Source organism: Sciurus carolinensis, chromosome 18 (assembly GCF_902686445.1).
Source record: "Sciurus carolinensis chromosome 18, mSciCar1.2, whole genome shotgun sequence".
NCBI classification, from domain to species: Eukaryota; Metazoa; Chordata; class Mammalia; order Rodentia; family Sciuridae; genus Sciurus; species Sciurus carolinensis.
Window position 1 is genome coordinate 41017234 of NC_062230.1, and position 121549 is coordinate 41138782.

Consider the following 121549-nt stretch of genomic DNA (forward strand, 5'->3'; position numbering starts at 1 on the left):
GGGTGTTCAAAGCCAGCCTCAGCAATTAGCGAAGCCCTAAGCAATTCAGTGAGACCTTGTCTCTAAATAAAATATTTAAAAAGGACAGGAGATGTGGTTCAGTGATCAAGCACCCCTGGGTTCATTCTGAAGCAAAACAAACAGTGCATGAGTCCACGTGGTAGGATAGGGCATTCCTCGTGAGCACAGCAGTACCAGCGACTGCAGCTCCAGGCTGGGCGTTTTCAGTTTTCGCGCACCCCTGGTTCCATCTGGATCCAAGTGAATGCCCTGGGTGTTGGTCTGCATTTCCCAAAGGAGGAAATGGCCCAGAAAAGAGAGGGCGCCATGTACGATAGGAGCTAGGTTCCCCCAGTCTTCCCAACCGCTGAACTGCCTTGCCCTGTGGGCGTGGCCCTGGCGTCCCCAAGACCAACAGAGACCTTGGTAACGCTGACACTGTGCAGAACAACAGCCACCAGGCAGCCATCCTAGAGCAGACCAGGGGGCCAGGTGCAACAGGCTGGGAATCCTGCTGCCTATGGAGTGGGTGGCGGCCCCAGTGCCCAGGCAAAGAGCCCTTCCTGGAGCCTTGCAGAAAGTAAGTCCTCCCAGGACACGGCTGCTGCCACCATCCCGGCGTCATCAGGTGTCCTTCAGTCCCCTCAAGAGGCCAGGAGGGGTGGGGAACCCTGCACCCAGGGTCTGGTCCTGGCCAGCAGGGTTGGCAAGTCAGATGACCCTATCAGAGCAGGGGCCACAGCCCAGATCTGGGACCCACATGGTTCCTCCCCAGGCTGTGCCAAGAGCAGAGGACTGGCTGCCAGGAGTTCCTGGTGGCACCCCAGCCTGCACCACCAGCCTGGAGACAGAGTTTCCATCAGATCTGGAGCTGAGCGAGGAACAGCGACTACAGGTGCGGATGGGGCCCTAAGGTGCTGGCAGAAGTAGGCATCTTCAGGGTCCCACGGGCAGTAGCTCTTACCCTGGCCAAACACAGATCTCCAAGGAGCTGGTTGACCTTCAGATTGTGACCCATCGCCTACGGGAGCAGCATGAGGCTGAAATCTTCCAGCTGAGGAGAGAGGTGAGCAGCCGTGTGCGCCCAGGTGTGCCAGCTTGAGTACCTGGCGAGGGTCATACCAGGGCAGGTGGTGCGTGGGTGCGTGGGCGTGTACACACATGTGGCAAGTGGTGCGTGGGCGTGTACACACATGTGGCAAGTGGTGCGTGGGCGTGCACACACGTGGCAAGTGGTGCGTGGGCGTGCACACACGTGGCAAGTGGTGCGTGGGCGTGCACACACACGTGGCAAGTGGTGCATGGGCGTGCACACACGTGGCAAGTGGTGCGTGGGCGTGCACACACGTGGCAAGTGGTGCGTGGGCGTGCACACACACGTGGCAAGTGGTGCGTGGGCGTGCACACACACGTGGCAAGTGGTGCGTGGGCGTGTACACACACGTGGCAAGTGGTGCTTGGGAGTGCACACACACGTGGCAAGTGGTGCTTGGGCGTGCACACACACGTGGCAAGTGGTGCGTGGGCGTGCACACACACGTGGCAAGTGGTGCGTGGGCGTGCACACACGTGGCAAGTGGTGCTTGGGAGTGTACACACGTGGCAAGTGGTGCGTGGGCGTGTACACACATGTGGCAAGTGGTGCGTGGGAGTGTACACACGTGGCAAGTGGTGCGTGGGCGTGCACACACGTGGCAAGTGGTGCGTGGGCGTGCACACACATGTGGCAAGTGGTGCGTGGGCGTGCACACACATGTGGCAAGTGGTGCGTGGGCGTGCACACACATGTGGCAAGTGGTGCGTGGGCGTGCACACACATGTGGCAAGTGGTGCGTGGGCGTGCACACACATGTGGCAAGTGGTGCGTGGGCGTGCACACACATGTGGCAAGTGGTGCGTGGGCGTGCACACACATGTGGCAAGTGGTGCGTGGGCGTGCACACACATGTGGCAAGTGGTGCGTGGGCGTGCACACACATGTGGCAAGTGGTGCGTGGGCGTGCACACACATGTGGCAAGTGGTGCGTGGGCGTGTACACACATGTGGCAAGTGGTGCTTGGGAGTGTACACACGTGGCAAGTGGTGCGTGGGCGTGTACACACGTGGCAAGTGGTGCGTGGGCGTGTACACACGTGGCAAGTGGTGCGTGGGCGTGTACACACATGTGGTATCCACCTGTCCCTGCGTACTGTGCTCCTGTGTGTGCCAGGTGAATGCTTACCTGCTCCTGGTGCCCAGGAGGCATCTGCTCACCCTGGTGGCCCACAGGTCCTTCGGCTGGAGAGCAGGGTGCTGGAGCTAGAGGTGCGCGGAGATCATATCAGCCAGGGGCATGTGGACCCAGCAGAGGCCAACCCAGGGCGCTGCCCATTGCCAGCACAAGAGTTCAATGAAGAAGCCCAGGGAACTGGACACTCTGCCCACCACAGCCGCCAGGTCACCCTGAGCACAGGAAGAGCCTGGCTGGGGGGTGCTGGTGGGGACCTCCTTGGGCACAGTGAGATGAGAACTGCTCATCCACTCCTCAGCACCACCTTCTCACCCATGCAGGTGCAGCCCACGGATGTCCTGATCCCTGAGCCACTGAAGCCGAAGAGTAGTGTGAGCACTCAGTTACCTAACCTGGGGATCCTCTGGGGTTCTACCAGCCCAAGAGGGGATGGGACCCAGAGTTTGGGGTCTCATGAAGCCAGATCTTGTGCACCCTACAGCTGCTGGGAACCCAGGAGCTTCAGGGTGACGTGAAGTGGGTGCTGGAGCATCACAGGGCTCAGCAGCAGGCACTGGAGACTCGGGTGTGAGTGGACACCTCTCCTGGGACTGGGAGGACCCATCAGGGCACAGTACTCAGAGCCATTCTCAAGGGACCGAAGAACCCCTCCCCATGGCCTGGCTGAGTCTCACACTGTCAGCAGGGCAGCCCTGGGTCAACAGCTGCAGGGAGCCCGAGAGGAGGCCAGGGCAGCTGGGCAGCGGCTAGCTGCACAAGCAGTGGTGAGCGCCACCCCTGACCCCATGTGTTTGGAATCCAGCAGTAGATGTACAAGTGCAGCAAAGGTCCCTCCCTCACCCCCAGGTGCTGTCCACCTGCCAGGGCCAGCTCCGCCAGGCACAGGCTGAGAATGCCCGGCTGCAGCTGCAGCTGAAGAAGCTGAATGAGGAGTATGCCCTCCGGCTGCAGCACTATGCCCGAGAGGCAGTGGTGAGCACCAGGCCCTGGGCCCTGTGGTGGAGAGGTAGGCCTGTGAGTCCCAGGGAGGCCACATCTGGTCCGGGCTTGTGGGACAGCTTCAGAGAGACCCCAGGGTCGGGACTGGGCCCAACCAGGTCCCACCCCGGCAGCTCCAGCTCAGCCCCAAACCTAGCTCTCCCCAGTGCTGCCCCAGCATCCTTTCACCTCTTCCAGGGATATGCAGATGGTACAAGCCAGGCAGCCCTCCAGACGTTCCTGGAGACCACTCTGCAGGACATCCGAGCAGCACATCACAGTCGTGAGCAACAGCTGGCCCGGGCTGCTAGGGCCTACCGCAAGCACCTGGCAGATCTGAGCCGTAGGCATGACGAGCTGCTGGTCATCCACAGGTGGGGCCCATTGTCCTCTGGGCACCTGGGTAGGATGGCCCTTCATGACCCCGAATATGGCTTAGTGTGCAGCAGGACCAGCCCCAGGCACTGGCGGACCCAGATGGGACAACTAGGACCCTCAAGGCTACCTTTACTACAGCCACTGACCTGAAGCCACTGCCTGTGCCGCTGGCCCCTGAGCTCAGCCACCTGCAGGAGGATGAGGTGAGCTCTTCGCCCTGCTGGCTCACACTGCCTGGGGACACAGAGCTCCAGAATTAACCCAGCCTCATCCCAGGCTCAGCAAATCTCCAGCTCCAGGGCCTGAATAGCCTGCCTCTTTCAGCACCACCAGTTCAGGATGCTGCCCCTGCGCCCACGAAGGGCATCTAGAGAAACCGCCTCCCTGCAGACCTCGGAGCCACAGTGAGTGCCCTCCTGTGGGTGAGTGGGGAGAAGACGGGTGGCAGGACACTGAATCGATGCTTGCTGCCAGTCTACAGAGAACAAAAGGGCAGATATCTGCCCCAGGGCCTTCCGGTTTGTATAGGGGACACTGATGATCACAGAAAAGTGAGGTGGCTGCTGTGCCAAGTGATGATGGGTGAAGAGAGCCCTGCCAGGAGAGGGGCTGACTTTTAAAGGGGAAGATCAGGGAGAGCCCACCTGAGGAAGGACCATTTCAGCTGACACCTGGAGGAGCCAGGATGAAGACAGGCTGGGAGATGGTTGCCTGATGACCTGACCAACCCTTGCCTCTGGGCCTCTACCTCCCCAGCTGTACAGTGGTCAGGGCTCTTCCTAGGGTTTGGGGAACCAAACACCCAGTGGGTTAGCATCGCAGTAGACTGGGGTCACCACCTGAGCTTGCCCATGGCCAAGCTTGCCATGGCTCCCTGAGTGGCCATCGGGCCCCTCATGCACAGAAGCTCCAAGGCCTGGGCAGGGTATGATGTCCCAAATCACTCCAGCAGGTTCCAGGTCAGCCCTCAAGACTGCCCCTTCTCCCCTCTCACAGGAACCTGGATACCACCTCCTGGGCCCAGATCCGCCAGAAGCTCCAGGACTTCTCCCTAGGCACCCAGGTGAGTGGGTAAGGCTGAGCAGGGCTCCTCTTCACACTCTGCCCTGGCTTAAGGCTCATGCTCCTGCCAGGCAGAGCTGGAACACGAGCGAGCACAGCTGCTAGTCCGGGCCACCAAGGCTGAGGAGCAGCTTTCAGAGCTACAGGAGTATGTGGATCAGCACCTGGGCAGGTGAGCTGAATGGGAGACGGCCTCAGTCTGGGTTGTAGGGAAGATAGTTCACAGCCAGGTCGATGATTTCAGCCTGATTCCTCTGAGTAGGTACAAGCAGGAAATCCTGAGGCTGAGAAAGCTGGTGGGCACAGGGGACCCCTGGAAAGTGGGAGCCACACCTCCAGCCAAGCCCTAGCATCCAAGGACCCAGACGGTCTTCTGAGGAGCACAGAGTGGACCCCTTCATAGCCATCATGGAGCCTTCCCCCACCCCACCTCCCTGGGTTACCCCTGCACCCCAAACCCCACCATCCACAAAATAAGCATGGGATCCACGAGTCTTTATTGTGTCCTGTCAGCCAGCCTTAGAACTGGGGATCCTGGGGACCACGGTAGAACCAGGCCCTGGGGTGCCCTTGATGGGCACCTCCCAAGGAGATGCAGCAGCAGGTGGGGCACTGTGGACATTCACGTCGACATCATAGGCCCAGACCCGATCTAGACCCTCACCTACCACAGCCACAGGCTGCCAGGTGGGGAGAGGGAAGCGCCCAGATACCACACGGGCCCCTTCAGGCAGCTCTGCCCGCAGCTTGTCTTCCAGCAAGGGGAGCTGTGGGAGAGAGCTGTGGGGAGGAGGTGGCAGGAGCAGCAGGACCCAACCTGGCCTTACCCAGCACCCATGCCCAGGTCTCAAGGCTGCACACCCAGGGTGTGGCCCCACCTCCCAGTGGGTTGCAGACCCCAGACCTACCACGCTGGGGGCCAGGAACACGGACACGTTGTGGCAGTCCCTCAGGCTCACCTATAGGAAGGAGAATCACCGGCTGGGGGAGGGGGCTGGCGGCCTGGGGTCCCTGCAGTTTGGAGACCTGACCTCCAGCCCATGCAGGAGTCAGAGGAACAAGGGGCTGCCAGAAGTCTGACCAAGGCAGGATCTGAAGCGTGATCAGGTGTAGATCTCAGTGGTCCAGGTCCCCCAGGTTACCTTCCAGAGATCTTCGCGACGGTAGCAGACGCTGCCAGCACAGCCGGCCCTCCAAGCATGCAGCCGCGCAAGCCCCACAAGCCACGGGTTCAGTTCGTAGCCCACAGCCGGGCAAAGACCGCACCTGTGGGCCGCCAACACCTGTATAGGGGACCTGGATGTTGGGGAGGGGAGACCGCCCGGAGGGGGGAAGACACAGGGATACACACACGCGCCTTACGATTCTGCCGTCTCCAGAGCCCAGATCCACCGTTTTTCCTGGGCGACCGCGCAGCAACGACAACACATGCTCAACCTGCCGTGCACTCGCGCCTACGTAGGGTACCTGGGCGAGAAAGTGGGCGGGCTGAGGCCCAGAATCCGTGGGCCACCTCCCCTCGCCCTCTAAATCACCAGGTGGGGGCGGACTGGCCTGGGCAAGAACGGGAAGTTCCTCGGGGACTCTGCGGCCACACCTAGAGCAGGTGCCAAAGCACAGCTCCGCGCAGCGTTCGGCGCCCCGCCCCTCGCCCCGCCCACTCCGCGCCCCCGGCCTCGTCCCCGCCCAGGGTCCCAAGCTTGGGGGTCCCGCCCTTCCACACGCCCACCCCGCACCGCTCGCGGTCCCGCCCAGCCGCGGTTCAGCCGCGCGGCCCGGCTTCGTCCGCACCTGCAGCCGCAGCGGCACTCGGCGGAAGCCTGGCTGCAGCAGCAGCGCCCACACGGCGTAGGCGGCCAGCCCCGAGCCCGCCGCCGCCTGCAGCAGCTCCAGCGCGCCCGGCCGCCGCTCGCGCAGCTCCGTCAGCGCCTCGGCCGGGTCGTCGTGCTCCATGAATGCGGGACACGCGGCTGAGGGACCTCCCGCCCCAGGGCCCCCTCCGGCCGCGCCGTGCCCCGTCGGCTCCCGGTCTCCCCAGGGCCTCTCGGGCGAATGCCGACGGCTGGGCAGAGGCCGGGGCTAGACGCCGGAAGTGCCGCAGGGCCGCTCGCTGGTGCGTCGCGCGTTGGGCTCCGCCGGCCCCAGCCTGGGGCCCGGCCGCGGGTTCCGGGCGGCGGCGCTCTGTGGTCGCGGCGGCTCGGTGGGTCGACCGCGCTCGCGGGGCCGCGCACTGCTCTTAGCCGGCCGCAGTTGCTCGGTTGGTCCCCAATGCGGGCGGCAGTCGGGGCCTGTCCTGGCACGGGGACCGACCTCGGGAGCGTGCACCCCCGCCGGACAGGGGTGCGCTGGTGGAGCGGCGGAGGGGCTTGCTGCGGGCCCTGGGTCGTAGCCAAGTCCCCGTAGGGCTGTCTGGGAGACCGGCGCGGGGCTTCGCTCACCAGGGCACCCTGGACGCCAGCCAAACCCAGAGCCGCCCCGGGAGGACGTCCTGCAGGTTCCCTCCCACGGTCCCTTAGGCGGGAAGGAGGATGCGCTGGAGCCACAGGGCCAGGGAGCAGGGGCTTAACAAGGAAAGACTCGGCGAGGAGACAGATGTTGGCTCTCGGAGTGTGGTGGGAGGGGCGCCGGATGCGAGAGGCTGGGCCTCTGGCAGCTGGCCCACCACTGGGGATGGAAGGCAGCCAGGGAACCCAGGAGATCACCTCCTCCAGAAAGTAAAAAAAAAGATGGAGTGGCTCCTGGTAAAGCCCAAGGGTAGAGGCGGCAAGGGGAGGGACAGAAGCTTGGATCAGGCAGCTGTGCCACCTTGTCACCCCAGATTGAGGCCTAATGTTCTTGAATGTCATTGCCTTGTCTGTGCACACAGCCTGGCGTGGCTGCTTAGCCATTCAGGTTCTGGTCAGGGGACCCAACAAGGATGGAAACTGCTCCCAGAAAAATGAGTGTGCCCAAGACCAACTCTTCGGCCCCCAGTTAGAGTGCCTTACACACCTGCCAGCACGTTGGCCCTAGCCTAACCAGACAGAGTGACAGTTGAGACAGTGGTCCCTGGGCAGCAGCAAAGCCTCTGTGCACTGCACTGGGGAGAAGGCCTGTCTACCAGCTCCTAGTGACCTATCTCCTGGACCCTCCCAGAGAAGGAAGGATGTGCACTGAGCTCCAGGTGCACAGGTGTAGGTATGATGTTCTCGACAGGGCGCCTTGCATTATTTCCAGTGCCTTGAGCCATGTCTGGCTCCTGGAAGGCTCTCCAGAGCTGCACCTGATGACTCACATTCACACCATACTCTGTTCTTCGGCCTTTAGGCACTCAGCAGCCAAGGCCTACCTGTGTGAGTTCTCACTCCTTGAGGTGTCTCTGGCCTGCAAGGAGCCCCCAAGCCAGTTCCTGCAGCTCCAGTCCACTTCTCGCCCACACCATTTCTCTTTTTATCTCCCCTCCCACTTCTTTGGCCTTGGCCAGTTGTCCCCAGGGACTCCTGGAGCACCAGAGTTTCCTGTGCCCTTCTGGCCACAACCCTGTCTGCCTTCTGAGGAGCAGAGTACTGTTGGAAGGGCAATGGTTTCTCTGTGTGGTTGTGTGGGTAGGATGTTCAGGCACCTTCCTGGTTATGTGAGTAGAGGGCCCACCAGTACAGCTGCCCAATGTATTTATGGACTGGTGAACTGGGAGGTGGTCTATAAGCACCAGTGGATGTGGCCCAGAGGGGAGGTGATGGGAACAGGCCTCCCTGCTGGCTGTGGGAAACTGGCCTAGTGGAAGAACCTCCCCAGAATAGGTGAGCAGTGGGAGAGCCCAGGGTTCACTTTTTCTCTACTCCTTCTGAAGATGCTGGGGAATGGGTGTAAGGGTCTGGAATCCAAAGGGTGGTCCATGCTGCAGATGAAAAGAGGAGTGCCAAGCTTGCATGGTGGAGGAGATGAGAAGAAACAGTGGGAGGAGACCCAGTGGCACCTGCATCCATGGGTGCTCTCCCACCCTCCTTCTCAGCCCCAGAGAGCAGGCAGTTGAATGCATGGGCACCTCAAGATAGCCCATCCCCTGGAAGTTCCAGGGCAGCCACTGAACAGTCTGTGTAGCCCATTGTACCTTGGTCAACTCAGTCTGGAGCAAGGGTGTGTGGGCCTTGCTCAGGTGTGTCCCTCTCCTAAACTCAGTTTCTTGCCTGAAAGGTGACAAGGTCATTCAGTCTGAGCAGAGCCTCTGGCCTGCATCCCTGCCCCTTCCGCAGTGAGGACAGATAAGGATGAAGCACTCAGCCCACAGGTCCCCCAGCACTAGAGTTGTGGCTCTTCCCCCAGCTGAGGGTTGAGGGTAAGAAGAATCTCCTCTGCCAGAGCTGGGGAGCCGCAGTGCACACCCCCAGGCAGGGGCTTTCAGCCTCAGGACCCTGAGCTCTGTCCAGAGCCTCACTAGCCCTTATGCAGCTGGGAGGCTGAGGAGGAAGGCAGGGACAGCAACAATGGAGCCAGTGGCGGGAAGCGGTCCTTAGAGACCCTATTGTGCACCCCACTCGCCGGAAACAGACAGGATCCCACAGTGGAGACCCCACACCCTGTGGGCTCCTCTCCATGTCTGGATGCTCAGCACGTCGCAGGGGCCTCTGGACAGAGGGGCCCATTCTTCCCAGAGGGCGGGACTGGGCCAAAGATGACTGGCTCACAACGGCTGCAGAGGGAACTGGCACCCTGCCAGACTGCAACCCCTTTCCTTCACAGGATGGGCTTGGAGCTGGGGACAGTTACCTGCCTGCCCCCACACACCTGAGGGAATCATGGCCCCTTTCCCTCCTGCTCTGAGCCCCAGATGCATCTGGTATTGGAGACAACAGCCAGCCAGTGAGCCAGGCACAGTGGGTAAGGGTCCAGGCTAAGAAGGGGTGGGCAGAGGGAGAATGAAATGAAGTGAGGCAGGGGCAGGCTTGTGCTGGCCAGAGGAGAGCAGGTCTACCACGTGGTCAGTACTCTTACTGGTCATCCCTAACCCTTGGAAGTAGCTGGGGACATGAAGGCATCAAGAAGTCAACCCTCCCCACCACCCTCCCACCACCCTCCCTAGCACCCTGTCCCCAGAAAAAGACGCTCAGTCCAGTGCCACCTCGCAGGGGTGGAGGTGGGCAGCCTGGGCAGACGTGTAGGCACGGGTGAACTCTTGGCTGCGTGGAGCACAGCCCAGCCAGGCCTCACCAAAACGACGCCAGCCCATGAAGAGGAAGGTGCCTGGGCCAGGGCGGACACCACAACGCAGCAGGGTGCGAACGCAGACCTGCCCCTGGGCCACGGACCCCCCCATCCCCAACAGTGGCAGCGTCTGGCGGAGGACACGGGTGGCCACTACAGTGATGACAGACTCCTGCAGCTCCATGTCATGGGTGACCCCGTGAATGGTCCCGTGGATCACTGTGGGGAAACATGTTGGCCAGTGGTGGGCCATCAGGGGAGGGCAGCCCCCAGGATCCCCCACACGCGGACACTCACCAAAGTCACTGGTGCATGCAGCCAGTAGGAGCTCCTCATCACTGCAGGGCCTGCAGGCACCTGCATGCAGGAGGGGTCATGAGCCAGGCCCCATTGTCCAGGCCCCACCCAGACCATGCAGTCACACAGCATGTGTGCAACCTGTGATCAGGAAGTACCCTGGCAGGCCAGAGCCTGTGTGATGCCCACGCACAGGCACAGGCCTGGGGTCTGTGCCACCTGGAGCTCAGTGTCCTGGGCACCTCGTACACTCATCTCATACATCTCCTATATACATACGGGCACTGGGGAATCTTCTGAGACCCAAAGAGCAGCAGCCCTGACAGAGAGCCAGGTGTGCTCTGGCTCTGGGGTCCCTGCCTTTGGGGAGGGAGGTCAAACCGTGAGAGCACCATCTCCTGCAAGGTCAGGCTGTAAGTTCCAGGAGAGCAAAGAGCTGGGCCTGGTGCCCTGCAGAGGCAGAGCTGCGTCTCCATGGTGACTGGGAGGCACACTGGACTTTTGTTGGCTGGACTGGGGGATGGGCATGAGGTCACCGCTAGGCCAGTGAGGACAGCTTTAGCCACAGGCTTTGACTCTGCCCTCCATCCCCTCCCCCCAGCCCTTCAGGGACCCAGGGTTGCTCTTCTTGGCCTCCCCTGAGCATCACTCCCTGCCTGTGCTTTCCTTTAAGAATCCTGAGGAGTAAGGTGGGAAGGAGCCCAGCCAGAATCAATCAGGTGAATGGCTGACAACCGGCTCCACACTGCGGGGGGCTACAAGTCCCATTCCAGCCAGACCCAGGTAAGGCGCCACCTTGTGACTCCGACCTGCTCCCACCCAGTTGGTCACTCACCATCCTCGCCGAGGCCGTTGACCTGCGGAGGCAATTCTGGACGCCTGTCTTCACGCAACTCAAAGCGGAAGGCGGCCACCCGCCGGCTGATATCGCGGTGCGGTGTGGCCTGCAGGAAGAGGGCCCGGCGCTCGCGGGGACCCCAGTGTGCGCAGCGGCCCCTTGCCAGGCCTGGACCCTCGGTCAGCAGCAGCTCCAGCGAGCCGCCCTCCCGTTCAACGAAGACCTGGGCGCCCGCGAAGGGCCGCGCTGGGCGCAGGCAGGCGATGCCGGGTCTCGTGCTGAGGTCAGGGGCCCCCAGCGTCAGGCGAAGTGCCCCGGCCGGGTATAACCACTCGATGGTGCCCTCCGCACAGGCCAAGGCCAGCTGCCCCACGCTGCCGGGCTCCTGGGTCAGGCCGCTGGGGACAGGACAGCAGCGCTGAGGTGGGTTGCTGGTGTCCTCGGCCCCCGCAGCCCGCTTCTCAGTAATCACAGAACACCGGCGTCCACTTTGTGAAGAACACCGAGGTCCAGCATTCCCTGGATTACGGGGGGACACGCACTCCCGTCTCAAGGTGGGAGCGACGCAGTCTCCCAGACCCTCCAAAAGGAAGCATAGCTGGGCTTCCTCGCAGGGCCCTACCTGCCCCTCCAGCTGCAGCGGTCCTCCGAGTAGCCGGCGCGCGCGGACACAGCCAGGAGACTGCAGCAGAGTGCACAGAGCAGCGCCGGGGGAGGCATGGCTCGGGGACGCGCCGGGGCCTCGGGCCTGGGGTCTCAGGCTGCTGCCCCGGGGCGGGGCGGCGGCGGGAGCAGCCCGGACGCCGCCGCCCGGCCCGGCGCTGCGCGTCCAGGCCGCCCGCCGCAGCTCTGCGCTTCCCCCGCCTGCAGACCCGGCGCAGGGGGACGGGGGCGGGACGGCGCGCCGGCCAATCGGGGCCGACTATGGAACTTTCTGCCAATCGTAGAGGCTTCGCGGGGGCGGACCTGGCACTCGGCGGGAGGACAATCCCCGGCGCAGCGTCCACAGGGTCAGGCGGGACCTGGCGCTGCCCCTGCCCTCGCGCTGCGTCGCCCTCGCGGTCCCTCATGCCTACCTCGCGGTTCTGCGCCATCTGTCCTCTGAGCCCTGGAGCCCTGGGTGGAGTAACTGGGGGCTGCTGTCCACCGGAAGAATGAGGGCAGCTCACCCAGGTGTCCCCGCCACGCCCCCTGAGTGGCAGCAGGTCTGGCCCTTTATGAGAGTGGGAGTTGTGCTTCTAGTCCACACTCCGCCCCACCTGCTTCCTCTGCCCGCTCCCCAGAGGCAGCTGGTTCCCAGGGAAGAAGGGTCCGTACAGGGTGGAGGATGCAGGGAGGAGGGCTGCCAACCTGCTGATGCCCTCCAGGAGGGTGCTGGCTAGCCTGGGGCTGGCCTTTCATTTGGGACAGGCCTGGGGTTTGGGGGAGGGGGCCGGCTCTGGACCTAGCAACCTGGGCAAGGTTGGACTTTCTTTCTGTAACATCTTTCTTCAGATATACATGCAACACACCCGGTGTTTGCTGAGTGAATTCTATGGAGGATAGAGTCCTCTGGAGGAGTTAGTATGGGGGAGTCACAGACCCCTGGTAGGCCTGTGGCACTTGTAATTGTCAAGCAAAAGGACATCCCGTGGCACCGAAGTAGACCCTCCCAAGGCCAGCTGCAACAGGTGATTCTCAAAGCATACCTTCGGGTGAAGCAGGGGGTCAGGTGAAGCAGGGAGTGGTGGGCTTCTGAGTAGCAGAGAACTCTGGGTTTGACCTGAGGGGTGTGTTGGGGGAGATTTCAGGCAGTGGGAAGAGCAGACAGTCTTGGCAAGACTCTGAGGAAGACTCTTGACCCACCAGGAAACCCCAAGGTGCCTGCAGGAGCCAGACTAGACTCTTTGAACACTGTGCCCACTACCCCAGCTTCCCCCGTAGCTCTGGGTCTGCAGCTTATGACAGGCAGATGAGGCTGGAGGGAGTGGTTGGAGTCCTCTGTGAGCCCCAGCAGGCTTCATAGTACTGATGCTCCTCCCTGACCCCAGAACCCTCCCAGGCCAAAAAGAGGCCAGGAGTCATGGGACTCAGAACAGGGTATCACAATAGCCAAAAGATGAAAGTAACCGAGTGTCCATGGCAAACTTGTTATATCCACAGTGGATTATTATTTCTAATACCATTGTTATTCAAAACAGAAAAGAAGTTCCACACCTGCTACAATATGGACAAGCCATGGGAACACGCTAAGTGAAATGAGCCAGTCACAAAAAGACAAATACTGTGCCGTTCCACCTACATGAGGTCCCTAGAGTGGTGACATTCAGAGGTGGGGGGCAGTTGGTTTCACAGGCTTGGTTTCAGTTTGAGAAGGTGGAAAGAGCTCTGGAAATTGGCTGCACAATAGTAAGAATGTGCTTAACACGACTGAACTCTGCACCTAAAATGGGTGAAGTGAGCTGGAGGCATGGCTCTGATGCAGCACATGGTTAGTGTGTTCAAGGCCCTGGGTTCAATCCCCATCACATAATAATTTTGAAATTAAAAAGGACTAGCTGGATGCAGTGGCACAAACCTGTAACCCTAGCTACTTGAGAGGCCAAGGCAGGAGGATCTAAACGTTCAAGGCCATCTGGGGCAACTTCATGAGACCCTGTCTCAAAAAAAAAAAAAAAAAAAAAAAAAAAAATAGAACTGGGGATGTAACTCAGTAGTGGACTGTCCCTGGGTTCAGTCCCCAGTACCAAAAATTTAAAAAGGAACAGTCAAGAGAGCCTGGAGAGCCTGGTGTGAACCCAGCAGGTTCACCAGATACCTGAAGAAGGAAGGGGGACCTCGGGTCAGCTGCCGAAGCTGTCCTAGCTGCAAGGCCACTTTGCCATCTAAGCTGCAGCTACCCCAGCCCAGGCCCCCTGGAGCACTCAGTGGGCTCCAGGCGCCCTCTGGAGGCACATGAGGAGTAAGCCTCAGAACCGGGCCTCTAACCCCAGTGTTTACCCAGAGAAGGGGCCAGTGTCCTAAGTGCAAGAGAGGGGTTCCCAGAGGGTGACCTGGCCTAAGCTGCCTCCTCAATACTAGGCTCCTGCTGCCACCTGCACCCTGCCCATCTCTTGGTGGGCCAGCAATGATGCTGTCACCAAGGGAGAAAACCCAGACAGAAACCATTTCTCACAGCTCCTTCCCACCCAAGGAAGCACTGGCTGTCTCTAGCCATTGAGCTCTGCTGCCATGGGCAGGGAGCCCAGAAGGTCATGTGTAGCCTCGGTTGCTATGGGTACAGGATGCAACGCACCTGGGTACCTGTGCTCAGTAGCTACTTGGAGAGCAAACCAGGGACTGAACGGATGAGGTCCTAACCTCAGAGAACTCCCTGACTTCTGTCCGTTGGGGCCCGCTTAAGTGTACCCAGATCAGACCCTGCAAGCTCCCCCTGGAAGAGTGAATGACTCCCCCCCCCCCCCGCAACTTCTGCTCTGCTCGGCTTTGGCCAAGTGGCATGCAGCATCCCAAAGTGACCTGTCCCAAAGAGGCATGGTCAACCTGGGAGCCCATTCAGAGGCCTGGCTTCCCCAGAGGGGCCTTGGAGGAGCAGACTTAGGGGATAGAGGCAGTGGAGGCCTCAGGTATTGCCATAGTGTGTCACCCCTCAGGCTGCCCACCTCTGCTATCGCACAGCCCCCAGGGAACTACCCCCAGAGCAGGCAGAGTTAAGGGGGGCAGGGGGCAATGACCTCAAGACTGATGGAGCTCAGAGCAAACCCAGACCACTTGGAGTGGTTGATGGTGGGGGTGGCAAGGCCAGCCCTGCCAGGTCTACTGGCCAAGGTGGGGTTTGAGCTTGCCTCTAGGTACCAGTGAACAGAATCCTGGAGGAAACAACCAGGAAGCCCAGAGAGAATACTCAGTCTCTGGCTTGTGCAGGATTCCCTGCCTGAGTCTCAAATTTCACTGGCAGTCAGGTGAGGAAGAGATGTGGGTGACCTGAGGCTGACCCTCCCTGAGTCCTCAGATGAGGACTTGGTACTGAGACTCTTACAACCAGGAATGGCCACGTGTGCTGCTCTGGTTGACCCTGGCAGAGTGCTGTACCCCTGGGTGCAGAGAGATAGTTCCCACAACTGAGAGATGGAGGGTAGTAGGGTCACCCAGTAACATGCTCAGTGGTATCCACCATGAGCACTGGCCTGGGTCATCCACCCAGCTTGACCTATGGAAACTCGGGGTGCTCAAGCCACCAGATCCTGGGGCTGGGGTTCCCAGGAACAGTCATAGTTGCCAACTGTCTCAGGGAGTCCGTGCAACCTCTGGCTCCTGCCCACCTTTGGCCCTGCACCTCAGGGTGTGGGAAGCAAAGTTTCTATCTCAGATGTTTTTCTTCCCTTGCTGAGAAGCCCCCCCCCCAAGCACTCCCCCCCTCCCGCATCTCTGGAGCTGAAAATGCAGCTGCTGATTGATTTGCACTTGAGCTAAAAATAGCTGCTGGCTCCAGCCAGGGCCAGGAAAATATCCCATTGCTAGGAGACAACCGTTGCTGGGAGACCGCCATCGCTAGGCGACTCATGTTGCTGCAGTGACAGATGGGCCCTGAGTCATCCTCAGCCGTGACAGGGGGCGGGCCGGGATGGAGAAGGAGCTGAGGGCAGCGGAGCCACACTGCCCTCACCCTTGGCCACCACAGCCACTTCGACCACCATGGCCGTGGAGTTCTCATACCTGTGGACACACTCTTCCACAGCCAGATGCCACACCTGCCTTGGCCTCCAAGCAGGGGCTGGGGAGCAGAAGCAGAGTGCCCCCACCTTCTCTAGAAGGGGCTCTCACCACCAATACTGTGCTGAGGCCTTCCGGGAATCTCCCTGTAGAGTCCAGACTCATTTCCCAGGAAGGGTTCAACAGGAGGGAATACCTAAGCCCACCTGGGGAGGGTGTGGTCTCGGTCTGTGGTTCCAGGACACACATTCCATCCCAGAGCCCTCAAGGACCTCCTGTGAAAAGACTCCAGGAGGCTTCAGAGCCCTCTCTCCACATGGGGTGACCTTTTAGCTCTGATGTCACCATTGTCCCCTCTCACAGCTCTTCAAGGCCTTAGGGCCAAATGTATCAGCAGCCTTTGGTCCTGAACCCTCCCATGACTCCAGAACTGAGGCCCCCAGCAGCCTAGATGTGGGGGACTCCTCTGCTCTCAGGCATCAAGGCAAAAGGTACTGTAGGTGAGGTCCTCTCCAGGTGAGGATACTCCAGGTGAGAGGTGCTTTAGGTGAGGGATTCTCCAGGTGATGGATGCTTCAGATGAGGGGGTCTCCATGTGAGGGGGTACTTACAGTTTAGGGGTCCTTCAGATGGATGCTCCAAATGAGAGGTGCTCTGATTGCCCTCAGGGACCCAGGTCATAGCACTTCACCTATCAGTCCCCAGTACTGATGGAGGAAGTGAGCATCCTCTGTGAGTTGGCACAATCACTACCCCACATTCTTTTTTTTTTTTTTTTTAGTTAGTTGTTAATGGACCTTTATTTCACTTATTTATGTGTGGTGCTGAGAGTCAAACACAGTGCCTCACACATGCTAGGCAAGAGCTCTACCACTGAGCCACCACCCCAGCCCAGTACCCCACATTCTTTAAAGGAGACTAAAGGTCACTGAGCAGTCCAACCTTGTCCAGGTCAATTTTCTCTGGGGGGTGTATGCTGTTCTCCAAAAGCATCTTCCAAAATAGGACCTATCCCCACAGAGTGGCCCCAGGTCCTTGTGCTGGCAAACTTTCATGATGACAGCTGCCTCTTCCTCCTTCCCCACTGTGTGCTGGGCACCTGTGCTGTGTTGGGTGCCCAGGGGCACAGCAGTGGGAAGGAAAACCCCATTCTGGCCCCAGGGGGTGCTGTCAGCCAACAGCCCACTCAAACACACCAACAGACAGCCAGCAGGCAGACCAGGAGGGCATGGGAAGGGAAGTTCTTGGGGAAGAAAATACCTGTCAAGGTCTGAGGGATAAACAGAGCCATTCAGGTGCCCTGGGGTGAGAAGCAGGAGAGAGAAGTGATACAGGTGAGGTTTAGTCCAGGTTAAGGTGTTACAGGCCAGGGACATGGCACCCTCCCGGCCTCAGGGGATGACTGGTGTGGCAGAAACCCAGAGCCAGGTACCAGGTATAGGATGAGGCTGTGGGCCATCAGTGCTGACACTCAGGGCTTTGCAGACTGCTGCAAGGAATGGACAGAGCCCTGGGAAGGACTGGACCATGCCCACAACCTGGGGAGAACATGTAGGGGGAGGTGGATGGAGAGATCAGTGAGGAAGTAGCTGCTGACAGTCATGGAGGAGAGATGAAGGCATCTGACATGGGGAGGGAAGCAGGTTAGGAAGGTCAAGCAGGCCTTCTAAACAGTAGTCTAGGTCCCCGTGAGCAAACGCCATCCTTGCTCAGGTTCTTCACAGGCAGGGAGACCGCCTTTGTTGTGGAGCCAGGGGCCAGATCTGTGCCAGCACAACTCACTAGAGACCCCCCCACAAGTCACCTGCTCAAGCAGTGGCTGAGGCTGCTGCTGGAAGGTGGTGGCACAGTAGGACAGATGCCCTCTTAGCACCAGTGCCTCCTGGGCCTCATTCTGGCTGTCCCGAGCCAAGCTGCCCTCTGTGGTCCACAGTCAGGAAGACCACACAGGTGGACCCAGCACCCTCACAGAACACTCCACCCGACCCCACCAAACCAGCCTGGGTCCAGCCAGCCTGAGGTGCCCCCATTGCCCCCAGGCCTCACACTAGCCCCAACCAGCTGGCTTCATTTCAACTTTTCCCCGATTCCAATACCCTGCCCTGCTCTCCCCACCTGATCCCTCTGCCATCCTGCTCCCCAGGATGGAGGGCCACTGGTCTTTCCTTTAGCCCTGAGCCTGCTGGGAGATCTGGTGTGCCCTGTAGCCCTGACAAGACTCCTCTACAGGAACTCCCATGTCCATCCATGCCCTGGCCTGCAGCAGCTGCCCCTCCTGGCTTCTAGTCCATCCCCGGGGACCTTTGCACAAGCTTCCTGAAGCACTCCTTCCTCTCACGCTTCGGGTCTAGGTTCACAGTGACGTCCTCAGGAACACCACCCTCTTGAGTTCGCCACCATGATACCCTTTCATCGTCACCCTCTGAAGTGATGTTTAGTCACTTGTTTGCATGGTGCTGCAGGTGTGTGCCTGTACCAAGAGGGTTCCTGGGTCTGGCCCGCAGCATCTGTGCAGGGGGTGGGAAGCCAGCAGGCCGGGCCTCCAGCTCCCACCGAGTGTGTCAGACCACCCGGTCTCCTCCGAATCTGGCCTCCCCTTCCTTGGCCCGGTAGGTGGCAACTACAATCCATTGGAAGCCGGGCGGTCCCCAACCCCGAAGGACCGCTGTCCTTGGCCAAGCGCTGGCACCAGGGATCCTGAGTTCTATACGCGCAGGTTGCGGGGTCGCCACAGCTTTGCATCCGCGGGCCGCTGGAGGCTGCTGTCCGCCGCACGCGCTGCACTTCCCTGCCCTCCCCTCCCGTGTCCTCCGGGTCTCACCGCCTGCCTGCGTTTGTTATTGTGCGGGCGCCCGCAGGGAAGGAGGGTGCCAGGGCGCGCGGGGCCTGGCGCGTACCGGTTGACGGCGAGTCGGGAGCGCGCTGAGCGGGGGTGAGGGTGGGGGTGGGGCGGGGCTCGACATCCTAGGCGCCCCCTCCCGGCTCGCGATCCCCGATTGGTTCCGACGCGGGAGCGCGCGAGGGCGCGGCGCTTAGGGCCGGGCTAGGGGCGCGCGCGGCGCCGCCGGCGGCCGAGGAGGAGCGCGGGGAGGAGCGCGGAGGAGGAGCGCGGGGAGGAGGGCGAGGGGAGGGAGGAGGCGCCCGCCCCGCTCCCTGCAAAGCGGCCTTATTTATCTGGGCACAGCCACAGCCTCCCCGGTGGGAGGCTCCGGCGGCCGATCCTCTCCCACCGGGGAGCTCCGCTCCGGGCGCCGCGGAGAGGGCCCGGCGGGGCGCGGGGCGCGACCGGGCTCTGCCCGCCAGTCCAGCATCTCGGCTGCCTCTGAGCTCGCCCGCGCCCATGCTGGGCTCTCCATGACGCGAGGTCGCCGGGCGGACAGCGTGGCATGAGCCAGGAGCCCGGGCCAAGGTAAGGTGTGCGTGCGCGGCCAGGCTGCGAGGCGGGGAGGGGTCCAGGCCTGGCCACAATGAGGAGGGGACAGGATGGGGGCTTGGGACCCCACAGCCGCCGCGGTCGCCAGGAAAAGGCTTACGTAACGGCAGCCCCTTCCCCACTGCACCCCGCAGTCGCCGAGCCTTCAGCCCTACCAGGCCCTCCATAGTACCTCGCCCCAGTGGCTGGCCTGATGGAGGCCCGCTCTCCAATGGCAACGCGGTCAGGGCTGTGGATCAGTGCCACTGGAGCCGCTGAGGAGAAGCTCAGTACCTCGGCCCCAGGACACGAAATTGCAGACCCCCCAGCCCCCATGCTGACTGGCTGGGCTCTGGGTACCCCTGCTCCAGTGCCCTTAGCCCCTGGGTCTAGTGACAGGTGTTAGATGTAATTAAACTCCAGGAGGAGCCATGTGGGTTTGTGGCCTGGGGGCTGGTCCTCCCCTGGATACCTTCCCTGACATGGGCCCGTATAGAGCTGCCACCCACGGTGTGGGTTGCAGGAAGGAGAAGAGGGAGTGGGCTGGCATGTCCCTGCTTTGGGAGGAGGGACTAGGCCTTGGCTAAGCTGGAGGGCCTCAGGTGGGAAAGTGGGCATAGGGATCCCATGCCCTCTTGGGGGTTTGAGTGGGTGGGCAAGGCTTCCCACCATCATTCCAGGAGAAACCTGACTCTCGGACCCTCAGAACCCATGGCCCAGCAGCCACTCCTCTGGCCCCTCCTGGCTCTGAGCAGGCAGATTGACCTCTGCAGGAGAACCAGATGGCAGATACCACTTTACCTGCCTCCCTCCCTCAGGCCCCTTGTCCAAAGCCACATTGTCTCTGACCAGTAGGCAGTTCAAACGTCCATGGTGCCTACTGGACATAGAGCCCTTTCCCAGGCACCCCTTTGATAAAATGCTGGACAGCAGTCTCAGAGCTGAGAGCCTGGGCTGGGCTGGGAGCCCAAGGCTTTGGGGCTGCCCAGGCCGGGGCAGATGCCTGATGGAACCTGGCTGCCCTGCCACAGAACTGGATCAGAAGCCATCAGGAAGGAAGGGAAATTCAAGGCCCAGTTGTAAACGTGGGTGGTGCATGGGGATGCCAGGACTCAACTGACCACGTCCACTACCTGCTTCTCAACCACCACTCCCCTTAGGCCCAGCGCACCACGGGGGATGTTCAGGGAGTAGGCTCACCCCTCCAGTCCATACCCACTTTCAAGACACCTGAATAAGTCCTGTTCCCCACTGATGAGGGAAAACAAGTCCCCTAGAGAGGGACCTAGGCTCAGGAAGCCCTGAGCTGCTGAGAGGCAGGCACACCCCAGGTGGAAGCAGGGCTCTGGCTGGCATGGGCTGACTGCTTGCAGACCCTGTCTCCTCCCTGTGGGAGCTCACTCACTGCTATGCCTTCGAGGCTGGTGCAGGGGGAGGTGGGAAGGCAGCAATGGAAGCTCTGGGGGACTGGGGGGGGGGCCAGTCTTCCCACCAGTGGTCCAGTAGGAACCAGTGGCTGTGCCCACTGCAGAGGGTGCATACAGGCTACATTCCGTCATTTGGTGGGTACCCACAAGAATAGGCACTAAGGGCACCATCCTAAGCCTTGGATGCTCATGTTCTGTAGAGCAGGGGAGCCATCTGAGCCCGAACCCTATGTCCACTCCTCAGCCCTGCATGGCTGAGCTGCCTGGACTTGGTCACAGGGCCTCTGTCTGCTAGAGCATCAACTTGGGTCTGTGCATCCTAGGCCAAAAGTCTTGTGCACCTCAGAAGCATCTCCAGCTGAGGGTGGAAGGTGCTCCCCTCCCACCCTCAACTGGAGACACGTGCAGTGGCAGGGATGTGCCTGAGTCATGGGCTGTCATGGAACGTGTCAGCCTGCACCACGCCCCCAATCCCAGCTTCCATGGTTGTCACCCTGGTGCCTGGGAGCTGCCACTGTAGACTGAGCCTGATCTGAGTTTTCTTGTTACCCATGCCCTGCCCAGCCCAGGGTCCTCAGCAAGCAGAAGGACTGGTCAGTACAAGTTCTTTGGAAGTCAAGCCCCCCAGCATCCAAGACAGGCTACATCCTGATCTGGTGCTCAGAAATGGGGCTGTCAGAGATAGGAGAAGAGTTCCCCAGACTGGGCATGATAAGGGGCAAGGATGTTGGTGGGCATTCAGTTTGCAGCCTCTGGAAAGAGAGCAGGAAAACAGTAGGAATCCTGCTAGGTGAGGCCAGTGCTCAGAGAGACCACTAACCTAAATCTTAGCAGGACACAGGGAACCCCATGAAACAGAAGAGGCCAGAGCAAGGAGACATGAATGCGAATCTATGCAGGGGCACTGGGGAGCAGATAGCCTGGAGGTCTTGGGGTCAATCACGGCTTGCACAACTTCTAGAAAATAACTCTCTGAGCTTCTCCCCCAGCACCCCCCATCAGTTGGTGTGGGAGAGGCCCAGACCAGCAATGGGAGGTCTGATGCTGGAAAGAACTAGGCAGCATCTCCCTTGTCCCTCTCCCCTGGAGTCTCCTGCCCCATTCCCTAGGGTCAGGCCAGATTATGGGGAATGGACAGCCAATGTATTTATCCCTGTAGCTCCAGAAGTTGTCCTCTTTCCCCAGGTTCTGCATATTCCAAGGTCTATCTCAAGTCTCCAGGGTCTTGGGAGTCTTCCCAGTGACCATGGTACCAAGTGAGTCCCAACCCCAGTGACCTCTCTTCCTTATCAACACTGATCACTAGCACAACTGCGATTAAGTTCTTGATATGTCTGCCTCCCCTACCAGCCAGCCTCCTGTTGAAATCTGACCTGTTCTCCTCCCACCTCTTGGGCCTCTGTACAGCCTTGCTGACTGGGCTGTCATTTCTCACTCATGCCTTTATTAGCATGTTCATTCCTTCATCCAGCAACACTCAGAGGCCACAGAGCTGTGATGCTGTCTGTCCTCAAGGAGTCCCCAAGTCAGCAAAGAGGTGACTAGTGATGACAACCCAGTAAGTGGGTGAGACCTTGGAGATGCCCAGTCAGGGAGGCAGGGGTGGGGCTCACAACTGCAAATGGAGTAGAGGACTGGGGTCTGGCTGGGCTAGGGTGTTAAGGCTGGAGGGGAGGCTGGATCTTAGGGCCCAGTGACTTGGCATGCAGAAGAAATAATCCCTGCGGGGCCCCAGCATGGCCATCTGTGGACTGTTAGCCAGAAAACTACCCAGTGCTGGGGTCCTCTTGGGAATCCCCAGTGTCCACCATAGTCTTTGGCTCACTCCCCAGAAGCTCCCTGATCTGACCCTGGCTTGGGCTCACAAGGACAAGAGAGCTGAGGGAGTAGCCACTGTGTCCCCTTTCCCCAGCGTATGCCCAGGAACCTCAAGCCCTCCACAGCCTATCCCAGCTGAGGACCTCCCCAGAGTCCCACTCCTAACTGACCAGGACACACCAGGGCTGAAGCTGTCATGCAAGCTTGGTTGATGTTTTCAAAAGCCTCTCTTCCCAAGATCAGCTCCTAAGGTGCTTGTCCCTAAAGGAAGAGCCATCCCGGAGTGGAGAGCAGTGCCAAGGCAGGAGGGGAGGGTCCATGAACCATGGGAAGCAGGCCCCTGGTCACTTTCCAGCAGAGTGGCAGGGACAGGCAGAGGGCCCCTCAGAACTTCCAGGGACCTCTGGTCTAACTGGCAGGAAGGCCCTGGTCTCCCGCTGTGAGCTCCGCCTTTCCCCAAGCCCTCAGCCCTTGGACCAGGTGTGGTGCTTGCCTTTTTTGAACTTTGGGGGTGGGGGTAGGGCGGAGGCTTCTGGGGCTGGGTTAGTCAGGTCAGGAATGTGAGCAGCTGAAACCCCAGGAAGTGGGCACAAAGTCGGGAAGCATGGGGGCCTCTGTGGTGCAGTTCCAAGCCAGGGCAGAGGGCCTTGGATGAGAGTGGGTTGAGGGCCTGTCAGAAATCGTCTTCAGGCAGGAGGGGAGGGTCCATGAGCCTCCTTCCGAAGACGCTCACGCCGCCTGATTTTCACCAGCTCTACCCTGAGACTTGAAAGTAGGGATGAGACTTGAGCTTCTGCAAATGTGAGCTCCAGTGGGGGCCACAGGGAATTCCACAGATGCGCGGGGCATCCACGTGCATCCCCCAACTTGGGCGCTCCACGTGCACACCCGCGGCGGGAGCATTCTCAGCCTAAATCGGCACAGCTCTTGGATTATTTCTCTCTTGGTGCCGCCTCCGCGCCTCCTCCGGATCCCAGCCGAGCAGGCGGCTTCTCCCCCCGGGTCCCCCCACCGCCGCCTCTGGGAACCCTCCCTGCTGAGCTGGATTTGCCAGGCTTCGGGTTTGCCGGACCCCCGCCCCAACCTTGCCCTCCGCGGTCAGCGGGGCAGTCCGCCCGGGCCTGGTCCGTAAGAGCACGCACGGCCGCTGTCCATGGTGCTACGCGCTGGGAGCCGAAACTGGTCTGCGGGAAGGGGCGGAGTCCGGCTGGGTGGGGCATTCTGGACGTCGAAATCAGGGCTCCCCGGGTCTAGGAAGCAGGGGACCCTGTTCTGGGGACATGGGTGTACACAGCCCAGGGCAACCTCTCCATTCTCTGTACAGCTCCCAGCACGGCCTTGCTGGGGCAGGAATGGAGGCGGTCCTGGACCTTATCCTTTTCCTTCATGGTCCACACCTCCGTGTGCTGACTCTCAGACTGGAGTGACCCTGGTTAGGCCTCCTCCACAGCGACTAAACTGACTCCCCAGCACCTCGGGTTCCTTATCTGAAAACTGGGGTACCGATAATGGCCACCCCCCATGCCCTGAAGCACGTGATCATCCCATCAGCACTTGCCAAGCGTTGCTGTGGATGTTGTACTAGCCAGTGTTTCAGTACCACTTCCTAATCATGAGCACATGCAAAGAGACAGCTAAGGTGTGGGAGCCCCACTGACCAGGCACACAGCATCCAGGTCTGGGGTGCACTGCCGGTGGCAGCGTGACTGGTGGCTGCCAGAGAAGGAAGGCCTTTTGACCCAAATCAGTCATGAGGACCATCTGTTTTGGTGAGACCCAGGTCCCAGCCCGGGTCTGTACCCCCTACCCAGAGGTGGGAAATAGCAAGGACTGTCCTGTCCAGGACTTGGAAGCCAGTGGAGGTACGGCGCTAGAAACAGGAGGTCAAGGCCTCTCTCCCCCTTCCCCCATGGCTCTTGTGCTCTTTCCCTGGGAAACCGGGGGCAGGAGGGGGTGGACAGCCAGCTTCCCCAGCCCTGCAGCTCCAGAAGGGAGACTGCCAAAAGGGAGACAGGAACTGTTCTCATCCTGCATATTCTAACATCCACCCCAAGCCTTGAGAAGCCCTTGGGAGTCTCCTCAGATCCCCCCATGGCGGTTCTGTGACACTTGTGAGTTGATGGCCCATCTTTGTCAGACAGGAGGGGAAGGGGAAGGTGGGAGTGGCTTCCCTTCCACCCCGAGACTGTGGGGCAAGAAGATGGGGACCTGCATATAGGCTCAGCTTAGTCCTGGGGTCACCTACAGACCCAATAAGGCTGATGCTGCATTGCCCTTGGTCCTGCCCTGGAGCTCAGAAGTAAGCTCCATGTCATTGTGAAAGATTTACTGTGCACTATGCAGGTGTCTCCCCAGCCAGGTGTCAAAGTGAGGAAATGGAAGCTCTGAAAAGGGGAGTGACTAGCCGAGACCACATAAAGTGGGCCTGTTTGAGGTCCAGAGTGTGGGACCTCAGGGTGTGTTCCAGTGAGACCCCTGGGTATTCTGCTTTCTCAATGGACACTGGGTGGGGGCGAGCAGGAGTAGATGATGGCCACTGCTTCCCCTCCCCCCATGGCTTTCTGTGCAGTGTCTTTTTTTTTTTTTTTTTTGCGGTGCTGGGGATTGAACCCAGGTCCTTGTGCTTGCAAGGCAGGAACTCTACCAACTGAGCTATATCCCCAGCCCACTGTGCAGTCTTGTGCCGCCCAGTTACAGCCCTCAGGCCCTGTGGAGGGGAGCTGGACTGGGGGTGGCCTAAGTCCCACCCTGTGGGCAATGACCCTGGCCTGAGAGGAGTCTTCCATGGGACTCTTATCAGCCAGCTGTGATCCAAACTTTGACTCTATCACGTAACTGATCAAAACCTTAGACAAGCAACTCACTGACCTTGGCTTCCTGATCTATACAGTGGATACAGTCACCACAGCACTGTCCTCATTTGGGTAGGTGAAGGACTGGAGAAAAAGCATGTGTCCAGATGCCACCATGCTGGGGAAAATGGCTTCCCTCTCTCTCTGGGTAGATCCTGAGTCACAGAACCTCCCACGGCCACTGAGATCCTTGGGAGTAGGGTGAGACTTAGAAGGGCACCAGAACTCCTTCAGAGAGCTATGCTGGCATCCTGTAGTGGGGAGCCAGAGACTGCCCCAACCCTTTCCTCAGTTTCCCAGACCCTGCCCAGTAGAGGCAGGGTCCTGGTGATGGGCACCAGAGGAGCAGAGGTGAAGGGAGTGGTCAGGGACTCCATCTCTGCACCTCCATTGTCTCATGTGTGAAATGGGAATAAGCATCAAAAAGCATCCATAAGCATAGCAGGTTGAGTTAGTGCATGCAGTAGGTACTCAGTGAATGCAGAGGTCATTGCCTCCCTTTGCTGCACCCAACCAGGGAGGAAGAGGCATGCACTTGGATCTTTTCTGTTGGATGGTTCTAGGAGTACCATGGTGGGGCCACCCAGGGATGGGAAGGAGCAGGCTTCCCCAGCCTCCCCAGATACTATCAGACTCACTTGCCCCTCCCGGCCTGTCTGCAGAGCCTTCGAGGAAGATGTCGAGCCCAGGTGTCAACGGCGACCCCAAGCCTCCGTGCTTGCCTCGAAATGGCCTGGTGAAGCTGCCGGGCCAGCCCAACGGCCTGGGTGCAGCCAGCATCACCAAGGGTACTCCTGCTGCCAAGAACCGTCCCTGCCAGCCACCGCCCCCACCCGCCCTTCCACCTCCCAGCCTGGCCTCTCCACTGTCCAGGGGCCCGCTGGCTGGGGGCCCCTGCCCCCTGGCAGGTGGACCAGCCTCAGCCTCGGTGCCTGGACCCCCAGCAGAGCGGCCACCGCTGGCCACAGATGAGAAGGTCCTCAACGGCCTCTTTTGGTACTTCTCAGCATGTGAGAAGTGCGTGCTGGCCCAGGTGTGCAAGGCCTGGCGGCGTGTGCTCTACCAGCCCAAGTTCTGGGCAGGCCTCACGCCTGTGCTGCACGCCAAGGAGCTCTACAACGTGCTGCCTGGTGGCGAGAAGGAGTTCGTGAACCTGCAGGGCTTTGCTGCACGTGGCTTTGAGGGCTTCTGCCTGGTTGGGGTCTCCGACCTGGACATCTGTGAGTTCATCGACAACTATGCGCTCTCCAAGAAGGGGGTCAAGGCCATGAGCCTCAAGCGCTCCACCATCACCGATGCTGGCCTAGAGGTGTGCCCCCAAACTAGTCCTGGTGGCAGGGCAGGCAGCAGAGCTGCATGGGTGTGGAAGGGTAGGGAGCCGCACAGGAAGTGTAGCACACAGAGAACAAAGAAGCATCCTGTTGCCCTAAGGAGGAAGACTGCCAGGGGTGGGGTAGGACTGGGTTCATAGCTTGGGAACCTGATGCAAAGTGAAAATGTGCATTCTTGTTCAGAGATGATTAAGAATTTCAAGAGGAGCTGGGTGTGGTGGCATACACCTGTAATCCCAACTGCTCAGGAGTTTGAGGCAGAAAGATCCCAAGTTCAAAGCCAGCCTCAGCAATTTAGTGAGGCCCTACGCAACTTAGCAAGACCTTGTCTCGAAATTTAAAAAAAGGGGTTGGGGATGTGCTCAGTGGTTGAGTCCCCCTGGGTTCAATCCCTGGTACCAAAAAAAAAAAAAAAAAAAAGGGAATTTCAAGGTGGCAACAGCAGAGCAATTAAGTGTGAGACTGAGAAGGGAAGTTACTTCTCACTGACCTTGGGTTGGGAGGATGCTGGAGGGAGGTGAAGGGTAGTTTAGGAAGGGTCTCCTATTAGCAAAGGTTGGAGGAGCAATGGGCAGCCTCCCCAGTCCCCAAACCAGCTGTTCTGAGCACCTACTCTGGCAAGGCGTTGGCTCACGGGTTCCCTGTGCCATGCCTCTCTTTGGAATGTTGTTGAAGTGTAAAACTATAAGTGCAGTCCTCAGAGTTCAGCATGTTTGCACAAGTCTACACCCAAGAGACAACTGCTTCTTGCTTCCCAGCAGCTTATTCCAACCTATCTCAGGCAATCCTCACCACACCCTGAGGGAGGAGCCTACTGGGGAGGGTTGGGGAGCAGAGCCAGGCGAGGCCCTGACCCGTGCCCGCCCACAGGTGATGCTGGAGCAGATGCAGGGCGTGGTCCGCCTGGAGCTGTCGGGCTGCAACGACTTCACTGAGGCCGGGCTGTGGTCCAGCCTGAGTGCCCGCATCACCTCGCTGAGCGTGAGCGACTGCATCAATGTGGCAGACGATGCCATCGCGGCCATCTCACAGCTGCTGCCCAACCTGGCAGAGTTGAGCCTGCAGGCCTACCATGTGACGGACACGGCACTGGCTTACTTCACAGCGCGGCAGGGCCACAGCACACACACGCTGCGCCTGCTCTCTTGCTGGGAGATCACTAACCATGGAGTGGTCAACGTGGTGCACAGCCTGCCCAACCTCACGGCGTTGAGCCTCTCGGGCTGCTCTAAGGTCACGGATGATGGTGTTGAGCTCGTAGCCGAGAACCTACGCAAGCTGCGCAGCCTCGACCTGTCGTGGTGCCCTCGCATCACAGACATGGCACTAGAATATGTGGCCTGTGATCTGCACCGCCTGGAGGAGCTTGTGCTGGACAGGTGCGCACGACCCTGCACCCTCTGCGGGATCACCATGTACTGGGAGCCTAGAGTGGGTGGGTCTGAATCCGTGGGCTTCTGGTGTGGGCGAGGCCACTGAGGGGGCAGATGGGGGCAGATAGGGGCAGGACTATGGTGTGATGGGCAGCGCCATTGAGAGCAGAGGGCCAGGAGTTGGTGGAACTACAGCAACGGTTGGTTGAACCGGCATCCTTCCTAGAAGCTGGTACTAGGGCGTGACAGCGTGGTGGGGGGAAGCCAGGGCGGGGCTATAGGAAGGGTGGGGCGATAGCGGGTGAGGTAGGGGTTTGCACCAGGGTCATGGGGGTGGGGTACGGAGTTGGGGGGGTGCAGCAGCTTAGGGGGCGGGGCGAAGTGATTTGAAGGTGGGCAGTCCCCCTCTGGTGCAACTGCAGGTGTGTACGCATCACGGACACTGGCCTCAGCTATTTGTCCACCATGTCGTCCCTCCGCAGCCTCTACCTGCGATGGTGCTGCCAGGTACCGGACCTTCACGCCTTCGGCATGGGGGCGGGGGGGATAGGCGGGCGTGGTGGGGGGCGCGGGGAAAGCACCATTCCTGCCTGCTGACCTTTTTTCGGCTCCACTCAGATCCCGCAGGGGTTTGAGATCGCTCTGCACCCAGCAGAGAACCTAGACAGAACTGGCGGGAACCCCAGGGTCCTCATCAGTGCTTCCCAGCCACTTCCTGGCTCTGCGGGGGGCCGAGAAACCTCCATCTTGAACCCCGACTCCTGCCCCTCCTGCGGCTGCAGGTCCAGGGCAAGCGTAAATGGTTAACTCGCCCTCCCCCACTTCCGCCCAGGTGCAGGACTTCGGGCTGAAGCACCTCCTGGCTATGAGGAGCTTGCGTCTCTTGTCTCTGGCAGGTGAGACCCTCCCCTGCATGCCTGCTGGGCAGTGATCACTACACTCACCTAGTCTGACACTCCCAGCGTCGGCTCCCTTGTGCGGATTCACACCTGACGTTGGCTGGCTGAGTCGCAGGTTCAAGTAAAGGAGGAGCAAGCTCTAGTCCAGCTCGGCACCGCTGGGCCCCTCCCAGTGCAGTTCCGCCCCCGGAGGCCCCGCCCACTCAGCGAGCACCTACCCGCCCAGCACAGGCCCCTCCCACTCAGCTCAGGGTCCGCCCACAGGGCGCCGCCCCGCGCCGCCCCAGCTCTCTGACTCCTGGAGCTGAGCCGCACCTTTGTTCCCGCTGGTCTGCCTCAGGCTGCCCACTGCTGACCACCACGGGGCTGTCCGGCTTGGTGCAGCTGCAGGAGCTGGAGGAGCTGGAGCTGACCAACTGCCCCGGAGCCACACCCGAGCTCTTCAAGTACTTCTCGCAGCACCTGCCCCGCTGCCTAGTCATCGAGTAGCGCTGGGCTCCCGCCCTGGCCGCGGGAACCCGCCACGCTCTGGGCGGGGCGAGGGGCTCTTCCCAGCTCCTCCGTCGACCCTGCCAGCAGACGCGCGTACGATCCCGCGCGGGAGGCGGGGCGAGCCGAGGACAGCCCCGCCCCGTGCCGCCCTCGGCCCCTCCGCTTCTCTTCCTGCCCGCCCCGGGCAGGGGACGACGGGGTCAGCCCCACGCACGCACGCACACTCGGGGACTTTGTGCATGCCCCTCGTGCCCGCACTGCACGCCCGCCCTCCACCACGCCACAGCCGCTGCCATCACTCGCCCGCCCCGCTGGGGGGCTCAGTCCCTGGGGGGCACTTTGAGCCCCGCCGCCTTCCCTGCCACACCCCGCTCTCTGCCTCCCCGCTGTACCCCATCCCGGGCAGGGCCCAGAGGATTGGGGGGCAGGGTCCCCCAGGACTCAGGGGCCCGGAAGAGCCTCAAGGACCTCCAGCATCTTCCACTGTACCGCGCCTGGCGCCCTCTCTCCGAGGGGTGCGGAGAGACTCAGGCCACTGCCAAAGCCATGGCCCGCTGAGGAGCCCAGCTCCAAGCCCCTCCCTCCCCGTGCCTGCCTGACACAAAGGGCCTTCCTCCCTTACCGTTAAGTGGGCAGTCCCTGTCCACCGCCGCCCACACTGGATCTTCACAGGTCCTTGGCCCCTGGCCCCTAGGATAGCATCGAGATGACGATGGCCTTGGAGTAACCAACATTAGCTCAGTCGAGCCAACCCACCTCAGCCTAGGAGGATGCAGGCACCTTGAGAGACCCCGAGTTGGAGTCACTCTTAGGGTTGTCAGGCTTGGGAGCTTCTGACCGCCGATCCACACTCCAGCCCTGGGCCAGCGGGACTCAGGCCTCTGAGCACCGCAATTCATCCTGAGCAAGTCTGTGCAGAAGTGGGCCCAGCCAAGGGGTCAGGATCAGTACTGACCAGAGACTGATCTTCCAGTGGCCAGCACATCATCCACACCCCGCGGAGGGAGGGCTCCTTTCTAATCCCACCCCATTCGTCCCTCCCCAGCTTCCCAAACCTCTGCCTGCCCAAATGGGCTCCAGCCGTGTTCTGTCTGATCCCAAGACGTTTGGAAGTTCTGGGGGATGCTGGCACATCTTGGCAATGCTGAGGAGGGGGCTGGGACCCCTTTCCATCCCAACCTTGAGCCCCAGGAGATATAGCATCCACACAATCTTGGGACACCCCTGTCTGGTTGGAAGGGAGAAACCAGAGAGCCAGAGAGTGAAAGAGCGAGAGAAAGAGAGCGAGTGAGTGAGAGAGATGCTGTTGAAGCAGAGAGACGGTTCAACAGCCCAAAGAGTTCCCTGCCCCGGAGTGCCCACGAGGAGGCTCCGTGTGGAAGTGGTAGGAGCCAGTTTCTTCAGGCCCTCCTCCCATAGCCCCCCAGTGGGGAGGGGGCAACTGTCCATTTGCCCAAAGTATTAATGCAACTGAAGCTGTGATATTTCCAACGACTGTAGGAGGGAAATTTAAGGGGAGAGAGGAAAACAAAACCAACCAACCCCTAAAATCATTTTCTTATTGTACATAACGACCTCATTCTCCTGTATATGCGGAAGATATAACCTTATATTTGGTAAGTGTTTCTTGTGCTATTTTATCACGTGACCTGTTTATAAAAATATATATTAAAAAAAGTTGTAAAAACATGAGTCTGGGTTGTTTTTAGGTCACCACGTCATGGTGTAGAAGGTCGTACCTGCTGTGGGTTGCCCTGGTCTCTAGATTCTTAGGCACCTCTCAGTTACCGGATTTCTGTTTTTTCAACAAACATGCAGAGGCTGCCAGAATGGAAACTCAGCGGGATCAACACAGAAGTCCCCGGATCCTCTACCGCAACCAGGTGGGGATGACACTAGAGTCATCACATATTCTACTCCCTCAAACGTATTTAGGAATGTGGGCTGGGGACAGTTGGTAGAGTGCTTGCCTCGCAAGCACAAGGCCCTGGATTCAATTCCCAGCACCGCAAAAAAAAAAAAAAAAAAAGTATTTAGGATTAGCAGGGTGCATGGGCCCATGGCTTCTAACACCAGTGACTCCCAAGAGGCTGAGGCAGGAGCACTGCAAATTGGAGGCCAATCTTGGCAACTTAGTAAGATTCTGTCTCAAAAAACAAACAAACAAAAAACGACTGGGGATATAGCTCAGTGGTTGAGCACCCATGGGTTCAATCATCAATAACACAAAGGGGGGGGGAGGGGAGGAGTATTGGGGCTGGGGTTCTGGCTCAGTGTAGCAAGCTCACCTAGCATGCATGAGGCCCTGGGTTCGATCCTCAGCAGCACATAAAAATAAAGGTGGTGTGTCCACCAACAACTAAAAAAGAAAAACTTAACAAGAAGTATTGGCTAGGCTCAGTGACACATACCTGTAATCCCAGTGGCTCTGAGGACTAAGGCAGGATTGTGAGCTCGAAGCCAGCCTCAACAAAAAGTGAGGTGCTAAGCAACTCAGTGAGACCCTGTGTCTAAATAAAATACAAAATAGGGCTGGGGATATGGCTCAGTGGTCGAATGCCCTGAGTTCAATCCTCAGTACCCTGCCCCCCCCCAAAAAAAGTAAGTGTCTAGGATCTACCCCACCACCTGTCCAGAAAGGCAGAAACGAACCTCGTCCTGTGCACATGACAGCTGTGACTAAGCAAGGGCGAGGATATCCCAAGAGATGGCACCATGAATCGGCGGACTAGGGCTATACTCAGAAGAGTAAGGGAGGCTGCAGGTGAACAGGGCCACAGACTGAACGGGCACTGTCAGGCCCTGGGAGGTGGGATCCCTGGGAGGTGGGATCCCTGTGCTGGTGGCCTTCACACCCCTGTGTGGCAGACAACTGGCAGTGAGCAAAGGAGCAGGCTGTGTCAAGTGCTGTGGAGGCGACTGTGACTGGACAGGCTCCGTCCGATGCGGTGTTAGAGAAGGCAGAAGCCGAGCCCCGCAGGATGAGAAGGGCGGAGAGGGAGAAGGCTGGCGGGCTGCTGGAGCGCTGCCAGCAGGACGCGGGAGCCTGGCAGGGAGCGCGCTGCTGCAGAGTGCGCAGTCCGAGGGTCACCGGCAGTGCGGGGCGAGCTGTGGGAAGCCCCAGAAGAAGAGGACCGGGCTGCCGCGCGGGGTTCGGATAGGGACGGCGGCCTGGACAGGCGGGGCGGAGGGAGGAGGGTGGAGGTGCCCGGGATGAGGACTCCGCGGGAGGACCTGAGCGGAGAACTAAGCACGGGTATGCAGTACTGCGACGAAAATACGAAACGCCTGGGGCCGGGGTCGGGGCTGAGTGTAGGGCGCCTGCCTAGTGAGCCAGGACTGGGTTCGACCCTCGGCACCGCATAAATAAACAAACAAATAAATAAAATAAAGGTTCATTGACAACTAAAAGAATATTGAAAGAAGGAAGGGAACACGCCTGCCGCTCCAGCGACACCGAAGGCTGAGGCAGGAGGGCCGGGTCCGGGCGGTTCCCGGCGCCTCCACCAGCGCTGCGCCCCGATCCGGAACTTTATGGTGTGGCCGAGAGTTCCTGCCCGCTTCCGGCGAGGGGCGAGTAAAAAACGGACCACTTCCGGCGAGGGGCGTGATGGAGAAGGGTGGCTTCCCCCACACCGCGGTGTGCTGCCGGCGCGTGACGAGTGCGACGCAGGAGGCGGCCGCCGACCTCTCAAGCTCCTTAACCGGTTCGGCCCTCCGGGTCCCTTCCGCCCTCTGCCCCTCCCTTGGTTCGCGCCTCCCCGGAGCCCCGCTGCCGCGGAGGCCCCGGGCTGACTGAGGGGACCGCAGGAGCCGCTCCGCTCCCTGCGGAGACTGACTGACCTGCGGTCCTTGGCCCCGGAGCTGCCGACGGAGGGATGCGTGCCTTGGGCCAGGACCAACCGTGTAAGGTCTTCTGGGGAGGCCAGACGTGGGACTGACCAGGCCCAGGGCAGCCACGAAGTCTTCTGGCAGATTCCGGTGAGTCGGAACTCCCCGGTGATGTGACTGGCTGAAGGACTATCCTGGTCTGGTCACCGGGACTGACCAAGCCAGGCCAAAGCAGTTCGGGGGCCCTAACCTGGGCGAAAGGTCTGAACTGACCTGACAAGGCACCAGACTGACTAGACCAGCCTGCTTCACCGATGTCCTGACCCCACCACCAGTGTAGCCATGGAGAAGATGTCCCGTGTGACAACAGCCCTGGGTGGCAGTGCACTGACAGGCCGCACCATGCACTGCCACCTGGATGCACCAGCCAACGCCATCAGTGTGTGCCGTGATGCCGCCCAAGTAGTTGTGGCAGGCCGCAGCATCTTCAAGATCTACGCCATAGAGGAGGAGCAGTTTGTGGAAAAACTGAACCTCCGCGTGGGCCGCAAGCCCTCACTCAACCTGAGCTGTGCTGATGTGGTCTGGCACCAGATGGATGAGAACCTGCTGGCCACAGCAGCCACCAATGGTGTGGTAGTCACATGGAACCTGGGTCGGCCATCCCGCAACAAGCAGGACCAGCTGTTCACAGAACACAAGCGCACAGTGAACAAAGTCTGCTTCCACCCCACCGAAGCCCATGTGCTGCTCAGTGGCTCCCAGGATGGCTTCATGAAGTGCTTTGACCTCCGCAGGAAGGACTCTGTCAGCACCTTCTCGGGTGAGGCCCACAGAGGCAGGTCAGGGCAAGTGTGTGGCTCTGCAGGTACTTGACCTGTCCAGGCAGGCTAAGAAGTGCTGTGTGCATCAGAGGCTCTCAGATGCACTTCCAGAGAAGAGCCAGCCCTAGAAGAGTGGATGGGGGCAGGCCTGGGTGAGGTGAGAGCCAGGGCACCAATCGTGGGGAAGAGGCAAGAGAGAGGACCACCAGGAATTGAGACCGGGTGTGGCATGAGGGAGGGCAGAGCCCCACAGACTCAGCCCAGCTCCAGGCCACCTCATTGCAGGAAGTCTATCAGAACCTCCAAGGTTCCTGGCCCAGGGATGCCAAGGAGGTGAAGTACACTGTCTAGTCCCTGTAAGACCATCCCTGAGCCTGCTCTCTCCTGTTCATCTTGACAAGACCAAGTGAAGCACAAGGCAGAGCCCTGGGGCCTTGGAGAACTGGTAGGCTTCTTAAGATAGATGCTGAGCTGTCAGTGTCAGGAGAAGGCTAAACACTTCCCTCCCAGACTCTTGGTGTGGTGGATCTCTAGGGCAGACATGGTCCCTGTGTCCTCCAGTCCTTCAGGCTGTCCAGGCAGCTCCAGCCCAAGGTAAAAGGGTTGGACACCTTGGGTCTTCCACAGGCCATGGCATCCAGGGGAGCTGGGCAGATGGCCCGGTGGGGTTTCTGTTCTCCAGTATTCCAATACTCCTGAGGTGGGACCACAGCTTTGCCAAAGAACTAAGGCAACATGCAAAATCCAGGGGAAATTGAGGCCTAGGAGTTTGTGCAAAAACTGATCTGTCCTCTCTGACTCAGGCTCCACCCACCCTAGGCAGACCCTGGGGGCTGTCCACTCTGCACTCTGGCAGGTGTGTGACCCTGTCCCACAGCCACTCCAAGGGCTCCCCCAACCACAATGGGCCAGCCCCCTTACCTCTGCCTCCAATGATGCCCTGCCCACAGGCCAGTCTGAGAGTGTACGGGATGTCCAGTTCAGCATCCGGGACTACTTTACCTTTGCCTCCACCTTTGAGAATGGCAATGTGCAGCTTTGGGACATCCGCCGTCCTGATCGATGTGAGAGAATGTTCACAGCTCACAACGGGCCTGTCTTCTGCTGCGACTGGCACCCTGAGGACAGGTGTGGTCTGGGCTGTGGGGACCACAGGGCTGAAGGCCTATGAGAGTGTGGTAGTGGCAGGGCTGGGGGTCCCTTCTCTCCCAGGAGAGGTCACTGAGGGCTTGGGGGCCTTCTTGCAGGGGCTGGCTGGCCACAGGTGGGCGTGACAAGATGGTGAAGGTCTGGGACATGACCACGCCCCGCGCCAAAGAGATGCACTGCGTGCAGACCATTGCCTCTGTGGCGCGTGTCAAGTGGCGACCCGAGTGCCGCCACCACCTGGCCACGTGCTCCATGATGGTAGACCACAACATCTACGTGTGGGATGTGCGCCGGCCCTTTGTGCCTGCTGCCATGTTTGAGGAGCACCGTGATGTCACCACGGGCATTGCCTGGCGCCACCCACACGACCCCTGCTTTCTACTCTCAGGCTCTAAGGACAGCACGCTGTGCCAGCATCTGTTCCGTGATGCCAGCCAGCCCGTGGAGCGCGCCAACCCTGAGGGCTTGTGCTATGGCCTCTTCGGGGATGTGGCCTTTGCAGCCAAGGACAGCTTAGTGGCTGCTGAGTCGGGACGCAAGCCCTATGCTGGCGACCGGCGCCACCCCATCTTCTTCAAGCGCAAGCTGGACCCTGCCGAGCCCTTTTCTGGCCTTGCTTCTAGTGCTCTCAGTGTCTTTGAGACAGAGCCTGGTGGTGGCAGCATGAGTTGGTTTGTGGACACAGCTGAGCGCTATGCTCTGGCCGGCCGGCCATTGGCTGAACTCTGTGACCACAATGCAAAGGTGGCTCGGGAACTAGGCCGTAACCAGGTAGGTGGGGCTGGGCTAGGCTGTGGGGGAGTGGGGGTGCAGGGGCCGTGACCTTGGGGTAGGGACTGGCTGCTCTGCCAGCTGCATCCCCACTCCAAACTCAGCACTAACCCTTGTCCTAGTAACAGGGTATCAAGGTCACATAGGTGGAGTGGACCAGACCCTGGGGCTGCCCAGTGTTGGGTGGAGGTCTTGGGAGCTGTGGTTGATGCTGTCACCACTTGGCCACATGCTCCGCCACATTTCCCTCTTGGTGCAGCACCTCTTAACGGCACCTAGCCATGCTGAGAATAGTGCCTGCTGTGTACCAGTCTCTCCTCACCCTTTGGTCACCTGCTCATCTTTGCACTGGCTGTCTCCTAGTTCTGTTTCTTTTGCTTCCCATGATCTATATTTTCCTCAGTAGGGGTGGGAGAGGATATTGGGATACTAGGTCTCCGGGCAGCTGAATGTTGGTGTGATTTTGTTCAGGCAGGGGGGCATGCCTGGGGTGCTGGGTGCCCAGGACCCCCTGAGTGGCTGGTGCCTGCCTCCAGGTGGCGCAGACATGGACCATGCTGCGGATCATCTACTGCAGCCCTGGTCTGGTATCCTCTGCCAGCCTTAACCACAGTGTGGGTAAAGGCAGCTCCTGTGGCCTGCCACTTATAAACAGGTAGGTGCCTGGGGCCAGCTCTTCCCAAGGGGTGGGCCTGCTGGAGCCCAGCCACCCATGAGCCTTTCCTGTCCCCAGTTTCAACCTGAAGGATATGACCCCAGGGCTAGGCAGTGAGACGCGGCTGGACCGGAGCAAGGGGGACACACGGAGCGACACCGTTCTGCTTGACTCCTCAGCCACACTCATCACCAATGAGGGTAGACTGGAGGGTAGATGGGGATCCTGGCGGGAGTGGAGCTGAGGCACTCCACAGCAAACCACCCCTGAATGCCCTCCCTCCTCATTGGGCAGATAATGAGGAAACCGAAGGCAGCGATGTACCTGCTGACTACCTGCTGGGTGATGTTGAGGGTGAGGAGGATGAGCTGTACCCACTGGACCCAGAACATGTGCATCGTGAGTGGGGACTTCGGTGGGGTGGAGGGAGGTGGGGGTAGGGCAGAAGCTGAGGCCCAGAACATGCCTACTGTGAGTGGGGGCTGGGCAGGCTGAGGGGGTTCGGGGAGTGCTGGGAGGCAGCGGGGTGGCTTAGGCCCACCTTGCCTGGTCCTGCCTCCCAGCCGAGGAGCCCGAGTACGTGCTGCCACAGGAGGCCTTCCCATTGCGCCACGAGATTCTGGACACACCGTCTGGGCCTGAGCACCTGCAGGACAAGGCCGACTCGCCACATGTGAGCGGCAGTGAGGCAGATGCAGCCTCTCTGGCACCTGTGGACTCTTTCTCCCTCCTGTCCATCTCCCATGCGCTCTATGACAGCCGCCTGCCACCGGACTTCTTTAGTGTGCTGGTGTGTGACATGCTGCGCTTCTACGCTGAGCAGGGTGATGTGCAGATGGCTGTGTCTGTGCTCATCGTGCTGGGCGAACGGGTGCGCAAGGACATTGACGAGCAGACCCAGGTGTGTGCCAGGCTGGGGAGGGCCTTCCTGGAACAGCAGCTGTCCCGGGCTGTCTGACCGTCCTGACCTCCTTGGGCCTGCCTTCAGGAGCACTGGTACACATCCTACATCGACCTGCTGCAGCGCTTCTGCCTCTGGAACGTGTCCAACGAGGTGGTCAAGCTAAGCACCAGCCGTGCCGTCAGCTGCCTCAATCAGGCATCCACCACGCTGCATGTCAACTGCAGCCACTGCAAGAGGCCCATGAGCAGCCGCGGCTGGGTCTGCGACAGGTGGGGCAGTGGTGGGTGGGGGGACCCAGGGACACTGGGCAACCCAGGAGCCCCCAGCTGAGGTGTCCCCCCCCCCCCAGGTGCCACCGCTGTGCCAGTATGTGTGCTGTCTGCCACCATGTGGTCAAGGGTCTCTTCGTGTGGTGCCAGGGCTGCAGCCACGGAGGCCACCTGCAGCACATCATGAAGTGGCTGGAGGGGAGCTCTCACTGCCCTGCCGGCTGCGGTCACCTATGCGAGTACTCCTGACCCAGCCCCGGGCCCAGCTCAGGCCCGCAGCTCCGGTGCCGGGGTGGGAGGGGGCCAGAACTTGTGAACGCAATAAAAAAGTGGGAGCTGATGTCGCTTATCCTCGATCGCACCGCGGCGGGCGGACACCGGGTCTCGAGCGAAGCCTCCACACTTCCTTCCGGGGCGGGCTGGGGGAGGGCCTTGCAGGCTTCCGGCGGTTGCCACGACGACGGCTCGGTCGGGCGCGGGCTCCCGGCGTGCTTCGCGGGACTCATGGCGCGGGGTCCGCGGGCGCTCTTGCTCGCGCTCTGGGCACTGGCGGCGCTGGCTCGGCCCAGCTCCGGCTCCGGGGAGGCGGGCGGCGGGGGATGGTGAGTGGCACTGAATGGAGGGCGCGGCGGGCGGCGGGGCACAGGCGGCGCTGACCCGGCTGTGCCCACAGGCTAAGGGGCGGGCCGGCGGCAGCGGCCGTGGCGGAAGAGGAGCGCTGCACCGTGGAGCGGCGGGCGGACCTCACCTACGCAGAATTCGTGCAGCGGTACGTGCGTCCAGAGTCCGGCCATGGCGGGCTCGGCCTGGAGCGCGCGCTGGGGCGGGTACCGGCGTGCGGCCGTGCGGTCGGACCTGAGCGCGGCTCCTTCCGCAGGTACGCCTTTGTCAAGCCGGTCATCCTGCAGGGGCTCACGGACAACTCGGTGAGTGCTCACGCTCACTGCGGGCCGCCGGTTGTACCGGTGCTGCCTCTAAGTCCTCTTCTGGCCCCTGCAGAGGTTCCGGGCCTTGTGTTCCCGAGAAAGACTGCTGACCTCTTTTGGGGACAACATAGTGCGTCTGAGTACTGCCAACACCTACTCCTACCGGAAAGGTGAGCTACCGCGCCCAGTGGGGTGACATGCTTGATCCTGAACGCGGGGCAGCCGGTCCTGACCAGGACCTTTCCCCACAGTGGATCTGCCCTTCCAGGAATACGTGGAGCAGCTGCTGCACCCTCAGGACCCAGCCTCCCTGGGGAACGGTGAGCCAGACCATGACAGCAGAGGGTTGGGACACTTGGGAGTCCCCCGGTGCCATGCCATGTGGCACCAGGGGACTCCTTTCTCTGCTGGCAGACACCTTGTACTTTTTTGGGGACAACAACTTCACTGAGTGGGCATCACTTTTCCGGCACTATTCACCACCCCCCTTCCATCTGCTGGGAACCACTCCTGCTTATAGCTTTGGAATTGCGGGTAGGTGCTCTTTGGGAATGGTGTGTGAGGGTGTGCAGCAGCCAGTGTAGGTTGCTTTAGCCACCAGCTGCTCGCAATGTCTCCACAGGAGCCGGCTCTGGGGTGCCCTTCCACTGGCATGGGCCAGGGTTCTCAGAGGTGATCTACGGCCGCAAGGTCTGTACAGGCTGAGGGCTGAGGCTTGGGGCTTGCTGGCTGCAACACCCAATAGTGACTTCATGCTCCTGCCTGCAGCGCTGGTTCCTCTACCCACCTGAGAAGACACCAGAGTTCCACCCCAACAAAACCACACTGGCCTGGCTGCAGGACACATACCCAGCCTTGGCACCACTGGAGCGGCCCCTGGAATGTACCATCCGGGCTGGTGAGGTCAGTGACTAGCAGGGGGGGGCCAGGCCAGGCCCAAAGGTCCCAATCTTTCTGCTCCACCTCCCCCACCAGGTATCCCATCTAGGCTGGTGAGGTCAGTGCCTGGCAGCAGGGACCAGGCCCAGTGTTCCCTGACTGAACCCCTCTGGCCCAACCCCCAGGTGCTGTACTTCCCTGACCGCTGGTGGCATGCCACTCTCAACCTGGACACCAGTGTCTTCATCTCAACCTTCCTGGGTTAGCCAGAGCAGGCAGCTGGTGAGCCTGTCATACACCAGCACGTTCCCCTGTAGTGCTCACAGATTTTATTACACAGACAGTGGCAGCAGCACGGGCCTCAGCCCAACCCACCTTCACCTGCTTTTCCTGCCCAGAAGGGGGCAGGGGAGGCTCATGGCCCAGCAAGGGCTATGCTGAAAGAGGGAGCAGTCCAGAGCCCACCAGCAGAACTGATGGGGACGGTCCCAGAGACACAAACTATGTACAGATTCTGGGGCTTCTGCCTCAGGACCCTCTGGGTCAGGTCCTCAGTAGTCCTCCACCCAGCCGTTCTCGGAGATGAATGCATCGATGACTTCCTTCATGGCCAGGTTGGGGATGAGCTGTTCCTGGGTCAGGGGGCTCCGGGTCACAGGGTCAAAATGGCCCACACGCTGCAGTTACAACAGGGTCAGGGTGCTCAGTGTGCTGGAGCTGTGCCTCTGGCCCTGTCCCCAGGCCCACGGCCTTACCTGCAGATGCTCTTCAATATCCTTGCGGTCATAAGTGATGCCACTTGGTGTGATGCAGGGCTCCCGCATCAGCTCAAAGCTGATCTTGCCGCACAGGTAGTCGGGGATGTCTCGTTTCTATAACAGGAGAACAGTGTCAAAGCTCAGGAAGGAGCACTGTTCTAGTACCTACAGTTCTCGGGCTTCAAGAAACAGATGCTCACCTTTCTCTTCTCGTCCACCTGAGAGAAGAGCTCATCCATGTCCGCCATGTATTTGTCCTGTGAAGAATGGAGCACTATGTGTGGGCCACATGCAGGCACACAACCCAGTGTCAGTGGGGGTACCCTCTGTCACTCGCCCACACACAGGCCCACACATGGGCAGGGCACCCTCACGTGCTTGGCCTCGATGCAGGCTTGCTGGGCCCGGACATGGCCATCATCCTCATCACCTTCATGGTTCCGCTGACATTCCTCCAGCTCCCTGAGGGTTGACCAGAAGCTGGTCGGAAATGGACCTGGGAAGATGTCAGAGCCCACCCAGCCTTGGGCTCTTCCCCCAAGCTTCCTCTGTACCACCTTAGCCTTCAATAAACACCTGTGCTGGTGACTCAGTTTAACCCGAGAGGGCAGCCTGACAAGGAGCGGGAGGGTCCCACCTCTCGCGCTCTGCAGTGATGAGCCGTGAGAGGTAGGCGTGCAGCTCGCTCTCCTGGTGGATGCGCCGCTCCTCAATACTATTCCAGCGCTTCTTCTTGGCGATGCGCAGAGCACTAGGGATGTCATCCCCAAAGTTGAGCCGCTGCTCCTTGGCCAGGCTGTAAGCTGGGAATGGAGACTTGAGGTCAGTCTGGCCGGCCTATCTCTGGGCCCCAGGTGCTCCAGACGGGGCAAGGTGTTAGCCCACCTCGCTGCAGATTGGCAATGGCCTCGTCGTAGCTCTCCATCTCCAGCTGGCACTGACCCAGGAAGAAGTGTGCCTTCACCGACTGCCCATCCAGCTCCAGGGCTCGCCGACAGTCGGCCAGAGCCTGCTCTGGCTGCTGCATCTTCAGGTAGCACAGGGCCCGGTTGGTGTAGTACACTGCCACCAGGGGGTTCCGAGTCTGGGAACCAAGGCCAGCACGAGAGGGTGTGGGCTCCTTGCCCCTGTCCCAGCAAACTGACAACCCGATGTCCCAGGTCCTGTCCCAGCTTTGGGGCCCATGGCTGGAATCGAGAAACTAAAGGTTTCTCAGTTGTCAGGCCCCTGGGTTCTGGCTGAGCCCACCCGCGTGACTCCATCGGTTTTGTTAAAGTAAGTTTCCCAATCTTGTCGAGGCCCCCACCCAGCCAGCCTCAAGCATCCCACCCGCCAGCTCCGGGCTCCGGTCGCGCCTAGTAGCCTGTGGAATGAGATCGCCACCGTGTCTCCGCAGCCCCAAGCCCCGCGGGGCTGGCGGCGCCCCGGCTAGGGAGGAGCGCCGGGCGCGCCCCCGCCCCGCGCACTCACGATGGCGCGGCCGTAGCAGGCCGCCGCCTCCGGGTACTTGCGGCCCACGAAGAGCCGGTTGCCCTGCTCCTTGAGCTCCTGCGCGCTCGGACTCTTCTCTGGGCTGCCGCCGCCGGCGCCCAGACGCGCGCCACCCTCCTTCTCCTCCTTGCCCTTCATGGCGCCGCGCGGCACGGCCTAGGTTCCGCTCCCGGGCTCCGCGCCCGGCCGCCCCTCACCCGCAGCCCGCGCCGCGATCCGCTCGGCCCGGTCGGGCGATTCGCCACCGGAACTTCCGGCGCGGGGCGGGGCTGCAGGGCGGGAGCGCGCGCGGAGCCGCGCAGCCGACGGCCCGGGGGCGTGGCGCTCCCGGCGGGCCCCGCCTCCGGCCCCGCCCCGCAGCGCGAACATGGCGGCCGCCAGCGAGCTGTGGGGCTGCGAAGGCCCGAAACGCCAGGTCGCCATCTCGGTGCGCCACGGAGAGGTGCTGCGGGAGCGCGCGGGCGCCCGGGGACAGCTGGAGGTGCTGGACCACCGGTAGGGCGGCAGAGGGGAGGGGGCCGGCAGGGAGGGCGTCCCGGACTCCCCTCATCACCCTTCCTCAGGCATTGGGAAGGAGCTGTCCGCGGCCATCGTGGGCCGAGTGGAGGAGCACGGGATACGGGAGGAGCTGCTGGGGATGCTGGCGTGGAAGCCGGCGGCGAGGGGTGGGGCCTTTATGAGCGGGTCCCCTCTGGGGCGGGGCCTCGGTGGGCCGGGCTTCCTCGGGGCGGAGCCTCCCTGGGGTCAGGGCCTCCCTGGGGTCAGGGCCTCCGGGAGCTTGCCTCCCTGGCGAGGTCCAGCGCCTGGGATTCCCTCAATGCAGTCTCTGCCGAGAGGTCGCTTCCGGCCACGTCTGCAGCAGTGGTGGCCACCAACCCCTGGAGCTGGTGGTGCAGCGCTCAGCCGCTGCCTTACGAGCTAGCGCGCCGCAGTCACGAAACTGCGCACCCTCGGTGTTGTGGGCCCCTCCACCGCCTCGGGTAAATCTGGCGCGTCCTGGGCACGTGAGTGCCCTTGCTTGTGGAATGGGTTGATGATGTATGGCATGGTCCTGGGCTTCAGGAAGTTGTCCTGAGAACCGCCCCGCCTCTTGGGGGGCAGCTGGAACCCCCCAGGCGGCCTGCCTGCCTTGCAGTACGCTCTCAAGCACCACCTGCTGTGCCTGAACTGGGTGCAAGAGCATGCTGCAGCCCTGAGCAGAGGTGAGCAAGCCGCGGGTGGGCTCGGCGGATATTCAGGACCTTGTCAGGGAGGGCTGGTCGGGCCCTTGGAGCCCACTCCATGCTTCTCCCCAGCCTGCACCTCAGGGCCCCTCACCTTGTGGAGACAGTACTGTGGACTTGGGCTGTGGGCAGAAGCCGTGCCAGACCTGCTGCCCAATCTCAGTCCCAGATCAGCCACCCACAAGATATTAGCCCAGTCAAGAAGCACAGGGCTCACATCAAGTGATCCTGGCCATGGCCCAGGGCCTGCTCACCGGCTCAGGACACAGGTCTCTCTGGATGGCAGACTGAACAAATGGAGGCTGGGTGCCCCAGGAACTCAATAAACACTTGCTAAACTCCCTTTGAGCAGAAGGCCCACAGTCCCGCCCCAGTGCCTCCAGTTCCTCCATAGCATGGGGTCATTGGGACTCCAACTGCACTCTCATCTAGGTTCAAAGGTACAAGGAAGAAGTAGGTCCAGGTTCTTTTCAGTGTGTGTGTGGGTCTCTATGATCTGCAAAGTAGGGTTAGGGGGCAGAGAAGCCTCCAGAGCCCTGGGACAGGTACCTGGCACTGTGTAAAATATTTATTCATTCTCCCAAAAAGGCTCAGACTGCAAGTCCTGGGGGTGGGGTGGGGTGGGGTGGGTGAGGTGGTGTCTTCTCCAGGGCTGTCTTCAGGGACCTCTCCCCAACTCTGGCCCAGCAGCCTTCTCCCCAAGACTGGGAGGGGCAGCCGGGGCTGGCATTAGGCTTGGCCTCAGCTCAGTGTACTGCAGGGCCCACCTGCCCCACAGGGAGCAGCAGCCTTGAGATGTCTGTTCACCAGGGGCAACATGCACACCTGCCTAATGGTCAGCCCACCGCATGCTGGGCCTAGCCCAAGTAGCCCTGGGAGTGGGTCAGGGCGGTGGGGGGATGTGGGCACCCAGCAGGTCATAGGCAAAGATGTTCCAGAAGATGGCGAAGAGCAGGAAAGTGCCATAGGCGAGCAGGACCACCCACCAGCCGCACTGGTCCTGTAGGCGCTCCTCGTAACTGCGCAGGATGGTGAGGCCCATGCTCACCCCCACCACTGCGCCAGCCAGGTGTGCCATGAAGCTGGGCTGTGGGCCTGAGGAGGGCAGTGGTGGGGAGAAGCGCAGCCACACGGCCCGGCCCACCTCGGAGCTCACTGCAGAGGGAGCAACAGGTGGGAGCTGTCCTGTTTGCAGACTTGGGCCCCCCGTTCCCCCATCCAGCCCCCTACTCACTGCACACCAGGGCCAGCACCATCCTCAGCAGCTTGTAGGGACACCTCATCCCAGCCCAGTTCTGATGGCATGCAGACAGAGAGGCTGTGAGGCAGGCCAGGTGGGCCCCTTCCCACACCCAGCCTCCAGGTGGCCCCGTTACCATGACAACGTTGGCCAGGTGTGCTGAGCACAGGGCATAGACCCCTCCAGAGCCCCCCACCACAGGGGCCCGCATGTCCGTGATGGAGACAGTCAGGGAACCTGCACAAGCAGAAGGAACTGTGAGGATGCAGCCAGCCAGCGTGCTGGGCAGGGGGCCCACGCCTGCCTCACCTGCCAGCACACCCGCCAGGTAGAGCAGGCTGATGCGGAGGAGACCATGCACCATCTCCAGGGGCACTCCGATCATCAGCTGCAGGAGGGCATTGAACCCCAGCTGCTCCAACCTGGACGCAGGAGGGCACATGAGCAGGCCCGGGGTCAGCCGCGCTGTCCGCCGGCCTCCAGGCCCCCCTCAAGACTGCACTGTTTCTGGCTGAGCCGGCCTGACTCAACAGGGTGCTCAGGACCGGCACAGCAGCCCCACTCACCCGACGTGCATGAACATGTAAGTGAGGAAGCGCCAGGCACGAGCACGGTGCCCAGGGTGGTACACCAGGGGGCTCTTCATGTACTCAGGGTGGTAGGTCTGCAGCACCCACTTGTTGAGGCGTGCCCCATAGCACAGGAACACGATGATCTGGGGACAGGAGTGTTAGGGCTGGGCAGGGCAGAGCCATGGGAAGCTCCCAGGGCAGCAGGTGAGCAGGCCCACCTGGGTGAGGGTGACTGAGGCCATAAACACAGGGGGTGGGCAGCTGCGGTGCCGATAGAAATACCAGCGGCGGTCTACTTCACAGGGCAGTATCTCATAGGCTACGTAGCGCACAAACCGCTTGTAGACACCCAGGCCAGGCTCATCCAGCAGCCCTTCCCGGGGCAGCGACCGCTGTCCATTAGCAATGGCCCGCTTGAAGCTGCTGGAGCGCTTGCTGCTGATCTAGGGGACAGGGGCATCAGCATGGGCTCTAGTGTCACCCCCACAGCACCCTGCCCCTTGTGGTTGCCCACAGGGTCTAAGGCCCTGCACTACCCCAATCCATGAGCCTTCCCCAGGAAGAAGCCACCTGCCTACCCTGCTCTGGCCAGGGCACTGTGCCTGTCCAGGTCTGGGCCACCCCCCTTCTGTCCACCCACCGTGGCACTGACCAGGTCCACCAGCTCCTGGTAGCAGACCTGACCCCGCTCGTTGCTCTGGGCCAGGGCCACCAGCATGTCCAACTTGGCCGGGTCCAGGGGCAGCTCATGGCTGTGCACCAGCCCAGCGAAGGTGTCCGCACCGATGAAGCCTGTGTTCTCAGGGTCCAGCTGCTGGGGTGGGGGAGCCGCCGGCCGAGGCCTGAGGGTGCGCCCACCCGGACCATGGGGCTGAGCCGGGCTGACTAGGAGCAGCAAGCTGGTTCCTGGGACCTGGCTAGTTCCCAGGTCCTGCCAGGGCACGGTGCCCGGGCCCCCAGGGCTCCCCCCACCTTGTTTCCACCCTCCCCGTGCTGGGAGGAGAGCGCTGGGTCAGAGGATGAGACCACCCTCACCGCTCTGCTTTCCTCTGAAGCTCAGGTATAGGGCCCAGGGCACGCGGAGAGGAGGCTTGGGCGGCGGGTGTCCGGCGGGGCTGTCTGGGAGCCCGGTCCCTCCCCCAGCCCGGCGCCGCAGTGGGAGGACCGCCGGGGGGCGGTGACGGCCCCCACCCCCACGCACCTGCTCCTGGATGAGCTGCAGCAGCGAGCTCCTGTCCATAGAGCCGGGCCGGGCAGCGGGCCGGGGTCGGCCGAGGCCGGGAGGGGCTGCTCTGCGAACGGCTCCGCTCCGCCCCTGCCGGCCCGCTCCTCCTGCTCTGCTCTGCGCGCGCCGCGCTCAAGTCGCGTCATGGAACCGCCCGCCCCGCGCACACGCCGCCCCGAAACGCGCGCACCTCGCACACGGACGCGCCGCCCCAGACGCAGGCCCTGGGTGGGAACCGGCTCCGGGGAGCGTCTGGTTTCTATGCGGGCACTGTGCGCGCGCTCCGGGCAGCACAAGCTCCTTCCGCCAGGTTTGGTGAGCGATTGAGTCGAGGTGCAGCTTCTAAAACTCCGCCCAATCAGGACCCTTAGGGTTCCCTACCAGCCTTCTGGGGCTCAAACTTCAGCATGGGTGCTCCCTTTTCCAGGAAGTCTCTCCTGACCATCAGGCTCTCCAAATCCCCCAGCTGTAACCCTGCGCTCCCGACAGTGGGCTGGAAGTTCCTTAAGTGCACCTGTCCAGCAGCAGGTGACCCCTGTTTCTCTCCCCAGTGTCGCAGCAAAGAGGCCTCATGGCCTCAGGTGGCTAGCAGAAGTGAAGGTCCTGCTGTAGCTGCTCCTGCCCAGGCGACCAAAACCAATCATTTGCATCCCCTCCACCCCACCTGGGCCTGAAGGAGTGTGGGGGAAGCAGGGCCTCCGGGCCTTCCTCTCAGGAAGCACCAGACCAGGCACAAGGGGCATCCACATAGATAGACAGCAGTTTTCAAAGGCAGGGCTGCAGCTGGGAGAAGAGCTCATGGGGAGAGCAGCTTAGCCCTTCTAATGATGGTGGTGATAGGCAAAGAGGACACGTAGTCATGGCAACCCCTCCAAGAGCCAGAGCTGCCCACTGCTGTAGATACAATGGAGCTGTTACTTCAGGCCACTGGGCCTCAGGGGATGTAATGAGCTAGAAATAGCATCCTGTCCAGCCTCAAAACTAGCGGAGCTAAGCACACTCTGGGCAGCAGAAGCTCCTTCCGCCAGGTTTGGTGAGCGACTGAGTCAAGCTCCTAAAGCTCTGCCCAATCAGGACCCTTAGGGTTCCCTCCCAGCCTTCTGGGAGGCGTCAGACATTCCTGTGGGGCAGGCACACACCAAGTTCAGAGGGACACCCATCTGCTACTCCTCAGATGCAGGTATGAGGGCCCAGGTGGGGAGGTCATGCTGTGGCTGAAGACCCTACTCAGCGCAGGCCAGGGTTCTCTGCTGCCCATTTATGGTGGGTCGCTAATAGCAGCTGGGTCACAAGATCACAAGAAGCCCAGGTTCTCAGCACAGTTCAGTCAGGCTGACTGGGAAGAGGTTTGGGAGGCAGTGCTGGGGGTACACCCAGCCCTGGAGAGGAGCCCAAGGAAAGGATGGACAGTCACCAAGGCTCCTGGACCATAGCTACCCAGAACTGGACCTTCCCGAGGCCACTCCACACACTGGCCTGAGGTCAAAGGATGGGGGCTGAGGAATGGAGGTGAGGGAGTCAGGTAACACTTCCATTGCCACCAAAACAAAGCATACTTCAGGCTGACTCAAGAAAAGCAGTCTCCAGAGGCTGAGATCCCAAGAGGAAAACAGTGAGGTTTAATTAGGAAGCCCAATCTCGTGTCTTCTGCCATGGACAAAGCCTCACACTGGACAGGAAGATGGGTGTGCACAATAGCCTAACCACTTCCTGGACCCTGCATACCCACTGACCGCCAGAAGCAAGAAGGGAGAGCCCTGAGAATTCTGAGTCTAGGGTCAATGGCTTCCTCACCCAATACCACAAAGATGAGGCAAGGGCCTCCCACCAGGCACACCTGCCACCAAGCCCCTCAGGCCAGGCAGTGGAGCTTCTGGGTTGTGAGCCCAAGTTCTCAGCACAGCTCAGCCAGAGGTTTGGGGTAGAGGTTTGGGGAGGCAGTGCTGGGGGTACACCCAGCTCCAGAGAGGGGTCCGAGGAAAGGGCTGGGATGATCTCCCAAAGCAGAAGCTTAGACAGAAAGGTGCTCTCCTGAGCAGGGGCACCACCTCAGTGCCCTGGGGACCTGCAGTCACGCTGGGAGGCTGAAAGCCCTGCAGGGCCCCCTGCTGGCCACGCCTGGCTCAGGAGACGGGCCGAGGCATCACTGGCTCTTCACCAGGACTCTGTAGAGTGCGAAGCTGAGGACTGCAGCCACAGCAGCCCCAACAGTCAGCAGCACCCCCCGGAGCCAGGAGGAGGTGGGGCGCAGCTCTGAGTGCACCAGGTGTCTGTGGGGGAAGAGGGGTGCTTAGGGTGCACAGCCCCCCACGTGTCCCAGGCCGCTGGCTGAGGCCAGGCCTGCAGGACTGCACCCCGAGCCCCACCCCACAGCCCTGACCCAGCATGGCCTGGTGATCGACACCCTGCCCCCAGGGCCTTGGTGCAGGCACCCACGGAAAGGCAGCCATGGTGGCCAGGCAAGTGAAGACATCAGTGCTGGGCTGGGCCGGGCCGGCGCAGGAGAACGGGGTGGGGGCAGGCAGCCGGTGCCTGCGGCAGAAGTCCACAGGTGAGAGGCCTGGTGGGGTGGCACCCGCGGGCAGGTCAGCCTTGGAGGACACAAAGAGGCAAGGGGTCTGGCCATCCATGTAATGGTGCTGTGGGAGAAGGGGCTATGTGAGGCAGGGCCCACCGGCCACCTGCCCCAGAGCTGTGCTCCACCTGCAGGCCTCGCAGCATCACCCTTGCCTTGTAGATGGTGGCACAGAATGCAAAGGACGCGGGGTCACTGCCATCGAACATCAGGCAGGCAACGTCACAGGCCATGTCCAGGGAGCTGGCCAGCATGCTGTCCACGCTCACTTCACAGAGCTGGAATAGATGGGGCTCAGGGGTGTTCCCAGGAGTTGGGCCTCCCAAAGACCACCCTGTGACGGATCTACCGGGTGGCGTGGGCAGATGGGTGTCTGGGCCCGACACTCACAATCAGGTACTTCTCCTGCCCGCTGACCTGCACTGTGTCGATGGTGTGGATGGGAGGCTCCCCAGGGGATGCCCTGGTGTCCTGGTGCCACAGGGACAGGAAGGAGAGCCTGAGGCTTCCTGGCCCCACACTCCCCACAGTACCTTCTCCTGTCCCTGGGTCCCCAGGCGGGGACTGGGTTCTCTGCAGATGCTCACCTCCAGGCTGTGGCCGAGGAAGGCCTGCAAGAAGGCAGACTTGCCCACTCCTCGGGCCCCTATCACCTTGCACAGGAGGACATTCCGCTGGGTCTGCCCCTTCTCCTGGTCCATCCTCTTCTCACGGGTGACTGAGAACAGGCTCAGGTGAAGGGTAATGCTGGGGAGAGGGTGGACCCAGGGCCTGGTGAGGGTGGGTACCCACCTGTGATGGCCTGTGCCTGGGAGTCCTGCTCACAGAGGGTGGGATAGCCTAGGTAGCCAAGGTGCTGGAGGCAGCGCTGGACATCCAGGTAGGTCACTAGGCTGGAGGCACGAGGCACAGCGTCAGTAAGGAAGGCAGCAGGGGGTGGGGGCAGGGGTGGGAGGGCTGTGCTCACGTCCACTGGCAGAGGAAACCATGCAGGGACAGCCGGCTGGTGTCAGTGCGGACAGTGCGTGGGAGCTCAGGGCCCCAGGGGGCCACTGGGAACACACTGAAGAGGTTCTGCAGCTCCAAGGACGAGAGGGCGCCATCATGGTCCTGTGGGCAGAAGGGCCACAGTCACAGTGCTGGGGACTGGCAGGGCTGGCCGGGGTGGTGGCGCTCACCTGGTCATGCTTCTCAAACACCTGCTGCACAAACTGGTAGCCACGGTGGTTAAGCTCGGTGCTGCAGCCAGGGGGCACGTGGAGCCTGCAGGGATGCAGGGGACATCTGGCTCCCAGGGGACCCTGTGCTCCATGCTGGCTGCACTCCCGCCTCAGCCTGCCAGTCCCGTCCACATGACCAAGCCCTCTCTGAGGCTCCTGTGGCCCCTCCCACCCCACAGCTGGGGCCAGGTAAGAAGAACGGCATGGCCTCTGGTACACGACGGCCGAATGCAGGGGCCCCTATCCAACCCAGTGCTCAGTGTGCGCGTGCGCGCACACACACACACAGAGCTGGCAAGCCAGGGTGGGAGGGCCACCCTGCAGGGCCGTCTCAGCTGTCCTCTGAACAGGACCTCACCCACAGGAGGTGGGTCACAGGCCCCGCCCACCGCTCACTTTGGGCAGAGGTAGTCTGCTGTCAGCTCGAGCGAGTCACTGTAGCCAAAGCGCCGCAGAATTGTCCAAGTAGTCTCGTGCCGTCCACGCTGGATGAAAAGCGTGTTCAGGAAGAGGAAGCCTGTGCAGGGCAGAGGAGGGCAGCACTTGGCACAAGCTGGTCCTCTCCCCACATACTCAGGCATAGTGGGGCATCTGGCCTCACCATCCAGGGTCAGCCTGTCGTCCCGCACGCCGCCCACCACGTTCTTGCACACCACCCTCTTCACATCTTCCAGGGCCTGTGGGGCCAGTGGGTGGCCAAAGCAGGACTTCTGTCTCCAAAAGGAAGTGGTTTCAGATCAGCCAGCTGCCTGAAGACAGCAGGGCTGGGATGGGCACCGGGGTTGGGGCACACCTGGAAGGCATTAAGCTCCTCATCGCTCAATGTGTGGTCCAGGTTCTGATCCGAGAGCCTGAAGACTCGAGTGAGGGCCTGGGCGCACGCAGGCCTCAGCTACAGGAACAGCTACTCAGCACCCTAGTGGCCTGTGGGAGGTCCACCCTGCCACTCCCCTCTGCTCGCTCTCCCTACCCAGAGAAGCCACGGCCCACCTGCTTGGTCTCAGGGTCGTAGAGGGGGGCCGTGGGGTGCAGAACGGCCTTCTGGGCATAGTAGAACAGCTCCGAGATGTTCTTCAGGTGCTTGGCAGAACACTGGAAGACCACAGCGGAAGCTCAGGAGGCATCCAAGGAGAACAGAGGTGAGAGGCCAGGCCAGTGCCCATGGGCACCCATGGCAGCACCAGAGCCCTCCTCTTTTCGGCCTTCTCCCTGCTTACCTCCACACAGGTCTCTATCTCAGGGAACTGACTCATGATGGGCAGCACAGCTTCCATGGTGCTCCCTGATCGCAGGTCTGCCTTGTTGCCCACCAAGATGATGGGCAGCCTGGGGAGAAGTCCATGGTTACCAGAGACAGGGAGCCACTGGAGCTCAGTCCCACTCCTCCTCCCCACCAAGGTCCTGCTCATTACCTGGGCCCCCTCTCAGTTTTCCCATTCACCAGTGGAATCCACTTGGTTCGAATCTGAAAGGCAAAAGGCAAAACCCTGGCCATAAAGGGAGGCTTCCCACCCAGCCTGACGCCCACTAGAGCTTGCACCAGGCTCAAGGAGAGGAGGGGAGCTCAAGGCTAGCTGAGGCTGGTGAGAGAAGGCACACGGCAAGCAGGGCTTGTCCAATTTGAGCAGCTGCAAACCACCCCCGACAAGCACACTGGGGTCCCAGTCCCTCAGGCAGGCCCCTGGCCACTTTTCCTGAGGTTGTGTGATAAAAAGGGAAAGAAAATGTTGGCCTAAATAGTTCAGACTGATCAAGCGCTCTGTGGGGAAATGCAGTCTCAGAAAACAGACCCCAACACAGAGAGATGGGATTTCCTGAAATGCTTAATAGAAATGGGACTGGCCACAGGGGTGGACAAAGATTCACCCCAGGTCACTGACTGCTATCTGGTCTGCACTGAGGACTGAGGACTGCTGACTGAGCCAGAGCCAGAGCCAGAGCCAGTGGCAGGGACCTGAGATGCATGGGCAGCTCCCTCCTGCTCACCTTTTCAATAGTAGTCTCCTTAGACACGTCGTACACCACACACACCACATTTGCCTGTGAGGACAGCAGCAAGGCACAGGTGACCAGAAGCTGCCCGCTCACTGTGCACAGCCCACACCATTCCACACCACCCCAAGGCTCCAGCATGTCTCAGGTGCTTACGCTGGACTGTGCAGCTCCAAGGCCTGGCAGGTCCACCCTGCCCTGGAACCTAGCCAGTCCCACCAGCAACTCACAGGGCAGGGGCTCCCTGGCTGGGTCGCACGGGCTTGGCAGTTTCAGACAAGTCCCTCCCCAAGAGGGAGACACCAGGTCCCAGCACCACAGCTCTAGTGGTGCAGGCCCAAGTGTTCAGGACAGACCCAGCCCGCAGAGAGCAAGCTACTTGTAAGATGAGACTCCTGACTCCACCTCCCATTTCCATGCCACAAGCAGCCAGTCCAGAGGATGGTTAGCAACCCCTAAACCTGTAGGGGTTAGGGGGCTGCCCTTGGGTTGCTTTGGCCTGCACACAATTAGTGGTGGATACGTCCAGGGCACAACAGAGACTACAAGCGCTAGATCCAGGGACTCTGATAACCAATGAGCTGGAGGACCGTGCAGTGGACTAGAGTACAGACCCCAGGGAGGAGCAAGAGGGAGGGCCCTTCTGCCTCTGGGCAGCGCTGCAGGCACTGGACGGGCCTGTCTCCCCGAAAGGAGTGTTGTGGGAGTCCCACTGTGGATGCTGCTCCCGCACCTTACGGATCTCGTCCCAGAGCTCCTCATCCGTCTGCTCGGCCTCTGCAGAGAGAGAGAACCCGCTGCGGGCGAGCGCGGACGGCTGGGGCCGGGCGCCGCGCGGGGCCTACCTGAGTAGTCCACGATGTGGGTGGGCACGCGCTCCGGCGTGACGGCGGCGGGGATGGTGATCTCCTCTGCGCGCGCGGGGACCTGCAACAGGCGGCTCAGCCGGCGCCCAGCCCGCGCCCTCCGCGCCCGCCCGCCGCGCCCGCCGCCCGCGCGCACCTCCTCGGGGAACTCCTCGCCCACCAGCGACAGGATCAGCGACGTCTTCCCGACCTGGGCTGCGCGGGCGGACGGCCGGGCGGTCACGCGGGCGGTCAGGCCCCCGCGCCCCGGCGCCCCCGGCCCGGCCCCCGGCCCGGTGCCTACCTTCGCCCAGCAACAGGATGCGCACGTCCCGCCTCATGGCTGCGCCAGCCCCCAGGCCCGGCCCCCGCCCCCGGCTCCCAACCCGGCCGCTGCCCGGACCCGCCCCAGCCTTAGGCCTGGCGCCCCGCGAGCGCCCGCACTTCCGGCTCCCATCACTGCACTTCCGGGCCCGACGGCTCAGCCGCACCAGCGAGCCCTGCTGGGCGGAGGGGTCGAGCTTGCGCCTGCGCCACCAAGCGGGCGACGCGGGCGCGGGGAGCTGACTTCAGGGCTGGAGTGACCAGCCGAGGTGAAAGACGGGGCAATAACGAAACAAGGTAGCAACAATGTAAGAAACGAGCAGGTTTATTTAAACCGTGAAAGATCGGGACACCAACGACGCCGCAGGGCAAAAGGCAACAGTCTGTTCAGAGCTGGGGACGAACCCGGGGCCTCACGCGTGCTACTCAAGTCTCTGCCCCTGGCCACGTCCCAGCCTTCTGGTCACTCGGATTCAAAGGAGCGTGGTCCTGATGACTTAGTCCCGGCCTGTCCAGGCAACTGGCCCTGCCTGCCACAGTCCGCAACCCGGCTTTTCTAACGGCCATCAGGGACCTAAGGCCGCGGCCACTCTGCGCCCATGGTCCACCACCTCCCACACCAGGATCTCATTGTGGGCAGCTGTAAAGAGCAGCCTGGCAGAGGGGGTGAACCTGCACAGGTGCACAGAGCCATCATGGCCGGTGAAGTCCTGGGCTGCCCCTGACTCGCAGTCCACAAGCCTCAGCGTGCACTCTGTGGGCGGACAGCACAGCTGAGGGCCAGGGAGTGCCCAGGGACCCCCAGCCCTCCCGGCCCTGTCCCTGGACGGGCATGGTGTTGGCATCAGGGAACCTGTGCCCAGAGGGGTCAGGGCTGTAATCTGCACGTCCTGGGGCCCACTGCAGATGGCCTCTGAACCGGGTGTCCTGCTACTCTGGCCCCTCGCCGCAGACCCAGTGCCTCCCGCCCTGTCTTCTGGGCATGACACTCTGGGGCAAGTGCCCTCACACCACCCCAGGAGTGGGCAGCCCGAGGCGCAGGTGAGCCTGCCTGGCCTCACCCGTCACACTCACCAGCAAAGCCAATGGCCATGAAGCGTGCCGCTGGGGACAGGCTCAGGGACATGGCGAAGAAGGGCAGTGACATCTTCTCCACCACCTGTGGGCAGCCGGTGTGAGGCTCGGTTCGTCCTAGGCAGAGGGAGGGCTCCCGAGACCCCACGCCCTCGGGCGGGGCAGCGGGTACACACCTGCTTCTGGCGGAGGCTGTAGAAGACCACCTCTTCCCGCGCGCCGAGGCCCACGCAGGCCAGCAGAGCCCCATCCCAAGGGCAGAAGGCAGCCAGGGAGGGCGGAGGCAGGCCCGTTGCCTGGAGAGGCGCATGCTGAGTGCCGGGCCGTGCCACGCCCCGCGCACCGCGACCTTTAAAGTCTGTTTCCTTATTCCTCACACGCGCCAGGCAGGCCCTCCACCACTGAGGCTCTTACCGCCAAGCTGGCAGGTGCCGGGAAGCTCAACCAGTCCAGGAGTTCGCAGCGATCCCGCAGCCAGTCAGAGGCCCAGACGCTGATCCTCTGGTCCCCGCTGGCCGCCAGCCACAGATCTGTGCCCTCCACCCCCAGATCTCCATACTGCGAGAGTGAGGGCTGTGGGCACCTCCTGGCCCACGCACCACCCTCCCACCCTGCCACAGCCCAGGCCCCTCCTGCTGGCTCTCCAGCCTGCTCAACCTTTTTACTTGTGCTCTGGATGGCCGAGATGGGGGCACCCCGGTGGTCACTCAACACACGGAAAGTCATCCCTGTGCGGAGGCGGCTCACAGCCACAACCCCATCCTTATCTCCAGAGAGGATGGTCTGACCTGGGCCAAGTGAGGACATCATACCGTGGGTCAGCCCCAACCTGGAGACCTGCTCTGGGCCTGGCTGGGGAAGCACTGCTACCCGGTGCAGCCCGGCTCCTCACCATCAGTGGAGAAGGCCAAGGCCGCCAGGGCAGCGCGGTGGGGGTGCATCTTGAGCTCCATCGAGGTGCGGGCGATGCTGAATACGCGCAGCGTGCCATCACTGTAGCCCGCCACCACCTGCTGCTGCTCAGGGTGCCCACAGGATGGGGGGCTCCATGCAAGGCAGAGGCAGCTCTGGACATGCAGAGGGGGAGGTCAGCACTCCCCCAGGGAGAAGGCCGAGGCCAGATGGAGGGCTCTGCAGGCAGGACGCAGGGTGGCCTGGGCCCTGTGCCTGCACGTGCACCCCATGTACCTGGTTCAGCACCTGGAACTGAATCACCAGCTCCATGCTGGCCAAGGACCACACCCGCACGCTGCCGTCCTCATCCCCCGTGGCACAGTGAGACTCGCCTGGGCTGAAGACCACCTCGCTGACCTGTGGAACCCAGGTAGCCGGGGTCTGAGCCTTTCTTTTCCTTTTTTTTTCGGTACTGGGGATTAAACCCAGGGGCACTTAACCATTGAGCCACACCTCCAGCCCTTTTTATTTTTCATTTTAGTGACTGTATCTCACTAAGTTGCTCAGGGCCTTGCTGAGTTGCTGAGGTTGATCCTTCTGCTCAGTCTCCCGGGTGGCTGGGATTACAGGCCTGGCGACTGTGCTCGGCTGGGGCTGGCCTTTCTGACCCCAGCCTCTAGGGCCGGGCCGTCCAGACAAGAGTACCTGTCCGCTGCCCAAGCCTGCCTGGCCCACCACACCCACATGGGTGGAACCCAGCTGCCACTGGGACTTGGGATTGCACAGCAAACACTGGCAACATCTAAGACAGTGTCATGAGACTTGTCTCCAGAGGGTTGCAGGCTGCAGGCAAGAGATACCCCTGCTGTTCACAGTGGTCCTGACAGTGTGGCCTGAGGTCACTCAGCACGCATCAAGGCAGACAGCAGATGTGTCATCGGGCCACTCCCACTCGCAACCAGGATCTTGGAGGAAGGCAGCACAGATGCCGCACTCAACGTGGCACAACCCAACAGCCGAACCCGTTTCCAGTGCCCGGGTGAATTCTCCAGGCGTCAAGACGACGCAGGGTGCGAGCAGCTCAGAGGCCGGGGCTGGCCTGGCACGCGCTCAACCCCAGCTCAGTTCAGACGTGCCCAGGGGGCCCAGAATGGCCACTGGGCCCTGTCGCCCCACCCCACCTGGGCACCACCCGCGATGCCCGCCTGGGTCAAGGACTCAGGACACATGTGGTCTGCCACAGAAAGGGAGCACTGACAACTGGCACAGCTGGGATGCACTGGGCCAGGTGCTCGGGGAGGGCGGTGGACAAGCCTCCCACAGGAACTGTTCAGGAAGAGCATGTCACAGGATAGAAAGCCGACTCGTGGCTGCCGGGCTGAGAGGGGGACATGGGGACACTGACAGGGACAGGTTTCCTGCTGGGGTGAAGAGGGTGCTCTGAAATCGAGTGTGTACTGACTGCATGGCTCGGTGGAATACCCTAAAACCACTGACTTTAAAGGGATGATGACCTGTCCTCCCAGCCACCTGGGAGGCTGAGGCAGGAGGATCCCAAGGTCAAGGGCAGCCTCAGCAGCTTAGCAAGACCCTGTCTCAAAAAATAAAAAAAAAAGGCCAGGGGTGTGGCCCAGTGGTTAAACAAACCTGGGTTCCATCCCTGGTACAAAAAAATAAAAAAATTCAACTCAACCTCACCTCAGACTGGCTGGAAACAGTGGCACATGCCTCTAACAACCAGACCCAACCAGACCCGCCTGGCCTCCCACCCTGAGACCCCAGGCTTGGCTGCACTGGGCTGGGTCTGCACAGCCAGCGTGGGAGGGGCTGGGCAGACGTCACAGGCCTTCAACAAGCGAATTCAAGAAGCCAGAGAGGAAGGAAAGGCCTAGAAGGCTGCAGAGCCCTCGGGCCCCTGCCTCACATGGGCACCACAGACCCCGGCCATCCTGGGGCTCCCTCTTGGTCACTGGTGAGCTGTGAAACCTCGGGGAGGGGGGCCAGACAGGCTTGCTGCCCTGCACAACCTGCCCCACCTGGGGCGGAGACCGCTGGACCTCTCGAGCCCGTCAGGCGCACCTTGCTCCTGTGGCCACTGACGAGGCGGATGCTGCTTCCCTCGGCCCAGCTGATGTACCACAGAGTGCCCGACGTGGTGCCCACGATACCCATGTCCACGCTGCTGTCAAAGCTGGCACTCACCACGGCCCCATCCAGGGTCAGCTCGCGTTCCATGAACACAGAGCTGGACCTAAGAGCGTAGGGAGAAGGGGCAGCAGGTCTCAAGGCAGGAGATGGGAGTCGGCTCAGCTTGCCAGGTGAGAGCCAGCAGCCATCTCGTCTCAGGCCCAGCTGTGCTTACGGGTGGGAGCAGCAGCGAGGGCCCATGGAGCCCAAAGAGGTCCTCGGGTGGCAGATCTGCAGGGCAGCCTGGCCCGGGAAGCAATGTGTGCAGGAGTGCTGACCTGCGGGCACCGGGACCCCAGGGCCCACGGGGACCGGGCAGCACAGGCCCCTGCTCACCTGGCACTTGTGCCCTTGCGCCTCAGCTCTGGCACGGCTCCCACGGCCCACAGACGTAGCCGCCTTGTGCTGCTGCCACTGACCAGCCTGGAGCCCGCGCACAGCAGCACCCCTGAGAGGCAGTGTGGTCGCAAGCTGCCTTCCCCAGGCCCAGGACCGAGCCCAGGTCCCACTGTCCTGGCACTGGGGCTCCCAGGGGTCCTACTGTTGGGCACCTACCGATCTCGCCATCGTCCGCCTCCCAGGCCAGGAAGCAGCGGCCAGCACCCGTGTCCCAGACACAGACCTGGCCGGAGCTGGAGCCACAGTAGAGCAGGGGAGCAGCCCCGTAGCACAGCGAGGTCAGCTCCGCGGCCCCCACGTCCTCCGGGATTGGCGCTCTGTGCATCTGGCAGAGCACACGGTGGCTGTGAATTAGGGTGTCCAGGGACCCCACCACGCTCCCTGAACGGCTCTTGGGACCCGAGCAGGGCCTGGCACCTGGACGTCCACGTCCTTTCCACGCTGCTGCAGGAACCCGAAGGCAACAGCACCTGCGCCCACACAGGCGAGCTCACTGGCGCCCCAGGGGCTGAAGGCCACGCCGTGCACGCGCTCCAGGAGGCGGGTGGAGGACACGAGCTCGTAGGTGGCCGTGCTCCACAGGGCCAGTGTGCAGTCACCACAGCCCCCTGGGGATGTGTGGGCACCCATGTTATGAGCTGGGCCAGCTGCCCCGGCGTCCCAGGAAGCTCTGCCTCTGCCTGCCCTGCACACTGACCCAGTGACACAAGAAGCCGGTCATCTGGTGAGAAGGCCAGTGCCTGCACAGCAGAGCTGTGGTGAGAAATGAGCTGCTGGCAGAGGCCCCCAGGCACGTCCCAGACGCGGATCTGGCAGTGGGCAGCGGAGCTGCCGTGGCGAGACGCAGAAGCTAGGACCTGGTAGGCAGAGGCGGGGGTCAGTGGAGAGCGTGCGGCAGCTGGCCTGCCTGGCTCGGCAGAGGGGAGGCTGGGTCAGGGTCCTTCCCATGGCCTGGGCAAAGCAGCTCTACTGAGCCCCGTGGCCCTGGGCAGGCACCTGGGCATTGTGGCTGAGGGCCAGGGTGGAGATCTCCTCAGGGTGGCCAAGCCAGTGCTGCTGGGCGCCAGAGTGCAGGTCCTCCACCACCACCAGGCGGCCACATGTATAGGCAAAGAATCCTGCAGCAGGGAGAGTGCCACCAGGGGCCTGGGTGCCCGTCCCTGTCAGTGCCGGCAGCTGCGCAGGCGGGGCCCACCGGGCTGCAGCACCAGAGCCCTCCCGCAGAGGGGCCTGGCTGGGGCAGAGTCGGGGCCTACCTGTGTCCGGCTCCCAGACCACGCTGGCCCGCCCGTTCCCATTGTAGCCAACCACGGTTCTCAGGTGCAGCAGCTCAGTGCCCTCGGGAGGGAGGGAGACGCTCTGAGGGGAAGCAGACCCCAGATGCTGGTGCCCAGCCCTGAACACGGGAGCTGCTCTGGGGCACACCCGGGCCAGCTGAGGTCGGGAGTGGAAGCCCTCCGAGCTCAGGGCGCCTGGAGCCGGGGTGGGGGGCAGGGGCAGTGGCGCGTAGGCAGGCCGCCACCAGGTCCAGCCTGGTGCTGAGGGAAGGAAAGAGTGTGGGCAGGAAGGACGAGAGCCCTCCGGGAACAGGCCCCGGAAGTCCTGGGGAGCCCGAGAGTGCCGGTGTGGGCGGGGCAAGAGGGCTCCCAGAAAGCGCCCGCCTGCGGACGGGGCCAACCAACCTCCGTCCCTGTGGAGGCCTTGCAGCGGGCGGCGAGATGCTTGTAGGAATCCGGGCGGGCTGGGGGCTGGGTCCTTGCTTCCTGGACACTCTGGGTACCTGGTGGGGAGAAGAAAGAGACCACAGGACCTTATGCTTCCTGAAACCCTTCAGAGACTCCTCCCCACATACAAAGTCCCCGTACCCTGCTGGCCAGTGAGAGCTGTGTCCCACCCAGCTCCATGGACATCCCAGGCTGGCCCTGGCTCTGCAGGTGACCTTGCCTCATCTTTCAGGGGAAATACCCCAAAGGGTAGGGCAATCAGAGCCCCCTAGACACCTGCCCTGGGACTGGTGCCCAGTCCCCCGACTGCTCTGCACTGCTTACTGGGCCAGCGGTGGCAAAGGGGGGGTACACGGAGTCCTTGGGATCTTCTCGCAGACCCCCAGGCCACATCGCCAGCTCCACCAGCCCCGCTCACTGGTGGGCCAGGGCTCTCCTTGCAGGACCACTCCTCACCCAACATGCAGCAGGCACCTGGGGGCGGCAAGGAGAGGAGGAGCCCATGCCACCTGCCTACCCGCACCCTCGCCCCAAGGAGCTAATACACTTGGGCACATAGGCCATGCCCACCAGGACCCTCCTGGGACCCCAGAGCCCCTGCCTCTCACCATCATTGCCCTCGGGGGGCATGGCATACACGTCCAGCGGCAGCGGGGGTCCCTGAGATGGCACGGGCACCTGCTGCCGGGGGAGCCCGTCGGCCCCACAAGCTGCACCCTCCAGCTGCCCTGTGCCCGGGCCTGGGGATGGAAGGAGCATGTGGTGCTCAGAGCTGGGCACAGCAGGGTCTGCCAGGGGAGGCCAGATTCTGGTGGTGAGGGGCACAGGGGTGTGGGAGAGGAACAGGCGCCATGCTGCCAGCCTGGCGGAAGGCCGCGTGCGGGCAACACCGCGGTGCACAGGCATCCCCACGCCGCCCTCCTGCTGAGCCAGAGCACTCACCGACCTCGTGGGCCAGCGGCACTCCGGGCATGCTTCGGCCACTGGAGGCAATGAGAGAGGGTGTCAGGGGCCAGCAGGAGGCCCAGGTGGACTGGCCAAGGGCAGACACTTGCCTGTCAGGGGTGGCCAGGACATCCCAGAGAAAGATGGCATCCCCCACGCTGAGGACGCGCTGCTGGTCTGGGGTGAAGGCCACGGCCTGCACCGGCTCTGAGTGGCCCACGTACACCTGGGGGCGGTGGGCGTCACGCGGGGACCCTGACGGGCCTGGGAAGGCCGGGCTCCCAGTGTCTGTCTGGCAGTGAGCCCCGGGCCTGCTGGCCAGAGGCTGGGAGGCCTCACGTGACGCCAGGCCCGGCAGGCGAAGCGAGGCTCACCTGCCCTCCCACTCCCCTGCCCACCCTGTCCCTAGAGCAGCCCTGCGCCACCCCTCCAGGGCCTGCAGGGGTCTCCACAGCAAGGGCCTCCTCCTGCCCACAGTGCCCACCTGGCAGCTGGGGTCAGTCTGAGTCCAGTAATTCCACACCTTGATGGTCCTGCTGGTGGCTGTCAGCAGGAAGTGGGCATCCTCACTGAGGGCCAGGGAGGAGCAGGCCATGGGACGGACACTGGGCAGCTGCAGTAGAGAACACTTGGAAATACCCACGTGTGGTGGGCTGCCGGCAGCCGGGGGGCCCCTCTCAGGTGCAGCACGGCCCCCACCTGGCTATCGGGGACGGTCCCAGGGCTCACCTCCCGGACAACGCGACCCGACGAGGCATCAAGCACCACGACCTTATCGGATGAGACGGACACCAGGAGGTGGCCCAGAGCTGCAGGTCCAAAGCAGACAGCCACAGCCCAGTCCAGGCGGCCACCAGCCAGGTCCAGGGTGCTGACGTCCACCCGCAGCAGCTGAGGGTGAGAGTGGCTGCTGGTCTCGGACTCGGCAGACAGGCGCCGCTCGGAGCCAGGGATGGAGGAGCTTGAGGCCCTGAGCTGGGCGCCCAGCACCCCAGATAGGCGCTCCCCCACCAGGCCTGAGCTGGGCGCCCAGCACCCCAGATAGGCGCTCCCCCACCAGGACACAGGGCTGCGTAGTAGTCCACTTGGCTCAGAAGTCACCTCTGCCCACAAGCGAGTGTGAGGAAACCTGGGGCCTGCGCGTGATGACCTTGGCCTCCTGCCTCCCCCATGAAGCCCGGTGCACCCCACTCCCAGCCAGGGAGAGCCCCTGGGCTCGCAATGTCCCACAGACTCACCTCGTTCAGGGAGGCTGAGTCCATGACTGTCACAGTGTACTTAGAGGGGCCCACGAAGGCCAGCAGGCGGCTGTCCCCACTGGTTGCTAGGGTGCTGGGTCCTGGGGGCACATCCTGGCACACCACTTTCACTGTGGTGGCACAGGGCAGTGGGCAGGGAAGCACCCATGCACATGGGCCTGAGGAGGTCCACCCAATCCTGCCCCCGCCCGTGGGGCACCAGCTGGGGACGGCAGCTTGCTCCACAGAGGCTCTGGCCTCAGGCAGAAGAGCACCCAGAGGCCATCACGTGCCAGGAGTGACCAAGCGAGAGCTCTGAAGGCCAGAGTTCCAGGGCATGGGGAGGCAGGGCCTTCAGCTGTGCTGGACTCCACCCGCAGCCCCTCCTGGGGCAGGACAGACGCAGACCCTTGCTGAGTCTGAACCCAGCCCTCCCCAGGGGCCCAGAGGAAATGCTCTGGGAGGCAGCCATGCTGTGGGCCCTGAGGGTCTGGTGCTGGCCTCCTAGGTAGGACCAGCCCACGTGGCTCGAGGAGCCTCACCTGCCACACGGAGGACGTGACACTGGGAGACAGCACAGTTGTACTGGGCCAGGGAGCCCCGAGAACAGGTGCTGAACAGGAAGTTGCCATCAGGGGTGGCGGCCAGGCCGGTGATGGCTCCTTGGTGACACCTGCACCGCACGTGGGAATGACCACTGACCTCAGCCCTGGGAACCCAGCTGGGACGCAGGAGCCCCAGGAGCCACAGAGGGCAGGGCTCTGGGCTGCACTGGCCTTCCTGCAGAAGGCCCTCCTCACTGGTCAGCCCCACCGCGGTCCCTGTGGGTCCAAGCCGCCCAGGGGCCGGCACTCGCCAGGCACGCACGTGTGTTCTGCCAGGAGCCCAGCCTTCTCGAGGCTGAAGGAGCGCACAGCCCCGCTGCTGAAGCCACAGAAGATGGCCGGGCTCGTCGGGTGGAAGGCCACTGCCCCGGGGGCCTCATCCGAGGACGTGAAGTCATACAGCTGGAGGGTGGAGGCCACTGTGAGGGCCCCTGATGCTGCCGGAGGACGGAGGGCTGTGGGTGCCCGCCCCCTCTCTGCCCAGCCTCCCTCAGCTGTTCCCCACCTGCCGCAGGGTGGCCAGGTCCCAGATGCGGACAGTACGGTCCAAGGACACAGTAGCCAGCTGTCCACGGCTCCGCTCTGTGGAGAGTGCCAGCACGGGGGCCGTGTGGGAGCGTGTTAGCACCGTGTACTCCCGGGAGGGGATGTCCAGGAAGCCCAGGTGGCCCGAGGAGGTAGTGGACAGCACACGCAGGCCATCGGGGCTGATGCAGACTGAGCTGACAGGGCCTTCCTGCTCTGTGGGAAAGGCATGGTCAGCAGCCTCCAGGGCTCGATGGGACTGGGGCTGGCCCCGAGGAGCCCGAGACGGGCCATCTGCTCCCTGCAGGCTGGGAGCAGCGGCCCTGAGACCACCACCAGGGGGCGCCTGGGCTTTGAGGGTGCCCTCCCCTCACCCCAGCGCTGGCCCTTCTGCAGAGGGCTCAAGACACAGCCGCCTTAGCGCCCTGTCCCGTCCCGAGGTAGCACTGCAGAATGAGAGCCAGAGGACCTGCAGCCTACCTGCCTCCAGGAGCAGGGAAGAGAAGTCCAGCGGCCAGAGTCGCAGGCGGCCATCCTCAGAGCCCACAGCACAGGTGTCTGGGGAGACGCTGAGGCAGCTGATGGCAATGCCCAGGCCTGTGAAGTGCAGGCATCAGCACCTCTGTGGCTGAGGTCACTTCCGCCAGAGTGTCGTCCACCTACCTGAGCTCAAAGCTGGCTTCTCGGGGAGGGGGCTGCCAGGGCTCGGTGCCGGCAGCAGGTGGTGAACACACCTCACGGCCAGGCGCTGGTGGTCAACCTCCAAGATGTGGCCGCTACGGCTGCACACATAGCTGCCCCAGGAAGTAACAGGTGAGGGAGGTCTGCGGGCAGGGGGTGGGCTGGGCTGTGGGTGGTCAGGAAGGGCGGGGCTCACAGTGTGTGGTCCCAAGGTGCTCGGTGGCCATCCTGGACCTGCACAAAGGCAAGGTCAGTGAGCTCCAGTGCACAGTGCTCCCCCAGGTCCACAGAGCAGGAGCGCAGCGTCCCACCACGCAGCCGCCACAACCGGAGGCTGCCTCGCCCGCAGGAGGCCATCCTGCAAGGGGGAGCAGTGAGCACCACCCAGGTGCAGAGGGGCTGAGGCCAGAACCCTGCTCCAGTGCCATGGACTGGCCATCACCTGGTTCCGTCAGAGAAGGCAACCCGGAAGGCCTGGATGTCAAGGTCTGTGTGCACCTTGGCGAGAACCACCACCTGGCCACCACGACCCACCTGGTCGGTGCCCCACGCCACCACCACCTGCAACAGACCCATGCTGAGCCCTGGGCAGCCCCAAGGGCCCTCCTCCCAAACCTTCCTCTACTCCCTGAGGCCCAGCTGAGTCCCACCAAGCAGTGTCTTTCTGTGCACTTGGGTGGGGGATCAGGCCCCTACACGGCTGTGCCCCAGGATGTGGCCAACTTTGGGGCTTCTACACAGCAAGCCTGGCCTGGTATCACAACCACGTCTAAAGAGAGTAGAACGTGATCCAGAGTTGAGTAAATGAAAAGCAAGAGGCAGCGGGGTTCAGTGGCCACTCCTTTACCCAGGGACTCACGAGGGAGGCTGAGGCAGAAGGATGGTAAGTTTGAGGCCAGCCTCAGCAACTTGGCAAGACCCTGCCTCAAAATAAAAATAAAAAGGACTGGGGTATGGTTCAGTGGTAGAGCACCCCTGGTTCAATACCTGGTACCAAAACCAGAAAATCAAAACAAAAGGAAAAAAAGAAAAGACAAAGTAAAGGAAGGGGCATCCCTGCGTGAGGAGCTGGGTCACGCCTGCCCAAAGCCACCACTCTCGTTCTTCAGAGGTGCTTGTGTGTGGAAATTCCCTTCTCACAACTGGGGGTGCAGGTGAGTTGCTTCAATGCCAACGGGGTGCCCTCTGCACCGAGGGTGAGGAGCCGGAGCCCGGAATGTGACACGCTGGGGTTCCTCCTGATGGAGGTGCAGGTGCCCAGGTGGCTGCAGGGCCAGAGGAGCATGGTTTCCTGGCTTGCTTGGCTTTTTTTTTAAATTTTGGTCCTTTACTTTTTTTTAATTGTTTTTAGTTGTCAATGGATTTATCTTGTTCACTTACTTACACGAGGGGCTGAGGCTGACCCAGTGCTCACACGTGCTAGGCAGGCTCCACCACCGAGCCGCCGCCAGCCCTGCAGCTTGGCTTTTTTTTTTTATACAGGGTCTCACTATGTTGCCCGGACTGGCCTCAAGCAATCCTCATGCCCCCCAAGTACCTGGAACTAGAGGTGCCACTGCATCTGACTTGACATTTTTTAAAACAACGAATGCTATTTTGGTAAGTGGACGTAGTGGAGAGGGTTTTAGGAAGCAGACTGGCCACAGCTCCTGTGTGCTTTGACAGGGCTGCCCCATCACCCTGTGCCAGGCTCAGTACCGTCCTGCCGTGGCCGTCCTTGCCAACACCGTAGAGAAGCGCTCCGCTGCCCGAAAAGCTGTGGATGTGGACCGGGGGTCAGCAGCGCCTGGGCAACCCCACGCCCCAGCCCCACTGTGGAAGCCTGGTGCCCACCTGAGAGAGCAGATGGTGTATATTGGGCTCTGGAACAGGGACAGGCACGTGCCATTCTGGAAGTCCCAGAGCCGCACCACGCTGGGGGACGGGGCCTGGGCTGAGGCCAGCAGTACGCTGCTCCTGTCCAGTGCCAGGGCGGAGACCTGGGGAGGCACAGGGTGGAAGGAGGGCGCGTGGCTGCGGGACAGGCCCCAGGCCCGGGGCACCCACCTTGTCCGTGTGGCCCAGGAAGAAGCGCTGCTCCTCAGTGTCCACACGCAGGACCACGACCACGGCGTGGCAGGGGTAAACGACAGACGTCCCATCCGTGGTCCACAGGGCCTAGCACACGAGGCCAAGGACCACGTCACCAGCAGTCCCCCGGGCCCTCCCCACTGCCTGGAGACCTGCTGCATCTCCCACCCAGGTCTGGGGAGGGTGGAAGTCCTGGCACACAGGTGTCACATCCCAGGCACTGCACAGGGCACACCTTCCCCATGTCACAGCACAGGTCTGGATGCACAGAAGGGGGGCTAAAGCACACACCAGCCTCTAGTACCTTTCTGCAATGCAGGACCTGCGTCCAGGGGGACCCAAAGAGGGCCCAGGGCTGCTGCGGGCAGATGGAAAACACTGCCTCCCCAGACCAGGGCTCTTCCCTGCAGGCCCACCTCACCTGTCAGGGCTTCGCACGGCTGATCTAGACCAGGGGGCCACCCTCATGGAGGACTAAAGGTGCAAACCAGGGCTCCTGATCTTTGGAAGCACTTTAACCCAGCCATGGCCTATCAGGCTTTGCTGAACAAACAGGGAACACTTAAGACCCTGGAAATCCACACGCACCCAGGACGTAATAAGCAGGTTATGAACATGGCAGGAATGGGTGTCTGGGGACTAGAGAGAAGCCCGCAGAGTATGCAGGGGTAAAAGGACCCTGATGCCCAAGAGGGCTGGGAATCAACACTCAGACTGCCCAATGAGAGATTCCCCGGAAGCAGCCCAGGACCCTTACCCATTTGGTGCTGTGGCCCCCAAAGCCAATGACCCCCTTGAGCCTCAGAATTGGGTCTGGGAGGAAATGCTGGAACAGACAAATGTGCAGTGAGATCCCAGGAGGCACAGCCATCCACGGGTACTGTCGCTTGGTAAAAGGTCACCTGAGGCCGGGGTGCAGTTAAGTGACAGGGCACTTGCCTAGCATTCATAAGACCCTGGCACCACAAAAAGAATTAAAAAAGTCACTTGGGTCCATGGTGACTCCTGCTGGTAGCTTCCCTTAGACTGAAAGCCAGGATCCTGGCTGCCATGCCAGAGCCAGGAGCTCCAGGCCCGTTTTCCCAAGACTGCCCAGAACTGGGGTGTGTTCCTTAAGACAAGTCCTCCTTTACTCTCTGTCAAGAGGGATTCGTGCCGAGTTGCCTCCTGCAGCTCTGCGTTCTGCCAGAAGGTTGCATGAGAAGGGACACTGAAGGCAGGTCTGCCCTGAGGTGGCCTTGATGAGCCCAGGTGGGCAGCCCATAACCCACACCTCACCCATACTCTGCCTGCTCTGGGATGGGCACTCACCTGGCAGGAGCCGGCATCAAGGGCCACAGGCACCTCAGTTGACTCGTGGGCAAGCACATGGCCACTGCTGTCCACTCTGTGGATGTCAGCAGCCTCTGCCCAGGCTGAGGGATCCTGGGTACTGGTGTCGGGGCTAGCGACCCTCGGCACCTCTAACTGCTCAAAGGACAAGCTGGTTTCTGGAAGAAGCCTGGGTGCTGAGGGGACCTGGGGAGGCCACGGGGAACCAGAGCCCACCGGCACCCTGGGGCTGCTGTCCCCCAGTCCTCTCCTGGGGGCACTCACGGCTGTGGGGCTGGGCATCTGGACCAGTGGGGACGCGTCCTGCACAGGCTCACCAAAGACCTCAGTGGGAGGAGGACCCTGTGGTGCTGGCCCCAAGAAGACTGCAGCAGAACAAAGAACCCCGTGATTTTGTGAGCAGAGTGGCAGGATGTCTGCTGAGAGGGCCGCCCAGGGCAGGGGTACAGCTGGCCTGCCTGCCCATTCTGAAGCCACCCACAACAGCCGCTTGCCATCCCACCCCAGACCTGGCATCCCCTCTTTCACTGCCAAAGCTTGGGGCTCCCGACCCACCTGCTGCAATAGGGGAATCACTCCTCTGAACCGGCTGGGAAGGCACTTTCGGGTTGTTCCTGGGAAACCTTGGTGGGCAGGTGGAGGATCAGTCCTTCAGGCCAAAGGGCGACCTGCCGCTGCCCGAGGCCCCCTCAGGAGGGCAGACCACTCACCGGACATGCACATAGCGGTCATGCCAGCTCTCCCCCTTCGGCACTGGGAAAGCCATTTCTCGAGGCACAGGGGTGACAGACAGCTTTGCCCGCCGAGCCTCAGCCACGCTGACAGCTGCAAGGAGCAGGGCTGCTGCAGTCAGACAAGCCTGTCCAGCCACCTCTCACAGCCCCAGGTCAGATGCCATGGCAGGCACTCCCCGGGGCTTTGCCTGGCCCCCAGCCAAGTCACTACCTGTACCCCAGGCTGCTTCTAGAAATGCAGGGCGCTGCTTATAGAAATGTGGGGCTCTGCCTCCAGCTGCACCGAGCCAGAACTCAAAGACGGCATGGTACCCTGGTAGAACCTGAGGCTACCAGGGGGGATGGACACACAGAGGGAGAAGAGCCAACACAGACTGGGTGGGATATGAGGCCTAGCTCTCACTGGGGTCGAAGCACAGGTCACTGGTGTAGAGATTCCTGACCAGCAGGTTGGCACACAACCTGACACTCTTGAGGTGGCCATAGCACCGGCTCAGGTAGACCAGCAGGATGTCACACAGGTCGAGCTGCAGGCAGGTCCAGCGGGCACCAAGGGGGGCCACACCTGCTAGATCTGCAGGATATGCATCCAAGGTCAGCGCCCCTCCTGGGGCAGCCCCCACTTCCACAGGGTTGGCCCTGTGCCCACCCCCAGGCCACAGAACAGCCTGACTGGGCCTCCACCACCCAGCTGTGGGCTGTGAGGCTGCCCTTACTAGACCACTTACACTCGGTCTTGGTGTCACCTGTCCTGGATGTCCTAGTCTCAAAGACAAAAGGGAACTGCAGCCAAGTGGCTGAGGACCTGAACTCCTTGAACAGGCTGGAGAATGACACACGGATGACCTGGCCATCCTGCTGGGGCAGAGCAAGGCTGTGAGGAGGGGTTGGCAGGCCACGGTGCCCGCAGGCAGACCCCATCCCAAGCTCCACACCTCGGTGGACAGGTCCAGGTGGATGGCAAAGTGCTTGGTGGGCAGGGGCCGGAAGAGCACATACAGGAATCGCCCCGTCAGCCCGAGGGACTGGGTGCTGGTTTTGGGGAGCTGGATGTAATTGCTGGCAGAGACAGAGCCCCGGATGCGGTACACGGCACTCTTCAGGGCCTTGTCCTGCAGGGAGAAGGGAGCAGCGTCCAAAAGGGGCCCAGGGAGCACCCAGGAGAGGCGTGACTGCGAGTTTCCCAGCAGGAGGAAGGCCCGCAGTACCGTCACCACGGACACATCGCCCTCCTTGCTGGACCGCTTCCACTCGTCCACCCTGAAGTATCTGAAGACGTTGAGGAACGGGTGCTGCCACGCTGGGGAGAGCGCGGCGGCTGAGGCCCCGGCGGCGCAGGGCCGGGGATCCTCCGCCTTCCCCGCGCAACCTCGGCGCGCACGGACGGGCTGCCGCACAGCAAGCCAGCTCCCTCCGACAGGCTCCGAGGGGGGCGCGCGGCCCGCCGGCCCCCGGCCCTCGCCCGCTCCCGCAGCCCGGCACCCCGAGCCCACTGGCCCCGGAGGCCCTGGGGCCCAGGCCCCCAGACCCCGAGCCCGGGTCCCGGAACCCCGGCCCGCCCGTCGCGCGCAGCTACCTCTGGCCATGGCCGAGCGGCGCGCGCTTCCCGCTCCGGCCCGCGCCCGCCCCACGCAGGGCACGCAGCACGGCGCCTAGCAACGGCCGCCTGGTAACGGCGCGTCACTTCCGCCGCCATGGCGGCGCCCAGGGCCCACGTGACCCGGCGCCCGGCGTCGCTCCCTGGGGCAGCCGAGGGCGTCCCGTGTGGTTCTCCTCGGCCGCCACGCCCAGGCCGCTCCTGAGCCCCAGCTGTCGCCGACCCACCTGTGTGGCGGGGCCGAGACGCGCCTCCCTAGGAGTGGGCTGCAGGGCCCCTTCCTCCGCGTAAGCCTGGAGGGGCAGGGAGGCCGAGCCTCACCCAGGGCTTTGTGACCCTCTGGAGGAACCGGGCCAGCAGCCGCGGTACTGTGGGTCTTCTGCCCAGAGGGCAAGGCCGTCCCTGTCCCATCAGTCAGGCAGTGCCAGTGCCCATAGGGGCCCACTGGCTCAGGCTCCTAAACAACCATATTTATCCCCACGGGTTCACCACACACTCCCAGACCTGCAGGACGTCTTTACCCAGTGTCCTTTTAAGCCAGGCCGGTGACCTCAGAGAGCGGGACTTGGCTAGAATCCCATTTCAGGGCCAGTTCTTTGCCCTCTCTAGGCCCTGTTGCTTTGGCAACAGTAAATGCCAACACAAGAGGAAGGGTGAGTGGCAGTAGATGGGGCAGAGCTGGCTCTACAGGCTTGCCAGCAGAAGGAGCTGGCCGAGGCCCCAGCACCCTGGTCAGGAAGAGAGCTGGGTGAGAAGCCAGAGACAGTAGGACAAAGCTGTGTAGCCCCTGCTGACTGAGGAGCACCGAGGAGGTGGCTCAGCTGGCCTGGAGTCCTGGGCTGGGAACTGAAGCGACATGAGGACCCCACACTCCCAAGTCAAGGCCACTTCAAAAGGGCAGTTTCTCAACTTTATTAGCCTGCAGCTCTTCCCTGCCAGCCCCAGGGGCTGGTCCCTGGGCAGTGAGCAGGATTGAGGTCAGACAGGTTCCGCCTCTGGCCCCTGCCAGCTTGGGATAGCTGGACCGAGGAACCACAGGTGCAAAAGTCCAAATGTGGCACTTCAGGTGAGGCCAGCTTCTAGCTGACTGCAAGGTGGAGGGTACCATGGCCTCCTCTGGTCAAGGGTCCACCGCGTCAGTGTTCCTTCTCAGGCAGCCACTACGAACAGCTGGTGATCCTAGCCAGGAACTGCTGGGCCCACCACTCATCCAGATCGATGGGCACGAAGTCTGTGGGCAGAGCAGAAGCTGGACAGTGAAACCACCTTCCAGACCAGTCACTGTCTCTACTCTTAAGCTGACCACAGGTCCCTCACTCAGACTTCAAACAGCAGGCATTGGGAAGAAGGGGTCCGGCTCGGGAGTCCCCTCCCCAAGCCCCTGGGACTGGAACCTGGCAGGGCCCAGGTCAGGGGCAGAGAGGCTAGGGGAGGACAGTGACACAAAGGAGGGCTCCTTGGGGGTACAAGGTCTGGGAGAGTCCCTGGGAGAAGAGGGCTGGGGGCTCACTCTGTAGCCGGGGATCGGGTGTCCTCTCCACGTACTGCACAGGCCTTGGCCCACTCTCACTGGCCTGGCCACCATCCAGCTGTCGCTCCACCTGCTGCCAGGCTATAGGGGATGGGTGGTCAGGCAGAGCCAGACCCCTGGCAGCCCCTCCCTGCCGAGGGCCTAGTGGCCACCCTGGACTCAGGCCAGCACTGGGAGTAGGCAGTCTTCTGGGTGGTCACAGGACAGACTACAGCGAGCCAAGGAAAAGCCCAGCCCCGTCAGGCTGCAGTGGGAGGCAGACCTGGATCCATCCCGTTGACCTCACTGGGACCCGTAGCCCAAGCCAGACCCTCTGGCCCCTCACTACCTTCAGACACAAAGCGGACATTCTCCTCGTGGGCCAGTGTGTAGGTCTCTTGGGTTCCCTCCAGAGATGGGGAGGTGGTGAGGGGCCGCCGGCCATTCACTCGATTGAACACAAGTCTCGGCCCTAGACTGTAGGAGGGAGGAGACAGTGTGGTCAGCACCTATCCAGGCCCAAGGGCCACCTGGCAGAGTTCAAGGGCAGCCTTGGACCATGCCCACTGCCCCAGACCAGGCCCAGCCTGGCCCTTCATCAACCACAGAGCCGTGGCCTGCAGCAGCTGATGCAATAGGCCTCTCCTGCAGGCCCGGAGCCCAGCTCAGCTCACATCTGCAACCCTTGGTCCCAGGGAGGGGCCACCAGCGGTATCCAGCCCTGCAGAAGGACAGCCAGTGTCCCTCTGCACTGCCCTTCACCCCCACCGGCTAGGCCTTGAGCAGCACAGGTTGACCTCAGCCATGACAAGGCCCCTTGCCCAGCTCCACCTGGCAGGGGCACTTCCTGCTCCACATGCTGCTCCGCCTCACTGACACCCAGCGTGGGAGAAAAGACCTCACAGCTGGATGGCTGCCATTCCCTCTCCCTGGCCGCCCCCAGGATGAGCACTGAGAGCCAGGGAGGACCAAGTTGGGAGAGTGTGACCACACCCGGCCCATTCCCCATGAGCCAGAGACAATGGGCAACACAAGTGAGATGGCCCCCACGGTGCTGCACAGGATGTCCAGGGGGCCACTGAGCTGGTCCCAGCCAGACAGGCCCAGGGCAGGGCTCAGCCCTGCACGCATGATGCCAAGCACGAAGCCCAGGGAGGGGCCGTGGAGGGAATGGGGCCGCACCTACAGCAGGAGGTGGGAGCCGGAGTCCTGGACTGCGCCTGCCGCTCCGCCAGGCACTCGCGGTCCCGGGCGGCCTGCTCGCCTTCCTGGGCTCAGGTGCCCCACGCCGCTCTGGGTTCCTCCTCAGGTGAGAGGGGCACTAAAATAAAGAGGAGGGTCTTGAGGGGCGCAGGGTCCTGCCAGCCCCGAGGCCGGCAGGGTCTTGTGGCCACAGAGAACCTTAGATGTGCAGATGGAGACTGGGAAGGGGCAGTGGCTCCTCCCCAACCTCGCAGCTGCCTGAGCTGCTGCACCAGGTCTGTCCTCCCCTTGGCAGCCTCCCCACCCTGAAAGACTTCAGACTCCAAGAATGCCTGTAGACTGGACGTCAAGTTCTAACAAGGAAGAAACGTGGCTGGGCCTGTGGATTACAGGGGATCTGGGTGGTGGTGCCGGGGCTGAGACGGGCCCAGCAAGGCGATCCACTACCCCGCCAGTTACATGAGGCCCAGGCTGCACCTGTGAGGACAGCCATCCTCTATCAGACAAGCTCCAGCCCACAGGCACCCCACAGACTTCCTCTCATTTATCCCCTCCAGCACCTCTGAGGAAGACCAGCAGCCCATTTTTTAGTCCAGGAACCTGGGCTGCAGAAAGAAGTGTCCCACACAGCAAAGGGGACAGCAGCAAGATTTGGCAGTAGTCTGGACCTCAAAGCTCACACCCTTGACCCAGTTCCAGCCCTCAAGCCAGCCTCCTTCACATGTCCCTGCTGGCCACAGGCCCCACCTCCCTAACCCTGGTGGTCCCTGCATGCCCCCTACTACCCCTGGGGACAGGTAATCACACTGCTGCTTTTTTCTCCCTATCTCTCAACAGGACTGTCAAAGGTGCAGATCCAGCTGGCCTGTCCACTTTCAAAGGCAGTGCCCACATCTGTGCCCAGCTTGAACCAGAGCCCATACATTTAGCAGGGCAGGAGCTCTGGGACTGCCGTGTGCCATCAGGACAGGCAGTGGCCACCACAGTCCTTCTCCCACAGTTGGTCAGAGGACCTCTGGGTGGTCCAAGCTGCTTAGAAAGGAAGCTGTGGGATTGTTGGGTGGTGATGTTGGAGGGTGGCCCCTGAGAAGCAGCGGGAGGAGGCGTGGGGCTCCATGTGGAAGCCACACAGCTGCCAGACTCTCCCCGCCCAAGGACTGGGAGGGGTGCAACCCACTGACTTCAGAGGAAGGAGGATAGTGAGCTCTGCCCAGTCCAGCAGAGCTGGAGCCCATCTGGCTCCAGCATGCCTGGCCTGGCTGGCTAATGGAAGACCTCAGGTGTCCACCCCACATCTTGTCTCCTGAGAGCCTAGGCTCTAAAGAGAACAGCCAGTGGCCTGGGAGTGTCCCTTGCAGCCCTCGCCCACTTAGGAATCTGAGCAGCATCATTTCCTTTCCCTCTTCCTTCCTGCCTCCTTGACACTGTCCCCAACTCTGCCAGGGACCCACCTTTGCTGTCCCCAGTAATGGAGCCTTGGAGAGGAAGACGCTTCCCCAGGTAAGAGGTGTGGGGTCCACCAGCCACGCTGGCCTGCACTTCCTGACTGAGTAACCACATGGTGGCTATACACCATGGTGGGTCAGCTTTCTCCACTGAAGTGGAACAGCCAGGACACAGGCTGGTGTCAGCCAAATGTCCCCAAGACCCCATCACCCCCTCCCCAGGGCGCACCTCTGGCCTAGGACAATACCTCCAAAGAGACCCCCAACATGTCAATGTGTCCCTCCAGCAAGAAGCTCCCCACTCCAAAGAGTGAACCAATTGTCCCTACATCCCTCCACCTGTGGATTCTGAGAGGGGCGTGGAAACACGTGCACCTCAGCTGTAGCTGCCCAGCACTTCTGGCCCCTCTGGGGGCCGTCTGTCCTCAGCTGGGAAAGCCCTCTCCTCCTGGGCTGTGCCACACACTGTCTCAGGGAGCCCTGAGCCAATCCTGTGCCCCCCCCCACCTGGGGCCTAGGCCCAGGAGCCTCAGGCCTGTACCGGGTAGGAGCAAAGTCCACAGGCCCCGGAAACAGTAGAGTAAATTAAGCCAAAGAAGTAAAAGGTTCAGTCCCAGAAGGCTAACCTCCAGGTCATAGTCCTTGGAAGCCAAAGAGGCCAGGACTGAGCCTCCTTCGGGGCCCTGGGCAGGCCTCTGGTTAAGAAAGGAAGGAAGCTGCAGGCCCTAACACACGGGGGCATCTGCTGGGAAGGCGGGACTCCAGAGTCCCATGGTGTCTGGGTGAAGGGCAAAGGAGGACAGGGGTCAGGCAGGGCCAGAGGGAAACACGTGCACCTCTCCCACAAGGACACCCAGGAGACCTTGAGGGCCAGCGCTCTGGGCAGCTCTCCCCAGACCTTGACCTCGCTGCCCAAAAGAGGTCCAGTCATACAGCCCAAGGTCGCCCGGCGCGTCTGCCTCCGCCACCCGGAGCCCCCGCGACCCACGAGCGGATCGCAGGCTGGCAGGGCCCACGTGGCCAGGAGGGTTCGCGCAAGCCAGGCCCAGCCAGGTGGGCGGAAGCGCAAGCGAGCTGACCGGCGCGCCCCGCTCCTGCGCGCCGTCGGCCTCCACCGACCTCTCCCCAAGGTCACTCTCCGGGCCGCCGGCGGCCGCGCTCACCTCGACAAGGGCCAGGGTCCGGGCTGCGGCGCCGAGGGCTGCGCTCGCGGGGGTGGCGAGGCCGGCGGCGCGGGCTGCCGGCATTTCAGGAGCTCGCCGAGCCTGCTCTCCACCTGCTGCTGCGTGGGACCTGCGGGCGCGGGGAGGGCGCGTCAGTCGCCGCGGACCCGCAGTGCCTGCGCCCGCCCGCGCCCCTGCCCGCTGGGCGCACCTGTGCGGCGCTGCGCGACCAGCTTGCTGGGCCCCTTGGTGATGGTGTACATGGTGCGCCGGCCCGCGCCCAGGGCCGCTCCGCCCTCGCTCGCCCACGGTCCCCGCCCGCCAGCCCGATGGGCGCCCGCTGACCGCTAGCACTCGGAGACGCGGCGGGAGCGGCCCCTTTAAGTGCGGCGGGTCGGGCAGGGCAGGAAGGCGGGGCGGCTCGCACACGCCCCCTGTCCTTAAAGGGGCCGCGCGCTGGTGCCGGACTGGCCCGCAGCGCAGGCGGCACTCCCAGCTGTAGGGCATGTGACCGCGACGCGGTGCTGCAAGCAGAACAGGACCGGCGGCCCCTCGCGGCCCAGCCAGGGACAAGGCTGCCGGGTGCCTTGGAGGTCTTGGGACAGGGCGCTGGCTCTGCTGCTTGCGGGTCCATGCCAACTCCAGGAGGGGTGGGTCCTCGGTGCGCGGTGCCTTCGCCGGTAACACGCGAGAGGCTGCCCTGCACTGGATGTTAGGGCTCCACCGTGGGTGTTTCCGCATTGAGGGGGAGTCTCAGTTGAGGATATCGGTAGTGAGGGGAGCCTCGGTCGGGGGGAACCTGTGCTGGGGGGTGCTGTGCACACGCCGGAAGCAAGGGAGCTTCTGCTTACATTTGAGGGCCCTCACCCAAGTGCCTGGAGAGGTCTGGGTCGATATTGGGAGTCACTTTCATTCTAGGGGTTCTAAGAAAAAGGGTGAATTTGGCAAGGGACAGGAAGTGGCAGTGCCCCCAGGTGGAGTCAGGAAGCCTGGAGGCCCAATACCAGGTCTAAGCCCAGGAGGTGCTCAGAAACCTGATCCCCTGAGTTCTTGCTGGGCTTCCCCAGGTGGTCTTTGGTGAGAACCAAAGGGTCTCCTGTCACATCCTGGGCAGGAAGGGGACCACAGCACTAGTGGCCTCCTGGATCCTGTGCTAGAGATCCATCCTTAATGCCTCACAAGAAACAGCTGAGCATTGGTGCAGACAGGTCTCAAAACCCACCCTGAAGCTTGCTGCTGCCACTGTGGCTGGCAGGTTCCCTACTCCTCCAGATGTTTGAGAAAGGTCCATCTGTGGGGCACAGAGGGGAGACTGGGGCTGGGCTGGGCTGGGGTGGGCTGGAGCACCTCAGGCAAATCTGTTTCCAAACCAGCAAGATAAATAACGTGGATGAGCTGGGGGTGCCTCCTGGTGGAAGTGGAGCAGGGGACCTGCCCTACCTGCCTGCTCCTCCTCACTCCCAGGCCTACAAAGTGTACTTGTGTGGCTGACTGGGGGACCTCCAGGGTGGCCGATCTGTCCTGCTTCTTGTGGCCCCTGCATGCACAGCAGCAGGGGAAGGGGCTGCCCAGCCTGCAGAAAGCCGATGTTCAGGGAATCCAGGTCCAAGCATGCCCCTTAGGAAGGCCCCTTCTTTGAATGGATGCCCAGTGCCTGTCCCTCCCCCACAAGTACTGGAGCAATGTGTCTTCAAGGCCATGTCCTCCCAAGTAATCTGTGCAGCCTGCTGACTGCCCTGGCCTCTCCTGGTGGCCTTGAGCATGCTGCTCATCACTAACACATGCTGGGGAGCAATGGTGGAAGTGCACCGAAGGGCCTGGGCAAGAAGGACCTGCAGGGTCAGAGCGGGGGCAGCGGGGCACAGAGAGCTGCAAGGCTCCAGTGGGGAGTGCGTATCCCGCACAGACAGGAGCTCTGAGGGCGGGCCTGGCACGAAGGCGTCCCATCACACTGGCTTCCCCCAGACCTGCTGGGAAGACAGGACTTATTCAAGCCCAGCCCCAGCGTGCACAGCCCTGACAGGAAAACAAGCCAGTGTCGTTTTAAACTGTTGGTGGCCAAGCCACAAGGTCCAGGCGTCCAGCCCAACAACAGGCTGCATCGGAGTTCCAAGGTGGGTGTGGAAGCCCTTAAGCCAGGGAGAAGCAGGGGACAACTTGATCTGGGTGGGGTGAGAAAGTCTGGTCCCCAGGACGGCACAACAAGGAGCCAGGAGAGTAGAGAGACTGAAGGACAGGTTGTGAAGGGCAGGCAGCTTAGGCCCTGCGCCTGAAGGGGACTGGTCTCCCCAGAGGGGCTTCTCAACCTCACAGCTCCCGTCTTGTCCCTGGTGGGAGGTTGGAGCCTGGGAATCTCCCATGATGACAGCCCAAGAGACCAGCATCTGGATGGCCTCAGTTCTACTGCAGGGACAGTGGTGCTAGGGCCAGCTCTAGTTGGGCAGGCCATCGGCTCAGCTCTACTGCCGTCCTATCATATGGCCTCCCCAGACCCACACTATCTTCTGGAAAAGCCCCTGCAGAGCCAGCATTTTGCAGCCAGCAGCATTCCCTGTGGTCAGAGAGGTGGGGGCCCATTCTAGAATTAGGCAGCTGGCAGGAGGGGTCCCCCACCATGCAGTGAAGGAAAAGGATCTTCAGAGACCCCAATCATCCTAATTTATACTGGAGATTGAACCCAGGGCCTTGTGCTTGCGAGGCAAGCACTCTACCAACTGAGCTATCTCCCCAGCCCCCCAATCATCCTAATTTAAAAAGTATTTTTCCCTTTTGGAAAAGACTGTAAATATTAACATTTTATGTACAAACTTTCATTCATATTCAATTGATTTTCCAGGTTAGAAGTCACACTCCGACCAACCCTGACTTCAGTATGAGCTTATGCCAGTGAAGAGGTGACCAGCAGCTCTTCCTGGTAAAATCTCTGGCTCCAGCATTCACCACCCAGTTTCCTGGGCAAGGCTGGACCCACTTCCACATCCATCCTTTTGAGGTTGGTGACCCTCAAAAGATGTATCCAGGAAGGCACAGTGTCAATTTCTGGTGACTCAGGAGGCTGAGGCAGGAGGATTGCAAATTTGAGGCCAGTCTGGGCAACTTAGTGAGACCCTGTCTCAAAATAAGAAAGGGCTGGGGATGTAGCAGAGCGTCCCTGAGTTCATTCCCAGTACCATAATCTGTTCGTGTCTCCACCTGGCACTTGGAGAAAGAGTTTATAAATGTAATCAAGGCAAGAAACTTCAATATAAAGCCATCCTGAATTAAGGTGGCCCAAAACTGAGGGCTGGGGCCCTTTTGAGAGGCAGAGAGGTAGGTCTGGACACAGGGGAGGCTGTATGAACACGGGAGTGAGACTGGAGCAGTGTGGCAGCATATGTTTTAAAGTTACCATGTTTGGGGTAATTTCCTACAGCAGCTAAATAACCTGATATACCGAGGAGAGTGGTGGGGGAGGGAAGGGGGAGCACTGCATAGGGCCTGAGAAGGAAAGTGGGATGCTGGACCCCCACTGGACATTGCAAGGCAATGAACAGTGGGCACATGAGCCTGGAGGACCCAGGAAAGAAGCTGGGCCCTGCTGTTGACTCAGGGTGAGGTGGGGCATGGCACAGACTCTTGTGTGGAGGAGGATGGCACAGGATTGACCCTCACTCATCAGGCATGGCCAGACCCCAAGACAGTCACAGGCTGGGAGGGGAAGTGTGTCCAGGCCAGGGCCAGCAGGTGCTGCAGGACCTGGGAATCCCTTGTCCCTTCTACAGCACAGAACCAAGGACCTGTGGGGGCTCTGGGTCCTGGTGGTTTGATCTCAGGTGGAGAGGTGGCCCCTGCCATGGTGCCTCCCACTAGACTCAGCTGAATTCAGCCTCTGGCTCTCGACTCCAACAAGTTCAACCCTGGCTACCCAGGGAGGTGTCATCCCAGGAGCTCCAGACTGCTGCTAGCACCTGGCACTGTGGGGAAATGTGTGCTCCCACACGTGGACTGCAGGAACACCGCTTGGCCGCTTCACTGCTTCTCTGCCAGGCACTGAGCTCAGGCAGTGCCGAGGCCAGGACGCCGTGCCCGTCCTGCGTACAGGCTGCGTGATGGACGCTGTGGAGGGAATCAGGGAATCAGAGTCGAGTACCATTAAGCACAATGCCATTTGCTGAGCACTGTGGGCAGTTCCTTAAAGCAGGGTCCCTATCTGTGTGCAGAGAATCCCAGGGGGAAGTCTGGGTAGTGAGTGGCACCTGTACCTAGGTGGTCCCTTGCCGTCAAAGTCCTCCAGGTCTCCTGGAGTTGCTCTGAGGTGGGGGTCTGATAGAGGGATCAAAGAAGAAACCGTCACCTGCTTCAGGACCCAGTCAGGGTCACTACCACCACTGGACATCAATATCCACAGTGTTGTCTGGAGGAGGCGAGGCCAGCTCCAGGGCTCCCCCAGTCCTGGACTGGCTTCTTGCTTGCTTGCTTGCTTTTCAGGAGCTAGATGGATACAATACACTTATTTTTATGTGATGCTGAGGATCGAGCCCAGTGCCTCACACGTGGCGGGCCAGTGCTCTACCACTGAGCCACAGTCCAGCCCAACTGGCTGCTTTCTTGAGGGGGCTGTCCTACGTGGCAGCCCTACATCACTTCCCGTCCCTGGACTCATCAGCTCCCGGGTCTAAACGCATTCACATCCCATCCATGCTGGCCATTGGTCAACTCTGGATAAGCCCTCAGCAGCAACCCCCGGCTAACGTCCCAGCCGGGGCCATCCTCGGCTCTGGCCCGCGAGGCGTGGGGTATGGGGGTTCTTGGCCGGTCCTGACTGCAGAGCACTGCCCTCTGCCTTTTCCGGACCGGACCCTCTGAAAGGTGGATCCCAAGCCGAATATTCTGAGAAGCTCCCTTGGGTACGCACACCTCGCAGCGTCAGACTGGATTTCACGGCCTCTGCTCCCGCTGCGGGCCCCGAGCGGGCTCTGGTCATCTCGGTGTCAGAAGTCCCGGGCATCACTGTGTGCCGGGCCTGACCAGCCGGGTCCCACCAACCCGGAACTAACGGGCCGCCCAACCAGGGTCCCACTAGGGCCCTGTCCATCCGGCCCTTCTCACCAACCCCAAGCAAGGCCCCGCCCACCAGGGGCCCCGCCCACCAGGGGCCCCGCCCGCCAGGCCCGGACGAGGGGCCCGCCTCCTTCGACAACCCGTGGTTGTCTTGGTTTGCATGACTCAGGCTCGAGTGAAGGCGGTCCTCGAATCTGCGTCGCACATCTCGCTTCCTTCCCCTCAGGCTCCGGGGTGCACCACGAGACCGAGGTCAGGTGACGACAACGCATGCGCTGTGTCGCTGCGCGGCCGGCTCACGTCATAATTCTTAGGTCTTGCGGAAGCTTCTCTCAGCCAGGTGCGCCGCTGGTGTAGTGGTATCATGCAAGATTCCCATTCTTGCGACCCGGGTTCGATTCCCGGGCGGCGCAACGTCGCGTTTTGACTTTTTCCGATCTCTAGAACCAGTTCTTGAAGGGAGCGGACCGGAAGCCAGTAGGAATCGCCGGCTGCTTTGCACCGCGAGACAGGCGCGCGGTGAGTGACGCGGGGCCTGACCAAGAGGAGGGGCGTCCGTAAACCCGCAGCGCCGGCCGCCGGGACGCGCCTCCCGGGGCTGCGGACCCACCCTTTAGGGGTGTCGCGCGTCCCGTGGCAGTTGTCCACTCCGGGCGGCGCGGTCGCGATGCTGGTGGCGGCGGCCGCAGAGCGCAACAAGGAGCCCATCCTGCGCGTGCTGCAGCAGTACGTGGACCCGGCGCAGCGCGGCCTCCGCGTGCTGGAGGTGGCCTCCGGCTCGGGCCAGCACGCTGCGCACTTCGCGCGGGCCTTCCCGCACGCCGAGTGGCAGCCGTCCGACGTGGACCAGCGCTGCCTGGACAGGTGCGCAGGTGCGGCGGGCGCGGGCTGCCCGAGAGGGCGGCCGCGCTGGGGGGCGGTCAGGCTGTGGAAGCGGTAGTACTGCGGGCATGCTGCTTGGCCGCTCCGGGCGCCTGGGGGAGCGACTGCAGGGGCCTCGGCCCGCTCACGCGCTGCCCTCCACAGCATCGCTGCCACCACGCAGGCCCAGGGGCTGTCCAACGTGAAGGCCCCACTGTACCTGGACGTGACCTGGGAGTGGGAGCACTGGGGAGGGATCCTACCGCAGTCGCTGGACCTACTGCTCTGCATCAACATGAGCCACATCAGCCCCCTAAGCTGCACCGAGGTGGGTGACCACAGAGATGCCACAGGAGGGAGTGGAGGCCAGGCTGGCCTCCAGCTGGGGCCCCTCCAGGGCCTGGGAAGGTGACTCACTGCACCCTGCCTCCTCCTCCCCAGGGGCTTTTCAGAGCAGCAGGACATCTGCTCAAACCCAAGGCTCTGCTCATCACCTATGGGGTGAGTCGTTCTGCCCCAGGGCCCTGCCCCTCTTGTGTCCTGCTGGGCTCTGCCCAGGCTCCCAGCTGGTCCTAGGCTTCCCATTCTTGGGGGCAGGAAGCAGGGGTTTCCTTTTCATTCTCCAGACCTCAGCTGGCCAGTGTGCCCATAGCCCACTGGGGAATATTCAACTGACCCTGGTTCTATGTCCCCTGTCCCTGCAGCCCTATGCAGTCAATGGGAAGATCTTTCCCCAGAGCAACGTGGACTTTGACCTGACCCTAAGATGCAGGTCAGAGCTGGGTGAGAGGGGCCTGGCTCAGTGGGCAGGTGGGCTGGGTGTCCCTGGTTGGCTGTGGCCAAGACCCCACCTTCCTCCCTGCTGCAGAAACCCAGAGTGGGGACTGCGGGACACAGCCCTCCTTGAGGACTTGGGTCAGGCCAGTGGTCTGCTCCTGGAGAAGATGGTAGGCAAGGGTGAGCTGGGGTGGAGCGGCCTTCCTGGGGCCCAAGGGCCACTCCAGCAAAGTATTTCCGCAGGTGGACATGCCAGCCAACAACAAGTGCCTGATTTTCCGGAAAGAGTAACTCCTCTCCTTCATCCTGTGTGCTTGTGCCCAAAGACTGGTCAAAAACCAGAACTCCACCTGTCTCCCTGGACCAGGTTTCTAGAATGACCAGCTCCACCAGTCGGGTTCTGAGTCTGGGCCCAGACTGCCTTGGAATAAAGCACTTTCTGCTGCTCATTGAGTATCCACCACACTGTGGGGTGGGTGGGAAGAAGGGTCTGGCCTGTGGGTTTGGGCTTGGAGGCATCCTGGGCCTCCAGGGATAGGCAGAATGGAGCTGGTCCCCACCTGTGATCCTGGAGAGACGCCTGTGGGGCAGAAGTCCCCAGGGTGAGCTGTTGCTCCCTGGTGACCTCAGATGGAGCCAAAGCTCCATTTGGTGGAAGACTCCCAGCTGGGTAACAGGCCGGGGGTGGGGGGGACACCTGGAAGGGTTACAGTCCCCCAGCAACAGCAGCCGTGAGTTCCAAGGGCAGGGAAGAGCTTTTATTCGTCCAGAAGGAGGGCAGAGGGGGACGGGGCAGGGCTAATCTTGGAAGCGGTTGAGCAGCTCGCAGGCCTTCTTCTCCAGCAGCTCTGATATCTTCTTCACCCGCTTCTCACTTGCAGCACGTACATAGCTGCCAGGGTCCAGCACGGCCACACCGTCACGCACCTCGCCCATGATGACCAGTGGCCCATCCCCAGCAGACACATTGGGGCAGGGGCAGGCCCAGTCCATGCCACTCAGTGTCACCTCCAGGTACTTGGTGCCCAAAAACTTGAGGCCCATCTTGTCATCCTTCAGCACATCGTCCAGAGCTACACGGGCAATGCCGCCCGCAGCCTCGGGCTCCTCCAGCACCTCGGTCAGCCGCCCCACAATGGCAAAGTCGCTGCGGCACAGGCTCAGCGCCAGCTTGCTCCTGAGACGGCAGGCCCGGCAGGGCGGCGTGCGGGGCACAGGGCAGGCGTCCTCACAGCGCTCCCGGCTCTCAAAATTGTTGCCATTGCCCTCACAGCCGCTGTACAGGAAGGGCAGGCACCGCTGCAGAAGTGGGCTATAGGCCCAGCGTGGCTCCCAGCCCTGGCAGGGCCCCTGCACCGCTGGTAAGGTGCAGGCGTCCCCAGGGCCGCGGGCGCAGGCTTGCTGGCACGCCTCATATGTCTCGAAGCCCCGGGCGGCCCCGTCGCATTCAAGGGCGGGGAAGGTCATGCAGCCACCGCGCTGTGGATCGAAGTTCCAGAGCACATGGTGTGGGGAGGCAGGGCCAGTGCAGGCCTGCGTGCCAGGCAGGCACTCCGCCAGAGTAGGGGCACCGTGGGCCCTGTCCCTGGCCGGCTCCCGCTGGACCACAGAGAGGGGGAAGTCGGCCCTCAGCAGGCCTGCGGCATTACGCGCAGTGCAGGTGTACAGGCCGGCATCCTCTGGCCGGGCATTGTAGAGCACCAGCTGCCCGATGCTGGTAACCACGACGTTGCCATACATCTGGTCAGGGCGCATGATCAGGTTTTCCTGCTGGTGGCTCTGCTTCTCCCAGGTCACAGCAGGGGGTGGGCGGCCACTGACCTCGCAGTGGAGGCTGGCTGTGCCCCCCACATGCACTGCCTGTGGGGAGGGACTGCTGTACAGGGCAGGTGGCATGGGGGCAGCCCCCGGCGTTGGCCGGGCTGTGGTCTCCGGTGGCCCTGGGCTGCTGGGCGGCCAGCTGAGGACATGCTTGCAGGGTACCACGTGCAGGTGAAGGCCACGCAGGCAGGCCTCAGCGTCCATGTAGCAGCGATTGTAGTAGGTGAGGCCGTCAGAGGCACAGGTGAAGTGGGGCTCCTTTTCGCAGCGGTCACGGCAGCGGCACACGGGCTGCCCGTCCCAGATGTCGCAGTCAGAACCCTGCTGCGGGCACTTGAAGCCCTCACAGGAGGCTGCCGTGGTGGGTGCAGCTGGGCCATCTGGGAAGCGGGCTGCCACGCAGCTCTGTAGCCCACACACGTTGGCACAGCACTTCTCCGAGGTAGCGCAGTCCTGGGGGAGGGGGGCAGCTCAGCGGAGCCCCGAGGCCCTCCCACCTGGCCCAGGGTCTCCACCTTGCCGCTGCACCAGGATGTGCAGATACCTGCAGCTGCAGCCCCCTGAGCTGGCTTCCCCTCTGGAAAATGGAGGAAGTGCTTTTTGTCCAGTATGATGAGCTGCAAGGCCACATGTCACCTCACTGAATCCTCAACACCCCCAAGCAGGACTCCTGTGGTTCCCAATGAGCCCAGGCCTGGCTCAGTGGCAGATCTGGGCTGGGGGCGTGGCTCAGCAGGAGTCTTGCTTAGTATGAGGGAGGCCCTGGTTCCATCACACAGGACCCTGTACCCACCCCCAATCACCCCTTTACCAGTGTGAGGGAAGGTTGCTGTGCAAGGGGAAATTCAGAGGCCTGTGTCCACTCTGGTGGACAGAAGATAACTGCTGCCCAGGCAGGGAAGAAACAGGTCTGGTGAGGGCAAAGATGGGGTATCACCCGGGCCCCTCGTATGGGGGGGTCATGGCCAAAACTCTGGCAGAGAGTGTAGAGAGCTCAGTAGGAAGTGGGTTCCTGGGCTGCCCCCACCCCCAGGGAAAGGGCTGGGGTGGGGCCAAACACCCGAGCTCCCTGGGGTCCCCACGCTCACCTGATCCCTGACGCACTCACGCTCGCAGGTGCTCTGGGCGTCCACCCACAGACTGGGGCTGAGCTGGTTGGGGCACAAGCCTGGGTGGTTCCCTAGCTCTGGAAGCAGGCCAGCCCCCAAGGCCAGCCTGACGATGAGGAACAGAAGCAGGAGCAGCTGCAGGGAGGGCATGGGGACCACAGGGCCAGGGGGCAAGGCCGTGTGACTGCCAGCCCCTCCTTGGGCCCCAGAGCACAGCAGTCTGCAGGCATCCACTCTCTTGGTGACCGGTTGTCCCTGCCTTGGACTGGCCCTTCCTCTCCTCTGTTGATTCTTTGGGTTCCCCTTTGGCCCCGGAGGCTGGAGCCCACTGCAAATGCCCACCCCCCAGCCCCAGTTGGGTGGGTTTTGGAATCTCAGATCTCCGTGCAGCCCTGCCCCTCCCTCTCCCAACCACTGCAGGCGACTCTCAGGTCCTGGTCAGCATAGGGAGAGGAGGGGAGGCTGGGGAGGGGCCAGGACTCAATAGCGCAGGGTCATCAAGGGGCGGGGAAGGGCCAGCTCTGGCCAGAGGAGAGGAGGGGGACGACACAGTAGCTCAGAGTCCCTCCCCCCATAGGCTGAAGTCAGCTGGGGTCAGTGTCCTTGAAGACCCTCCCCCCTCAATTCAGGGGGGAGGGGTGAGGCCAGAATTCAGCAGCTTTTGTCCCCACCCTTCAGTCTCCCATGGGGAAGCGGGTTCAGGTACCTACCTCATCCCAACTGACCACAGGCCTGGGTCTCCCCCCCAAGGCAGGTCCAGATGGTACCTGTCACCTGTGAATCCAGGTAAGGCAAAGGAGTGCTATTTCAGCCCAGCAGATGGAGAGGGGTCTGTTCACTTCCTGGGAAGAATTTCACTTTGATCTGTGCCAGCACATCTTGGGGTGAATGTGAAATCTGCAGGGGTCAGGCCTTGGCAGCTCAGGCCCTGGGTTGACACAGAGGACTCTGCATTCCCAGAGATACCCACTCTGCTGAAGCCTCTGGCTATGGCCCAGGCCCAGGCCCAGGTCCTTCCTCAGCAGGGCAAGGAGGTGCAGAAGTGACGCCTGCAGGCATCCTGGGGTAGAAAGGGAGGCCTGCATGTGCTGGCCACAGTCACGCCCTGAGGCTGCCCAGCACTAGGATGTGGCTCCACATCAGTATCCTAGGGATGGCCAAGTCTAAGGGCATCTAGGTACACCCTAAAAGAGCAAATGTCCGCCGGGTCCAGTGGCCCACTCCTGTAATCCCAGCAGCTCAGGAGGCTGAGGCAGGAGGCTCTAGAGTTCAAAGCCAGCCTCAGCAAAAGCAAGGTGCTAAGCAACTCAGTGAGACCCTGTCTCTAAATAGAATACAAAATAGGGCCGGGGATGTGGCTCCAGGGGTGGGTGCCCCTGAGTTCAATCCCCAGTACCAAAGCCAAAAAACAAATGTTCTACAAGCTGCCCAGGGCCTGCAAGCACCCGGGAGTCTTTCCCTGCCCCCAGCTGCCTGACCTGGGGGCCAGCTGGGCTGGCGGCCCCTCCTCCACTGGGGAGCAGGGAGCCTGAGATCAAAGGCTGGTGGCAGGACAAAAGGCTGCCTGGAATTTGCCCTTCCAAACCCTTCTGTGGCTCCAGAGGTCTGGGGGCCCCAGGAAGTAGCCCTGAGTCTGACCTCCTGACCCAGGAGGCAGGGTAATAAAGAGCTTGGTCTGGCCAGAATGGAACTAAGAGATGGTCGCCAGGCACCAATGTCTCCTGGCTTACTGGGGAGCTGTGGTGAGCTAGCCCCTGATAATGAGGAGTGGGTGGCGAGGCCATCCTGCAGATGGGGCAGGACAGGAGCTCACTGCAGCCTGGCAGGCCATGCAGGGATAGCCGAGGCCTAGAGCACCCAAGGAGCAGCACGGGACCCTGGAGTATGGGGCCATCTTCAGAGTAGAACATCCTCATCCTGCTCAGATCTGACCTCCAGGGCATGGCTCACCCTTTGCTGAGCAGGACTAGGTAGGGCCTCACCCTTGGGGTCCCTGAAGCTGTGGCAAGCTGTGGGTGCTGAAAACGAGGGCTCCATGTGGGAAGGTGTTTCCCCAGGAAACTGGCTTATAACCAGGCCAGGCCACTCCAGCCCACCATCAGCCCTGTGTCCAGGTATGCAAACCCAGTGTGGCTGCGGTCATCAAGGTCAGCTCCTGAAGACAGATGGCTCAACAAAGCTGGGGGTCAGGTGGCCAAGCACAAAGCTGTGCAGGGCACCACTGCTAAACCCACCCCTACCGCCACAGCCCGTAAAATTGGACTAACCTTACAAAACCAACAGGGAGGGCACAGCTGAATTACATTTACTGTACAAAGAAACAAGAACAGCTCAAAGGACACAGGAATGCAGGGTCCAGCAGCAGTGAGGGTAGTGTTGATATGGTGCACATGGGGCTGTCCAGCTCCTTAAAATAAAGTCTGCGTAGTTCTGTTCACAACTCCAGAGAAACGGGCCTTGCTGGCAGCAACAGGACCGCTGGGGCTGGGAGAGGATGGAGCTGCCCCTGCCACAGGCTCCCCAGCACAGGAGCCATCTCCCAGAATAGCAGGCCATGGTGCCACGTCTGCATGTCCACGGTGCCCTGAAACACCTGCAGCAGGACTGTCCTCTGACATGTGCACTACGAAGGACCTGGAGAGAGGGTTCCCAGCCCAGGGAGGGCTCCTGTGGTGGCCGGGGCCTGAGGGCAGGAGGTAGAGTTGAGCACCAGTGTGGCCAAGGGTGGGGGCGCCGGGTGAGGGGGCAACACTGAGGAGGACCAGGCCATGGCTTCACAGGGTGAGGATAAGGGTGCTGTGCACTGGCACACGGGCTGCTGGGAGGTCCTCCAGAGGGGCCCCAGGTGCAGACAAGGCTGCTGTCCAGGCAGTACCACTAAACAGGTCAAAGAGGTTCCAGTGGCATGTGACCTCACAGGCAAAAGGGCGGCATGGATAAGAACAAGCCACTGGACACCTGGCAGTGTCTGGTTCAGATGCCACCAGTGTCACTCCAGTGTCACTCAGATCTACAGATGGCTCTGCATCCTCCACCTGGAGACCTGTTCTACGTAGTGACTGTCACCAAGGGTGCCCACTCACAGCAGACGGACCCTGGAGTCGCTCAGGGAGGTCCCTCACACCCTGCTTCTCCCCTTTCCTGCAGGTCACACGTCTGCCTGTGCCTGGCACACTCGTCACCCAAGTCAGAAACAGATGCTGGGCCAAGATTACTGCCAGAAGCTTCTAGGGGTGGGGGAGGCCTCTCTGTCTCTTACTGGCACGGGCGGTGCCAACACCCCAGGCAAAGTGAATGTGAATCTAAAGAACAGCTGCTCTGACTGCACTCCTGCTATCACCGCTCGAGTCCCTCCCTCCCCAGATACACGGGCCCTCCTCATGGCTGCTGTGGTGTGCAGAGGCAAGCTCAGCACGCAGATGCATCCAGCTTCCCTGACAGCCTTTTAAAAAATGTACAAAACAGGCAAAATGTTTTCTATATAAATAAGGAAGGGGAGCCAGACTCCCTCCTGGTCCAAGCCCAGGCAGCCTGGAATCTGGGGTTGATTCAGATCAGGGTCTCCGTAGCACCAGCAGCCCAGCTGCCCAAAGACCCCTGAGCCCCGTCCATGGAGTGTGCTCTCCCCTGCACGCTCCCCCCACCTAGCGGGTGTGGAGGAGAACCTGACGCTCTGGAGCAGGCTGTGTGGCCCAGTCTTCCTGCCCAGGAGCGCTCTTCCATCACTGAGCCTCCCCGAGTCTGCAGAGTGCTGCCTGCTGCCTGCTAGGAGATCTTGCAGTTGCTCCGAGAGCAGTTCTGGGGAGGGCTCTGGGGGGGGCGGATGGACTTGGACCTCTTGAGACTGTTGCCCTTGCTGCTGCTGCCCCCAGCCCCACTGGCCAGGGAGTAGGAGCGGCCATGCATCATGACAGCATTCATGCCATTGGCCATGGAGAAGGACTTGAGGTGGCTCTTGATGGTGACGGGTAGGGGAAGCTTGTCGATGAGGTGCACTGGGGTGCAGGAGACGATGGCACGGCAGCAGAGGTCCTGCAGGCTGAACACTGCGGGGATCAATGGAGGCCAGGTGAGGCCCACCAGGGCAGGTGCTGAGAAGCTGCCCTCTCCCAGCCAGGACAGGGCTCTGCCCCCAGCCACCCAGCACAGACACTGTGCACTGAGTGGCTCCCTCACTGCAAGGTGCTGCTTCCAGATTGGCCGCCCTAGGACCCAGGTGGGGCAGGGGGTCAACTTGCTCTTGGAGTCACTCTCTGCAGCCCCTCCCATGGCTCCAGCTGTACCCGGCTGAGGTCTGCAGAGTCTGCAGGTGCTCCTGGTGGCAGGGTAGGCTCAGGGTACAAGGCTCTCTATGTTTCCCCTAAAGGGAGGGGCTTGGGCTCCACTGTGACCACCCCTCTGTTCAGCAGCCAGCTGCCAGGAAGCACCAATCAATGGCCCCAGCTCCTGTGGTTTCTGACTAAGGTATGGAATAGGGCAGACAGAACACTGCAAAGCTGCTGGGATGGCCTCTGCAGCCACCGGCCTTAAGGTCCTGACTCCAGAGCAAACAGAGGCATCCCACATGCAGACCTGCTCACCCTGTGCAGCACAAGGGGACTGCAGCTCTAGAGGACACTTCCCTTTTACCAGAGCATTCTCAGCTCCACCCACCACATCCCCACCCACCTCGATTGGGCCTCCAGATCTTCTCCATTCCATGCCGCATAAGCACAATGCGTGAGAGTTCGGTGAAGGATTCAATGACGTTGAAGTTGCACAGGGGGCTGACCTCAAAGAACGTCATGCAGTTCTTCTCCGCGTAGGCACGGGCCTGCTCAGTTGGGACTTGCCGCTTGAAAGCCAGATGCAGCCGGTTCCCAACCAGGATCCGGGGAACTCCAGGTGCATGCTTGGTAGGGGAAAGGATACAGAATTAAGAGGCAAATTGTGGGGCATGCCCACCCCTCAGTCTTGAGCAGTGCCCCCCGACCACCCCCACGCTATGGAGAGGTCATAGCAGGCAGTAACTCAGGCACAGCCTAGTCCTGTGCCTTCCTCTGCAGGGTGCAGACCCTCACCCACCTCATCAATCTCTTTGATCCACCGGTCAATGCCATCAAAGGACCAGCGGTTGGTGATGTCATACACCAGAAGGATCCCCTGCAAGGGAGACACACAGAGGTCACCTATAGCCACAGCCAAGCCCAGGCCCAAGAACACTGGCACAGCAGACTCTGTGGGTTACTAGCATGAATGTCAGATGGGAAATGTGTCTGCTGCCCACCACAGTGGGGTGGTGGGGAGGGGACCTTCTATAAGAGGGATTGTCTCAGAGCCTGCTACCTCCCGCCCCTGAGTTGTCTTTGACTTCTGCTCTCCAGGCACAGCACTGGCATTACTCTGAAACCATTCAAACATCACAGAAGCTAAGCTGCACACACCCAGGTCTGGGTTGTGTGGCTGCAAAGCTGCAGGATGAGAGCTGAGTGTCCTGTGGTCAGTCCAACAGTGGACTCTGCCCCAGAGGTAGCTGGGGCAGAGCTGAGCAGAGCTGAACAGAGGCATTTCTGAGTCTTCCAGCCAGAAATGCACAGAGCAGGATGTTAGTGGCTATGGGAGCAGGTTTCATGAAGGCTCCCCCAACCAGGCTGAGCAGGATTTGCTACTGGGTCTTTCCCACCACATCCCTTAGAGACCAATTACTAGGAGCACAGCTCTGGGCTGTCTCCATCCATCCTGAGTATCTCAACAGTGACACCCTTATGGCTCTCCAGCAGGCGCCCCAGCCACCACAGTGTTCAGCAGCTCTCTGAACCCACCCAGAGAGCCACAGAGCTGCACATGGCAGAGGACTGGCAAGGGCTGAGAGTGAAGGCGAGGGCAGTGTGCACCTCAGGGCCAGGACTCAGAGGCCTCCCCTCCAAAACACTATCCCATTTCTGCAATACACACGTGACTCCAGGTCTCCTTAAGACAAAGGCCCCACCCTTTGGACAGCAGGCCTGACTCAGAACAGGGCCGCAGCTGCATCCAGGAGGAACCCCTCAAGCCCAGAGGGGAAACCCCCAAGGCCAGGCACCACTATGAAAACTGACCAACATGAGCCAGTTGGGTGAGCAAAAACTGGTAAGATTCACCATAAATGAACACAAACATAGGTGTGAGCCCTGCTGCTCAGGCGCAGGGACCCCAGCCTCTCGTTTGCTGCGAGGGGAAGGGAGGCTTGGGGGTCAGTGCCCCCTGAAGCATGGCAGCAAGCCCTCCAATGTGGCAGCCCACGTCCGAGCCCAAAGACCCACCTCCCAGGGGACAGCCTAGCACTGCTGAGAACCAGGAATAACTAGACGGCAGGTGGCGTTCACTGGGAGAGCCAACGAGGCAAGGCAGGATCCCTCAGGAAATGAAAAGAAGAGAAGTGCACTTCACAGGTGAGCTCAGTGTCACAGACACAGGGCTGCGAGATGAGAGACAGAGACCAAGTGCAAAATGCACAGTATGACCTTTTTTTTTTTGGTTCTAGGAATTGAGCCTATGGATTCTTTACCACTGAGCCACATCCCAGCCCTTTTTACTTTGAGACAGGTCCTCCTGCTAAGTCCTTAGAGCCTCACTGAGTCGCCCATGCTGGCCTGGAACTCATAGTCCTCCTACCTCAGCCTCCCAAGTCGCTGGGATCACAGGTGTGGCCGCAGTGTCTGGCAAAGCACTGTATCTTAACGAATGAGGACACAAACACGCTGCACAAAGAAGTCTAGGCGGCAGGTGGCTTCCACTTTCTTTCTTATGTTGGCCCCTTATGTGTCACATTTTAAAGGAGTGAGCAGAAGGCTCATGGGGGCTAGATGGGCTGGCCCCAGCTTCCACTGTGCCCTGAGGTGGTCCGGAGCCCTGGCCACCCCTCCTGGCTAATGCCAACAGTCCCAGCTCTCCTCTGCTGTGCCCTAAGCAGGCAGGCCATTTATGGTACTGCCTAAATTCAATCAGTCAGGATTATGAGCTGAAGAGGCAGAGTGGAAGGCCACAAAGACAAGGCCAGCACTCATCACAGCATAGGCAGAGGGACCACAGCAACGATGGATTTGCCTGGGAAAACTATTTGGGATGAACCAGAGCAGGATAGTTGAGAAACCAAAATGAGATTCCTTTTTTACCAGAATCAATCCCAAAGGAATCCCAGCCCCACTCCTGTGTCCCAAAGAGCCAGAACAAGAGGAAAATAGATTATTTCACTACCTTTTGCCTTGTTAGCAATGACAGTAATCTATGCTCTGATTTTTTAAAACTAATTAGCACTCTAGGGCTTAAGTACATGCAGGTGCTCTCCCCTCCAGTCCCCTGAAGGTCCCCGTACCTCCTGGCTCACTGCTCACACACAGGGTGTGTCCTCCAGGAGCTCAGACCCACCCCGCTGACAGGAGCCCTTCCCAGTAGCAGACGCTGCCTTTGGAACAACCTGCTGCAAGGCCCCTCAGAGTGCCTGTGCTCTCAATCGGCCTGCCTCCAGGAGAGACTCCTGGGAGTGGGACAGTTGGGGCCAAGTAGGGGTGCCTTCTGTTGTGACTGCTTGCTGACTTCTAACCCACATGCCAGAAACACACAGGCAGGAGGTACAGCTATGCTGATAAGCTTCTGACAAATACATGGACCTACATAATCACCACTCCAATTGAGATGGAGAGGTACCTTGGTTAAAAACAAAACTTAGCCAGGTGTGACCTGTAGTAGCACAACTCAGGAGGCTAGGGCAGGAGGACCTCTTGAGCCCAGGAGTTTGAGGTCAGCCTGGAAAACAGAGCCAGATCTTATTAAAAAAAAAAAAAAAAAGATTAGTATTTGGCAGGCTGGAGGGTGGGGTGAAGCTTGGGTAGAGCCCTTGCCTGGCATGCGTAAGGCCCTGGGTTCAACCCCCATCACCACAAAACAAATAAACAAAAGTGAAACCCTCCTGCCTGTTTCCCCAGCGCCAGGCTCTTCCCAGAAGCCGCAGATGCATCAAGGGCAGGGAACAAGTGCCACACTGTGCTCCAACACATGCCACCCACGGCCAGGTGCCAAGTGGCGCTGTCCTCAGCAGTCGTGTTGCATTGCTTTCCATATGAAGCCCTCTTCTGCCTCGAGGAACCCCTCACTGCCACACCAGCTGGTGCTAAGCCAACTCCCTGAGCCCTCAACAGAACAGGACAGCTCCTCTCCCTGGCACAGCCAGGCCCACCTGCCCCTGCCCCAGTATCTCACGCCAGGGTGACCAGCTTACTTACTCCCCAAGTGGGTAGCACCAACCTGCAGGGCCTCGAGAAGCCACCTCTGACCTCAACCACAGAAAAGATGTGCACTTGGCCCAGAGGTACCAGCGAGAACAGCCTGTGGCTCCTTGGTGAAAAGTGAAGGGATTCTGTAGGAGCCACAAGACAGTGCTGTACGTGGTAGGTAACGAGCAGGACAGTGGCCAGGGGCCTCTGTTGGTGCCATCCTCAAGACCCAGGCCCTGAGGGACCCACAAGGCCTCTCTGGCCTACGAGAGAGTAGGAGAATGACATCACTTGATCTGGAAGATGGTGCCTGCCAGCAGGGGCTGCACTGACTCAAGAGACCCCAGCACCTCACTGCTGTTCCCCAAGCAGGACACACAGGAGGACAGGGCAGTGCCAGGGCAGGCTCAGGGCTCCTCCTGGGGCAAGCCACCAGGAAGCCCCTGGCACTCCCCACCTGAGTCCTAGATGTGCACTCAGGGTTTGCCATTACTCCTTAGCCAGGATACGGGAACTGAGAACTCCCAGAAGTAAAGAGCAAACGCAAACCCACCCACCGTGCTGCGCACTTTGGAAAGAACTCAGAAAGGATGACACGTGCTCTGCTTCCCAGAGGCAGAGCTCAGGAGGCCCTTTCTCAGTTCCCACACACCGAGCTACCGGGGTCTGTTCCTTGTTATGCCCCTGCCATGGCTGTAGAGTGGAACACCACAGGTGAGCCCCACCAGGCTCATTCCAACTGCCTTTTCATGACTTCCCAGTAACTCTTTATGCCCCACCCAAGGTAACTGTTCCCTTCACTGTACAGTTCTACTGCAAAATTATACGTGTTTATTGCAGAAAAACTAGGAAATGCTGACAAACAAATGGAAAACAATAATTGTTTTTTGGTACTGGGGATTGAACCTAGAGGTACTCTACCACTGAGCCACATCCCCAGTCCTTCTTTTTTGAGAGAGGGTCTTATAAGTTGCTCAGGCTGGTCTTGAACTTGTGATCTTCCTGTCTCAGTCTACTAAATCTCTAGGATTATAGGTGTGTGCCACTATGCCAGATTTTATTTTTTTTTTTGCAGTACTAGGGATTGAACCCAGGGCTTTGCACATAGTAGGCAAGCACTTTACCACTGAGCTACAACCTCAACCCCTAATAAAATATTTTTAAAAATAGATGTAAAAGCTGGGCATAATAGCACATGCCTGTAATCCCAGTGGCTTGGGAGTTTGAGACAGGAGGAGTACAAGATCAAGGTTAGCCTCAGCAATCTAGCAAGGCCCTAAGAAACTTAGTGAGACCCTGTCTCAAACAAAAAGGGCTGGGAATGTAACTCAGTGGTAAAGTACTCTGGGTTAAATTTTTTAAAAATGTAAAAGATGTATAATGTGTTTTTTTTTCCCCAATGTTACCCAGGGTGGCCTCCGACTCTCCAACACATGGCCTCCTGACTCAGCCTCCAGACTAACTGGGATTACAGGTGCATGCCATCACACTCAGCTAATGTATTTCAACAGCTCAGGGAGGGTGCTGTGACAGTTGTGCTATGCTCAGGGCACATTCCATGGCACCAGGCAGATGTCACTGGCCACAGCTTGAGGACAGCAATGTGCTGTAAAGGGACACTGACAGCAGGTGCATTGAGAACACAGTCGAACATTGTGGGGAGGCTCCCAAGCTCAGACAGGCCATAGGAGGATGCATTCTCCAGAGACAGGCCATCTGGGAAAGCCTGATGTTCATGTGTCAAAAAACCCTTAAAAAGGAATAATGTGCTTTGGACACTGGACAGGACAGCTGCCTGATCAGAAAGGGTCACAAGAAGCCATCTGAAAAGCAGCAAGAGAGTGCTACTGGTCTTACCTGTGCGCCCCTGGAGTAGGACCTGAAGATGGTGCAGAACCGGCCCTGGCCCGAAGTGTCCCTGAAACACACAGGGAGATCAGAGGACCTGGGTGAGGGACTCATGTCCTCTGCTCTGGCTCAGCAGCTTACTCTGGATGTCCTAGAGAGGCCAAGCGAGGGGAGCCAGAGCAGGCGCAGATGGGGTGTGCCAGTAAGGTGCCACTGTGCACCAGTGAGGGATACCACGCAGGCAGACACTCTCTGGAGAACCCCAGACCTGTGAAACTGATGCTGCAGACTCTGAAGTTCTGGGAGATGTTCTTCTTCTTTTTATTTTTTATTTTTAAATATTTTTTTAGTTGTTAACGGACCTTTATTTTATTTACTTATTTGTGACGCTGAAAATGGAATCCAGTGCCTCATACATGCTAGACAAGCGCTCTACCACTGAGCCACAACCCCAGCCCCTGGGACGTGTTATTTAATGTGTAGCCCAGGAAAAGGCCCAGAGGAGGCTGAGGCCACTGTGGAAACAAGTCTATCTGAGCAAAGAGGGCATGGGCACTGTTAGGACAAACTACCCCAGACCTCCTATGTCCCCTCGGAACAGAATCCACTCTCTGTGTGAGCAGGGTTTGTTTAAATGGCAAGTACAAGCGGGATGTGAAGAAGGTACCTTCCTGTTTTCTTCCACAGCTCCCCCGTCTCCACTAGACACCCCAACTCACCAGAGCTCCAGCTTGACGCGCCGCCCGTCCAGCAGGATGGTGGTTGTCTTGTAGTCGATCCCTGTGAGGAAGCACAGGGGTGAGGCAACCATCAATGATCAGCCTCCCCAGAGCTCAGACTCCTCAACCAAGCCTGTGCTGCAAAGTAGAGAAAAGTTTCTCCCTGCAACCTGCTGGGGAACAGAGCAGGGGTACTCCCTGTGGCCCCAGGCCAGCCCACTGTACACAGCAGTCACAGGACAAGGCAAGTGCTGGGATCAGGACAGGGCAATGGCTGCATGCTGGCCAACCAGCTCTCCAGGGGCTCTGAACCCAGCAGGAAAAAAGGACATGGCTCACTTCCACTCTGACTCTCAAAGGCCACTGAGGCCCCAGGAACTGGAAACTGGGCGAGGTGATTTTGAAGATGCTGTTTCCTTCCGTCCCCTTCCTTCCTTCCTCCCTCCCTTCCTTCTTTTCGTGTGTGCAGTACACGAACCTACATCCCAGCACTTCTGATTTTGAGTCAGGGCCTCTCTTGAGCTTGAGACCCTCTCCTGCCTCAGCCTCCCACGTGTCTGTGAATACGCGTGTCCACCACCACATTAGCTAAAGTGCCGTTTCTTTGGAGAGCTATCCAGAGGACCTATGCTAACTATGTCTTGAGTTGTTTTTAAAAAATAAATAAATTAAAAAAAAAATAACCTGATGTGTGAAAAGTCAGTACCAGAGAAGTCAATGGGAGCAGGTCACATAGACACTTAATATTCAGGCAACATGAGGCCTGTCCATGGCTCTTGCCCGCAGTGCTCAGTCCCCATTCACACAAGTCTTAGGTATATCACATAAGCCTTAAGTACAAGGAACTGAACCCAGGGGTGCTTTATCACTAAGTCACACCTCCAGCATTTTTATTTTGAGACAGGATCTCAGTAACTTGCTGGGCTAACCTCAAACTTGTGATCCTCCTGCCTCAGCCTCCCAAGTCACTGAGATTAGAGGCATGCACCACTGTGTTTGGCAGGTTCTCAGTTTTTATAACTCTTGCTCCAAGAGGGTTGGGAATGGGCATTTTAAACATACATGTCAGTCACTCTCAAACAAAGTTGTGTGTGTCTCTGTGTGTCTGTCTCTATATCTGTGTTCTGTGTCTCTGCGTATCTCTACATCTGTGTGTGTTTCTGTTTTGTGGGTCTGCACATCTCTGTACGTGTCTCTATATATCTCGGTGTCTCTGTGTGTCTGTTTTCTGTGTGTGTATCTCTGTATGTGTCTATGCATGACTGTGTGTGTGTGTGTGTGTGTGTGTGTGTGTGCACACCTGCCAGGCAGGCAGACCACATGGCACCCTCCTTAGGTGTCAGGAGCTCCTTTCAGGCATCTGTCAGCCTAGCAAACTAGTAACTGTACATCGAAACCTGGTTCTCAGACAGCAAAAGAGTATCACCAGAAGCAGCAGCTTTTTAGTCTAAATCCATCTCATTTACTGATTCTTGATTTTACTTCTTGCACTTTAGGGTCTTGTTAAGGAAGTCAGGTCCTATGAAGATTGAGCCTGCTTTTTTTCTTCTGTTAGGTGCAGGATCTCTGTTCTAGTGCCTAAGTCTTTGGTTCACTCTGAGTTGAGTTTGGTGCAGGGTGAGAGATAGGGGTTTAATCTCATTCTGTTACATGTGGATTTCCACTTATCTCAGCACCATTTATTGAATAGGCTATCTTTTCTCCAGTGAATGTTTTTAGCGTCTTTGTCTATATGACATAACTGTATGCATGTGGTTTATCTCTGTGTTTTCTATTTGGTAACATTGGTCTGCATGTCTGTTTTTGTGCCAATACGTAATGTTTCTGTTACTATGGCTGTGGAGTAAAGCTTAAGATCTGGTATTGTGATGCCTCCTGCTTCACTCTTCTTGCTAAAGGATTGCTTTGTATTCTGGTTCTCTTATTTTTCCAAATGAATTTCATGATTGCTCTTTCTAGTTCTATAAAGAATGTCATTGGGATTTTAATAGGAATTGCATTAAATCTGTATAACACTTTTGGTAGTATGGTCATTTTGACAATATTAATTCTGCCTATCCAGGAGCATGGGAGGTCTTTCCATCTTCTAAGGTCTTCTTCACTTTCTTTCTTTAGTGTTCTTTAGTTTTCCTTGTAGAGGTTTTTCACCTCTTTTGTTAGACTGATTCCCAAGTTTTTTTTTTTTTTTTTTTTTTTTTTAGGCTTTTTATTTTTATTTTTTGCAGGGGGGGTGGTACTGGGGATTGAACTCAGGGGCACTTGACCACTGAGCCACATCCCCAGCCCTATTTTGTATTTTATTTAAGACAGGGTCTCACTGAGTTGCTTAGCACCTTGCTTTTGCTTAGGCTGGCTTTGAACTTGCGATGCTCCTGTCTTAGCCTCCAGAACCGCTGGGATTACAGGCGTGTGCCACTGTGCCTGGCTTCAGGCTGCTGTGAATGGGGTAGTTTTTCAAATTTCTTTCAGTAGATTCATCACAGATGTATAAGAATGCATTTGATTTATGAGTGTTTATTTTATACCCTACTACTTTGCTGAATTCATTTATAAGTTCTAGAAGCTTTCTGGTGGAATTTTTTTGATCTTCTAAATATAAAATCATGCCATCAGCAAATAGTGATAATTTGAGTTCTTCTTTTCCTATTCATATTGATTTAATTTCCTTCTCCTGTCTAATTGCTCTGGCTAGAGTTTCAAGGATGATGTTGAATAGAAGTGGTGAAAGAGGGCATCCTTGTCTTGCTCCAGTTTTTAGAGGGAATGCTTCTTCTCAGCAAAGGAAACAATCAATAACATAAAGAGAGAGCCTACAGAATGGGAGAAAATCTTTACCACATGCACCTCAGATAGATCACTAATCTCCAGGATATATAAAGAACTCAAAAAAAAAAACACCAAAAAAAAAAAAAAAAAAACCCAAATAACCCAATTGATAAATGGGCTAAGGAACTGAACAGACACTTCGCAGAAGAAATACAATTAATCAACGAACATGAAAAAATGTTCGACATCTCTAGCAATTAGAGAAAAGCAAATCAAAACTACTCTAAAATTTCAACCCACTCCAGACCGAAAGGCAATTATCAAGAATTCAAGCAACAATAAATGTTGGTGAGGATGTGGGGGAAAAGGTACACTCATACATTGCTGGTGGGACTGCAAATTGGTGTAACCATTATGGAAAGTGATATGGAGATTCTTCTTATCTTGGAATGGAACCACCCTTGTTTTAAGTCCTTTGGATAATTTGACCCAGCTATCCCACTTCTCGATTTATATCCAAATGACTTAAAATTAGCATATTTCAGTGTTGGAGCCAGATCACTGTTATAGCAGCTCAAGTCACCATAGCCAACCAACCTAGCTGTCCTTCATTAGATTAATGGATAAAAAAAAAAAAAAAATGTGGTACATACACACAATGGACTATCACTAGACCTTAAAGAAGAATGAAATTATGGCATTTGCCAGTAAATGGAGGAACTGAAGAATATCATGCTGAGCAAAATAAGCCAATTCCCCAAAACCAAAGACCAAGCGTTTTCTCTGATATGTGGATGCTAATTCACAATGGGGGTGGTGGCTAGGGAAAAATAGAATTACTTTAGGTAGAAGGAAGTGAAGGGAGGGGAGAGGGTATGGGGGTAGGAAGGATAACAGAATCAATCAGACATTATCACCTATGTATATATATGACTATACAACTTGTGTGATTCTACATCATGTACAACCAGAAGAATAAGAAATGATACGCCATTTATGTATGATGTGTCATAGTGCATTGTACTGTCATGCATAACTAATTAGAACAAAATTTTTAAAAAAGGGTATCAGCAGAAAGAAAAATGGAGCCCACAGAATGAAAGAAAATATTCATAAATCATGTATTTTGTTAAGAATTGTCTATAAATAACATCTTCAACTCAACCTGATTAAAAATGGGCAAAGGCTTGAATAGACACTTCCCCAAAGAAGATACATTAATGGCCAACAAGCACAAGAAACCAGGCTGAGACAGTAGAATGAATCAGACATAACTTTCCTATGTTCATGTATGAATACACGACCAGTGTAACTCCACATCATGTACAACCACAAGATGGAAAGCTATACCCCATGTATATATGATATGTCAAAATACATTCTACCGTCATGTGCAACAATAAAGAATAACAACAACAGCAAAAAAAAAACCCAAAAAACAGAAAACCATGCTGAATACCGTCTGTCAAAAGGAAAAGTGAATCAGAACCACGATGCTCCTCCATTACTAGAGGGTGGCAAGGTTCAAAAACAGATGTATGTCTGCAATCCCAGCAGCTTGGGAGTCTGATGCAGGCAGATCATGAGTTCAAGGCCAGCCTCAGCAACTTAGCAAGACCCTGTCTCAAAACAAAAAATAAAAAGAGTTGGGATGTGGCTCAGTGGTTAAACACCCTTGGGTTCAATCCCCAATACCAAACAAAGAAATAAAAAGAAAGAAACAGATAGCCAATGTGGCAAGGGTATGGAGAATAGGGTCTTCCACACACCAGGGACTGTAGTACAACTGCTGACAGAGCAAGGATGCACATGCCACTGAGCTGTGTGCCCCAACACAACTGAGACATTAGATCTCTCAGGCATCCACACCAAGAAAAGTGAGAGCGTCTCACACACACCCTCAGGGAAATATCTGCCCAGGTCTGGTCAAAGTCCTCTTGCACCCCTTTCTCCCCAACATTCCCTCTGCTTTTCTGGTGGAAATTTCTGGAATTCTGTCCTACAGGAAACTCAGTGCCGGCAGCTGCAGTGCCAGAGGCCCATCAGGGACAGCACTGCAAACAGTTGATTTTGAGGTGCCTCCCTGAGACCAGAATTACCACCTGTCCCCCCAGGAAAGATGCTGCCCTGCTGCCAAGTCACCCCTAGAGGGTGCTGTGGCTTCATGCCTGGCCAGAGAGCCAAGGCTGCTGCAGGAGAGCTCTGGGCACCCAGGAAAGGATGAGGAAGAGACCACACTTGTCACCAAGAGACCCGTGGTACAAAGAGCTGTGTGGATGCCTCACCTATCACCACTACTGGAAACAAAGACCTGAGCTGGGCTCTTTGGGAACCTGATGCATTTACCACTCTCACAGCAGGCAGAGGATGGAGGGATCCCAGCCCCTTGAGGGTCTGGGACAGTTCTTCTGGGACAGAGATCCTGTGGCCTGGGGATCAGGTCCCAGCACTTAAAAGGGGGCTACTGAAGAGGAAGGGAGTGCCTGCTCCCTGGCCACCTGTCTGCAGCACATACACCCAACGGTCCTACACTCTCAGGCAACACGGCACTCAGTAAACACTGGTTGGAAATGGATGAGACTCCCCAGTGGCCGCTCCTCTGAGCATAGTCTACCAAGGGCCTCATCACTGGCAACCCAAGGCCACTGGGTCCCAGGATGCAGCTCCAGAGCAAGTATGGATCCCAAGGGAAGGGTATGCACAGTCTCAAGGGCACAGGAAGGCCAGGTGGCATGGGCCCAGCAGGATCTTCACTGAGGTAAAAGGGCAATAGGTCCAAAGCAGACAGCAGGGTCCAGCTGGGACTGGTTCATGAACCAGCTGAGACTAGGGCAGAGTTCCTGGATCAACACTTTTACTTGGGAAATTTGGTCATGGATATCAAAAAATATCAAGTACGTTCTTCAAGCTTGGTTTGTCCTCTCCCCTCCACCTCCCACACCCATACCAATTACAAAGAGTGGCCTTCCCTTGGAAATACAGCATCTCCCTGTCATAGAACTGGGTTGTAGGCCAGGAGTGATGGACCAGCCTTAACAACTCAATCACCCCTCAACACCCCATCAATTTATAAATGTTCAGTTCCTTTTTAAAAAATGATGGTGTGGCCGGGCATGGTGAAGCACACCTGTAATCCCAGCAACTTGGGAGGCTGAGGCAGGAGAATCACAAAATTCAAGGCCAGCCTGGGCAATTTAGCAAGACTTTGTCTCAAAATAAAATCAAAAGGGCTGGGATGTACCTCAGAGGTAGAGCACCCCATAAAAAAACCCTCAAAAACAAAAAAGGTGACCTAGGGGTAGAGCATGTGCTCAGCATGCATGTAACCCTGGGTTCAATCCCTAGCACTAAAAATAAAAATAAACACAGGTATAGATATGAATAGATGAATAGATCAGGAGTTCTATTCCAGGCCTGGTGGCAGGCGCCTATGGTCCCAGCACTAGAGAGGCTGAGGTGGAAGTCCAGGAGCACACAACCAATCTGGGCAACAGTGTCAAACCCATTCCAAAACAAAAAAGTTTAAACTTGCACAGCATGGCACAACCAGTCAGAACAAAACTTGGCTACAGAAGCCAGCCCAGATCCACGGGCAACTCATGATGACCAGGCAAGCCCTGCACCAGTGTTATGTGCACCGAATACACACACAGGATAAGTTGCATGGATGTCCACATCTCTGGGTCTCTGTGACTCAGGGACCAGCAGTAGGTGACCAGAGGCAGGTGGCTTTGCCATCAGCCCTCACCAGTCCTTCCCTTCTTTACAAAGCCCAGGAAGACAGGCTGGTTCTCCTCACTCTGAAAGCATCTTTTTTCAACCCTTTAGAACCCAACGTCAGCTTCCCCTAGTCCTATCTCCAGCTTGCCAAGTGAAGGCTCACAGCTACGGAAGGAATCAGGGTCTCCTGACCTTCCATCAAACACCTGGCCTTTCCTACCAGCAGCACAAGGCACTTTTAGTGTCTCAGTCTTTGGTCTGCAGTATCTTCAATGTTCACTGCATGCCCCTGAGGGGATGGTGCATTGGTGGCCACAGGAAGTCCAGTAGGAAAGGCAGAACCCAGAGGGCTAATGAAAGTCCACTTAGCAGGGCTATGCCAGGACAATCAGGAAGGGAGCCCTTGGCCAGGGAGGGTGGGGGGCACAGAGGATGGAAGAGCACAGCTGCTGGAGGCAGAACAAAGACTTGCAACAAGGTGTGGAGCCCAGGTGCCAGGACTATGGTGGGCTGTGGTGGGCACAGGCCGGCAGACCTGCTGGGGCTCCAGGAAAAGCCAAAAGCAGCAGGATTCTGGATGTCACCCATGCAGAGGTCCATGCACGCTAGCATTCTCTCTTGTGCCACTTTTTTGTCCTTCTGCCTGAAAATCATTTTCTTTTTAAGGAGATCAGATAATATACCATTCAGTTAAAAAGTTAAGGCCCCTGAGAGGGGGGCCTCCAGCTGGTCTGTGCCAAGGCCTCACGCAGCACCAGGGGCTCTGGCCTCTAGGGCCCGTCAAGATCCCTAAAAGCCACTGCTGGATCTGCAGACCTCATCACCAGTTCGGCTCCCCCCAGTGGCCCTCTAGCTCACCTGATCCTGGTGAGGCGTTGCCTCTTGGCAGACCTGCACCAGCACATACATTTATAGGACTCCATAAACACCATCACCATGAGACTGTGGACAAGAAATTGACGCAGAGAAGTCGGAACACCGCCTCACTCCTGAGAACGAGGTCATCAGCCAAAGTTCCTGGCTCTGTCTACCACATGGCTGCAACCTCCTTGTCCAAAATTACATGAGCCTAAATCCTGAAAAGTTATTCCCAAGCCCTGCCAGGGCTTGGTGACTCCCAGAGAGGCCATCTGATCTTCCATCCTCCACCAGGGCCTTTTTCTTAACAGCTCTTAGGACAACCTCTGCCTAGTGCTCTATGCAGTCTCCTACACCTCTGGTGCTGGGTGACCCTGCATGCTCATACTCATCAGTTTAACCCTCCACATGCCCAGCTGCTCTCCATCATCTTGACCTGTGCGGGCCAGAACAACCTCTGGGATAACTGCCTGGGTGTGTCTGATCTTTCCCCTCTGTCTTTTTGTTCTGTTTTCAACTGTTTTTATAGCCCTTCTACGATGGTTTTAAATATTTCTGCTGATTTGCAACTTCCAGAAGCTCTGTGGAGTCTGGGGGTACCTCCTGACAGCATCCTTGTTCCTCTTCTTGAAGGCAGTCACTCTAGCACACTAGTGGTGAGATGTGCTCTGAAAGGTCCTTTTGTCTCTCTGCTTTAGTCTGTCCTCACATTTTGGTGACCTTGGCTGTCCCTTCACCACTCAGGAGTGACCCTGAGAAGGCTGTGGGAAGCTCTGTGGCTCTCGCTTGGGAACTGGATGCTCACAGGAGAACTGTTGGGGCTCTCTTGACTAACCTCTCTTAACTAACGGTTGTGCAGTGGAGACTCCTGCCATGAGCTCTTACCCACCAGTGTTGGGGTGGGGTGCAGGGCCTCTGTTCAGAACTGACATGGGCTCAGGCTGCTCCTAGCTCCGTGCTTTCCCCACCCTCACCATCCCTGGTAGTGTCTGGCATCCATGGCTCACGTGTCCCCTGCCCGCTTCCCACACCTGCCCTGACTGCAGCCCATCTCCATGCTGAGTACAGGAGGTTCTGTGCAGCCGTCACTCATCCACGGCCGCACACCCTGTTTCCCAACCTTTCTTATCTTATAGACTTCTGTTTTTTTTGTGTGTGTGTGGTGCTGGGGATTGAACCCAGGGCCTTGACAAGCACTCTACCAACTGAGCTATCTCCCCAGCCCTAGACTTCTGTATTTTAAAAATGTCTTTCCTGTCACTTAAGGGGTTTTTTGAAGGAGTGGCAATTCATTACACACAAGAGTCTTAAATTTCTACTATATACCAGCACCATTCTGGAAGCTGATGGTAATCAAGACTGATTATTGCCCAGACCATAAGCTACAGCAGGGGCTCCTGTGGGAGCTGCATACCCCAAGGGGCGGTCTGGAATCTGTGGAATAGCTTTTGGCTGTCACAAGATCAGGAGGCATGGGTAAGAGACACCAGCTGAACCACCATGTATATGACTGTTCTGTACCATGAGGAACTGTCCTGAGACACACAAATGTGCAGACACTTAGTCAAGTTTTCATACAGGGAGAGCCTGTGCCCAGGGTCTAGTGAGACCTGACTCTGTCCTATGCTGACACTGTGTTTCCCAGGGAATGCCACTGCTACATAGTCATGAGAGAATGAATCTTGCTCAGGATTTTGCCAAGAGCTGCTCACCATTCTAGGGAAAAAAAAATTCCATGTAACATGGTACCAGATGTACTTTGCCTGCCACCTTCTCACACTTGATACAAACGATTCCATCACAAATTGCATCCCTTTTCTTTCTGCTCTGCATTACAGATGTGTGTGTACATAGGCATGTTCAGTTGTGCATGTTAACAGAATTATGCTGTCTGCATCCTGCTGCAGGACAATGAAGGGGAGGATGTGAGCCACTGTCTAGGAAGGGCCCTGGGCCTGGGCTAGGGTCACATACACACTGCCAGTCCCCATGAGCAGCCCTTTGGGAGTGACTGAGGACAAGCGACAGAAAGGTGAGGGGCGCAAGCACACGGCAGCTCTGGGGCTACTCCTGGAGAAGCCTGAGGGAGGCCAGGTGGGCAGGAGCATTGAAATCACCAGGTTGCTGACCCAGTTGCTCTTTGAAGGAATACTTCATAATACCAACCAGAAGGGCAATGGAGGAATAGTAAAAAAAAAAGATAAATGAAGTGCCAATTTTCTCTTGAATGTGACTGTTTTCAACAGCAATTTGGAGAGCTGAATAGCATGTACACTCCTGCTCATGGAGCCCTGTTTTCCCAAGAGCTGTATGCATAGTTCCTGGAGAAGCACAGGAGGAAGGATGGTTTGGGGCCTGTGAGGGCCACTTGAGTGACAACCTGCTGTAGGCAGCCTCTTTCCTGCAGAACATGGTGAGTAACTGGCACAGTCTTTCTGCCAGGAACTGTCTGACAGACCCAGAACAAGGCACAGAGCACACCTTCCACCTCCACTTGCCTTTCTTCAGAGGGCTCCACTGATGCCAGCAGGTCTGTGAGAATCGAGACAGTACACACCAAGAGAATCACAAAGTACTCAGGAGAGGAATAACAAACCTATAAAAAAGGAGAACTGAAAACTCTCAGAGGTCAGCTTAGTTCTGATCTGCTCACTCAGTTTTACTCTGGGTATATAAATCAATTAATTAGAACAGGCATCTGTCCACTATCCACAAGCTGGCTGGCTGCTCCAACCTCATGACACTGCAGAGCCAGACTCAGCATAGACCCACCTGCACCTAGCAGGCAAGGAATGAGTCCTCTGAACACTGAACTCACATATGCTGCCTTGTTCTGCCTGAGGTTCAAGTCTTCATGGAAGAAATGGCAACAATAAACTTTCCAACATAATTAAAAGTCACAGAAGGTTTTTTAAAATTTGTGACAATAAACAGAAAATGATTTAAAAAAAAAAAAAAAAAAAAAAAAAAAACTTAAGGAGAAAAGGGGGTACCTTTCAGTCAAGCACCAGAAACTAGAATGCTAGTGTCCAGGGGAAAGGTAACATTTTCATCCCCAACAGGTTTCTCCTGTTGTGCAGCTCTCATCTCCTGAAAAGGGCAGAAGCCTCTCCTGGGCAGGTGTGGGCCAAACACCTCACCCTTGTGGTGAGGCAAGTGAGGACAGGTGGGTCACATGGAGGGTCACCCCAAGCCACTTGTTGGAGCCTGTAAGCAGGTCTCTGCTTACCAAAAAGCAGAGCCCACAATGGGCTGCAGTGTGTACCAGTGGATTCCAACACGAAGTCCAAAGCAGTTGCCCCAAGAGAGGTGGCTGCTGTTCCTTGGTGCGTTGTTTCTTAAGGAAGAAAAAGTAGTTCTGACCAAATGTCCAGAGATAGACAAAGAGCACAAGAGGAATATCTGGGTCCTCTAGCAATAAGAATAAGTCTTTCACAAATAGTGTTATGGAGCGTAGCAGGCTCATATGCCAGCTCAGGTCCCTCTGAGGTCAGGCACACATGATCCTCCTCTAAAGGTTTGCCAGGGCCAGCCTTCATGATGCACTTATAAGGTGAGGCTCAGAACAGGTCAGCACTTCCTCAGGTGGTCCTGGGACATGCACACAGGCTCTCACCACTGGCTTGGGGGGGACCTCCACACAACCCCTCTGTCCTCATTTGCCTTACCCTGAGGGTGAGATGCTTTGTCCACACCTGCCCAGGAAGGATTCTGACCACCTCAGAAGAAAAGATACATGCTTGGAAAAGAAAAGAGCAGTCTGCACGAGCCTACCAGTGGGCCCAGGTCTGGTTTCTGGGACTCAAACCCTGGAGGGTGAATGGGACCTGGGACTTGCTTCTGATCAACAGAATATGGATGCATGTCCCTTCCAAGACTGTTTCATGAGACTGGATTCCAGTTGGCTGGTTTTGTGAAGTAAGGTGCCCTATGAAGATGCCAGGAACTGAGGGTGGCTGACAACTAACTAGGAGCTGAGCCTACAAGGCAACCTTCTCTAGTGGACCCTCAGATAAAATCCAGCCCTGGCCAACACCTCAGTGAGCACCTATGGGAGGCGCTGAGGCCCTGTGGGGCAAGCGTGCCCCACAGAAATCATGAGCTAACCATCAGGCTGCAGCAAAATGCAACCAGACCATGTTAACACCTAACAGAAAGTACACACTCGCTCTCCTGACCCAGACTATAAAAATCTATTGAAACAAAGCAACAAAAAGAATCTTACAAGATGTCCTGTGAAAGGTGCTCAGTGTGCCCTTCTGGTGGCTGGTCCCAACATCGTCAGCAGTACTGGTGCTACAGAGGCCCAGTGGGAGAGATTCTTTGGTTGCCACTTCTGACACCAAGGATTTCCAGCTGGACATGGTGTTTTTGGTGCAGAAATTGAGAGATCCTTTTGTGTTGCTATGGTTTATATATGAGGTGTCTCCCAAAAGCTCATGTGTGAGATGACAATGTAAAAATTTTCAGAAATGCAGTAATCAGATTATAAATTGTACCATAATCACTGGATTTAACCCACTTGGAGGGTTAAGTGGGTGGTGGGCACAGGCAGGTGGGGTGTAGCTGCAAGAGGTGGGTCACTGGGGGCATACTTTTGGGTTTACATTCTGTCCCTGTGAGTGGAGCTCTCTCTCTGCTTCCTGACTACCATATACTGAGCTGCTTTTCTCCACCACAGTCTTCTAACATGAAGCTCTGCCTCATCTCAGACCCAGAGCTATGGAGTCGGCCATCTGTGGACTGAGACCTCTGAAACTGTGAGCCAAATACTTTCCCCCCTCTATTTGTTCTTGTTGGGTCTTTAGGTCACAGTGATGAAAAAGCTGATCAAAATAGTGTTCTACTTGGAAGCATAGCCAGCAGATGCAATCTTTGGCCCAGACTGAGCCATAATTTTGGAAATGCAATGGATGAACTGGCCCTGAAAACAGTGAACACAGTGGGCTCTGGAAGCCTAGAGGGAATCAATGCCATGGATAGCCCCATGTGAGAATCAGGCAAAGAGCATGCTCCGGAGTCTGGCACTATGGCTGAGAAAACGATGCAACTTGAGGAATTCCTAAAGTCCGTGCACCAGATCCCTGGGCTCCTGAATCCTATTGTTTCAGACAGCATCATTTTGCCAGGAGCACAGTGGGGATATCCTACTTCTGCCACCACATGCAGAGAGAAGCAAGTATTCATTTCCCCACCAAGGTAATGTGGATTGAAACCAGGGTTTTGCACATGCTAGGTGAATACTTTTTTTTTTTTTTTGTACCAAGGATTGAATGCAGGGGCACTTAACCACCGAGCCACTTCCCCAGCTCTTTTTCATATTTTATTTAGAGACAGGGTCTTGCTGAGTTGCTTAGGGCCTCACTAAGTTGCTTAGACTGGCTTTGAACTCATAATCCTCCTGCCTCAGCCTCCAGAGCTGCTAGGATGAATGCTCTTTCAATGAGCTACATTCCCAGTCCTTTTTTTTGTTTTTCAATTTGAGACATAGTCTTGCTAAGTTACTGAAGCTGGCCTTGAATTTGCAATCCTCCTGCCTCAGCCTCCCAAATTGCTGGGATTATAGGTATACACTACCACGCCCGACAAGAAGCAAGCATTCTTGTTTTTTGGGGGGTACTGGGGATTTAACTCAGAGGCACTCAACCACTAAGCCACATCCCCAGTACTATTTTGTATTTTATTTAGAGACAGGGTCTTACTGAGTTGCTTAGCACTTTGCTGTTGCTGAGACTGGCTTTGAACTTTTGATCCTTCTGCCTCAGCCTCCAGAGCCATTGGGATTTCAGGCATGCGCCACCGTGCTCTGTAAAGAAGCAAGTATTCTTAAATCTTTGTATTCCCTTTTCCTGGGTATTGATGAACAGTGGTTTACTGTTATAAATTTAAATTTGTAGAACAATTTTAACAAAGAAACAGATTAGAGTAGGGTGCAGTGGCTCAGGCCCATAAACTTAGCTACTCAGGAGGCTGAGACAGAGAACTCCAAGTTCAAGGCCAGCCTGGGCAACTTGATAAGACCCTGTCTCAAAAAGAGGGAGCAGGTGGTACTGGTGATGTAGGTCAATAGTAAAGTAACCCTTGATTCAATTCCCAGTAACAAAAAGAAAAGAATGAATTAGAACAGGTTAGTTCATAGGGCAAAGTGAAGATGGCCCTTGAGATGGAATATTCTCCTGGACTCTCTGGGTGGGCCTGGTTCATGTACATGACTCCTTAAAAGCCTCATATAAGTTAGTTAGATCAGACAGAGGGAAGTGGAAAGATCTGAAGCATGAGAGGGACATGACCCACTGCTGCCAGTCCTAAAGATGGAGGAAGTAGTCACAGGTATACAAAGCAGGTGACCTCTAATGGCTGGTGCCCAGTCTATAGCTAGTAAATACACAGGAATTCTAGTCCTATAACTACAGAAAACCAAATTCTGCTAACAACCCAAAAAGCGAGGAATCAGACTCTCCTCCAGATCCTGCAGAAAGCAATGCACCTGCCAACAACCTGTACCTCGATTAGCTCAGGGAAGTTGGGGTCAGATTTACAATCTCCAGCAGTGAAAGGTAACATGATACAGTATCAAGAGAAAAGAAACAGAATGGTGTAAACATTACTAAAGACTACTTACTGCAGCACTGTTTTATTATAAATCACTAGATACAAAGTAAAAATATTTCCACTGGGGAATGGTTAAATAGCAAAAAGTGGCTCCAGAGGATGGAACTGTTCTATGGCTGTTACAAAGAAACAGGCATCCTATCACCAGCCTGGCTGAAATGAAAGGAAAGGGTAGAGGGATCCTGCCAGGGAAAAACCGTTCAACTGCTTGGAAAACTGTAGGTATCTTTCGAGGCTGAGCATATGCACGCCCTGCAACCAGCACGTCCACTCCTGGGCACATCCCTCATTGAAATGCATAGACAGTTTGCCAAAAGTGTGTGAGAATTTTTGCAAGTACACTCTTCAGAACAACCCAAAGACAGAAGCCATCCAAAAGCCCATCTATAGAACAGAACTGGCACCATGGTCTATACACATGGGAGCCACACAGCACAGAGAAGGGAGGGCACTAACCATGACAAGGTACAACCCTCTCCCAGGAAATGTCGGATGAGGCCATACAGGAGAGGTTCATATATGTGACTCCATTATATAGAAGATCTAGAAAATGAAGCAAATCCACAGTGACACAAAGATCACCAGTTGCCTGGTCCCAGAGTGGGCAGGAGTGGTCTACAGGAGGACTGTGTGTGACATCAGTTTCTAAATGTGAAAAGCTATCAACACTCATTGAATTCCAAACTTTAAATGCAAACAAGTATTTTGTGCATAAATTATACCTCAATAGAGTTAACTAAGAGATAAAAAATTTGATAGCATCAAATATTGGCCATGAAGTTTAGCGACTAGAACTCTCATGCGTTGCTGATGAGAATACAAAGTGAGAGAGTCACATTTTCTTTCTTTCCTTCCTTCCTTCTTTCTTTCCTTCCTTCCTTTTTTTCTTTCTTTCTTTTCTTTTGGTTCTGGGAATTGAACCCAGGGGTGCTCTACTATTAAGCTACATTCCCGATGCTTTTCATTTTTAAATTTTTTTGAGGCAGAATCTTGCCAAGTTGCTGAAGGTCTTGTTAAGTGCAATCCTCCTACCTTGGTCTCCCAAGTCACTGGGATTACAGGGGTACACCACCACATCTGGCTTTGCTGGGCCATTTTTAAGAAATTGTCAGGCTGGGGATATAGCTCAGTTGGTAGAGTGCTTGCCTGTCAAGTACAAGGCCCTGGGTTCAATCCCCAGCACCACAAAAAAAAAAAAAAGAAAAAAAAGAAAAAAAAGAAAGAAAGAAAGAAAAAAAAAAATAAATTGTCACACTGTTGTAATAAAAGATAAAAACGGCTGGGGAATTCAAACCCTTCTGTTCCCACAGACAACAACCCTGACTTTACTCACTTGCTGATAATGAGTTTGGCTGTCTATGCCACACTTAGGCACCAGAATTCTTCCAAAAGTTCAATATATTAATTCCTTAAATGGGGTGTGGTGGTGCACACCTATAATCCCAGCATCTCGAGAGGCTGAGGCAGGAGGATCACAAATTCAAAGTCAGCCTCAGCAACTTAGCTAGGCCCTAAGCAACTTAGTGAGACCCTGTATCTAAACTAAAATAAAAAGGGCTGGGGATGTGGCTTAGTGATTAAGTGCCCTTGGGTACAATTCCTGGTGGTACTACTACTACTACTACTACTACTATTACTACTCATCAGCAGCAGCAGCACCATCCATGCTTAATAAAAGTCATTCAAGAAGTTGATGGGACTGGGAAATAGCTCAGTGGTACAGTGCTGGCTCAACAAGCACAAGACCCTCAGTTCAATCCCCAGCACTGGAGGAGGGGGGAAGGAGGAGGAGGGGGAGGAGGAGGGGGAAGGAGGAGGGGGAGGGGAGGAGGAGGGGGAAGGAGGAGGGGGAGGGGAGGAGGAGGGGGGGGGGGGAGGGGAGGGGGAAGAGGGGGAGATGATTAAGATTTTTGATGTAATACCTCTCTCCACTAAGAGAAGCAGGGTTATGCTGAGGGATGCAGGTCACAGTAAAGGTTCAGAGTTGCCTGATGGGGCCCCACATGCAGGGGGAGCTATGTGAACACCAACCAGTAAAGGAACAGAACCTCGAGTCCATACAGACACTTAACATACAAAGATGTTTCTGACTTATAGCAGCATAGGGAGGAGACAAGCCAGCAACAGGGAGACACTACTTCACAGTTGAGGTGAAGGAATACCACTGAACATCCACCAACCCCACCAGGGCAGGATCAGGCAGGTGCAAGAGACACCCCAGAGCTCCAGGACTGAAGACAGGTCTGCATCTTCAGACTTTGCTGTTTAGCGGGGCTCTTCTGCTCATGGGTCTCTTAGGTCCTGCCACAGTGGTGTGGCAGACCTCAGCCTGAAGGATGCTGCGAAGGCATGGGCACCACATCTGGGCCAAGTCTGATGACATAGTCACCCCTCAGAGCAAGGCTCGTGACATGGAGTACAGCAAGGAGCCTCAGCAGTGATCTTGGCTCCTTTGACCACGTTCCCCTCTCCTGTAGCAGCAATTTTCTGGACCCAAGCAGAGAACTGAGGCAGCCTATTATGGTTTGGATAGCTCCTGTGTTAATGCAGGAATGTTCAAAGATGAAATGATTGGCTTGTGAAAGCTGTAACCTAACCAATCCATTTTTGTTTGAATGAACCACCTTGGTGTTAACTGTAGGCAAGTGTGGCAAGGCGAGGCTGAATGAAGTGGGTCACTGGGGGCACTTCCTGGAAGGATTCTTTCCCTTTCTCCCTTTGCTTCCTGGTTGCCATGAACAGATCAATGTTCCTCCACCACTTCCTTCCACCATGATGTTGTGCCTCACCTTAGGCCCAGAGTAAAGGATCTGATGACCATGATCTAAACCTCTAAACTATGAGCCCAAATAAAAGTTTCCTCCTCTAATTTGATCTTGTCATACAGTGTTCTTTGGTAACAGTGACAAAAAGCTGATCAACACATATAGCCCAATAAATGTCATTTCGTTCATTTAGTCCTTAAGCCTGTTCAAAGTGTCTTAAATCCCAATGTAATTCATCCTATACAGAAACCGTCCCAGTTAGGTGTCATGCAGATTGGACAAAGAGGCACTCGCCCTGCCCTGGCCCAGGAAGAGAAGTGAGAGCCTTGCAACACTGGGAGGAGCCCCAGGAACCAGGCTACACAAGCTACCACGTACTGCTGGAAGGACCAGGCCCACTTCAGCAGTAGTGCTGTCCCCACCTGCGCCAACAAAGGTCTATCACCAGACCTAGCTCTCTGTCCCAGGCTGACATTAATTCCCTGGTTCAGTGGTTCTGGCAACTGGCTGTTTACTCTGAATCATTCTGCCAATTGTAAGTTGTTTGCCCCTTTCCAGAACTCAGCTCTTCTTCCATCCTCTGATCTTTCAAAGATCATGGTATGGATATCCTCACTCACGATGGGGATACCTTTAACCAGGGTTAGTCAGAGGTACCAGGAGCACATGTCGTCCATGCAGAGATTTAAATTCTTCACAAATATTTTGGCTTTAGGATCATGGCCACTGTGAAGACGGTAGAGGCCACTGTAGACCTGGGCACCCTCTCTGTCATCTAATATACAACCAACTCTTTCTTGCACCCAGAAGCCCTTTCTGTGGCTCAAAGCTTCCCTGACATGGAACACTAGACATAGCTTGGTTATAAGACTTCTCCAAGGTGGATACAGTGGCCACACCTAATCCTAGCAGCTCAGGAGGCTGAGGCAGGAAGATCACAGGTGCGAAGGCAACCCCAGCAACTTACTGAAACCTCGTCCCCAAAAAATAAAATAAAAAGGGGTAGGGATATGCCTCAGTGATTAATCACCCTTGGGTTCAATAACTAGTACCAAAAAAAAAGGCTCCTCCAAATACCACTGCCTGTCCACCTCTCCTCCCTTGATGCCATTCTGAGGGCCTGGCTGAGGGACTGCTTCCCCCTGCTTTAGAAGTACCTGGCACTTACCAGGCAGCCAATGCTTGGCCATGTCTCATCATGCGCTGCTATCTTCCTGCTCATGCCCTCATGTCCTTGACACCCCCTCGTCCTTGCCCTGTCCTTTCCTCTACCTTCTGAAAGACAGACTAATGCTGTGTTCAACACTCTGACTGTAACAACGAGCTGGGCACTATGGACATTAGCATCTCCCCTCATTACCAGGCCAGCAGCTAGCACATCTTTTACCTTGTTACATTCAAAGTCAGAGTTTACCTTATTTACATCTGTTAGCAAAAGGACTCACAGGACCCACTTTTCCATGCATCTTCTGCTTAAGCATGATCCCACAGGCCCAGATCTTGGCTCAGTCAGCCCCTTTCCCCCTGTCTTTGTGGCTGCTGGTCCCTAACACTCTCTTTACAGCCTGGTGGTCAGCAGGCCTAACTGGCCACTTTCACTTTCCTCTTGCATTCGTTTTCTTTTTGTGGTACTGAGGACTGCCAGGGTGCTCTACCACTGAGCCATATCCCAAGTCGCTTTCAATTGTAAATTCTGAGATTCTGAGACAGGGTTTCCCTAAGTTGCTGATGCTGGACTCAAACTTGGGAATCCTCCTCCTGCCTCAGCCTCCAGAGGTGCTGGGATCAGAAGCCCGGCTCCCACCCACATCCTGCTCCTCTTGCATTCTTTTTGCAGCTTTTTCCCAGTCAGAATTTGGATGCCAAAGACCTTTCCTTATGTTCTCATATGATAGAGGACATTGTCCTGGCCAAAATGGCCCCCATGCCCCACCACACCCATGTGGCCAGGAGTCCATCCTAGATGCTGCCCACCAGAAGGGCCTGGGTGCAGCTCTGTCCCTTTCCTGTTCTACATGCACTCGCCACAGGCTTCAGACCCAGGCAAGCAGCAGTTTTCCTGGGATCAGAAATTTCACACCTTTCCAGCTACAATCTTCAAGCAGAACAGGAGGCAAAAGGACCCCCAAGGACCAGATCTTTCCTTTTGTGTCCTTCTCACCAACTTCTCAGCTCTCTGATGTGGTTTTCTTCCTGAAAGTGTTAAATTTAGTTCATTATCCAAGACACAATCACATAGGAGGAAAAGATGCCAATATGTATACACAACACAAAAATTCCAACTCTGCACAAGAGCTAGCTGGACTTGCTGTGTACCTGCCACTTAAGCATTTGCTGTGTCACCCAAAAGAATTTATGACGATGCTAAAGACCCAGGAAAACACAATTAAGTATTCTACCTACTAACTGTTTTCTGAAAATTTGGGAAAGGTTGTATCAATTCTATTTACAAAGCAGCACAATTAGCATAATTTGATAGCACAGACATGGAAATCTGTCCTAACAGGGGCAGGTGGGACAAGATAATGGCAAAGAGGTAAAAGGAAAAACCTTGCCACATACAGACAGACCTACTAGTGGCCTCTGCTGCTCCTGTTCATGGCTCTGGAGCCCGGCCCTGATGGGAACACCTGGGAGGGAGGTAGAAAGGTTAGAGAGGACAGAGGGGCAGTGGTTGCTGGTCCCAGATCCCAGGCACCTTCCCAGGATGGTAGGAAAGCAAAAGGAAAAAGGAAGCTTGGTTTGCAGTTAAGAACTCTCACTGGCCCTCAGCAACACTGTCTGGGGCCAGCACTGGTCTTCTCCCCCAAGGCCCTTGAGCAAGCTGTCCTTGCCTGCCTTCCTCTAGACCTGGCTAACAGTGGCCTTCTTACTTGTGGAGCTTAGGGAGGACCTGAGCACTTTGGTGAACTTCAGCAGCTCCCATGCTTGAGGACCACTGGTCTGGCTTATTCCTTCCTGCCCACCCTGGGCCTCACTTCAAATGCGCCCTCCTCCAGGAAGCTATGCATGACCCTCTGGCAGGTCTGCCTCTGTAGACTCCCATCATGTCCCAGCATGCTGCGCCTCCCCCAGCCTGCTGTGTCACATCTTAAAGGGTCTCTTCCTTGTTGTTCTCAGGCCTGGTGGACTCTGGGGAGGACAGCATATGTCACAGAGTTGGAAGGTCAGCACCTGAAAGGCCTAACCTGCCTTGAGAGTAGTTGTAATAGTCCATCAAAAAGTTCCAGTTATGCCAGATGCTTGTAATCCCAGTGGTTCTGGAGGTAGAGGCAGAAGGATGGCAAGTTCAAGCCAGCCTCAGCAACTTAGCAAGGCCCTAAGCAACTCAGTGAGATCCCATCTCTAAATAAAATATAAAAAAGGGCTGGGGAAGTAGCTCAGTAACAAAGTGACCTTGGGTTCAATTCCTAGTACTAAAAAAAAAAAAAAAGGTGTCAATTAGCTAGGCATGGTATCACACACTTGTACACTTGTAATTCCAGCAATTTGGGAAGCTAAGGAGGATCACAAGTTTGAGACCAGCCTCAGCAACTTACCAAGACCCTGTCTCAAAATAAAAAATGAAAAAAAAAAAAAAAAAAGAAAAGAAAAAAGGAAAGCTGCAATGTAGCTCAGTGCTAAAGCAAAAGTGTCATTATGTTCAATCCCTAGCACCACACACACAAAAGTGCCAACTCCTGAGTGAGGGGCGTAGCTAGTGGGAAAGCACTTGCCTCATATGGGTAACATCCTGGGTTCTTATCCCCAGCACTGCAAAAAAAGAAGTTCCAACTCCAAACAATGATATGGGTTCCCAGAAGCTGGCAGGGGTCAAGCTGGAGCTGGGAAAGGTCCTCTGAGGTCAACTTCTCAAGGTCTCAAGCAGTGTACAGGAGCAGTGGGTACGAATTAACCAATCCCAGCACCAGAAGTGAAGATGGGGCAAGGAGAGAAGAGCCATATCCTCTGCTACTCCACTGTTTGAGGTCTGCCTGCCTCCCTCCAAATGAGAAGGCTACAACCAGGAACAGTGACCACACTGCTCTCGATAGCAGCAGTCTCTCTGCCTCTCTGAGCCTCAGTTCCTCATCTGTAAAATGGGGGAAACAATGCCTCTCTTACAGGGTGGTGATCAAATGAGGAATAAAGAGAACCGCTCAGTAGTGTGCTGGGGACACATCACACATTGGAGGCATTAGCTGTTACCATGGTGATTGCTCCTGTTCCTCCTGAGGCCAAAGCCCTACCACAAAACTTTGTTTATAACACAGGACCCTGACAAATTAGACCAAGAAACCCAGACCTGAGCACCCAGCCAAATAAAGAACGAACAAATGTGAGGGGTTGCCATGGTGACCATGTGACCAGCACCAAGCAATAGTTCCAGGAAGCCGTGCACAGGCTGTCCATTCACTTAAAAACACACTGGGTCAGCACTCCCAAATGCAAACCTGGTGCGAGCACGTAAGGCGACAGATGAGAACATGGGATACTTGACCTAAAGACGTTTTCTGACTCAGGGAAAAATTGCTCAGAGAAGCACTTTGAGCTTCCCCTTGAATCTGCACTTCAGAGAGAAACAAGCTTCGAATAAGAGGGGAAGGCGATCTCTGGACTGGACTCTGGGTCACTGATATGGCACTCTGGTCCTGGCTCCTACAGGGAGTTCACAGCTTGCCTAGGACACAGGCACATAGTGTCCTCACTTTGGGGGAATAGCATCATTTGGTCCCACAAACATATCTATAACCACAAGGCCCCAACATTCATAGCAAACCTCCATGTCAGCCTTGCTCTGTTCATAATACCCTCCCTCCCTTGGGCTCAATGGACAAGGCACCACTCAGAAGCTTCCACCAATACTGACTCCCAAAGGAACAGGGGACTCATCTCACTAACCCACACAAATCTTCCAGGCTGTAGGCATACAAATCACATCAGACTTTCCTGGAGGCCCCTAACACTCAGGGAAGTTTTGTAGGAACCCAGTAGGAGGATGTAACTACCCTAACTGAGGAGGAACAAGGACAGGCTTGTGTTCTGCAGTGGGATGCTTCCTGGGTTCAAGCGTGAGTACCCAGCATACTGCCTCAAAACCAACACAGACCCAACACCCCAGAGCCACACCTAAGCACCACCAGCAGCAGGCCAGTGAGTAGAAGCTGCTCACAGGAAGCACACCCTCCCCTGATGACTCCCAAAACCAAGAAGTAGAGATGCTTTTGCCAGAAAGCACAATGCCCCTGTGGATAACCAGGTGGAATATCTATTCGGTGTCCTACTCTGTCCCAAACAGAGTAGGACCATTCCTCTAAAACCACTGCTACATACTAGGAGAAAGGGAAACCAAAGTTTCACAGAGATGCAAAACCAAGACCCCACAGGTGTGGGCACCTGGACAAAGCATCACACTGCCACTGCTCCAAGAGGCCGTTGTGATGACACGAGTGTTTGTGAAGCTGGAGCTGGAACTTGCTTACGTACTTGTCTGACGAACAAGCTAGACCTGCCTGCAAGAAAGGTAAGTGATCCAGCTGTGATCAGGAAGGACTGGGTCACCCTGTAGAAGCATGCCCCTCACTAGGTGGGGACCTGCCTGCCACCTGATTAAAGGAACCAGACAAGTTTAGGCCAAGAACAAGAAACTGGAAACATACACACAAGGCACTTCTACTAACAAAGGGGAAAGAGAAATATTCACCTATTCTTTATAGAGCAACTAGAAATCCAAAGCTCCCAACTACCACAAATCTTTCAGATAGCAGCAAACTTAACACAGTGCTGAATCCTGAGAACCAGCAGCTTTGGAACTTCCAAACTCCCAACATTCTCCCTAAGGAGGCCAAAGTGTTTTCAGACCCACCAAGTTCACCCTGTGACAAACACTCTCAGGGTCAGCAAGCTGAAGCTCTGACAAGGAGCACTCCTGGTGCTGGGCATGTCTCAACTTCAAGAGCCCCGGACACTGATACCAGCCAACTTGACATTGCAGGACACCTTCAGGGGCAGAAGTGTGCCCTGGCCCTGCCATCAGTCCAGTGCAGACTTTCCACGCCACTTCCAGCAGATGGACCCCTGTGATACAAGCCCACCATGTCTTGTAGATCTCCACATTTTACGCACTACAAGTTCCACTTTGTTGAACACATTGCAGGAAGACACAGCTGCCTGACAAAGGGAACAGAAAAGAAAGAGTCCTATCTCTCCAGCTAGTGACTGTGTGTGCATGAGGTGGAGTTGGTGGACTAGCCAGTGGAACTGAACTGAGCCTCTGAGAAAACACTAACCCCCTATAAAGCCCAACCCCACCTGCACTCCTGCCATCAACCTCCTGGGAGTCTGGGCCAGGAAGTGACAGCACCACTGGAAAAACAACCTGGTCACTGATCTGAGCAGGAGGATGACCCCTGGGATGTCAAGTACTAGTCAAGGGGGCCCAGCTGTAGTCACCGATCTGAGCAGGAGGATGACCCCTGGGATGTCAAGTACTAGTCAAGGGGGCCCAGCTGGTTAGATATGGGCCCCCTACCCAAAAACAAACCCACAGTTCTTCCTCTCTGACCCTTGGAGAAATCTGCTCTAGGCTGAGACCAAGAGCAGGGGCTTCAGGAGTTGGCACTGCTGCTCAAAAGGTAGGGCCCTCTGCACCGGTCCGGCTGAGGAGCACCCTTGACAGATCCTAAAACCAAGGGGTGGGAGACACCACGCCCACACTCTCAGCTGCCCGCGGGCAAGCGATTCAGCAAACTGCAAATGCTCAGGGCAGTCGGAGAGGACTGACAAGAGCCCAAGAAACAAAGCAAGAAGGCAGAGAGCAAGGACAGGAAAGTACAATCAGGCGAGACAGCACTTCCAGAGCACGCAAGGGGCTTTGAAAGGCTGGATGCTGACTGGCCACCAGCTCCTCTGGAATCGGGAGCCCCCGACCTTCTGAAGACACACCCCTGACGGCCCCCTGCCACCGCCCACCACGTTCTGCTCACACACCTACCCCCGAGGCAGGCTCGGGCAAGCGCCGGTGATGCAATCCACCTTGTGTACTTGAGCCATGCACCCGGAAGTTAAAGGGGATGTTTAATAACAGCGCTGCCGGGGTGTTTCCTCCGCGCCAGCGGCAGGCAGTCCGAGCGAAGCCCTCGCGGGCGGCGCGGCCGGACCGCCCCTCGCGCAGAGCCAGCCGCGCCCGACCAGGCCCCGCCGGCCCCCGCCGCACGGTCCGGGCCTCGGCCGGCTCGCGGCGCGCCCGCCTCCCGCCAGGCCGCCGCCCTACCGTTGCTGTAGGCGTACGGGGACTCGGCCGCGCCGTCCTGCAGGCTCTCCAGGATCTCGCCCTTGCCCACGTCGCTGTCGCCCACCAGCAGGAACTTGAGCAGGTAGTCGTAGCTCTTCACCGGGCTGCCCTGGGAGCCCATCCTCCCGCCCGCCGCGGCCCACCGGCGCCGCCGCCGGACCTGCGGGCGGAGGCGGGTGAGCGGCTCGGGGACCGCCGCGAAGGCCCCGACCGCCCGGCCGCTCCACCTCACCTCAGCCTCGCCGCCGCCGCCGCCGCCCGCCGCTTCCCGCACAGCGCCGCGCAGCACCGCCGCCCCGCCCCCGGCCACGCCGCCGCCATTGGCCGCCAGCCGCCCGCCCTCCGCGGACCATTGGTCGGGCCGCCCGTCCGTCACGTCAGCCCCACCCCCCCCATGCTGCCCACACAGAGCCGCGGAGCCTCCGGTCGCCCGCCCCCTCGCCGCCCCGCCCTGACCCCTCGCCGTCGCCATTGGCCACCCGCCGTCCCCTTTCCCGAGGCTGTTGGCCGGGCCGCCAGTCCTTCACAACCGACAGCCCTCGCCGTTTCCCACACTCCGTTGCGGGGTCAGCGAACGCCCCGCCTCGACACCATCGCCATTGGGTACTCGCCTCCCGCTTTTCCTGAACCATTGGTCCCTCTTCGCGTCCGTCAGCATTACCACCTCCCCCGCGGCTTCCCGCAGCGTCCCAGGGAGTCCCGGCAGCCCCGCCCACGAGCCGACAACACCTCTCGCCCTCGCGGGTCCCCCTCGGCCAGCACCAATGAACCATTGGGCGGCCCGCACGTCGATCGCGCCCGAAAGACCCGCCCCCTCCCTAACTTTCGTCAATCGGGTGCCTGGAACTCAGGCAGTTTCCACGCGCCGCCCGCCCTCGGTGGAGGCCACGTGACTGCATCCGGGACTACCGAGTCCTCTAGTAAGCTGCGCCCGCTTCTCTGAGATTCGCAGAGGGCGTCCTCAAGCACGTTGGCCGGGTTCGCAGGGCGTAGACGGCCAGTAGACCCTAGGAGGTTCTGGGGCGGGACCTCCGCCAGAGCGCCGGACTTTGGCGGCAGCTCGCAGGCCCGCGGCTGACCTCCGCGCGTTGGGGCAGCCTTCTCCGCGCGAAGCCGCCGGGCCGGGCCGGGTCGGGTCGGGGGAGCCTGCGGCAGCTGCAACGCACAGGGCGGGCGGAGAAGGCCGCTTACGGGAGAAGGCATTCGCACGAGGCACGTACACAACGACTTGTACCTCAAAAGTGGAGCGCCGTCCGTGCACTGAGACCTGTGCGTGACGTCCTTAGGAAACCTCTGAAGACCCACCAGATCATTGGTAAAATTCACGGTAGAGCGTTTTACCCGTCAACAGGTACGGAGTACTGATCCACCAGTGAAGCTTAAAACCACACATTATGTAATTCCACTTATTTGTAATGTCCAGAAAGGCCAATCCGTAGACAAAAGTAGGGTAGTAAATGTCAGGAGCTAGGGGAGAGGGCACGGGGCTTAACGGTTCAGGATTCTTTTGACTGGTGGTAGTCATGCCACTTGGTGAGGTTACTGAAATCAAAGTGGTGTGCTCAAAATGGGTGAATTTTATGACATATATGATACCAAAACAAAAACCCAAAAAAGTCATCAAAGCTGACCCAAGTGCAGCCCTTTCAGAATAAAGTGCTACTGCTGCACGTGATCACAGGACGATTCAGGCTTCCTGGAAAGAGATCTGTGCAGAAGCAGCAGTCATGTCATTACAGTGACCACGTGCCTGAGGGCACCAGAGGATGCCCCAGCTCCAACACCTCTCAGGTCTGCCTGGCAGACAAGGACCAGGCAAGAACCTCCTTCCCCAGCAGCAGGTGCTCTTTACACCCCTGGATGAGCAGCACCACACTCGAGTGACCCTCCCTGCTGTCCAAAGCTGAAGCCGGGCAGGACACCGGCTTCTGGGTCCTGGTGGCTAGAGCCACACCCTGGCCTCCAAACGGGGCCAGAGGAGCCCAGAGGAGCCCAGTTCTTGCCTGTGTCTTAGCTCAGACCATGGTGGTCTGCCCAGAAGTGGCCGTTCCCTGGACATGGGGTTACAGCAGACATGGCATCAATGCTTGCAGAAGGGCGATATACACAATGCACACCGTGTTCACAGACCAGCAGCCAGGCAGGCAGTCTTGGCCCTGGGGTGGGGGGGACTGAGTACCCAGAGAGACCAGGGACTGAGCATTCACTACCTACCTGGCCGAGGAAGGCCTCTTCTACAGAGGCCACTTTGCCCATACAGGAACCCAGCCTCTGGCCTGGCCCTGACCCCTACAGCAGCTGTGATGTTTTTGAGGGTCCATGATCTGGGAGGGAGGTTGGTGAGACTCTGACTCCCCTTTGTACAGACACAAAAATCACAAATACCTGTGAGGGCTAATTTTGGGCATCACCTTGATTGTATTGTGGAATATGGGGAGAGCTGATGGAGCCTTATTCTAGGTGTGTCCAGAGGAGCGTGGCCTGAGAGTCTGAGTGGATGGCACCATTCAGTTTGCTGGGGAACCAGAGGAAGCCAACAGCAAAGGTGCAGTGGTCTCTGCTGGAGTCAGGACACACCCTTCTCCTGCCTTAGACATCAGGACTCCAGGTTCTCTGGCCTTTGGACCCTAGTACTGAGCCCAGTGGCCCGACGGAGTTCTGGGGCCTTTAGTCTCTGAGGTTACACGATAGCTTCTCTGGTTCTGAGGCCTTTGGACTTGAACTGAGCCACTCTACCAGTGTCCCAGGATTCTAGCTTATAGATTGCCTGTCAGGGGATTTGTTGGCAGCCAAAATCACATGAGCCAATTCCCCTGGTAAATCCTCTCCCATACACCTACACTGTCACACTAAATAACAGAGAGCTGGACATGGTGGTACACACCTGTG

General features: G+C 58.5%; 14 protein-coding genes, 1 long non-coding RNA gene and 1 other non-coding gene across 51 annotated transcripts; 6 read left to right on the forward strand and 10 right to left on the reverse strand.

The window, feature by feature from the left end:
* The first annotated feature begins 78 nt into the window (after positions 1-78).
* On the forward strand, positions 79-5135 carry Ccdc78 (coiled-coil domain containing 78). Of its 2 annotated transcripts, none has more exons than XR_007106150.1 (13): positions 79-580; positions 776-895; positions 980-1066; positions 2270-2602; positions 2713-2798; positions 2917-2995; positions 3078-3203; positions 3408-3583; positions 3649-3790; positions 3912-3991; positions 4584-4650; positions 4725-4821; positions 4912-5049. XR_007106150.1 is itself a non-coding variant. In XM_047533971.1 (13 exons), exons 1-13 carry the CDS (start codon positions 521-523, stop codon positions 4997-4999), a joined length of 1545 nt encoding a protein of 514 aa, XP_047389927.1. In that variant the 5' UTR covers positions 414-520; the 3' UTR covers positions 5000-5135. The 2 variants fall into 2 exon arrangements, 1 of the variants encoding a protein (XP_047389927.1); XM_047533971.1 differs by having other exon boundaries at positions 414-580; positions 4721-4821; positions 4912-5135.
* Positions 5130-9681, reverse strand: Antkmt (adenine nucleotide translocase lysine methyltransferase). 6 transcript variants are annotated; one of them, XM_047533982.1, is made up of 5 exons: positions 6441-9676; positions 6007-6116; positions 5792-5915; positions 5558-5608; positions 5130-5416 (listed from the first exon to the last, which is right to left on the reverse strand). In XM_047533982.1, exons 1-5 carry the CDS (start codon positions 6600-6602, stop codon positions 5159-5161), a joined length of 705 nt encoding a protein of 234 aa, XP_047389938.1. In that variant the 5' UTR covers positions 6603-9676; the 3' UTR covers positions 5130-5158. The 6 variants fall into 6 exon arrangements, with proteins under 6 accessions (XP_047389938.1, XP_047389937.1, XP_047389936.1 ...); XM_047533981.1 differs by having other exon boundaries at positions 6001-6116; XM_047533980.1 differs by having other exon boundaries at positions 5792-5932; positions 6012-6116; positions 6441-9673.
* A 16-nt stretch (positions 9682-9697) lies between these two features.
* Positions 9698-11820, reverse strand: Metrn (meteorin, glial cell differentiation regulator). Its single transcript, XM_047533979.1, has 4 exons — positions 11588-11820; positions 10963-11363; positions 10128-10187; positions 9698-10049 (listed from the first exon to the last, which is right to left on the reverse strand). The coding sequence occupies exons 1-4, from the start codon at positions 11683-11685 to the stop codon at positions 9733-9735; spliced, it is 876 nt and encodes a 291-aa protein (XP_047389935.1). The 5' UTR covers positions 11686-11820; the 3' UTR covers positions 9698-9732.
* A 6424-nt stretch (positions 11821-18244) lies between these two features.
* On the forward strand, positions 18245-30942 carry Fbxl16 (F-box and leucine rich repeat protein 16). 2 transcript variants are annotated; one of them, XM_047533973.1, is made up of 6 exons: positions 18245-18266; positions 25829-26475; positions 27368-27876; positions 28293-28377; positions 28703-28766; positions 29110-30942. In XM_047533973.1, exons 2-6 carry the CDS (start codon positions 25843-25845, stop codon positions 29256-29258), a joined length of 1440 nt encoding a protein of 479 aa, XP_047389929.1. In that variant the 5' UTR covers positions 18245-18266; positions 25829-25842; the 3' UTR covers positions 29259-30942. The 2 variants fall into 2 exon arrangements, with proteins under 2 accessions (XP_047389929.1, XP_047389928.1); XM_047533972.1 differs by lacking the exon at positions 18245-18266 and adding an exon at positions 18730-19066.
* A 1883-nt stretch (positions 30943-32825) lies between these two features.
* Positions 32826-37913, forward strand: Wdr24 (WD repeat domain 24). The gene is made up of 9 exons (XM_047533269.1): positions 32826-33915; positions 34867-35044; positions 35164-35836; positions 36373-36491; positions 36570-36691; positions 36786-36890; positions 37055-37392; positions 37480-37664; positions 37745-37913. Exons 1-9 carry the CDS (start codon positions 33435-33437, stop codon positions 37911-37913), a joined length of 2370 nt encoding a protein of 789 aa, XP_047389225.1. The 5' UTR covers positions 32826-33434.
* A 90-nt stretch (positions 37914-38003) lies between these two features.
* On the forward strand, positions 38004-40823 carry Jmjd8 (jumonji domain containing 8). Its single transcript, XM_047533286.1, has 9 exons — positions 38004-38266; positions 38338-38433; positions 38542-38590; positions 38664-38760; positions 38842-38910; positions 39005-39124; positions 39213-39280; positions 39359-39493; positions 39655-40823. Exons 1-9 carry the CDS (start codon positions 38004-38006, stop codon positions 39733-39735), a joined length of 978 nt encoding a protein of 325 aa, XP_047389242.1. The 3' UTR covers positions 39736-40823.
* Stub1 (STIP1 homology and U-box containing protein 1) lies at positions 39782-42089 on the reverse strand. Its single transcript, XM_047533287.1, has 7 exons — positions 41698-42089; positions 41113-41311; positions 40865-41030; positions 40602-40689; positions 40428-40484; positions 40225-40341; positions 39782-40146 (listed from the first exon to the last, which is right to left on the reverse strand). Exons 1-7 carry the CDS (start codon positions 41854-41856, stop codon positions 40021-40023), a joined length of 912 nt encoding a protein of 303 aa, XP_047389243.1. The 5' UTR covers positions 41857-42089; the 3' UTR covers positions 39782-40020.
* Positions 42090-43494: 1405 nt separating this feature from the next.
* On the reverse strand, positions 43495-46144 carry Rhbdl1 (rhomboid like 1). Of its 7 annotated transcripts, none has more exons than XM_047533280.1 (8): positions 45955-46144; positions 45406-45595; positions 44972-45196; positions 44748-44896; positions 44491-44603; positions 44318-44418; positions 44176-44236; positions 43495-44096 (listed from the first exon to the last, which is right to left on the reverse strand). In XM_047533280.1, exons 1-8 carry the CDS (start codon positions 46122-46124, stop codon positions 43825-43827), a joined length of 1281 nt encoding a protein of 426 aa, XP_047389236.1. In that variant the 5' UTR covers positions 46125-46144; the 3' UTR covers positions 43495-43824. The 7 variants fall into 7 exon arrangements, with proteins under 7 accessions (XP_047389236.1, XP_047389235.1, XP_047389239.1 ...); XM_047533279.1 differs by having other exon boundaries at positions 45394-45595; XM_047533283.1 differs by having other exon boundaries at positions 45406-45567; positions 45955-46110.
* A 1430-nt stretch (positions 46145-47574) lies between these two features.
* On the reverse strand, positions 47575-53050 carry Rhot2 (ras homolog family member T2). Of its 9 annotated transcripts, none has more exons than XM_047533273.1 (19): positions 52915-53047; positions 52768-52826; positions 52611-52692; positions 52499-52542; positions 51760-51813; positions 51186-51238; positions 50991-51099; positions 50764-50865; positions 50567-50665; positions 50375-50483; positions 50170-50290; positions 49732-49816; positions 49521-49663; positions 49346-49446; positions 49141-49271; positions 48944-49024; positions 48709-48831; positions 48411-48617; positions 47575-48248 (listed from the first exon to the last, which is right to left on the reverse strand). In XM_047533273.1, exons 1-19 carry the CDS (start codon positions 52949-52951, stop codon positions 48102-48104), a joined length of 1887 nt encoding a protein of 628 aa, XP_047389229.1. In that variant the 5' UTR covers positions 52952-53047; the 3' UTR covers positions 47575-48101. The 9 variants fall into 9 exon arrangements, with proteins under 9 accessions (XP_047389229.1, XP_047389230.1, XP_047389226.1 ...); XM_047533274.1 differs by having other exon boundaries at positions 48415-48617; positions 52915-53044; XM_047533270.1 differs by having other exon boundaries at positions 49346-49441; positions 49521-49816; positions 52915-53050.
* A 190-nt stretch (positions 53051-53240) lies between these two features.
* On the reverse strand, positions 53241-68986 carry Wdr90 (WD repeat domain 90). Of its 8 annotated transcripts, none has more exons than XM_047533262.1 (41): positions 68919-68986; positions 68551-68642; positions 68278-68454; positions 68071-68197; positions 67746-67916; positions 67319-67433; positions 67164-67231; positions 66588-66973; positions 66034-66102; positions 65253-65363; positions 65040-65185; positions 64905-64962; positions 63649-63767; positions 63403-63564; positions 63189-63319; positions 63006-63122; positions 62506-62741; positions 62263-62402; positions 61938-62068; positions 61396-61526; positions 60887-61048; positions 60642-60770; positions 60268-60383; positions 60155-60195; positions 59821-59952; positions 59537-59686; positions 59171-59268; positions 58745-58847; positions 58485-58606; positions 58186-58345; positions 57906-58096; positions 57645-57813; positions 57426-57537; positions 56982-57153; positions 55209-55319; positions 54901-55075; positions 54666-54796; positions 54423-54566; positions 54185-54304; positions 54009-54093; positions 53241-53688 (listed from the first exon to the last, which is right to left on the reverse strand). In XM_047533262.1, exons 1-41 carry the CDS (start codon positions 68926-68928, stop codon positions 53501-53503), a joined length of 5508 nt encoding a protein of 1835 aa, XP_047389218.1. In that variant the 5' UTR covers positions 68929-68986; the 3' UTR covers positions 53241-53500. The 8 variants fall into 8 exon arrangements, with proteins under 8 accessions (XP_047389218.1, XP_047389221.1, XP_047389223.1 ...); XM_047533265.1 differs by having other exon boundaries at positions 53241-53707; positions 55197-55319; XM_047533267.1 differs by having other exon boundaries at positions 55197-55319; positions 66873-66973; positions 68919-68985.
* An 850-nt stretch (positions 68987-69836) lies between these two features.
* Positions 69837-74632, reverse strand: Mcrip2 (MAPK regulated corepressor interacting protein 2). 2 transcript variants are annotated; one of them, XM_047534097.1, is made up of 5 exons: positions 74472-74632; positions 74261-74390; positions 70799-70926; positions 70450-70551; positions 69837-70170 (listed from the first exon to the last, which is right to left on the reverse strand). In XM_047534097.1, exons 1-5 carry the CDS (start codon positions 74521-74523, stop codon positions 70100-70102), a joined length of 483 nt encoding a protein of 160 aa, XP_047390053.1. In that variant the 5' UTR covers positions 74524-74632; the 3' UTR covers positions 69837-70099. The 2 variants fall into 2 exon arrangements, with proteins under 2 accessions (XP_047390053.1, XP_047390054.1); XM_047534098.1 differs by lacking the exon at positions 70450-70551.
* On the forward strand, positions 74016-81381 carry Mettl26 (methyltransferase like 26). Of its 5 annotated transcripts, none has more exons than XM_047534094.1 (8): positions 74016-74150; positions 79527-79640; positions 79745-80164; positions 80327-80489; positions 80603-80662; positions 80866-80933; positions 81030-81108; positions 81182-81381. In XM_047534094.1, the coding sequence occupies exons 3-8, from the start codon at positions 79968-79970 to the stop codon at positions 81227-81229; spliced, it is 615 nt and encodes a 204-aa protein (XP_047390050.1). In that variant the 5' UTR covers positions 74016-74150; positions 79527-79640; positions 79745-79967; the 3' UTR covers positions 81230-81381. The 5 variants fall into 5 exon arrangements, with proteins under 5 accessions (XP_047390050.1, XP_047390051.1, XP_047390049.1 ...); XM_047534093.1 differs by lacking the exon at positions 74016-74150 and adding an exon at positions 77097-77252; XM_047534095.1 differs by lacking the exon at positions 79527-79640 and having other exon boundaries at positions 74134-74150.
* Positions 77093-79595, reverse strand: LOC124970607 (uncharacterized). Its single transcript, XR_007106158.1, has 3 exons — positions 79155-79595; positions 78594-78730; positions 77093-78355 (listed from the first exon to the last, which is right to left on the reverse strand). It is a non-coding gene; the product is annotated as an uncharacterized LOC124970607 (long non-coding RNA).
* Trnag-ccc (transfer RNA glycine (anticodon CCC)) lies at positions 79643-79713 on the forward strand. Its single transcript has one exon. It is a non-coding gene; the product is annotated as a tRNA-Gly (tRNA).
* A 301-nt stretch (positions 81382-81682) lies between the features above and the next one.
* Wfikkn1 (WAP, follistatin/kazal, immunoglobulin, kunitz and netrin domain containing 1) lies at positions 81683-86203 on the reverse strand. 3 transcript variants are annotated; one of them, XM_047533822.1, is made up of 5 exons: positions 86136-86203; positions 84579-84642; positions 83848-84196; positions 83304-83336; positions 81683-83212 (listed from the first exon to the last, which is right to left on the reverse strand). In XM_047533822.1, the coding sequence occupies exons 2-5, from the start codon at positions 84581-84583 to the stop codon at positions 81737-81739; spliced, it is 1863 nt and encodes a 620-aa protein (XP_047389778.1). In that variant the 5' UTR covers positions 84584-84642; positions 86136-86203; the 3' UTR covers positions 81683-81736. The 3 variants fall into 3 exon arrangements, with proteins under 3 accessions (XP_047389778.1, XP_047389779.1, XP_047389780.1); XM_047533823.1 differs by lacking the exon at positions 83304-83336 and having other exon boundaries at positions 84579-86142; XM_047533824.1 differs by lacking the exons at positions 84579-84642; positions 86136-86203 and having other exon boundaries at positions 83304-83463; positions 83494-83933.
* On the reverse strand, positions 86158-118945 carry Rab40c (RAB40C, member RAS oncogene family). The gene is made up of 7 exons (XM_047533826.1): positions 118893-118945; positions 118640-118820; positions 94667-94727; positions 93957-94017; positions 88933-89010; positions 88537-88759; positions 86158-87914 (listed from the first exon to the last, which is right to left on the reverse strand). Exons 2-7 carry the CDS (start codon positions 118779-118781, stop codon positions 87634-87636), a joined length of 846 nt encoding a protein of 281 aa, XP_047389782.1. The 5' UTR covers positions 118782-118820; positions 118893-118945; the 3' UTR covers positions 86158-87633.
* Positions 118946-121549: the final 2604 nt, after the last annotated feature.

Bases quoted from the DNA above. Each gene is read 5' to 3' on its own strand.
- Wfikkn1 (XM_047533822.1), bottom strand. The intron at 83,337-83,847 runs GTGAGCGTGGGG...TCCATTTTCCAG, and splicing joins GTGAGTGCGTCAGGGATCAG to AGGGGAAGCCAGCTCAGGGG. The intron at 83,213-83,303 runs GTATCTGCACAT...CCCCTCCCCCAG, and splicing joins TCAGGGGGCTGCAGCTGCAG to GACTGCGCTACCTCGGAGAA.
- Rab40c (XM_047533826.1), bottom strand. From the start codon at position 118,781: ATGGGCTCCCAGGGCAGCCCGGTGAAGAGCTACGACTACCTGCTCAAG. The intron at 94,728-118,639 runs GTAGGGCGGCGG...GCTTCCTCACAG, and splicing joins CCCGTACGCCTACAGCAACG to GGATCGACTACAAGACAACC. The intron at 88,760-88,932 runs GTGGGTGAGGGT...TCCCCTACCAAG, and splicing joins GGATCAAAGAGATTGATGAG to CATGCACCTGGAGTTCCCCG.
- Wdr24 (XM_047533269.1), top strand. From the start codon at position 33,435: ATGGAGAAGATGTCCCGTGTGACAACAGCCCTGGGTGGCAGTGCACTG. The intron at 33,916-34,866 runs GTGAGGCCCACA...CCCTGCCCACAG, and splicing joins CTCTGTCAGCACCTTCTCGG to GCCAGTCTGAGAGTGTACGG. The intron at 36,891-37,054 runs GTGAGTGGGGAC...CCTGCCTCCCAG, and splicing joins GGACCCAGAACATGTGCATC to CCGAGGAGCCCGAGTACGTG.
- Mcrip2 (XM_047534097.1), bottom strand. From the start codon at position 74,523: ATGTACACCATCACCAAGGGGCCCAGCAAGCTGGTCGCGCAGCGCCGC. The intron at 70,552-70,798 runs GTAGTGAGGGGC...CATCCCCTATAG, and splicing joins TGTCCGCTTTGTGTCTGAAG to CCTGGCAGCAGGTGGAGCGA. The intron at 70,171-70,449 runs GTGAGCCCCCAG...CTCTGCCCACAG, and splicing joins ACCCGATCCCCGGCTACAGA to ACTTCGTGCCCATCGATCTG.
- Jmjd8 (XM_047533286.1), top strand. From the start codon at position 38,004: ATGTCGCTTATCCTCGATCGCACCGCGGCGGGCGGACACCGGGTCTCG. The intron at 38,911-39,004 runs GTGAGCCAGACC...CTCTGCTGGCAG, and splicing joins CCCAGCCTCCCTGGGGAACG to ACACCTTGTACTTTTTTGGG. The intron at 39,125-39,212 runs GTAGGTGCTCTT...ATGTCTCCACAG, and splicing joins TTATAGCTTTGGAATTGCGG to GAGCCGGCTCTGGGGTGCCC.
- Fbxl16 (XM_047533973.1), top strand. From the start codon at position 25,843: ATGTCGAGCCCAGGTGTCAACGGCGACCCCAAGCCTCCGTGCTTGCCT. The intron at 26,476-27,367 runs GTGTGCCCCCAA...GCCCGCCCACAG, and splicing joins TCACCGATGCTGGCCTAGAG to GTGATGCTGGAGCAGATGCA. The intron at 28,767-29,109 runs GTGAGACCCTCC...GGTCTGCCTCAG, and splicing joins GCGTCTCTTGTCTCTGGCAG to GCTGCCCACTGCTGACCACC.
- Wdr90 (XM_047533261.1), bottom strand. The intron at 62,742-63,005 runs GTAGGCTGCAGG...CCTTTCCCACAG, and splicing joins TTCCCTGCTCCTGGAGGCAG to AGCAGGAAGGCCCTGTCAGC. The intron at 60,384-60,641 runs GTGGGCACTGTG...CACCGCCCCCAG, and splicing joins AGACTGACCCCAGCTGCCAG to GTGTACGTGGGCCACTCAGA.
- Mettl26 (XM_047534094.1), top strand. From the start codon at position 79,968: ATGCTGGTGGCGGCGGCCGCAGAGCGCAACAAGGAGCCCATCCTGCGC. The intron at 80,490-80,602 runs GTGGGTGACCAC...CCTCCTCCCCAG, and splicing joins GCCCCCTAAGCTGCACCGAG to GGGCTTTTCAGAGCAGCAGG. The intron at 80,934-81,029 runs GTCAGAGCTGGG...TCCCTGCTGCAG, and splicing joins GACCTGACCCTAAGATGCAG to AAACCCAGAGTGGGGACTGC.
- Rhbdl1 (XM_047533279.1), bottom strand. From the start codon at position 46,124: ATGACGCGACTTGAGCGCGGCGCGCGCAGAGCAGAGCAGGAGGAGCGG. The intron at 44,604-44,747 runs GTGAGTGGGGCT...TCCTGCGTCCAG, and splicing joins TACATGTTCATGCACGTCGG to GTTGGAGCAGCTGGGGTTCA. The intron at 44,419-44,490 runs GTGAGGCAGGCG...CTGCTTGTGCAG, and splicing joins CCTGGCGGGTGTGCTGGCAG to GTTCCCTGACTGTCTCCATC.
- Stub1 (XM_047533287.1), bottom strand. From the start codon at position 41,856: ATGAAGGGCAAGGAGGAGAAGGAGGGTGGCGCGCGTCTGGGCGCCGGC. The intron at 41,031-41,112 runs GTGGGCTAACAC...CTCCATTCCCAG, and splicing joins CATTGCCAATCTGCAGCGAG to CTTACAGCCTGGCCAAGGAG. The intron at 40,147-40,224 runs GTAAGGCCGTGG...TTGTAACTGCAG, and splicing joins ATATTGAAGAGCATCTGCAG to CGTGTGGGCCATTTTGACCC.
- Antkmt (XM_047533980.1), bottom strand. From the start codon at position 6,602: ATGGAGCACGACGACCCGGCCGAGGCGCTGACGGAGCTGCGCGAGCGG. The intron at 5,933-6,011 runs GTAAGGCGCGTG...TCCCCTATACAG, and splicing joins GCTCTGGAGACGGCAGAATC to GTGTTGGCGGCCCACAGGTG. The intron at 5,417-5,557 runs GTAGGTCTGGGG...TCTCTCCCACAG, and splicing joins TGTTCCTGGCCCCCAGCGTG to CTCCCCTTGCTGGAAGACAA.
- Ccdc78 (XM_047533971.1), top strand. From the start codon at position 521: ATGGAGTGGGTGGCGGCCCCAGTGCCCAGGCAAAGAGCCCTTCCTGGA. The intron at 2,799-2,916 runs GTGAGTGGACAC...CACTGTCAGCAG, and splicing joins CAGGCACTGGAGACTCGGGT to GGCAGCCCTGGGTCAACAGC. The intron at 4,651-4,720 runs GTGAGTGGGTAA...TGCTCCTGCCAG, and splicing joins ACTTCTCCCTAGGCACCCAG to GCAGAGCTGGAACACGAGCG.
- Rhot2 (XM_047533270.1), bottom strand. From the start codon at position 52,951: ATGAGGCGGGACGTGCGCATCCTGTTGCTGGGCGAAG. The intron at 51,100-51,185 runs GTAATGAGCAGG...ACTTCTCCCCAG, and splicing joins AAAACTGAGAGGGGGCCCAG to GCTGCCCATCATCTTGGTGG. The intron at 49,442-49,520 runs GTGAGCACAGCC...CCTCCAGCCTAG, and splicing joins GGTTTCCTCTGCCAGTGGAC to TGACCTACCTGGATGTCCAG.
- Metrn (XM_047533979.1), bottom strand. From the start codon at position 11,685: ATGCCTCCCCCGGCGCTGCTCTGTGCACTCTGCTGCAGTCTCCTGGCT. The intron at 10,188-10,962 runs GTGAGTGACCAA...TCCTGCATGCAG, and splicing joins CAACGGCCTCGGCGAGGATG to GTGCCTGCAGGCCCTGCAGT. The intron at 10,050-10,127 runs GTGAGTGTCCGC...GTTTCCCCACAG, and splicing joins TGCATGCACCAGTGACTTTG to TGATCCACGGGACCATTCAC.